This window comes from Falco peregrinus, chromosome 2, assembly GCF_023634155.1.
Source record: "Falco peregrinus isolate bFalPer1 chromosome 2, bFalPer1.pri, whole genome shotgun sequence".
Lineage (NCBI taxonomy): Eukaryota > Metazoa > Chordata > Aves > Falconiformes > Falconidae > Falco > Falco peregrinus.
The window spans coordinates 61,370,341-61,490,611 of NC_073722.1; the positions used below are offsets into that span (position 1 = coordinate 61,370,341).

General features: G+C 37.3%; 2 protein-coding genes across 9 annotated transcripts; one reads left to right on the forward strand and one right to left on the reverse strand.

Annotated features, from left to right (window-relative positions):
• Positions 1-50,109: 50,109 nt before the first annotated feature.
• FGF20 (fibroblast growth factor 20) lies at positions 50,110-54,556 on the reverse strand. The gene is made up of 3 exons (XM_055797100.1): positions 54,122-54,556; positions 51,773-51,876; positions 50,110-50,506 (listed from the first exon to the last, which is right to left on the reverse strand). The coding sequence occupies exons 1-3, from the start codon at positions 54,414-54,416 to the stop codon at positions 50,261-50,263; spliced, it is 645 nt and encodes a 214-aa protein (XP_055653075.1). The 5' UTR covers positions 54,417-54,556; the 3' UTR covers positions 50,110-50,260.
• Positions 54,557-60,826: 6,270 nt separating this feature from the next.
• On the forward strand, positions 60,827-118,580 carry MICU3 (mitochondrial calcium uptake family member 3). Of its 8 annotated transcripts, XM_055795311.1 has the most exons (15): positions 60,828-61,158; positions 73,837-73,990; positions 77,965-77,996; positions 78,847-78,925; positions 82,963-83,010; positions 84,440-84,522; positions 89,135-89,206; positions 90,562-90,600; positions 93,774-93,869; positions 98,786-98,886; positions 100,714-100,885; positions 105,377-105,485; positions 106,451-106,608; positions 109,468-109,542; positions 115,869-118,580. In XM_055795311.1, the coding sequence occupies exons 1-14, from the start codon at positions 60,877-60,879 to the stop codon at positions 109,534-109,536; spliced, it is 1,494 nt and encodes a 497-aa protein (XP_055651286.1). In that variant the 5' UTR covers positions 60,828-60,876; the 3' UTR covers positions 109,537-109,542; positions 115,869-118,580. The 8 variants fall into 8 exon arrangements, with proteins under 8 accessions (XP_055651290.1, XP_055651287.1, XP_055651288.1 ...); XM_055795315.1 differs by lacking the exon at positions 93,774-93,869 and having other exon boundaries at positions 60,827-61,158; XM_055795312.1 differs by lacking the exon at positions 90,562-90,600 and having other exon boundaries at positions 60,827-61,158.
• The last annotated feature ends 1,691 nt before the right edge of the window (positions 118,581-120,271 follow it).

Sequence of the window (120,271 nt, forward strand, 5' to 3'; positions counted from 1 at the left end):
TGTTCAGAAAAGGCAGAAAAAAACATGAATGCAAGTAGATAAATACTTCTATAGTATAATACAGTATAATAGGGGCATTCTGGCACAAAAGTGTTCTAAAATAGGAAAATTACTTTAGAAAAGCTAAATCTGGACACAAAGTAGTAGGAAAAAATTGAAGAACTTAGTCTAGCATCAGAAAACCAGTCACATTAGGAAATTTGGAAACTAAGGCCTTCAAAGCAAATATTTTGCAATTCTGCACCTACAAAATCTGCCTTGACTAGTAAAAAGAAAATATTAAACATGAGCATGGTGAAGACAGATGCACATTCACTGGAGTTGGCAAAGAGTATGAAAAAATTTGGAAAGGTGTGAATTGCTCCATTCATCTAATATGATAACTCTGAAACCTATCTGTAGTAATCTAAAGATACCATCCTGAAACTGATACCTTATAAGCTCAATATTGTTAACACTCCTTGCAAGAGAGGCGGCCTGAATACAATAACTATTAACTGAGTATTATTTTAACATAATTCTAGGTTTAATTATTTTATTTAAAAATCCTACATATTAGGAAATCACCCACAGGTTTTTTTTCCTAACGTTTCAAAGCCTTACAACTGTTACAAATAATTTTTTGTCAAATACAATTATTTTAATACTGACAATTTAGAAGAAGGAGCATAAGGTAAAATAAACAAAAATCAAATTACGCAGTACAAGGGCTACTGCAAAGATGTTATTTTTCATGCTTCACTTTAAAATCTGTCTTCCCCTATTTTTCTGAAATTGATGTAAATTATCCAGATTTGTTATGATATGTAGTTATAGTTCAATCATAGAACTAAATCCATCCACAAGAAATGTGTCTGCTTTTTCTTACTAGTCACCAATGGTAACTCTGCAACATTAATATCAATACTAATTTCTGTTCTTTGTCTTACAAGACGTAAGTTTGAAAATAGTGCTGTAGAAATAATAATGCTTTGGGCTTCATCATAGACAATGAACAGTATCGCAAAAATGCAGGTTTACTGCAAAGTTCTGGTTTAAAGTCTTAGAATTACCTTGTATTTAAGAATGTTGCAACAAATAGGCATTTTGTTCACTCAGAAACTAAATTTAACATTGCAGGGAACTATTAACAGCTAAGGAGGGACTGAAATATCTAATATGCTCCTTAAATTTGAAGTGTTGAGAATTCTTATTTCAAAGAATCAACAAAAGCAGTCTTGAGAAGGAAACTTTGCCAGTAACTGGCCAAACGACATTACCTGGCATGACAGGAAATCAGTACATGGCAACAAGCCAACTTGTAAAGCTTTCATCAGCTGTTTTAATCACCAAAGATTATTATTCCAACTTTAAGAAGCTTATGTGATTTATCTTCATGGGTTTGACAAAAGAAAGTCAGCAGTCATTCTGAGAGAAGCACTACTATTGCACACTGTGATATTTTAGACTGTCAGGAAGTAGTACAATGTACATGATATACTCTGTGTAAGCCTTACATTCCTGATTGTATAAGCCACAACAGAAAAGCTTTATGTAATGATGATCACGTACTTAAGTGTGAAATTGGACATAATGCAGGACCAGTGTTCCTCTTTTCTTTTCTCCATAATGTAATTACATGTTATTGAAATGCAGAAGAATCTATGACTGAAAGAGAAAGGTTCATTCTTTCTCTTAGAAAGGTTACAAGAAAGTCATGCTTTCTCAGTAGACTGTTTATTCCTGTCTTGAAAGGGCTAATGTAAAGAAGTAATTTTTTTAAGAAGCTTGTAACATAGAAAAAAATTGATGGACTTTGGCTACAAACTAGGTTAGATTTGTCATGACAGAGACCATATGTCAACCACAGAACAGATACTGTGCAAATCTGAAAATATAGGATGATCACAATTCCCTAAGCAACTGACTCAAACCCTGCCCTGACAGGTACTCCTGCTTCGGCCCACCAGAGTTCCTGAAGGGATGAGAGATCCTTCTCCTGAGACAGCAAAGCTCAAGGAGGAGCCTCTGCAAAGGGGTACTACCCACGGTGATAAAACCACTGACTCACAGGGTGGGGCAGTAGCTTTCAGTTGCTATCACTTCTGTTCTCAAGGCAAGGAGTGACTTCCCTAGACTGTTAGATAATAAATTTCCTGGACTACTAGACTTTCCATAATATGGGTAATACTTTCTACAAAGTCAAAAACAAGTGAAAAGGAAGCACCTCACTTAAAGCCTAGTCTCCTTATCAGATCTAGAGTCCTACAATACTACATTTTGAAGGGGCACTGAACTCCACGAGTAAAAAAAAAGTATTGACTTCATAGCAGTCAAGAATTGTCCCTATGAGATCTCATCGGGTTTCTCTTTCTAAGCCATTAAACTTAACCCATTAACTTTCAGCAATTCAGAGGATGAAATTGTCCAAATCCACATGAAACAATACTACTGGTTTAAGAGTGTAGCCTACTGGATGTTTCAGAGGAACACTTGTCGCAGCACTCTCCAAACTAGCAAACTGCAACAAGGTCTTTTACCATCTCATACCAGCATACTCTTCATACAATCCCTCTGCTGCCTTCTCCTCATGTCACTTCACCCAAGGCGTGCGTTCCCTCCTCTCTTGCTTCTTCTTCCTCCAGAGGTCAGACCACACTACACACACACCCCCACCCCCCAATCCTCAGGGCTATTTAACCACTTAACAGGAACAAGCTACACCTGCACATCATCCATGTCAATCAACCCACTGCCTCTGAGGCAAGGCCACAGCTGCATGTTATCAATGATAATCAACCCACTGCCTTCATTCCTCTATACCAGGAGTCCTCAAACTAAAGCCTGCAGGCGGGATATGGCCCCCCAGGGTCCTCAATCCAGCCCCCCGGTATCTACAGAACCCCCCCACTGGGGGTTGAGGGGCTGGGCGGGTGGGGGGGAGGGGGAACCAAGCAGCCGTAGATGACTGCCTGCCACTTCATCTGCGCGCCGGCCCCCTGGTTAAAAAGTTTGAGGACCCCTGTTTTACACCCTCCCAGAAGATACATTTAGGTTACAAACACAGATCACAAGAGAAGTATTAATGAGTTTCTTGTCCTTTTTGTCCCTGCACATGAAACGTCAGTGGTGAGCAGTGGTATAAGATTTAAAGTAGAATTAAGGAATTTCTGAAACTAGCTAAAAAAGCCTTATTTGCTTCAGACTCCTCCTTACATAAAATACTTCTGTTTTCTCATAGGTATGTTATGGTACCCTTTTTCATAAAGAAGTTACCAGTTTTATACTTACCAAAAAAAGAGTGACCAGTTATAGACCAGTTCTATGAAACATTAGGTTTTATGGAAGTACGTTCTTCTCTTTCTCACTAGACCACACTGCATTTCTTGTCTGAGTTTACAGGCAGATGACACTGATAGTTTTATGCTCAGGGCAAGATTTACAGCTTCTGATGAGGCAGTTTGTGAATGAACAAAGGTTGAAGTCTGAAGAACCACTGAACCACAGAGTAAAGCTGCTACAGAAATACATTTAGAAGAAATAAGTCTTGTGGTCTTTCTGTTAGCTTTCACTCCTTCCCCCATTTTTACTGAATGAGTTTTGATGAACATATGGAATAAAAACCATAGACACAACTTTCAAGTATTTCCTAAACGCATTAACTCAGTGACCATTCAAAGCCATTCCCACATCCTTCCTACAGGCCTACCAATAAACAACAGACTTTAGGTCCAGGTCTACCTTGGGAACATGTCAACCCCCTTCACAGCCTAGAAAACGGACAATTCCTGCACCATGCCCTGCCAGATCAAATAGCCAACTGAACACCAGAGTAAGAGGACCACACACAAAGAGCAGCCTGTCAACACCTCGCCCCTTTTAAGCTGACGTGTCTGCAGATAAAACTCCTCTGTCGCTCATAACTGAGGAAACAGCACACAGTAAAAATAAACAAAAATCACATCAGACCGTTGAGAATCAGGCTATTTAAAAGAGTAGCAGCATGAACAGGGACAGCTCAACTGGGACTACATAATAGTCAGAGGACTATCTGCAGTTTGGACTGCACTTCTACTCACTGTTTAGTCTCTCTCTTTAACAGTTTCTTGAACTTCACACCTATTCATCTTCTCTTGCCCTACTCTGTTTCCTTCTATTCCACATTATTTTTTTCACATTTATTTTACTTCATTACAACTCTAATTAACCCCACCAAAAAAAAAATAGTGAGTCCAAGCTGATGTTTCCTACTATCATAGTGTTCCTTCTCTTCATCCATTATCACCCGTTCTAACTCAGTCTTAAATTGCACAAATCTTAACAATCTACTTCACAATTTCCTTGAAAATGAGATTGCCTTTACTATTTTGTCAGGTGCCTGCCAGAAGAAGTATAAAAACAATACTAGAAAAGTCATAATTAAGAACAGAGTATTATGGACTTACAATTAATAGCATGCATTGTCTTTAAGAATTAAAAAATTCCCAGTTTAGCCCATATGCAACAAAAAAGGGAATAAACAGAATCTCTGAGACACCAGACTTAAAAATTCATTGTATGAACTGAAGAATTTCAGCTTCAGAGGTAGTACAAAGGTCTGGTAACACACAGTGTATACTGTGACTCACAGGAGGCACCTGCAAGAACAGGTAGTCTGTTCCTGACTATCTGCCATTGTTGCTGTGGCTCCTCTGGCCATTTCTGGGTAATAATGTTTTGAATTCTAGACATATTGTCATTCAGACGGATGGTGATATATATATATATATATATATATTGTAATTCAAGGGTATTTCCCATAGGCAGCAGAGACAGGCAAGTTTCATAAGGGAATGTAAACAAATACATATAAGTATTCAGAAATATTATATGTTAGAATCATCACTAAATTTAAAGGTTCATCATTCAATACAAGTTCTTCACTACCTAGAGTCTTTTGCATAGCATGCAACAGGACATTTTATGATTAATACAATTATTTTTTGCATTCAAATATGTACTAGATCTCTCACCAGGGAAAAGATAAAAAGAGAAAAAAAAAAGAACTAATGACAATCCCTATTCTAAGGAATTGACAATATGGGACTGTTGTAACTGAAGAAGAAATGACACACGAAGGATTGTTGAAGGAAACTAAGAGAATCACATAGTTTTGTGGTAAATATCATCATCATTGTACCATCAGAAATTACAACACAGAGTAGGTGGGGACAACATGGGTTTAGATGTTTTGAATTTGAAGAACACTGATGTAATTCATGAAAATTACTTTTGTCTGCCTTTGGGGCCGTTGAAATATTTCTTCTCCTCTGTCCATTCCCTCCTCCGCCTCCGGTTTAATCCCCTTTCATAAGGTGTTGCAACACTGCTCATACACAGGAAGCCCAGCTCCACGATGACAGCTGCAAAACTGATAGCTCTTCCATGTCCCACCTGTTTTATACACATGAAAACAACTCCCTTTGCAACAATTGTAGTCTAAAGTTAAACAGCGTGTATAAAAACATGCCAAAACCAATAGGTAGGAACTGAGAAGGTGAGTGTAACAGTTCAGCTCAACTTCTTTTCTCAAACTGTTTGGCAAAGATATTGTGAATATTATAGTCACCTATCACAGCATCTCTACATGCACACCTTAGAAAACGTGAAAAAGGGAATATGAATATATTCATCCAATTTCTAAATCTCTTTGGGTTTAGCCAGTGAGAGAAAAAGTTTTTAATGAGAAGGCACATCCTATTCATATTTAAATCAGTGTAAATCTAGCATAAAACCACTGCCTTAACAGAAATTGTGAAGAACTTACAGAATCTGCCAAAATCAGTTGTTACACATTTTCCTAAAAGGCCTTCCTACAGGTTCAAACTTCAGCTTGAATTTACAATAAAAAACTCCTAGAAAAAAATTATATAACTGAGCAGAAATAACTTCATTTTTTTTGCATAATCATAGTTTCCATAAATTTTGCATGACTCATGAACATAGGGAGAGCAAAACAATGGCAAACCTGCCTACATCTGTGGCAAATGGCAGGTGCAAAAGTCAGGTCCCCACCTTTGAACATTCCTAGTATTGCAATTTAGTGCCTAGTCATCATTCATCATCCTTTATGTCACCTTCTTCCACTACAAGCGTCAGGAAGCCTGAAATAAAGTTATGCCCTAGTAATATATTTCTGACAAAAAGAAATAAAATACTTATGGCTTCCATTTAACATGAGAGTGTAAATGAAAACATCAGACAATTAACAACATTCATCCTAAGTTTCATTTTTAAATTATATAAGGTCTAGAACTAAGGAATTAAAATGTGCTGACATGCTGTTAATATCTTGTTTAACAGAATTTGCTTGAGATAGTTTGAGGCAAAAAAGCACAAATTCATATACAAAAAGAATCATGATTTCTATTTTTAATATTAAAACCTGAAAAGTTTTGTCACATACATCAACGTATGACACACTGCTTTCTCTATTTTGCATCTGATCTCTCACAACCATAATCATCTAGGATTACCACTAAACATGCACATGTTTTTAAAGGAGGCTAATCTTACTTCAGTTTGAGGCAGATAGGGTTAGACATTAAAGTCTGCATGAATAGTCCATTTCCTACTAGGACTCATGCAAGCTACCTGTCCTCTGAGGCTCCAATTTTGCAGCTGTCATCTTTCCCAGCATTTGGGCAATGAAGGAATCTTTTGTTCCACTGAAAAGTGGTGCATTGTTCCCTGCTCAGGTGCCCAGAACAAAACGTATAAGGCAATACAATGAGCTTCTCTCCAGACTGACTTTAAGGGTTTGGGGTTTTTTATGGAAGATATTTTACTGAATGAAACTTTCCTTGCACAGGCTAAGAAAAATTGCAACTCTGTATTTAAGATCTTGAGATACGTGATAAAGATTTCAAAACATTTTTAAATGGAATTAGGTGTCTAAGCCAAAGCTAGTCTTTTTAGAAACATAGCTATAAGTAAACTGAATGGCTTTAGTTTGCTTGAGCTATCCCCACACTTTATTTCAGCAACAATATCCAGGTTATTTCCAGACATTTCTAAAACACTATTGAGCTGCTTTTATTCATTCTGGTTGTTAATGAGAAATCCCCACCCTGTGAGTTTCCCTTGGCTTGATCCCCCTGAATTGTTAGAGGAAAGCTCTTCAGAATTATTTTTGCCTATTTCATACACTTTCTTCAATCTATCCCATTACAGAAAGGGCCTGCTTCATCACCTCTAACTCACATTAAGTTCATAAAAACAAAAATAATTACAAAGGCCAATCAATTCCTGTGAAACACATTCTCCGATTTTTGTTTTGTATTCTCAGATATATGTTCAGCTCTCTGCAAGATTTCACAAGTTGGGCAGAACCCTCTAAAAAGAGACAGAGCTTTCTCTACTGTGAGGAACAACTTTCTTCATTCTCACAGGAGAGAAAATATCATAGGTACAGTAGGTGAATAAATATTTTAGATAAAGGAGGCGAGAACCTGTAGCTCACGCAAAAAACTGAGTCTGCATTAGCATTTTTGCTTGGATTGGGAATGCACTTTCAGTACAAATCACCCAATATTCCTCAGTTATCATACTTTGATTTGCACCACAGCGTAGTCTCAGACCACACAAAATGGATCCCTTTAGATGAAACTAAACCAGGAGATGTGCATCTTGTTAATGCCATTATAAACCTGGGTCAAGGTGCTCCAGCCACTAATTGGCATGCAGACCAGGGAGCCAGACTAGAGCTAGTCTGAAGTACAACCTCCAAAACATAAACAGCATAGGTTCTGGGTCCTCAGAATCAATTGTTTTTCTTTCCAGTTCTGTTTACATTCTGCTTTGCTGCTTGTCAATAGAAACATAGTGTGAGAGAAGCAAACAACAAATAGGCCTTACTAGATCAAAGGTACTTGCTGGGCAGAAAAAGGTTTGCACAGTGTTTGACAAAACTGAAAAGCCACAGACATGGCTGAAGCAAAAACCCATCACCTATCAAAAAAATCATTAACAAGAGGAGAGTTAAAGATTAGCCACCTTCTGGTTGTCCCTTTCTACCGAAAGAATCAGTTATTCTTGTTCTCCTTTTAATAAAAATTGCCTCCTCAAAAGAAAACTCAGAGACTTTTAAAATCAAGAACTCATTACAAAGCAAATTATCTATGCATACCCACCTCAAAGCCCTGCCTGATCATAAGCCTCATAGCACAAGCATCGCTATGGGTTTGCTGTGCCAACCCAAAACACAGCTCTCAAAAGCCTAGGGACAACCTTCACGCTGCAGGAATGGAGGCTGAAGGAACACAATATGCACAAACGAGAAGTACACCCAGTATAAAGCACTACAGATGTTCTGGAATTGTTCAGGCCAATGCCATCTTGCCAGAAGCCACATAAGTTAGGACCAGCTCATGGTATGAGAATGGCTTAAAGATCTTTATCTCATTTACACCCTATTGAACTCCACCCATGCAGGTGTGTATGCTTTGAATTAAAGTGCATAGCACACAAAGCATTTGCGATACAAGTTCTGTTTAAATATAAGCTATCATTTGAGCTCCTAAATACTAAGCAAGGTGAAATATATCATGTTTAGTGAATATGTTCTGAATATAATATTGAGCCCTTTATTGGGAGAATTTTGTGAGGTGTTCTTAAAGGCTATTACATGCATTGCTTAGCTGCAGGCTGATCATAAGGTCCTGCTCATCACTGCTTTGCCCATTTTGTAGCAGAAGATAGTACCATGCATGGTGTGTAAAGCTGTCAGTTCAGAACAGCAGTGTACTCATCTTGACCTCAATCACATGAAAAACAGAAGGGTAGGTATAGGTCATTAGGTAATTAAGCCTAGAGCTTACTGCTAGCAGCATTTAGTATTTGATGTATGCTCATCCTGACAAGCTAGAGAGGCTATAAAATGTGGTAACTGTGAATGCACCTTTGAAAGATGCTCTCTGAATTTATGATAATTAACTGTGTTTACCAGCAAATATAGATACAACTCATAAAACTTCCACAGTTCTTGCTTCTGCTATATTGATAAAAATGCTTAGAAAGGCAGTAGTTACTCTGACCCTGCTAAGGAGTCCACTGTGGTACATTCCAATAGCATACAGTCTCAGTGAAGAATATTCTTATTACCCTACTGTTATGTAGTTACAGGTACAAGGTTTTTGCTTGCAGGATAACTCTTTGTCCTCTTCTTGTCCTTTTCCCAAAAACTGATTACCCATGCAAACTATAGCTTTTTTTTTTTTTTTTTCCTTGGCTGCTGTTGTTTTGCCCCAGGTTGCAAACTGCATGTTGTTGGATTTCCTCACTTTTGATGTCTGGCCTACAGGTGATCAGAAGCTTTGCTATATCAAGTAGTGGATTTATCTTTTAACTCATATAATTATAACATTAATTAATCCTTCTAATTATTTCCCACATTACATATTTCAGATCATAAGTTCAGTAAGGTTTATTAAAATACTGGAAATACAGAGCTTGCAAGATCAGCCACAGTCACACATGGGAACGGTATGTGGAAGAAAAATTCTCTTCCAGCTCTGCAAAAAGCCAATCAACTTCTAATAGAATTTAGGAGGAAACTTTCAGTAAGCACTGGCTTTTCTGTAATCCTACCTGATAGTGTTTCTTTTGTAATCCGCCATCTGAATGGATGAAACAGCTCCTAATGGAAAAAGTGTCTTTCCTCTTTGTACTTGACTGTTGTATATCTGCAAGGTGAAAAACAGACTAGTTAGACTGTCACCTCTCAAATATATTTTTTTCACAAGTCTAGTGAATAAGTTGTAGACAGATAAATTTGTCTTCTGCTGATTAGCAACAGAAATCTTACATCTATGCATAAAAGACTCCTGAACAAATCAAGTCTGTGATATGAGGTGTGAGAGAAGTAATCTTTTTTCTTCTAATTTTGGCTGTCACAGGGTGCAGTTTCAGACTCATTGAAATTAAATCTACTGGCCACCAAAAGGAGCACCTCTGCTCCTCATGTCTGCCTCCACTTGTGTGCTCTAGCCCATTCCTTTGTGTTAATGACTGTGTGGCTTCAGGATGTCTCAGCTCAACCAACTGATCTGAGAGAAAACTAAACAAATGAAAAAGCTTGGTTTTCTGTCAGATCACCGAACTGAACTAATTCGTCCTATGAACATATAACTCCAATAAATTTATTGGTATTAATACAGACAGCAAACTTCAGCATTGAAACTGCTGTAGAGTGAAGTGGAAACATGTAGCTAGCAATAAGGAAAAGATAGAAATATTCTGTTTGGAAGATCAGCAGATAATAAATTGACATTTGGGGATTCTTCAGGATGTCTTTAGTGAAAAGTTACCATTACAATTAACTTATACTCTCAGTCTGCAAAGAAATGCAAATAAAACCTTTATCTTCCTATACTTGCTTGGATAATGAATTTCAGAATAAATAGTAAGACAATATAACAAAACGTTTTTAAAACTGCTTGTACTTCAATCAGTGATAATTACAAGAATTGCTCTTGTGATTTCCTAGGTTGCTTGTAACATATATGAATAAGTAAGGCTCTGTTGACTGTGATGATTGAAAGAAAGTTCTGTTCATCAAATCCATTAATTACTCCAATAAATTTAATGAGTGCTCCATACACACAGTAAAGTAGTTGATGTAAGGTTCAGGAAATTACACTGTTTATTATTACTGAGACTGAGAGTGGATATCTTTTTATTTTTCATTAATATTTTGCATTACTCTTGTCTTTCAACAATTGAATTCTCCAAAAGAGATTCAACACTTCCAACTTGTAAAAAAGACATATTTCCAAACAACTTTTCCAGCTTGTTTTTTATCTCTTGATATGCAGAAATTATTTTCCAGTGCTGTACATTAGTTCTTAGTTATTTTCATTAAAACTGGGGGGGGGGGGGGGGGGGGGGGGGGGGGAGGGGATTGAGACATTGCTTTAAATTTAAATTGCAATCAGAGAAACTGCTGTTTGCATAAGTAGCCCCAAAATACTTTAGCTCTTGTTCTGTAAATGCTTGAATTACCAAGAAGTGACTAACTTTGTTCAGGCAGACATAAATATCAGGTTTTAATATGAAATCAGGTACGACAGGAATGAGGTGAGAAATGTATAACAGAGCAAATCTGTACTTGAATTAGTCCTTTTGCAAGCATCTGCATATATTTGCCACTAAATCATTGTTGAAAGGCAGTTTTCCAAGGACAATTAGTGCTCTTCAAGAATACCCTTTAGCAAAAGGACCAGAATTAGGGCATGTACTAGACTAATTTTCTGATTTTAGCAGCATACTTCTTAGGCTTACTGATTTCCCACAGAAATTTATTCTTGTCCACTCATTGCTGCAAGTCCTCCTAATTCTGACATTCAGTAGCAATTAAAGCATTCTGATGTCTGTGCAAACATTTAGCTATTTCTCTTCAGTAGTCAAATACACTGGAAATGTTATTCCTGTGACAGTCTAGGCCACTGCATGACAGATTTGTATTTCTTTTAAAAAGCAAATAGATAACAAGAAATGAAACAGATTAAATGGATTCTCCTTATAACATGCATTATGCTGGGAATCGGGCAGAAAGTCAGCCATAAAATTTGCTTCATTACACATACCACCTAAACACATTTCCATTATGGTCTGTGATTTTTTTGCTTCACCTTCACACTGAAACTCAATTTAATGTGATGGAGATTTTACATATTCTGAAACTGCTTATGTTATCAGTCATCTCAATATAGTATTTAGACAGTCAATATTTTAATAACCTTACTGTTACCTCTATTCTCCATGATTTTTAATTCACATCTTTTGTGCTTTCCAAGTACTTCTCCTAATAACATCTTTTTGTGAATCATCCTTATAGTGTAACGTGGCATTCAATGACATTTGACAAGATGATTATCAAACACTTAAAAGTCAAGGCTAGGTACTTCATAATATTAATTTCCACTAGAAAATATGCCTATTTTTACAATCAAAGCACATTTTTTCCAACTATTTTTCTCTTTAGTGAAGAAAAATATATTTTAAAGATACTTATTTATGTTTATTAAGAACCATAAACCCTGATTTCTGTAGAAGTTAGAAAATCTGCCACAGTAGGAATATAATTCTACAAATAATCCCCTTGGAGACACAACTGTAGCCTGCAATATTTGTGATTTTTGTCTATCAAGTTAAAACCAGAGAAAATAGGGACAATGGATCGGGATTATGTATGCTCTGCAGGAATGTCACTTCCATTAGACTATTCTTACATCCTTTGAAGCTTTCGGTTATAAAAAGATCAGAAAAGATAAATATTTGTATGACTTCAGTTTGCAGAACAAAAATGTCACATTTCAGCCCAAGAAAGAAGTAGAAAGGAGAGAAAGGTTGGCTTCTGGCTATTTTTGTCTGGACGACGCTTTCTAGCTTTATCTCTGATCATTTGTGCTAAATCTGTAATTTGAACATTTTCTGGTTAGACACCTGGGCAAAAGTATGTTCCACTCATCTCTGACATGGCCACATGATCATTCGATATTTTGCAGTCTTCAGGTGACACATTTTGGCCTTCTAGGCTAAAAGGCTCAGGAACATTCAGAGCTGTGTGCATCAATCTCTATACCTTGAATGACAGGGGAAAGTCTTCATGGGAAAAGTTACATTCTCATACTCAGTACAGAGAGGACACAACATATGCTGACCACTGAGTTTCTTTTAATCATTTTACTAATAAACGAGGCTTTTAAATCACATACAGTCTTCTGGACTAATCATTCACCTTATTTGCTTCTTCGACTTCCATAAGCAATCACTTTCCTGTGAGAAGCAGCTTACAAAAAAGAGAAATACTACTGAAATGCTTGTCATTTCACTAAGCTTTAGAATTTCAGACCACCTTTCAGGCTGCCTTCCTTTGAAAAGAAATACATGTAAATCTATTGAAGATTTACAATTGTCAGTGGAGAGGTTTTGAAGTTAACAAGTTTTTCTGTAACCCTATCAACTTGTAATTTGCCTCCATTTCAAATGTTGGCAGGTAGATTTTGCACACCTCAACAGTCTCGCACAGCCAGGGCTTTAGCTTAAGCTGCTGTATTTTCTAACTGGCTAACCATTCTTCTTTGATGTCTGTGAGGCTCTGTCATGTGGAAGCTCTCTAAAATCCTGTAGTTTCTTTGGGCTCTATTTGGCTTCACAATAACATCCCCGGTAACTGTGCATACCCATCCCCTGCTGGAGGGGGTTATTTCAGAGAAGTACTTGGAGAGTTAAAGGTCAAACTGGTGTAGGTCAAAGGTAGCCAAACAGATAGCATACCTCTACTATGTTAACACTTGCCATAAAGAATATGTTAGGCCTTCACTTCACGTAAAAATAGCCTTCACTTACAAACACTCAAATAGAAAGCATCACTTCTATTACTATAGTAATAATATAAAGGAAGAAGTTTTGCTTTATTTTTCTAAGCTCAAGGAAATCTACCAGAGGAACCAGCTAGAGTAACCCATTATACTGATTGGAGGATTTTTCAGCTTAAGATCTCTTACTCCATTTTTGATACAATACGTTTGCAGATGCAAGGTAGCATTAAAGAGTGTATTTATTTACTTTAAGATTAGTTTACAATCTACTGTATTATTGCCATTGGAAACCAAATTTCCCCCCAATCTGTAGGAGGTTTTCTTACTCTCTCTGGTTTTTGGTGATATTTTTACGCATACTATTGCCACATGTATAAGTATTTTTAGCCAGGTTTCTGCAGTATATTTCTGCTTACCAGGCAATCTTTGCATCATGTTTCATTTTGTAGTGTCAGTGTGCTTTAATGTTTTCTCACTCTTCCATTAACCTTCTTCAAGTTTGCACAGCTCATTGAACAACAATAAATAGTAACAGATTCATACAGGGCAGAAAAGAGATAGCAGTGTCACCTCCAATTGATCTGAAGATGTTTCTCTACATTTCTGCTTTTAAAAGATATGACCACACTAGATCAAAGCAGAGGAACTATCTAATCCGCTTTCTTCTCTTAAAGTGAACATTAACTGCTACTTAACAAGAATATAAAACAGTGGATACTTATAGAATAACTTGTGCAGATAAAATTTCCTCACCACACCCATGAATATGTACGGAAATTTACCTGGAGAAGTCTCTGGTTCACAAATTACCAAATACTTCAGATTTAGAATAAGACAATTCTTCTTCTAGCATCTCAGAGATTAACCTTCATTTGAATCAATAGTTCTGTCACTAAACTCAAATATAAACTAAAATTACTGTCTGATGCATAATTTGTGATTACTCTAGATACAAGAGTACCTGATTATGCAGAAATGGCCTCTTACTTCAAATTCCACCTTTCATTCTCAATTCCCACGTTACAAATACAAAAGCAGCCATGCATTTGAAATCATTCTCCAGAGATCAATGAATAATACAATTATCTTTCTTCTCTTTCCAAAGAACATGCATCTGAGAAGTGTTTAGTGGTTCTTTAGCAGGTTTGTAATTATGCAAGACAACATTTTTGTAGAAAATTAAGTGCTTCTATGATTGAATTTTCTCATGAGGCTTGGCTGAAGGGTGTACTCTGTCTGGGTAGGATTAAGTTAATTTTCTTCACAATAGCCCATATGATGCTACTTTTGTATTGATTATTGCCTACCATACAGCATGTATGCTGATCATTCTGGTCGCCATCAGTTTCAGTTCACAGGTTGAGGTTTATAAAGTAGCATTTAGGATGAAGACAGCTTCATGGGAGTAGCTACAAAAATATTACTTCACAAGCACTATTCATAACTGGGCACAATTCAGTTAACTTTTTCTGGCCTCTGATGAGGATGCTGCATAAAAGGCAGTGAAAGATAATGCTTCTACCCTTATGAGCCTGAGCCTTCATGCTTTGGCAATGGATGTTGGGATATGATTGAAAGTACAAAGAAAAAGTAGGCAATGCTCCAATAAAAAGAAAATTTGCTTTTGCTTTTATCAGCTAATGGTATTTCTACATCTTTCACATTACAACTCTGTTTTTCTATCCCAGAGAAACATTCATGAACATAAACATACAAGAGGCTCTGAAGATGATTGTCCACATTCGGAACTGACATCTAATTCTCATGCAAAGATTCTTCATTTTCCCTGTTCCTAAACCTCATGGACATTTTGCTGATGTTCTGCGCCTAGTTCTGTTCAAAGTACTGATTTTTATGTGCAACATTTATCTTCCCCTTCATTTCCTTTGGTTTCCAAATTTGTACATGTGATTTAAAAAAAAAATGCCTCCGTATTTGACTTACCAAAATCAGTGGGAGCTTTCGTAGAAAAAGGCAAATGTGAATTGGGATGATTCCATTTGCTGGGCTGATCTTTCAGTTCACAAGGAGATGACTAGGGCTTGTACAACCTAGCAAAAGACAGGTAGCAACTTATTCCCATTCAAAAGGAATGCCATTTGTACGTCGTGAACCAAGTCACAAGCTTTATATTAATTTCCTGTGAGACCAAAATGTTTCGCGCTGCTCTGTTATTCTACTGGTATTTACATATAATTTTCACACACTTAAATGATCATAGTCTCTCTCTAATAATTGCAAATTAGAAACTGGTTTGCAGGCTAAGGCTTTAACTGTGCGTGCCGTGAGGGCGGTCCCTGCCCTTGCCCAGCTGCCGAGGCAGCCACTGGAAGCTGGAGGCCACCCCAGTGCCAGTACTGCAGAAGAAAGGCCAGGAGCTCCATAGCTGTGTGCAGCTCCCTTGCTTTAGGGTACCGAGGAGCTGGAGCCGGCCATGTTACAAGTGCTGCCAGCACTAGGGACACGGAGCTGGGGACACTTGTGTTACCTGGCCAGCTGGGCAGGGGCTGGCAGACAGGCCATCCTGCTGCCCCAGGCTGGAGCAGGGCAGCAGGGGTAGCCCCAGCCCTGGGGAACCGGGCATCTCTGGTGGGGACGGGCCTCAGGCACCTCGGGTGGGGACGGGCCTCGGCCAGGCCGCGCTGCAGGCCTGCAGGTGGGCCTGACTGGGCAGGGCCCACGGCTGGGCAGGGCTGGGCTGTGGGGAGCTACAGACAGGGCCCTGACATAACAGAGAGCTTGGAGATGTGTTTTATTCACCAAATCTAAAAGGCGGAGGAAATTTCCACAGTACAAAATTGCAAATCATAGGATAAAATCCTCAGAAGAGAAGCAGAAAAGCCCAGGCCGCCGGACACATGCACATCGGCACAGGGTCCTCAACGTGGAAGCTGCCCCTACAGCCAGACTGCGGGGAGCCGGTGCTGAACCTCCCCTGGGCGCCATGCCGCCAGGACCTCCTCCCACCTATTGAAGTCAGTTGTTACCGTATAACAAGAACTTCTCAACTTAACATGGACTTTTTACTCTGCTAATCATACATATTTCTATTAATTTATAGGAGAGATCCACCTGCCCAGACCTACACAAAGGCATCTTTCAAGGAATTTTCATTCTAGTGAGAGAACTAACTTAGTGCTTCATTTGCACAGATATGAATATTTATACAGGCATGATTTTTTTTTTTTTTCCCAATTTTACAGTGTGATATCATCCAGTTACATCCTTCTATGCCTGTTATTTAGGTTAGGAAAATTGATATTGAAGGGATGTCAAAGATACTTCATTTTATTCAATAGTTTCTAAAGGACAGCAAGTGTCGTTAAATCCGTGGCATGCCACTCAGTTTTAAAAAAAGTGTGAAGTCTGTAAACTTAGGAAACACTGCATTTAACAGAACAATAAACCGGAACTATACTTTGTCTCCCTTCAAGCAAGCATCATTTGTACTGTCTCTTATCTTGTACTGTATATTCAACCCAGTTTCCTTTTACCAGAGACTGAGCAGTTTACTCAAAGGTTCTTTTTCTCTTGGATAATAGTTTCATGGCTCCAACGAATAGTTTTTATTAAAGAAATAGGTTAAACAGTATATCAATTAAGACCTCAATTATTACAAAGATATTAATTCAACAGAAGTTCTAGAAGTTGCTTAGAAATTTTTCAGCAGTTGTCAGTTACCCATCATAAAAACGTTCTGCAATTCTCTGTATGTCCTCCAGGTGTAGCATTTTCACAATTCATAAGCAGTATCTGTCACCACTGATAATCCTATGCACAAAACTACATATAGTTCAAGCTTCGAGCGAACTTGCACCCAAACAGTCCCAGTGACTTCAAAAGATTTGTACAGGGTTTGCATCAACGTGGAATCTGGCCCTAAATCTATAAACAAACCACTAATTTCAGGGGAATTATGCTAGAGATAAATTTAACTAAAGCCTGGGGTTTTGGCGCCTTTTTTAACTTCAGAAAAATGATCTATCGGAGCAACCCCACCAAAGTACATCCATAAAATTTATACTACTCTTGTGAATATATTACTGGTTCTTAAATTTTTAAAGTAATACTATAGTGGCTTTCCAAATAATTTATTTAATACTAATCTGCAAATGTAGAGCAAATCCTAGCTGAGAACCTCAAATTTTTTCCTGATGTCTCAGATCTTCATTATATAATACCTTCAGAGCCTGAGCAACAGAATAACCTAGTTTTACAGAGCAAGGAAATGAATCACGTACATTAAGGAACATATATATCTTTCAAGTGTCCTCATTCTATGTGACTAGGTGTTTGGATACTCAAATGAGACCCCTGCATACTCTTCCGTTCCAGTAATTCAATACAGGCATGCCGAGCACTTTGCTAATTCAGACCTAACAGTACTAACATACACCTTTTAACATGCATTGTTTCCACTTTAGGGGAGCAGGGAGGCAGAAGTGTAACCCTCTATTTTTTCCATTGAAACTCTAGGTGGAAAATATAAGCCCTCTGACAGATGTAACTTATTCTTCTTAATTAACTTCACAGTTCCTCATGGTGTAAAAACAACAGTTTAAAACCTGTAGTAACAAATACTCAAGCAATATAAGATACACCTTTCTGAGGGCTAATAATGGCTGCAGGTTTTTGTTCAGTTATTAGTGATGGCAATCATTAAGAACAGGTTTTTTGGGGGTTTTTATTGTTTGGTGAAATTAATAACAATTTAAAAAAAAAAAAATATGGTATACTGGACTTCTATTGAAAGATCCTGAGGAATACATTACTCTTAGCCCACACATACTATGTACCAGATCTTGAGAGAGAGGATATTTCTGTGATGTTTTATGCTAAAATACATTTTCACAGGTGCAGTGACTTTTTGCCCACATACTAGCATTCCCATTTCTCAGCTTCCCTGTTGAGTTAGAGCTTTTTCAAATCAAATCAACATTCATTGTTTATATAGTCAGAACTATCCTTCTATCCTAGGAAATGTCAATGTCTGATTTTTGTATTTATCCATGAATATAACAAAGGACTGATAATTCTAATATAATCACTGATCCAGCTGGAGCAAAGCTGGGTCATAACTGAACAGATAAAATATCCTTGCTGAAATTCTCTTTTAGTGACATTCAGATTCACATAACAGAGACTAACCAGAGCTTACCGATGGAGTTCCCTGTATGGCTCTGGAAAGTGTTATGTAAGTATGTACATTCATCCTCCCACACATATTTGACTGATCACACCAAAGAACAATCATAATGTAATCCATGAGAAGGAAACATAGACTTACAAAATCGTAATGGAGTAATTTTATGACTTTTCCGTTGTAATATTATAGTTGTGTACTTGTAATACTGTAGCACAAAACCAGATATTGTTCTGGGACAGTCCAGTTAGAGCTGGTGAATTACTCCAGATAAATGTAAGGTAGAAATGTTTATGCTTCGAGTAAGTCTGTTTTGGTCTGTTTTCTTAAGTGGAGTGAAATCCAAGAAGCCTGACAAAGTTACTTTAACTAGGCATTATTACATCTTTTGAGAGATCCTTTAAAACCAGAGTTCTTAATTTTGTACTGCCTAATATACATACTCCTCAGGATGTCTCCTTTCAATTCTTTCTATGTTCATAGAAAATACTCATTTGACTACAAGAGACAATTTCTGGAAAAGTGATCTCATGAAATAGAAATGAAATATGATATGTGTGTATCAGTGAAGTCACGGTAGTGTTAACGAAGGAGAATTCACAATCACAATTTCTAACTATAGTACTATTATTCAACTCATACAACCAGAAGTGAGGTGTTTCTCTAGAGCAGAACATGTATCATAATCTGATTAATAAATGGCTTTACTGAGGATAATTCATCCCAGTAGTTTCCCAAGAATCACATTTCTATTAACCTTGTAATTAAAAAATTTGTTTCTACCTTCTTCAGCAGAGATGTTAGTTCTCCTAAGCAAGAAAATTTCACTCAAGTTTCAAGGATGTAATTGGCAAGCTGAGGAATGGGAAGAGGGGAGGGAAGGGGGAAAGACATGACATTTTGACAAGCAAGTGTACAGTAGCTTTTCCTAAGCATAAAATTGTGGCTTTCCTGAATCATTTCCTGTGACTTCTGAGATAAAGGTAGAAATAATAGAAATTAACCAAGACACCTTTCATGTTTTTATTCACACACTTTTGAATGAGATTGGGGTTTTTTTGTGATTGTTACATATTTGTAGATATTCTACCTCCTTTCCCCTTGGGTCTGTTCTGTGAATGGTTGTAAAGGAAAACAAATCAGCCAAAGTTTCTATTCTTTTACATCAAAAATGGCCGTGTTGCAAAGAAGCCCTTGAGAGTAGAAAATAGAGACACTGAAAAGAAAAGGGCTGTGTTTCAGGCCAGTTTATCTGATTAAGGAAAAAGAGGGCAACTAATAACCAGAAAGCCATTCCACCATCAAGGAATGGTAGGTTCCCTGAAAAAGATACAAGCAGTTCTGCAGCTTAACCTTAAAATAGCTGGGAACCAAAGGGGGTGTTTCAAGGGTCCTGGCAGTATTATTGATTCTTGACGGTTGCTATTTTCTTGTATTTTCTTGACAGCAGTTCCTGTGATGTATAATAAATATGCAATCAACTCAAGCCAACTGAAGCTGAGAGTTGCTGTATAAAATAGAGTTCTGATAACTCATCAAAATAGAAAAGCCAGCTTTGGAAATCAGCAGAGAGTCTTTGCTAGCCAAAATACATGATAACTGGAGCATACGTCGGTCTGGGTTGGAAAGTATTGAGCACTGAGGTAAGCTAAATTTCAGAATTAACATACAGATTCACATTCGTCTTCCAGGTTGAATCCTCACTTACACAGTGAGGCATGCTGCCGTTTATACTGGAGCTACAATTCCCCAAATGTCCAGGTTAGACACTGTTTAGATTATATGCAGCTCCTAGCTGGGAGCATACTGGTATTTTCTTTCATGAAATTCAGAAAGCAGGTAGTGTATCTATCTCATCTGAAGTTAAGGTTTAAACACTTTTCACATTAAAAAAAAGTACTAAGTTTTTGGAATTTACAACATATTAAGTTCTAGTAGAAGACAACTCACAACTATAGCTGTTACATATAATAAATAATTTCATTGCCTGTTGTTCACAGCTAAGCCTGAAAACAAAACATCTACCATTTTCTCCAATTTTCAATTCCCTTTATAGCACTATATGCAAACAATTTTACTAAAAGAGGTTACACCAAAAAAATTCACTGAATGAATACATTTTGACTTTTTAAATAACATGAAAAGAAAGTATTAACTTTGGTTTTCAAGAGCATTCACACTAGACTATACAACATATATAGAAGCTCTAGTCAACCAATCATATTCTGGTTTTAGTGGCCATTTATTCTCATCATGATGTAAATATTTGTGCTTTTATTGAATTAATTTCATACCTGGAAAGCATCACTGGCCTGGATATAGTATGCTAATGAAAATATCAAGTCAAATATGATAGATACACAAAAGAACAGTGACTGGGTCAAGAAAGCAGTTAAATGCTGTCTCTGAATGGTACTGGTGTCTAAACAGGTTTGTTATACTATAACTAGAAAAGTATCAAAACCAGTTTTACTTAAACTGATACAACGTCTGCTTAGAGACAGGGTCTGATGTTTTTTGTCAATGATTTCTGGCTTAATAAGCTGTCTTAATGACCTTAGGAAGCACGACCAAGAACCAGCAGTTCCACATTATAACATCTCTGGTTTACTTAAAGCCTGAACACTGTGCAGATAGCTGCAGTAATGGCTATCTCAGCTGACCTACCCGTAACCCCTGTTCTGACCTGTAGGAATCACCCTCTCTAGAGAGGGCAAGAAGTTATTTCAATTATGGGGCTTACCAATTCATCTATTTCAATGGAAAAGTTTTAGGTAGAAAACATGTTTCAAGGCCCTGTACACAACTCATCCTTCAAATTAAATAATTAATTTACTATTAAGTAAAAAGTGGCATTTCCTACTCATGTGGCACACACTTTCAGCATGTGATGAAGACTTCTCATTCTTTTATATTCGTAGGTCTATGAAGGATTGCTGTATGCAAGACTATTGCCTAATATGTACTTTTGAAATTAATTCCTTTTGCACCAAAAACAAGCTGGGTGACAAAAAGTAGGACAATTAGTTGACCTTGTCCTTAGCCAAGAAATAACGAACTAACACAGTACCAAATGAAGGACTTGCCTTTTCTGTAGCAAACTGAGAACATATTCTTGCTTATACTAATAGAACATGACATGGTAGCACTTTCTTCTCTCATTTTCTTCAGCGCTGTGATTATTAGGATAATTGATTATCCTAATACATGAGATGTTTTGTACATATATACAGCAGGTTTAAATTTTGGTTATAAATCAAGTCTGAGATTCTCCTTTTCTAGGATTCAAAGGGATTTAGGGGACCTTTTTTACTGCTTCAAAAGGAATAGAACATCACTGAAGTGACCGTGACTCATGTCTTTCTTGCCCTTACCTTGACTCATTATTTATGTGATGAAATTTACCGTATTTCCCACCATGTGCTATCACCCTTTTTTTAGTGCCTTAAAAACACATTTTAGGACAATCAAATCTTTAAATCTTGCTGTCTTTCCCCAAATTTCTGCAGACCCTAGGAAATGGGAGACCCTAGACAATTTCAAATACTCTTTAGGCAATATCACTTTATGTTCATTTGTTCTCAAGTCAGCAATGACAGCATGCTTTTCCTCTCTCTCTTGTGGGAAATTTTATTCCTTTTGTATCTGTGCTTCTGGTCCTGTTTCCAGCTGGGACGTAAGCATAGTCCATGTTTTAACAGATTCCGTTTTCTGAAAGGTGGTTATCTACCAGTATCCCATTGCTTCATCAAGCTAATAAGAAATTGGTCCCAGTTTATTACCACACTACAGAGTCTCTGTATCACACTACCCAAATCATATCAGTATTTATAAAATTCTTAGATAGCAGTTTAATTAACAAATTGAAAATGCGAACTTTCACCATGCCAACCTGATGTATCACAAAACATGAAATTATTTAGGTGCTTTGCTACATGTGTGGTCTACAGAAACAAAATATAGAAAGTAGCTTGCCTAATAAAACAAACTATTACTTTGATTACAAAAAATACCATACTTTATATGGTTTCATTTTTGTGGTATAAAAGTTTTGGGCTTAGTCTTTCTTCTAATGGTTCAGCAGCAGCAGCTTACATGGCCTTGCTTGGATAAGAATTCTTGGGCTAACAGAACACACCGTACCATTCACGATTTGAACAGAACATCAGTATCGATACATGTTGTATTTACATCCAGTAAATATAACATTCCAGAACATGAATGTGAACATTATGGGTGAATTTCCGCTTTGAAGTCAGTGGTAATCTCCAATAGACCTAAACAGAGGCTACATTTCAACTGGTCAGTTCTACAGTCTGTCTCTAAATATGGCTGTAATGTCTGAAAGTAAATAATTAACAAGCCAGGTTAAGATGGAATGATTTGACAAGTGTGAAAGGTATTAAAAATACATATATCTGTGTGAATGTTTCCAGTGAATTTGTGTTTCATGACTGATTGACATTTAAACTGAATTAACATAAATGTGAGCTCAACAATTACAAGAAAGCCAAGAAGCCATGTGGAAAAAGCATATATAAATTCGTGGTCTGAAAAAAAAATATTCACACCCTTTTAAACAGTAGAGTATCCAGTCCTCAGACAAGGTTACTCCTCCCAAACAGATTTTTTTTTGTCCAATAAGTTAATATATCATAAGTCACAAATTCTCAAGAAAGCAAGGTGTTCAGAGCCTCTTTCACTTTCTCATTCTCTTCCTACCTCTCTCCCCCCCTTGCCAACTCTGCATCTCCTTCTCCCTTCCAATGTGATTTCTTTAATGTCTATGAACAGTATAGATCACACTTCTTTTTTTTTTCTGTAGGAGGGGAATTAATGTAGCCTCTCCCTCTTCTGCTTGGTAACCTGTTTTCATGAAAATTCATAGATTTTTTACACCTCTATCCCAGTGTCAAATTTGCTCTGCAAAATGATTTTTCTGTTTGAAAGATATTAGGTTTTTCCAATACACTCAATCGTATTTACCCACAAATGCATACCTATATTATGTTTGTAGTCATTTATGTAGCAAAGCAGGCCGACAAGCAAATTGGACAATATTTTAATTTTTTGATGTTATCATTTTATGTGGATATATAAATCTCATTGAAGTGCCACAAAGAAATCCCAAGGGGTTTTTTGCATGTATAACAAAACAGCTGCCAAGAATAATCTGAAGTGATCAACCACAAAAACCACCAGTTAGAATTAACAGCAGAAAGTTAAATAACTTAGGCCTCTGCCTTCAGAACAGACAATACAAGAACATGGATGCTTACTCTATGTGGGCTGAAAAACTACCACTGAAAATTTACTATATTGGTCCCACAGATTCACCATCCCAATGACTGTGTGTTTCCCCCTTCTCCTAAGTTTTTTCCTCTACATTTTCCTTCAGATATTTGAGTGCTTACACTCTACCAGTAGAGATTCTTCAGAAAATTCATCGCTGAGCTTCATGATAACACCAGTAATGTAAATTAAGGTGATAACAATAGCATAAGGTGATTATTTGGGAACTTAGCATCATTTGAACTCATAATAACTGCACAGTTCATCCTTGGAAAACAAGTTTGAAAGTATGATTATGAGCTTTGAAATTCACAACTGATTCTGTGTTTATAGTAATGTGATAGTTTCTGTGCTCATTCACCAGATGCTTTTAGCTGTGCATACATGATAAATATTATAATTAAAAGTTAAATAAGCAATTTCTGTTTTTTACAAGGACTGCAGATGGATGGCTTACACTCTTGAAAACTGTCGTACCTCTGTAAGGAAACAAAAGTATGTTGCGGAATTGCAGAACTGGGGCTGATATTAGTAGCATAAATTCTAGCTACAGAAATTACTCCTCGTATATACATATCGGATAACTCACAGATACTGTATGTGTGTGTGCATACGTGTGTGTTACAGTGTAAGGTAAATATCTGATTGTTTTGGGAAATCAGTTGTTACATAATTTCAAGTATTTGGTAAAGAAATCAACGTGGTTTATAATTGTCAGTACATTGAACATGTTTAGTATCTAGCTGTAGGAAATTTATAACCAGAAACTGATTATTGATTGCAAGTTGTTTGCTTAGCTTTGAGGATTACTATAAAATCTTAAAACTGGAGGCCGAGTCCTGTACCACGGAAATAAACAGAAAACTATCGGTTTCATTTGGGTCAAAACTTCCACCTACTTTAGAGAAATTTGCTTATTTGAGGACATAAAGCGTACCTATTGGACTGAAATAGATGAAAAGACTTAAAAGATATAACAGAAACTTTTATTATAACTCATTATTCAGATACGCACAATTAAAAACATTGTATTTCAAAGTCAATTTCAAAGTTCCTTGAATTCTGCCATCTTGGTTATTTTGGAAGTTTATTTAAAAGTTTAGGACAAAGTCAAAAGCAAATTCTATAGATCTGGGATCTATTTAGCTGCTTGTTGGAGTTTCATTGTAAGGCAAATACACTCCAGGTGCTTCTGTTCTGCTCTCTGTCTACTCTCTGTTCCCAGAATGTGAGTAGCAGCATTTAAAGTCTTTAACCTTTAGACAGTCCTAAAAGCATTCCACATCCTCCTGACCGTCCTATAAGCCAATGTGGTTATACACTGGAGCCATAGCCACATCTGATTTCCAACATGCCAACCCTTACTTGGAGGCTTTGATAGACTATTAGAAATGACAACAAAAACAATATAAATGCTGCACATAGATTAGCAGATCATTATTAGCCCTTTGCACACTAAAAGCTGAAACCTCCTTGATCTTAGACTATAAAAAGCCTTCTGAAGCATTTTGAGCTTTTCTTTGATTCTTGGCCCAAGCTTTAATTTTCTCACAGTGCTGCAGCTCTGGGTTTCATTAGGGATATCATCTCAAATTCCTTTGTGCCTCTACTTGTTTGGAAGTGTTACTTCCACTCTTATCTATGCATACTTCTCTACCTGTGTCAAAAGTTAACTGACGATATCAAAACGCTTCAAACAATGCCTGTTAATGAGCAGTGTTTATTCCTTGCATCTAATACAATTTGGTTTTATCATTCCCCTGGAATACAAAAAAATCTTATCACCTCAAAACAATGCATTTGTTATCATGTTGTTCTCAATTTCTTTCCAAGTATCTATATTTTGATGCATTTTCAGCTAGTTCATTTCTTGCTGGAAGATTATCTTCAACTAAATATTATTTTTTTTTATGTTGAATGTGAAATCCTTTTGTGAAAACAAAACCAGGAAGATTTGTACCTTGCAAATGTGCACCTATTACTCCAAAATATAAAGCATTATGCTCTTAACACTTTAAATTGCCGTGAATAAATACTTTCAGAGAAAGTCTGATTTGCGAACTATTATATAGCTATTTCTTATAACCCTGTGATCAGTATATAATAATACAACTGTATATTGAGGGAAGGTCAAAAGTGGCCAAACATCAGAAATTCAAATTTTTAAAGCTACTTGATATTACTAGTAAAATGATTAGGCAAATCCTTCGATTTTGTTTGGTTTCTGCTCATCAGAATATCTATATGTCTATTAATTGACAGATTTCTGGAAGTTCAGTTTCTGTACTTATCTTCTGTACTTCTAGTACTTATCACTTCTACCTAATCCTAGATATTAATTAAATTAAAATCACTTTTACTAGTGGAAAGTACTAAGCAATTTTCCAAGATCTAGAAAGAGTCAGGAGGGGAAGGAAAGAAAAAGACAACACCAGAGTCAAAAGCAATAGCAAGGAGGAGAAAAGGCCATTATGATGGCAAATTTGATTTTGAATGCCAAAGCCAGACAGAAGAAAAGGATTTATAATGATCAGAATAACAGGATGAGAAAATTAAAAGTTAATTGTATTGATAATAACAATGAATCTATTGCTTGTTTGAGATAACTGTACTACGAAGTGAATAAAGCATTTCAGTGAAATTTAGCCTTAGAAACATTTTTTACTTTATACTAAAAGTTTCTTGAATTCTTTGACTGCAAAGCTCTATAACTGGTTAAAATGTATTGCTTACTATGATCAGGACTTAGTAATAGAAAAAAAAATTATTTTTATAGTCTACTAGCATCATAAAACTGTCATTTGAGGTATTGCTCACCGTTAGGTATGGATTTGAAGCTACTTTGTATCTCTTGTCAGACTTCCATTTGTCTTTCTCAGGATGAACTGTTTGAGGAAGATTTCAGTCACATCAGCACAGGCTTTTCTGAGAATGAAATTTTGGCACTTATCACTCTTAAAAATTCTTGCACTGAGAAGCTCCATGCTTGTATTTTCAAGACCAGAAATCTAAAAATTGTCTAGGCAGTGGCCCTGATGTGAGATGTACTATCTGCTGTCTCTGAAAAAATCACTTCATAGCAGTTGTATTATTTCAAAGACTTCTGTTTGCACATGGTTAGTCAAGGTTTCCATGATCCCATCTGTACTGAGCATACTATTGCCCAAAGATGCAAAGATGAAATAGGACTTTTTTACAATTGCTCCAGCTAATTACTAAATTATGTGACACAGGACCCTGGAGCTGAAAGCAAAACGTCAATTTCTCCTGTCCTCAAGTACCTTTCAGATGGCTCCCACACAGTGCAAGAGAAGAGGAAACTACCTATCTCAAATGCAGAAGAGTGACAAGCATGGAGAGGCAGGCTGCAAGTATGCAAGTATTTGCAGAAAGAGAAAATAAAGGAAGGAGCTGCAGACTTAGGGAAATACAGGGACTATAGAAAACACAAATAAATGGAGTTCAGAAAGATGCACAGAAGCCACTGTGCTGGGAAAGACACATACTGAGGAAGAACAAGAGAAAAAATAATTTCTTTTAGAAAGTATTAGAAAATGTGAACTAAAAGAGGTTGGATTTCGGAAAAGAAAGAGCATTGATGAAGCTGAATCCACTCAAGTTTTACATGATGCAGTTAGATACCCAATAAGACATCTCAATGAGTTGTCTAATCTTGTGAGAGACTGCAAATAAAGTTAGTGTGCACTGCAATTGTGTACAAATGGCTTTCAAAAGCTGAGGAATTTAAGAAAATCACTCTTCATGTCTCAGCTTTGGTACCCAAAAACCGGGCATAGTAAATTTGGCCTTAATCTCTGCATTTGCTTTCTATGGCTGCAAAAAAATGAGACACTGATAATACACTTTCAAAGGGATAATAAAGATAGGGTTAGGAGCAACCATGAAGCAATTAGCTGGTGTGATAAAAGAACCAGAGAAATTCCCAGGAAAATAAATTAATAATTCTGCAGTCTGTCAAGATTTTGGATGATGTAACAGAAATAAGGCCTGAGGCTAAACCACATAGAGAACAGGATAAAGAGAAATGTTGGATAACTATTATTCACTCTATAAGCCAGAGGTCTCCTGGGAGAAAAACTGTATGTGATTGTGTAATTAAAGTTTATATCATTACACATATGAACAAGAGGATCAAATAAGGCTGAGCGGGAAATATTCATTCCTGTCTGTCCTTCTTTTCTGACTTGTAAAATTTGAGACCTACTATTTCAAATGTCATTAGAATAGAGAAGCATTCATGAGTTTTGCATAGGAATAGAAAATGGAAATAATTTTTTAAAAATATTAAAATTAGTATTATCATTGTAAGGAAAAACTGTTTTGTTCTGCAGTTAAAAAGACAAAGGAATATTATTCCACCAAATAAATGAGTTCAGAACACTCATGTAGCTGGTCAGCTGTCACTGCTTCATTTGTATTGTAACCACACGTTGCATGTGTCTCTCTTCTCCATGATGTTTGATGAAGGAATTGCAAAACACAGCAGACTCTAAGTCACTGGGAAACCTGCTGCTCACCAGCATTCTTAGATAGCTGAAATTCTCAGTTCCTCACTACCCTCCGTGTTTTCTTACCATTTCCTCTTTGATCTTCTCAGTTCAATGGAATCCAAAGAAACTTTCTGAGCTTTTCTTGGCTTTGAAATACTTCTCCAGTGTCATCTTTATCATGAATATCAGAATGTACACAGGGAAGTCTGGAGTAAACTTTTTTTCCAATCTGTCTGCATCACTTGATTACTGGCATTGGGCCAAGACAGATATAATATAAACAGATGCTGAAAATCCAACCACAGTTATTTGGCTGATGTCAAGAAAACTTACATGTTGCACCTCGCTGTGCAAAAACTTAATTAAAACATTATTGCATTATATTCTTCATAATTAACCAAAACTGGATTCCTTCTGAATACAAATTTAAGCTTTAGTCATGTTGAAAATAAGAAAAAAGATAATATGTATTCTCTAATGAAGTCTAAAACTAGTCTAAAACTAAAATTCTCATCACCTTGACTAGCTTTCTTTTTTCAGAAGCATGACTGATGGATGCACTACTACTTCTATACACCAGGGATGAACACTCCATCCTAAATATAAGCCATTTAGCTTCCTTCCTTGCTGAAGCACCTGTTGATTCAGACAGACTAGCAGCTGTTTTAACTGTTGAGTTCAATGCAAATATGAGTCCAGGTTTAGGACTCCATCAACTGAATCAGAAACGTTGCTACCTTGTGACACAGAAGGCTGAAACATTTAAGTTTGTTTTCTCAGGCTAATTCCTTCAAAAGTGCAAATGGGTATATTTCTCCTGAGAAACTTTCTGGTGGACCAGGTATTACATGCCTGTGTGTTTCTAACTGTAAGCCAAATCAGATATTTGTTATGTTGCAGCAATGTTAAGTACATAAAGCCAACCCTATTGTATGTTCTGGCCAATTTGACAAAACTGAATGATTTTTCTATACCTGAAGCAAGTAAAACTTGGTTTAGTCAGATAATCTATTAGGTTACAGATTTTATACCAATGACCATGAGACCAGTACTTTGTCAGGAAGGCAGAAAATTTATTCTCTGCCCTAGTAGCTTGTCCTTGGCTTTGGGAAAATTAGTTATATTTTCCTTTAGCCAGCTGGAACAAAATAATTTGTTTGGGGGAATTTTTAAACAAATCCTGTTTGTTATTTTCTCTTAATTAATCCTTTAGTTACTGTGAAGCTTTCCTCTACTTCTCCATTTCTTTCCTTTTTTTTAATTAATTAATTCATTTTGTATGACCTGGAGCCATAAATAATACTATCTTAGTGATTTGTATAGCATCATGGCAGCTGTTAGAAAAAGAATAGTGACTGTTTTGCAAAGCCAGAAAACTTACGTTTCCCATTTTAAAAATGTAGTCTGAAGCAAATCTACACATGTATAAAGGCAAACAGTTTTTACCATATATTCTCACTGTTAGCTCTGTTAAACAGAAATTGCTTTTGCTTGAATTTTATGTTCTCAATTGATCTTACTTTAGGCAATCTATAATGTGGAAAAACACTTGGCCACATTGACTGCCCCTGTATTAGCTTAGCTTCAATACAATACTTACCAAAAACAGATTAATCCACCTCAGATTTCATATAAAAATCCTCATGCTAGATTACAATCTACCAGATCACACAAGAAATTTAAGATGTGGCGATGTACAAAATGTGTTTGCAAAGGTTTTTAGGGCAGAAGGGATGGGTAGATGGTGAGAGGGTCTCATCTGCAGATACTCACAGCTGGTTTATGCATCATCTTGAGCACTTGTATAAACAGTATTACAGTCCTTGTTTTTGAAAAGACGTATGTTTTACTGACATCCTGAGAACAAACTGCAGCAGCCACCTTCATTTTTAGGCACAGTAACTAAAAGCATTACTTTGCTTTTTTTCCCCCTCATCACTAGTGAGATGAATTTGTATGTTGGTTTAGACCTTATGACTGATTTCAGGATGTTGCTGGGGGAACTTGAAAGGAGGAAAGTAGAATCTGAGAATTAGGGTATGATAACCATGCATTCGAATACCTCTGAGACCCTTCCTAAGTGGAACATTTCCTAATCGTTGATATTTGCTTTTTATGAAAGTACACATTTGATAATATTTCTGTTTGAAGAAATAATGTTTAAAGACAATTATTGTTGTATTTCAATAGATTTATTTATTGTTTTCCTATATGGATAAGCTGTGGTTTGTATTAGAAGCCCTCAGACCACTTTAGCAACTATACAAGTTTTACTTTGTGCTTTTTTCCAACGCTGAATTTCCTATTTTTTTAAATACTGAATTTTCTCCAGTCTTTAAATCTGGAATGTCTTTCTTTGTTGTTTCTCAGCTTCAGCTATTTAGAAAATATTCTTAAATATTTATGATCAAGAGTATGTAACATAATATTTTTAGAATTTTTTTGGCCAAAATAATCTTGAAAATACTTAACTAATAGTGTAATAGAAATAGAAATACTGATGTCTATCGACACAGAAATCAGGGCTATTCTAATGATAAGGTAAAACAGTACTCCCCTTTTGGCACCTGAGCTCAGTCTTACATTTTTTCTAACACACTTTACTGAAAGTTAATGAAGTCATTCTGTATCAGTCATGTTCAGACATGAAAGTGATTCAAAGCACAACATGTGCAACTTTCAGTTTAGGTTTCACAGGGCAATAAAACAGTTTGCTAATATAGAACAATTGTTAAACTTGCCTGATTATCTCAGGAAAGGGAGGATTCCCAAATGGACTCCAATGGCAGACATTAAACTGGCAGCTGGTTAGCATTACCAAAATGAATAATGAAGTACCAGTGACATCTGGATGGGTTCTAGGCACGCTCTGATGTATCAAGAGAATTTCTCTGTTTTAAAGAGTGATCCTTTTAGTGTCATTGACCTGATGATAAAATGCATCTTGATTTAAGCTGTGAAGTGTGTTATGAAAACATAGAATTACAGTAACTGCTAAAAAGATTTAAACAGGGAAATGAATCATAAATAAGATTCCCTCTCTTTCTACGTGCAAGTCAAGAATTGGCACGATGAGATAATGCAGTAAATGTCACAACAAAATGACAGAAAGTCAAGTTTAACCCCTCTAAGTGCTTTGAGCTTATGACACAGCTGATAAAATCTTCCATACACATAATAACTTTTGGTGTGAAGGTTTGTCAAGACCATAGAAGTCTTTTCAAGTAGCAAATGCATTGCTTTATAGATTTCCAGTAAGATATATAACGTAGTTTTCAGTTCGGCTCAGAGGAAATTATAGAACATGACCTTGCATAAGAATATCTTCCTGTGTTTTGCAGTAACAACTTAAAAACAGTGATGTGACAAATTTCTGGTCTATTATTTTCAAACATAGCAGTACTTTTGGAGCATTACCTTTGAATGCATTTGAAACAGCATTTGATGAATTAAAAAAAAAAAAAAAAAGACAAACCAGTTGTGTGGAATAGTTCCAAAACCTTGCACTATATTATTACAAGCATTACTTGAGTATTCAAGATGGGGAATGTACCTGCGTGCTTAAGAACAGAATACCTGGCAGCAAAATATCACTATTCTCTTCTTGCTGATAAAATATAGGACAGTGTAATTACTGCTTAACACTTTCAAAAACTGCTGGTGTATATCTAAGGTCAAAGTTAACCACCTATCTAGAAATCACTTGGAAAAAGAGGATTCCATAGTTATCAGAGAGGCAGAACGACAGCTTTACTTGAAATGCCTGAGACAAAGTGAACCAGTTCCTCACTTTTCATACTGCTATGTCACCCAGAAATACTAGGATGCTCTCCTGAAAACCCTTTCCACCACCAAGCCAGTAACTGCAATACAAATAAAATTTTCATAGAAATGGATTTGCAAACAAATGGAAAGGGATTCTATTATTTTTTTTCCCAACAATTCTAATTATCAAACTAGTTCAAGCAATTTCAGGCAATCCCTGAGGGAAAAAAACATATCTTAAACTTACTTTAAGTTTCCACCCTGTATGTTGTCCATACAAAATAAAGTTGTGAACAACAACCATATGAGAGACCAGCTGTTCAAAATTAGTTTCACACTCCTAATAGGAAGGGACTTTAACAGTAGCTACATAAGTTTTGTAAATATTCAGGTGGCTCTCATTATATGTTGTTCATGACTTTACAGAAGATTACAGAAAGAGGCAGCAGTAGGCTTTTGTATATCTTAAGTGTTGTTTAGACGGGAAAAAGAAATCACTGTGCATATTCTATTTCCATTGAAGGTATGCAACTTCTGCTGGTCTAAAGGAACAAGGTCATTTAAATCTGCATATTTATATATAAAATGTCTTTTGCATATGTAAAGGTTTTAAAGTTACATGAGTTTTTTATATTTTTCACTATTTATTCTTTAATACCACATACTTAATGTAATTAAAAATTAATTTTTATTGTAAAGCAGAAATGTTCTCCATTTTGCCAGGATGACTATCAGATTTTTCAGCCAATTTTACACATAAAATTTGTAAGTTCCATAGACATTAAATGCATACATTTTTTTTGCCACATTTTTCTGGCTATTTATCAGTAATTGTACACTTTATTAATTGTCAGCTGTTAGTGGCTGTTCTTTTGTAGGGGAAGATCTACAGTGATATGAACTATCAAGTTAAAAAAACCCTCCACCTCTTTAGACTGACAGACATAGCTGTACCAGTCTTTTTAAACGTAAGACCAATAAGAAATAAATTCTGTTTTATCCTACTCAGCCAAAACAACAAAGCAAGGGGGGTTTTCCTACAGATTTAGTGTAAAAGTCCCCAGATGACAAACACAAAAGCCTAGATATCAAACAGGATGAAAATGCTGATGTTCAACACCTGCACTGCGTGAGGGCCAAGAAGTAAGCTAAATCTTTTGCTAACCAACACACCTGCTTGATAGTGCAGTTTTTAACCCTTTCCTCTTCTTTCTCAAATTCCTTACTTAAAATAGGAGAGAATTCTAATAGAATGATGCAATCAAAGGATGTTAAAGCACAGTTTTAAAATAGAGATTCCATTCTGCCTTGTCAAAAAGTACCAAATTATTGTATTATTTGTATTAAAAGGCTATTTAGCGTGACAGATTTTTAATAATACTAGAAAGGATTATTTACGGCTACAACATTATGGAAAAAAAACTATACAGGCTGTGGGGAACTGTTTTCTGTGCCTATCAAAATGTTTGTGCCATCATATTGTTGTATCTGATCAGGCATATGCTGCTAAAAAAACATGAGTGTTGTAATCTTTCTCCCTGCTTTTCAGAGGCTGTAGCGATATGATTAAAGGCCATCCAGCCGAAGCTGAGCCCAGGTGTCTACTGGCTCTGCTTTTGCTGTTCATAAGCACTGAGTATTCGTGTTGAAGTGCGGAGCGCTTCTGGTAATGTCACAAATGCATGAACAGGGGCTCCTGTAACAGCAGTGAGTATACTCTACCATTCTTCAGTCCTTCAAAAATAATAATATTTGACAGTTTTTCTTCTGTCGTAATTAATACTAAAAATGAAGGTCACGTTATTAGGTCCTCAGTCACTTTTAACATAATCTGTACAGGCTAATTGCCATTGTAAATAAAAGTATTTTTTTACCTAACTGCAAAAACTTTTGCAACTGGAAGTTAATACATAATTTTAAGTTGATGTTGCTTTCTCCTTCCTTCACCATTCCATATAGAAAACACAGAGTGTCTTCCATTGTTGCTTGGAAAGTTCTAAATAAATTCGAATGCCATAATTTTATACCGGAATAACATGAGATATTGTATATGGGTGACAGTTCTGCTTCTTACAGCAGAAAGCAGGGTTGAGGTGGAAAATGGTGGACTTGATTTAGCACAGTTGTGCACACTACGTATTTTCCCCACATCTCAGTTACACCAGTGTATGAGCATATCTACGAAGCAGCAGCAGAACCTGTGAATTTGTTGGAACAATTAGCACAAATTGTTCATGTTTAAAAATAGATGATCCCATCCAATACTAGGAACTCTGCTTAGTTTGAATGTGAGGCTTATTTGCAATTTTTTTCATTTTTGCCTCCATATAAAAAAAAAATAATCTACAGAACTACTTAGCAAGAGCTCTTAAACTTTTATTCATTCATATGACACTTCAGTTAGATGAGGAGCTGGCTATCATTTAAGGTAACCTATTTTGCAAGTCCGGACCCCAGAGAGGAATAAATTAAGCAATGAATAGCTTGATGATCAATTGTCATCACTTGATATGGCTCAGGAAGCAATTCACAGGAAGTCCTAAATACAGAGGGTTCCTTAATAGAAATTTGAGAAAGGCTGACTGTTCCAGGATATAAGCCATATGAATGAGGTGCAGAGGATGACTAGTTTCATTAGGATCTCTAAATAGGGCTTTAGGAGTGTTCAAAATTAGAGGAACCTGAGGCTGGACACCCATGTGGTTGTTATCACATGATCTAGATTTGCATATACTTGTGCTAGCTACATTAAAACAGGGAAGAATTTTAGACACTTTGCAAAATCATTCTTAGCCAACTTCAACTTTGTGTCTCTTCTCCACAAAAGCAGCATGCACGATGTTGAGGATCAGGAAAAGAGTCCTCTTAGGCTGCATCACTTCAAGGAACTACAATACAAGATCTCACTCCTTTGAAAGGGTAGCCGAGCATAACCGTCTACTTGTACGATCTGCCAGTGTGGTCAAGGAAATAAATGTTCAGAGTGAAAACCCACTCAAGGGTAACTCCAGAGCAAAGAGTCTGGCATATCGGGACTCAAAGCAGGAATCCTAGTTAGCGTCCCCCCAAAAGGGACAAGTTTACCAAAGCTCTAGAAGTCAAACTATTATCAAGTAAAACATGGGCAAACGTGGGAGTTTAAGAAATGTGGGGAGACTGCTATTAAGATGGTAAAATCAAGCCTCCTTTCTTCCTGAGTGTATTTGGCTTATCTGATAGAAACTCCTGAAATGTTTTCAACAGTGATAAAGCAAAAAGTATTTTTCATGCTCCAAGATCTCAGAGGCAAGGACATGTGCAACTTTAATGTTTATTACCCAACCAAAGATGTTTCAAGTTTTGGTATGCTTCACAAGAACATACATTTCCACTTGCAAAACAAAATTATATACAAAAGTTTGACAATATCTGTGTGGAAACAAAGAAAAGACAAAACAAAATTTCTTTTGACTTAACACTTCCTTTAGCTCATTCTTTTAACCTCCATTTGAACTTTTGCAGTAGTTAAATTTTAGATTGATGCTTTAAACAGAGCTAAAAAGTGCTGACAGTGCTGGAATAAAGGTTTGAACACACTAATAGGTTTTAGTGTCTGAAACTTTTGATAATCTGGCCCTGAGTGTCATGGGTCTCCCTGAGTGGATTCCATCTGTCCTATAAAGTTATGTATTGAAATTTAATGCAGCCCTTTGATCTTCCCTGTGTGAAGATCTTCATCTTCCATGAAATCAACAAGATGCTCTCATTCACTGAAAAGCCAGATCTCAGACTTGGTGATTGGTGAGACTATACTACTTGTTACTGTATGTGCCTTTTCCCTTTTTGTTTGTGTCACGTTTCAGTTGCAGGACGATCCCAACAACACTGGTGAAAAATCAGCCTTTGTTATTATGACATAGCCAACTAGCATTTAGCCATGTTAGATAATATCAACTGAGACTATAAAATATTAATGGTTATACTCTGCAGTAAAAAACACTGTTAATTAGTACACATCTCAATAATATTGTTTGTTTGTCTTTAGTGGAATATTTTAGTATCTGTAGGTATTCTTCACAATGGAGTTTGTTACACAAACATGACAACAGGATTACTTCAGATTAGCATTGCCATAGTAGGAAGTGGTGTGAGAGTAGGGGGGAGGTTTCACTTAAATACATAACAATGAAATAAAACTCAGACTGAAAGCCCACTTGCCACTTGTGTGACTACACAAAATACCTGTGCTCAGACCTTCTGCTGCTTGTGATAGACCTGAAAAGTAGCCCATGCCAAGCACACATCCAGAGTAAGTCCATAGCACAGTGCAGAGCAGACTTGTGCATTGTCTTTCCTTGCTGAGACACCGAGCCCTACACCCAGAGCTTCTACCAAGCCACTGAGGAGATCTGTAAGATCCCCATAATCACCAGGGGAAATCCAAACAGCGCTGAATCCCAGCTGGCCTCCAACATCCCTGAAAATGAAGCAGTACAAGCCCTTAGGGGATCCCCTCATTCTGCCTCAGCATCCACATAGTAGTGCTGCTGTGTCTGAGTACTTTTATGCAGACAGATGTAGGGCAGGATTTTCCCTCAGTGACTCATCAAGTTCGTTCAAGAACTACACTGCATATCAGCAAACAGAGCCCAGGTGCCTCTACGCTCTATACCTTCATCCCCAAAACTCATTTAGGTCCTTATGTGCACTAGTTGCCACTGCAAACACTGTGTTCAAGATTGTCTGACATCCAGGAAAAAACCTACTGTGACATGTGAAATGAAATTTTGCTTATTTTTTCTTCATGTCTCTTCAGAGAAAACTTTATTCACTGTATTCATTTAGTTTGCAGTTTTATTTAAATATCATCTCTAAGATGAGCTTTTTTCCAACTGCTTCTCATAGTGTCAGTCAATTATATTATCAGTATAATTCAATTAATTAAGGTCATATTTTCTTATTGTTATAAATGCTATTAATATTGAAGTTGTATCCTGTATTATACCATCTACTTCCAAAAACATATGACAAAACCATGAAATGTTTTCATGTAATTTACAGTTATCTCATTAGATGGCAGTGTAACATTCAAAACAAATGTTACATACTTTTACACATATGTATTTCATATTCACAAAAAAGCAGTTGATTTTATGCTGGGTGATAAATCTAATCTTTTCCTAAAGACATATTTACTTTTACATTTTGGAACGTTCAAATCTGATATCAGGAAATGTGTCTTAAAATTAAATGCTACATGTTGATAACTGAATCAAGATATTATTCTTGCAAAAAAGTTTTAACTTTTAATAAATATTATTTACTGTCACCTTTAACTCCTAGGGTCTACTCAAGAAATTTGTGTTGCAGAAATCAATGTGTTGAGAGGAATGACAGTTTTAAACAATCTTTATATCTTTTTGATTCTTAGGCCAGCTGAGAATCAAGTCAGTGCCAGATAAAAGTTTGGAACTACTTCAATATCTTGTCCCCAGTAGAATGAGCCTTTACAATGCCAAATACCATTAGGGAATTATTCCTCTTGTATCATAGATGTCTGTGCTGCCCATTTCCTACACTAAAATCTGGTTTGTGTTGCTCCACAGTGCAAAGACTTGCTGTCTTACTTTTTAGGAAAATTTATTTTTCTTTCCTAATTCCTTTGTACTCCTTTCCTCCCTTGATATATCTATCAAGGAGGAAGAAGTATTAAAACAGAAAAAAGAATTTCTTCATTAAGGTACTAAGACTAAAGAAGATGACATTAAAGAGTTCAAACTATCTAATTAAGCTTCATATTCTTCTGTATTTACATTTTTAAGTTTACCAGTGCAGTCAGTCCTGGAACAGGTTTGCAGGACTGGCCAGTGGCAACTTGCTGGTTCTGAAGAAGAATCTTGTCTTGAAATTCAGTCACTTAATAGTCCTCACACTAGTAAAAAGTATAAGACCTCTGCCCTAGACTAAATCTTATTATGTATAACTTATTTCCAGCGTGCTAGGATGCATTCCTTGGACCTTGAAAACTTCATACATGACAATCCATAGCACTGAAGAAGATCCAGACAGCTTCCCTTGAACACATTGGTTTATTTTGAATTCATGAAAAAAAGTATTATCCTGATATGATGAAAGCCAGCCTTCCATTATAGTCAACAGAGTAACATTCTTTTGCAAGGAAAACTGTTATTAAATATAAAAGCCATTTGCAAAGAGGTGCAGAAGTGTACTTTTTTTACCTAGTGGCCAGATAATTGAAATGATATATGAAATTCAATCTGAAAAAAGCACATGGAAAAGGCTATCTTACACAGCAGTGAATGCTGAACTAGCAATTAAGACTCAGAAGAAAGATCCTAGTGTTAGAACAGATACTTCTTTGAAAATAGAACCCAGCTCTGTTCTCAGGAGCAGTCCAGAAAAAAACCACTAAGGAAAATGATAGGGTTTATTTTACATTAATTCCTTCTTAGAACACAAAACAAAAAACACCTTCATAATACTGCATACCCATAATATATCTTGAAATTAGTAGACAGTTTCATCATCAGTGACAAAAAGAAGTTAGAAACTGGTAATAAGGGTGTTCAATATGAGACAGGATACAGAGAGAGAGAGAGAGAGAGAGAGAAGGAGAGAATAGAGAGAAATGTTTCCTCGCTGTGTAATTATACTGTGGAACTCATTGACACAGGCAGTTTTAGGTGTTAAAAGTTTACATGAGCTCAGAGAGGTTTAGACAAACTAGTGGAAAACAAAGAGCATGTAAACAGAAACATTTAAATGCAAAGGCCTTGCATCTGCTTCAGGAAATCCCTTGCTTCAGGAGTTGCAAGGACTTGGAGGATGATACAATTGTGCTGGGGAAATATCACTATGCTTACCCTGGTCCTGTCCTCTGCCCCTCACATCTGGCATTGGCCAGTAGATGGGATATTAGGACAAAGTATTTTCAGCATTTTGAGTCATTCCATCTGTGTAGATCTATACTTTTTGTGAGTCAACAGGGTTTCAGTCTTGCTGGAAGAAAATGACAGTCAAGAACTACTCTAGTTCTTCTTCAGCATTTCTTTATTGTCAGCTGTTCTTATAGCAGTAGAACTTTCACTGGGAAAACATAATTCCCAGTTTTAAAATGGGGTTTACATCTCTTCCCCTACACAATATACATGCTGCCAACAAAGTTACTGTTTCTTTTGATTGTACTTTTTAAGGTTACAGAACTAGTACTGCAGGTCCTTGATAAGAGACAGCACCCCCCTCAGTGTTGTACTACCCTTCAATATGCAGAAGTCACAGGCAGTGTGTAAAGTGGACTGCTTTTGTCTCATGGTATTCCTTGAGGGATTCCTATATTCCAAATAACGCTTGATGTGACAAGCGTTTTAAGAATCTCTGGTTCTTTAAAATCCCACCTATTCTGATGGAAAGGCATGCTATCAAAATGCCATGTCCTTTACTGGCATTTACCCTGAAGGCTAGGAAAGCATTTCTGTGAAAGGTGGAGTTCCAAGGGTACAGAATTACAACGGGTGTGTTGCAAATCCCTACTCCAGGCTAGCTGCTACTTTTGCAGCCTATCAAACTGATTGGATATTCCCATCTGTGTGAAATTAACATGTTTTCCTCTTTTTTTTTTTTTTTTTTTAAATTCCCAGTGCTGTACACCATTACAAGCATATCACAGATTTGGCCACAAATTTGTGCTGTGATAAAAATGTCTCTTTGGTGCCCTGTCTTTGTTCTTGCTATATTTAAAACGGCATGATTATTTGCCCCCTACTTTTCAAACTTCATTAGGAATATAAGATTCTCTTAATTTAATTTCCTGCTTCACTTTATCAGCAAGTTACTCAGTTCTGGGAAATAGGAAAGCAACAAATTGAAATTGTCATTGGTCCCTTGGAAGCAAGAAGACTGCACATAATGTGATGAGATGACACAAGTCTACTAAAAACAGAAGGAAAGAACACAGGCAAAAGAAGAAAGCAGTTATCTTAATGATAATATATGAAAATAATATTATTTTCCAATCTTTTCCTGTTTTCCCATCTAAATGGCTAGATAGGAACTGTGGGGGTTTTTCCATGACAGCTTTAACCTAGCAAGCAGAAATGTAACTTTTAAACTGAGGTCTTTAAAAATTAAATCCATCATGATGATGATGATGATGATGACGATGATGATTGTTATTATTATAGCAAAAAGATATTGCAGATCATCGGTCTTGAGTTCGTTAAGATGCATCATACATGGCTGGAGTTCCCAGTGAAGCTGAAGCATGCACTAATGGCTCTGCAGTACATGTCCCGTCATGCCTTCGTGTTGAAATACCTTCTGGCAAAATTTCTCTTCTCATTGGACACAATCAGATATTAGGTCAGATTTGAAACATAATATTCTTACTTTCATGTTTACTAATATATTAATGTTTCAAATGAAAAAAAAATATTTCTTGGAACATGATTTTTTTAAAAAAATACTAGAAAAACATTAATGAGCTGCAGAGCCATCAAAAGAATTTAGGAAATTTTAAGCGTAAATTGTAGTCATGAAAAACTACAGAGGTGAATATGAGCACTTAACTCTAATGGCATGTTTCATGTACGAGTGAATGTGTCAGACCAGGACAGAATAGGCAGTCCAAAGTCTTTAGATTTTTGTATCAGTCATTGGTGATAAAAAATGTGTTACCATAAAACCGTAGTTTGATCAGCATTTGCTATCAAATAAATTCATGCTCCCTATGCAGTTTCTAGAGTGTGAGTAAAACACCACTATGTTTGCCAGTAATCATCCTTGCTTGACTATCTGGCTAGTAAATAAAATACAGAATGCAGGGACATAAAAACCTGTACCACAAGAGTCTTCAGTTGCCATAGTTCAGAGTAAATGGAAAGTGATGTGTTATTCTGCTGAATGTTTTTAAAAGGAAAAAGTTCATCTGCCTTTTAAGGAAAGACAGCCAAGGAGATTTGCATCAGACCAGACAGTTTCTGATCCTGCTTCCCAGCTATATAACCAAGGGCTAAATGTGAGCAAAGCAGTTTGATCTCAGACAGCTCTTGCCTCCCCTCCCTGTGCATACTCTTTTGCTGCTACTCACATCCCTCAGTGCACTGCTTGCACTAAGGCACTTATCTACGCTTCCTAGTTTTGCTCCTTCATTAGTCTCAGCTGCACCTCTTCGCACAGAAACACACGTGTGCTAGTGCTGCAGGCTAAGGTAGCCACGCTGGGTGAGGGATTTGGCATGTCTCAGGAGGCAAGGCAATGCTTTCTTTGGGAGCGGTAAGAGATGCCTCTTTGTAAGAGGAGGGGCAGCTGTTCAAAATCCAGAGTTGCTTCTGACAGCAAACATTAAACAATACAAGCATCTGTGGCATAGCCTTCATCAGAGAAGCTCAGCTTTCTCCAATGCAGCAGGAGATACTGGTTGATCAAGGAGTTCAGGCTATAGTTTGTAAAAATGTGCAGGTAATTAGGAAGACTTGATTTCCCCATGAAGCTGAATGTGGCTTGTGAAGGGAAGATAGGAGCCTGGCTATGAATAATAAAAGAATAGACTGACATCAACTTTTGAAGGGAATCAACTGCATGGAGAGCATAGTTTGCACAGAGTCAGGGACATGGGACTGGGAATGGTTCATAATATGTTAACGCCATCCTGCCATTCTCAGTGCTTTGGATCACTGTCTAATCCTGTCTTAGGAAAAGAGAAGCAGAAATGCTAGCCAATTATGATTTGATTAGCTGAGTATTCCCGTATATTTTCAACAGACTTAAAAGAGATTAACTTCCTGCTAAACTGTTTGTATCTACTTTCTGGTAGCATGAAAAATAAATGTTACACCTCATAATTCAGTAGCAAAATACCTTAATTTTAATATCATTACACAGTTATGAATTTTATATAGAAAAGCAGAACACCAGCCAATTTACTTCTTTTCAGCTATGTGAAGGGAAATGTGAACAAAAAAAGAAGTTCAAATAAACCCAAAGATCAAAAATATATGTCTTTTGATAATTTCTCCTTTACTATCAGATCTCTTCTGCTGATTTGAATAGGTTACCTAGGAGAAACAATGTATAAAAGTCTGTCTTCAGATCTCTGATAGGAAATCCCCACTGCAGCAATAAATATTATATCTATGGCAGGCAATTGGCAAGCTACCTTGATCATGATAGTCCCTGGCTGACAATCACACAAAAGTGAGACCAGAAAGTATATCTTAAATGTTTCAGCACTTGGATTTTCCTAACTACTCCTTTCAAGTTCTTTATGAACAACTTGTATACAGATCAAAACATGCTAATTTCATCATTGCTGGCCAGCATCATAAAAGAATCATATGAAAACATATGGGCACACTCACCAACTTTTTAAGCAACCAAATCTTTCACAGAACTATTGAAGTTTCTTCATGAGATAAAAGAGTTTTGCTGTTTTGAAACAATAGTACTTCTTTTTTTAATATCAAAACATATGAGAGTGCTATTCATCATCTGTCACCTTTTCATTTAAAACACTGCCAATGGGCTGCCTAAATATGTAAAGATAGCAAGGGGTAGTACACTACACAGCAAGGTAGGTTTGTTTTTTGACCCTGAACACACAGTCTAACTCCCCAAGCAACAGGAACAAAATATCAAAAAACCTTGTGCAATACCTGGTTATGAGATGTACCTTATTTTTGCTCTCTTGTGACAGTCTTTGAAGAAGCACTGAGGAGCTGCAAGTGATCTGTTCTCAGAGATGCTCAGGGATAAGAAATGCATCCTAAAGAGTGACCTAAAGGAGGTGAGAGGAAGTAAGAGTATTAAGAAAATACAGATTCACCATATGAAATTTGTCAACAGAGCAGATAGAATGGCTTAAGGCAACCTCTGATAATAACCTAGAATTAGACAAATTGAGCTTTTCAAGATGTATATGCCACAAAGAAAACCTACAGAAACATCTGCGTGTTCCTTAATGCAGGTTTTTTTTCTAGCACCATCATCAGAATGGAGAACACTTTACATAGTTAAGATTAGCAGACACATTCCAAGATAAAAGAATTTACCTTCTCATTACAGTAAACTTGAGGAGTTAACTGAGGTTATAAGCCACAAAACCACAACCTCTACACAAATGAGGGTATCTTGTACCCAATTTTTAGTAATAAATTACATGCAATGTGGTGCTTGCAATGTTACTTGAATACAGCCATGAGACATTTCTAGTCACGTGAGACAATTTCATACTGCATCTTACAGAGTCCAGCAATCACAAAGCTAAAAACTCACCTCAGGAGATTCTAAAATTTTGGAATAGATACCCATGGCACCATGACTTAAAAGAGAAAGTGTGAGTGACAAGTACTATGTCACACAGGGTTTAGGTTTTAGTGTTCAGCAGTTTCTAGTTTCTAGTCCAGCATAGAATTAAGAGCATTTGCTGACCATTTGGTGACAGTTAAGTACTGCATTCTAGCTCACTAAGGAAAATTTGGACAAAGCAATCTTCTCACATCAAAAATCTACTGTCTTGTTTAATCTGAGATGAGTAAGACCATAGCAAGTGTAGGGATTCTTGTGGATTAGCTGGAAAAAGATCAATAAGAAAAAAAAACAAACACAAGTATCCAGATCCCTACACTAAATTATAGAGGGTAGGTAAAGTGTTTTTGTAAAAAAAAAAAAAAAAGATGCCTCTTATCTACAGTTCTGAAAGTTTGACTGGAGGGCCAGCAACACAACGTAGTGTTGTAGAACCATGACAAGGATCCTGAACAGGAAAAACTACCATCTGACATTTTAAAAAACAAAACATCTATATCATATCTAGATGCTCCAAATCATATCTAGAACACAGTAGGCTACAAGCATTCATCCATATCTTTGTGCTAAAAGTTACCAAAGGTATAGACCGTTTTAACAGTCCCATTCTGCAGCAGGTTAAATCTTTTGACTAATTTGCAGTTGCATGCGCTTTAAGACTTTTCTGCATTTGTTCAGCTTAATGATTAATTAGAGATATTGTCCCCTTATGGGTGGTAAAATTGAGATATAAAAATTTTAATAGATAGTCCCAAAGTTGAATAGCTAGAGGAAAAGACAAAGCAAACAGCAAATTGCAGTTCTGACTTTTCACGCTGTCTTTGGATTGTGCTTCTTTTCAGAAAAGAAAGAGCAGATAGCCAAAATGCTGCTAAATCTAGGCAGTGAAGACACAATCTTCATCCAGCTGAAAGGAAAAATAGTTTCTGACTGGAGTTCAAAACCTGATAACCCACCTGATCAGTAGGCTCTATACTAATTGTGAAAATCATCTCAGAGTTTGCAAATAGTCCTGAGAATATCCCCCTTCCTATCATTTCACCTCCATCATGCTCATGCCAACCTCCAGCCAACTGGCTTCCACCAATACCTCTACTAGTAAAGGAAATTGTATTTTCTGGCTGCAACAAAATAGAAGACATAGAATTAGCATTATCTTAATGACTGGGTAGTTAATATTACTTCATGCTCCTACCCAGAAGCTTCAGCACAGTAAGGGTGAGCTGCTAAAAACTCTTAGGTGTAAGCATAATTGCCTATCACCACCTTCTGATATCTCAGCCATGTACAGATGAAACCACCCCCAGGCAAATCTACCCGCCTTGAGACCTGTGTTCATGTCTATGACACCTTATAGCCACTGGAATTAGAGATGGATGGAAGATCTTTCATGAATAATAAAGAGACAAACATGTTTCCTGAAACTGTCAGCCACTGAGACTCTTATTGCCAGGAACAAAGGAAACACTTGTAACTAATTTGAAAAGCATCTTTCATAAATATATGCTAGTTTAGATATGTATATATAAGGATGACATTTGGGAGACAAATGTGACTTAACATGGGCTCTATTCATAAATCAAGTAACACTCATGACTTGAAGATATCCATCAAAGTATTATTATGTGGTTTGTGATATTTTAAGTGTGAATAAAGCATGATTCAATTTTCCCATAATTAGACAAAATATATAAACCAGGACTTCACCACACTAAGACTTTTATTAAGCTCACTTTCAAAAAACTGCCTTTCTAACATTCTTACTCCTTTCCCTATGAATTGCATTTACTAGAGATTTGCTATAAGAACAATATGAATAGCTTTTCGGGTATGTTCAAAATGGAGAGCTACTGTCACCACTGCTTTAATTCAGTATTTTCTCTTTTTCTTTAACTTCCAAAATGGTTCTAGCATCTGATCATGTTGCAGATGAAACAGTTATTTTGACAAGCTGCCAAGCAATTTCTGTTTGAAACTTAATCTCTCTCCAACTGGCAACAGAAGTAACTCTTTGACCTCTTCCCTGTTTGATTGTTTTTTTCTTCCTATTTGCGCACAACTTACTTGCAAAGATGTCATGGTTAAGTATGTTCTACCTGAGAAGCTTTTACACCTTTCTGGTTTTCTGCTCACAAATCCCTGACTGTGAAGAACCCGTACAGCATTGTCAAAAGTGCTGCAAAACTTTGTATCAAAACCTTAATTAAAACTAATGCCATAAACCAGACTTTCCTGATTAACATTTTGATGGTACACGACAACTTCAGAATGTTCTCCTTCTCTCTAGCAAGATATTTATTGCCTTGCACTAAGATGAGCACGTGTACATCCAGATGTACACTGGCACCAAGTACACTGACAGCAATGATTTTACCACAACAGCTGAATATACTACTGCAAAGGAAATTATTTTAAGATAAATGTCTGAAAAAGTGCAGGTTGATGCAGATATCCAGGAAGCGTAGAATGCCACTGTCATGTTCAGTGTTGTGAAATGTTTACTTCTCTTTTCTGCCTCATACAAGGAATGACACAGAGGAGAATTGCCATTGTCATGTTCATGTAACTTGAGCATCCAAATAATTGCAGAGAAATTAACAGCAGTGAAGTCGGGTTTTATCACATGAAAAGCAAAAGGAGCAAATGCAGAGATTTCCAAAAGGCCTACTTCCTGATAGCATCTCCACGCAGTATGGAGGAAGATGAGCCAAACCAGAGAAACTTACCACAGTGTTCTCAGTATTTATTTATGACACAGGCTTGGTCCAGTGCATTAAGGCAATAGGGAAGATGCATTCATGGTGTATAAAACTTCCTTACCTCTGTTTAGTTCTTTGCTGTACAGGAAAGGAATAAGGCAAACCTCATTGTTTGCAGTAGTGTAACTAGAGCCATCGTACAGTGGTACTAGTGTGATTACATATACTGAAGGAAAAAAAACCAAAACAATAACCACACCCATAGCTGCTGGTAAAGACATACGTTTAAGTAAAACTTCACAAAGTTACTGAAGTAAGATCGGATGGCTATGACAAAAAAGAGTTAACAAAGCACATCAAGGAATTAAAACAGCTGGAAATGAAAGCTAATAGGAAAATCTACTTGTTAAATGACTCTCACACATCAGAAAGTGAATTCTGCGCACCGTGGCTTGCTAGCAGAGTGCATGGCCATAGCAGGGATTTGAACTTTCAGATAGAAGCAGTGAAGCTGGCTGTCACACCTGAGCATCATCAGATAACATCTGATCAAAGATAACATCAATAAACTTGGGACAGAAAACAGGAACATATAGACGGGACAAAACTGCTCCACGGAAACACAAACAGTTCACACCAATTTAAGGACTGTGCCTTTTGGACTAGCTGTCCACTTTCTTCTGATTATATCAGCTTGTTTAATAAAAAAATATTCATTTTCAGAGGCACTTGGTTTCTCCTATATCCTGCAACTATTACAGCTGGAAGACTTCCACAGAAGACTCTTAAAAATTCTACCTTTGCATTCTGACCAAGAGCACAAAGATTAATAAAATAACAATTTCACTCCATATGTGCTCAGAAGTCAAGGTTACTCCTGGATTTCAGAAAATCTCCTGTATGGCTAGTATATTATTTCTGACACAACTTGGAAAAGAGAGCAGCAGAAAACAAAGTATGTGAAGAAGTACAGAACTGGCATGGAGCACTCAGTTTCCAGCCAGCTCTGAGATCAAAGGGCCAAGTGTTAGAGCTACTAGGAGAATCAGTGAGAAGCAGAAAGCGGAGCTGCACCTGCTATACAAACCACATAACTACCTTGAATGGTTCTCCTTCCCAGAAATAAAGGCATAAACGGGGCAGCCAGTCATGCAGGGATTTATTTCAAGATGTGAGGTTTTCTCTGCCTTCAGAGATTTCCTCTGAACCTTGAACAAGTGTCGCCTCCTTCAGATTACCCTCTTCACGATGTTAGAGCAGCCCACGGCTTTCGGATTGATAGGGTTATGCAAAATGTAACAGGTAGTAAACTAGATCATTAATTCTACTGGTTAAAGAGAACCAGTCTCTCCCTGTCTGTCCAGTTGAGCTTTCTAAGGCAGGAATGAAAATCACACAAAAAAACCCCCAGCCACTGACAACTAAAGCTGTTAGTCTAATGCCATAAGAAAACAGCTGTTTTGAGGTGTTGCTTTTGCTTTTGCATCTGCCATTTTCAAACTAGGAAAACATTAACATTATCTGAAGACCATGACGGATAGAATGTAACAAAGAACAAATAAATGCTGCATGCAAAATAAGATAGGAAAACGCAGTATCTTTCTTCAGGGGCAATATTCCAGAACTAAAAAAGGAGGCTGTGACAGCTTTTCAGTGCTCTGGGGTTTTTTTACAGTCGTTCATCACCACTGGTACCTGCACCATTACACTTTGTTCAAGGACTATTGGCACGTATCTAAAATGGGAATGGGGCAAGAAAATGACAAGCATATATCACTCTTCTTCATCTATATGTTGGCTAGGTGTTTGGATCCAGAAGTTTCAGCTGATTTTTCACCACTTAAAGCTATCCTTAGTTACCATTCTGGACTGTAGCATATCTGTGGAAAAAGACGTACAAGGATGATTACAGCCCTTGCCATCTTCAAAGTACTTCTGAGGTAGCTGGATTAACAGTAAACTGCTAATCCAAAGAGAGAGAGCTCTTATTGGTATGATTTAAACACTGAGTGTGCCAGAAGTGCATGGGAATTAATGTCCTGAGCAGCAGTCACTGGTTATTTACACAACCAATGTGGAATAAATTACTTTTTAACATGCAGAGGAAAAAAATTTTCTGTTAAAACATACATTTTTGTCTTCAGTTATTGGTCTATTACTAATGGGACTCAGTGTCACCCACAAAAATCATTATTTTATGTTAAGTTGAAGCGCATTACAACATTATTTTACTAAACTGTATTCAGGGCATTGTAGATCTTCCACTGCCTGCTTTCCAGAAAATTTTAATAAAGCCTTTAACCTTAGTCAGTTACATATTCCTAGCACAAAAGCACTGGAACACCATTTTGTGTGCCTGTATTCAATTTCTATTCAGCAGAAAGTAAAATTATTTTGTTCACAGTCCATCACAGCCATGGCTCTAGCAAGCGCATTATATACTGGAAAATGCTTGTTGTTAATACCTTTATTGATATAAATGATGCACATGCAGTATTTGAATCATGTGTGTTTCCATAAAAGTAAATTCAAAGTAGTTATCTTGAGCTAAAGCCCATTGGCACCCAAAACATGAGACCACCTCTGGTACAGCATAAATATTGCTGCCCTCTCCTAGACTGCCTTTCCTGCAGTCGTTCTCCTGGACTGACCTTTCCATGGAGGTGGCCACCATCTGAGAGCAAGCTTCAGCAGGTTTAGGTCTAATTCATATAGGTCTGTCCTTAACCCTTAGTATTCTTAGAGACACCAAAGACTTCCCCATTAGTCAATATGCAGATGAGTTTGTGCTTCATAACCGACAGTCCTCAACTAAATTAGTGTAAAGTCAATTAGTTGTTGTATAGCTGTAACTGACATAGAGACATAGTTCATCTTTGTCCTGAGAGTCTGCACAGAAACACTTATGCTGGTATAATCCCCTAAAGGAGGAATTAAGATAAAGTAGTCTCCTTTGGCTCCTCTGTGCTCAGTGGAGAAACAGCCTTCACTCAGAAGCTTTTCATTCCACAGCATCAGAAACACCTTACTGATACCGTTTCCCTTTAGAAGATATTTTAATTCTATTCCCTGTCAATATTTTTACAGTGATGAGAATCCTACATGAAAATTTAAAGTAATACAGAGAATAGTCATTTGTATGTTAGTAGAGACAGTAGGAACCATTTGGCAAAAAAAAAAAACAAAAACCACCACAAAACATCAGGCATGTTGTGATTTGAATCAAGATTTCAAGAGCTAATACTACCTTTTCTTTCAAGGTAACTGCAATACACTCCTCACAATTGTTGCAGGTTTGAAATATTACACAATGTGCTAAAAGATTCAATTTAAAAATGACAGTAAACTCAAAGTGAAATAATTTTTAATTCCCTTTTTAAATGTGCATTTGAATTCAATACAGATCTGTAAGGCACTCTCATAGGTCAAAAAAAAGAAATCAAACATTCTTTCCAAAATAAGGATAGTCACAAGGCAATGGTATGTGCATAAGATATAGCCTTATCTGTAACTGATAAACAATGAAACATGAATGTTCAGGTTTTGGATCCATTGCAACATAATGTCATTTCTTTATCATAACACTACTGAGAGCAAATATTGGCACTGTAAATGATTTCTCATTGGGGTTAGGGGCTTGTATTCTCTTCATATCCCAGTAAAAAATAAACTCTTCAATAAATAAATATATAAAATAAATATATGCTATCTGGAGACGTATAAATAGGTCCATCCTGAAGACAAGTTCCAGCTCTGACTACGATGCATCAACATCTAAGGTCCATCACTGAAGTGGAGCCACTAAAACTTCATACACAGTTCTCAGGATTTCTTACTATTTTTACAGTCCATTTGTTTCTATTTCTTCCAGATGTTGTCTCATCCACATAACGCAGGTAGCTCTTTGCTAATTTATGGACCATAGCTAATCCAGACAAAATTGCCAGGAGTCTGTTAAAGTCACACTCCAGCTTCCCTTTGGTTACTGGCTACCAAACAGTTCAGCAAGTTTGAAGGAGGCTGGTCCACTTTCAGCTTTAAGGCTTTGTCTCCTAAATCCAAAGGTCACAAAACAAGAGGCTTGCCTACCACAAAGCACCTTCTTCCAAACCACCATCCTAGATCTCTGCAGGTTCTGCATGCTGATATTGCCATGAAAGCAGGGGCAACAGCTCCAATGTGAGTTTTTTTCACAAGTTGCCTCCTTCCTCAGCTGTATCCTAACACATCTTTGTACAGTTCTGGAACTCTTTCAGGATCCACAGGCCTGGGCAAGAAATGTGTAAATTTCTGGTGTCTTTTGGACCTTGCCCCATCTCTGGGAGTACCATCTTTGTTAAGTGCTACGAAGTATCGCCGCCCCGAATCTCCATGTTTGTACACATTGGATGAGTAAGTGTTGTACCAGTTTTCCTCAAATTGTTCCCTGAAGATGCATTCAGAAGTCAGTTTCTCCTACAGAAAGAAAAATAACTTCAGCTGTTGCTAGATATCTGAACACACACTTTAAAAATATGATTAAAATAAACAAGATGTTTTAGGCTTTTTGTGGCCTTACTGTTCATTTAAGGTCAACAAATCAAACCAAGACCTGACACCAAGTTTGCAATCCTACTTGGTGTTTTTTTTTAAATTAGACCTGTACATATATAATTTTGGATTTAAAGACAAATTAGGTAACTTTCTCTAGAAATGCATTATTTATGGTTTAACCAAAATTCACTTGACCTACAGAAACTGTATTACGTAGAGTTCTGTCTTGGGGTATCTGACATTCTAGAAGTGAGATTTGGTAGAGGGACTCAGGTGCGATGTAACAGCCCACAAAGACATCTCCATGTCTTCTTTGTGGCGTTCATCACTTCTTTGTAAATATTTCAAACAGGACTAACCACAACCAAAGGAACTGGAGAGAGAATATTTTATCTCAAGATGTTTTAAGACTTGAAAGAACAGTCTAAGACGGTTATAACTCCGATAGTATTGGAAAAATCAAAGATTACATTTTTACAGTCATATTTTACAGTTGAAGTTTTTCACCAGATACAGATCAAATGTAATGAGTACAATCTTATTTTCATTCTTAAACTCAAAATATTCCAGTCAGGATTTACAGATACTTCCAGCACTCTTGCACCATTCAGGTTTTTCAAGTAACAGTGGTACCTAACCATGACATATGGTATTACCCTCTTTTTTCCCAGCATTTGAAAGAATGTTTGTATGGTAAGAAGCTGGTACCTGGAAGTACCACTTGCCGATCTGTAAAGGAGCATTAGGCTATACATAAAGCCAGAGTACTATATTAATTGTTGTTTATTTGTTCCATAACTATCCTTTTAACGTTTTTCAGTTGCATTCAAAGTTTTTAATGCTAGAGTATGCACTATGATACATTTCAGTATTGATAAAAAGAAAATTAGATAGCAGGCAACTTAAATGTTGTTTGAATAACTGGTTTAATTTAGCAATTTTCATCATAATTTAGGAGGAATATTTCTTTTCAGTTCTCTTCAGCTAGGACAGAGAAACTTTTCCCATTAATCTTCAGTATCAAAGGCTATACTGCTATATACTTTACAGATATACACTTCAACAGGAAAAGTAGTTAGTGTTTTGAAAGCTAAGGTGACCTCAGCTAGCTACTTGAGGGGTTTGCATAGCACTAAGAAGTGAATCAAAACCTCAACATGTGTGACCTGACATGAGAGTAGTACTTACAGAGCCATAGAGTTCTCCCTTCTCATTCATTCCAAGGTAAAGGCCACTGTCCACACCTCTAATACTGACCAGTCCCACCGCCACACTGATGAATTCAAGGATACCTAAGGGGGAAAAAAATAATTGCTTTAATTCAATTTGTAAACATACAATACGTAGTATCCAAAACACAGTTGAAAACAAGTAAAAAATTTACATATTATAATAAATAAGGCCTTGTTTCTCTGCAATGTCAAATACTATATGGAAAAGTATATAACATTCACAGCAAAGCAGTCTGAGAAACCTCATTAGGAAGGGGAATCCTACCCCATTTAAGAAACTTTTTTATAATGCTGAATATGAAAGAATTTTCTTCAGAGCTGAGGCTAAAGCCTTCAGTACTATGCAGCTGGAATCTATAATGATTATACACTATTTGCTAAACTGCCTACTCAAACATAGGAAGATAAGTATGAACTACCTGAAAACACACTTTACCTTCTCTGTAGCATTATCTTTAAAAAAACACATCCATTATTATATCATTTGAATGGAAATCAAAGTACAGATGGGAATTTTATATAACAGAACCTACCCACGGGAGGGGAGGGGGGGAAAAAAAAGTATTTGCCAGACATCTTATCTAGCATATGGGCCCACACCTCTTGACACAACTTGCTATCTTCAATGCAGGCTTTTTATGTGCACGAAATATACTGTTTATTTGCTAATGTTCGGATTATAGCACTATTTATATTACATTTGCCCCCCAAAAATGTAATATATATTAATAATATAAAGTATTCAGGAGATGAGGCACTAATTGAAGCCTGAATTTGGCAAGGATATGCCAACATATTTAACCAATTGATATGCATAGATTACAGTACATATAAAACATGAAAGAAAGGGAACGTGTGAACTGGCTTTTTGGAAGTTGTTAACAATATAAACAAAGCCTCAAAAAGAAGTTGTTCTAGAATCATATGCAGGATTTTGCTGAGCAGCAGAAAAACCACAACATGTTAAAAAAAAAAACACAAACCTGAATCTAAGGCAAGTGCTTTTAAATAGTGTGTTTGATTTTGATTATGACTTTTTGTCTTTTTGCTATATTTATGATTACTCTTTTTTTTTTATTCAGGACCATTTTTCACTCTCAAACAGATGGACTGTCTGGGCTCTACAATAATTTAAAATATTTTGAGTTTTAATCGAGCTTTGGCAGGTTTCTTATTTATTATTACCAAGCAGCAAAAAAAGAAAAAAAAAATCTTTACAAAGAGTACGCATTAAAAACCCTATTGCATGTAAATCATCCTAGTTTTCCAGTTCCTAAAGCACAAAGTCCCATAAAAGGAGGTGGAGGTATTTTGTCTTTCTGGTATCATTTTCAAAGCCACCCTTTTTCAAAACCATAATAAGCAGGTGATTCAACCCACAAAGCAACCACATCAGACAAACCTGCCGAGAATAGTGGTAGAATAAAGGAAGAACATTTCTAAAAAGCCCGGTTAATGTTTGATCTGAGGCTAACTTTTCCTTCTTTTAAAGCAGATTTATTTCATGTTTACACCCTGTAGGAAATCTTCGCCCTGAGAAGAACTGTCTGACTACTGCTGCTTTACTTCTGAAAACATCCATGTGTTATAAAAGCAATTAAGAGCCATTCCGGCAGATTGTTTTGGCTATGGGGAGGATGATAGAAAACTCCTTAACCGCCTTTTTACAGTGCTAAACCAACACACCACACACAAGAAGACACATGTAGTTGACAAGGGCAGGTTTGTTCAGACATCCAGCTCCTACAACTACTATTTAGGATTTACTCCTGTGTCACAGGAAACATTTACACTTTGGGGTGGTCTTCACCTCCTTTTGGTTTGCCGGCAGAGAAACTTGGCTGGGAAGCATTTTAACTGTTTGAGAAAAACGGAATTTTAGACTCTTGAAGAGGGGCCTAATGCTTCAGCTTTCCGTCCGGCAGAAGGGAGCGGGGGCCAGCGCGACCCAAGGGTCAGCAGGCCCGAGCCCACCGTTCGTATTCCCCTGCAAAGACTCAAGAACTGCCAGCTCGGACAGCGCACACGGCACGCACCGCTCTGCCGCGCGCCCCTCCGCGCTGAACCGGCGGGTGACACGCACCGCTGGCAGCCGCCGCCCCCAGCCCAGCCCGGCGCACCCCCGGCCCGCACCTCGCCCCGCAGCGGCCCCCGCGGGGTAACGCCGCCGGCACTGCGAGCGCGGCCACCTGCGCCGGCAGCCCCGCACCGCCCCGCCCCACCCGCGACCGGGGCCGCGCGCCGCCCGGTACGCGCGCGCGGGGAGCCCCGCCACTCCCGCACGCAGTCGCGCGCCGCCGCCTACCGAAGAGGCTGTGGTCCTGGCGGGTGCCGCGCACCGTGCCGTCGGGCAGGATCTGCAGGTGGAAGCCGGTGCGGCAGTACAGCTGCCGCCGCCGCAGGATGCCCTGCAAGTGCGCCAGGTCCGCCGCCGCCGCCGCCGCCCCGCCGCCGCGGGCCGCCCGCTCCGCCGGGGCCCGGCGGTCCCCGAGCAGCGCCGGGCGCTCCCCGGCGGGCGGCAGCAGGAAGTGGGCGCCCACCGGCTGCCCCAGGCCGTCCAGGCCGCCCAGGAAGCCCCCCACCTCGGCCAGCGGAGCCATGGGGGCGCGGGGCGAGCGGGCTAGGGCGCGGCGGCGGAGAGCGGCTGCCGGCCTCTCCCGGCGGGCATGTGGGGGTGCGCGGCGGGGCCCCAAGCATGGGGAGCCGGCAGGGCCGAGCCGAGCCGTGCTGAGCCGAGCCGAGCTAGTGCGAGCCAGGCGGCGGGGTGGTGGTTATACGCCCCGCGCGTGTACATATATACACGGCGGTCCCGCTGACATATGCTAATGAAGCCCTCTGCGGGGAGGCTGCGTTTGAAATTGTAAACCGGCTCCCCCTCTCCTCGCACCTTCCTCTGATCTGGGATGACTTGGGGGGGGTGGGGGGAGCTGCCGGCGCGCCCCCTGCCCCCGCCGCGCGCAGCCAGTCACCCAGGGGCGCGGGGGGCGGGGCAGCCCCGCGCGGGGCGGGGAGGGGCGGGGCCGGGGTGGGGGCGGGAGCGGGGCCCGGGCGGGAGCTGCCGCGGCATTACGTGGACAGGTGCAAGGAGAGGCAGGAGGCGAGAGGGAGAAAGGGCGTTACCTGAGGGTTAGACCTGCCCAGACAGACATGAAAGAAAAAAACCCAAAGATCTGACAGTTTTACTCCCTGTTTCTAAAACGCTAATAAAATGTACATGCATTACCCTTCCCTTTTATCGCCTCAGCTACAAGGAGGGGGATTTCTACAGAAATTGGCATAGTCAGGGAGGTGTTTTCCCCTCTGCAAAGTCTCCTTCTCTTTTAATTTATCATTAATGTGACATCAAACCGATCTATAGCATTTGGGTATCTACACGATGTCTTAAAAACATAAAGGGCAGGCTCCTGGTTTGGGATAAATATTTTCAAAACCCACCGAGAAGAAGAAAGAAAGAAAGGTTGAGAGATGGCTCATCTAATCCATCTTCTCTGCGGTTTTGCAATGGGCCCTTAACCAAGGTCTGTGAACAGTGCAAATTAGCAATAAAATCCCCTACCAAAAGATCTCATTTGTCTTTCTACACTGTTTTGAATCCATTTAGGACTTTGCCGTTCTGTTCCAGACGAGCATATGTGTTTTTTTCATCCCCAAAGTGGAACGGCTCATGCATCCAAGTGTGCTGGTGGAACACGTGTTCATTATCAGCACCGACAAAACAATGGCACGTGGAGCCAAGAGCCCGACTTTTCCCTTCTTTACTGCTTGTTCTGTAACAGCCAATGGATTTTAGGGCTCAAAAGACACAACCCATCTTAGCCTTCAAGATGGGCAATGCAGTACCTCGCCAGCATTAAAACACAGTATTGGAGTATAAAATGCAGGGATCTTTCATAGTTAATTCTTTCAAAAGTTCAAGAGAATCACTTGGTGGTTTAAAGTTTCATTTAAACAAAAAAGTTGCAGAGAATCATGAAAGATTAGTTCTCCCGTCTTGCTCCATCGTCTTTTCAGTCACAGTCTAAATCTGAGAGATCAAATGGATTTGACTGCTTAGCTTTATTTGCCATGGAGAGTATAGGGCTAATTAATTGGCAGGTGCTTTAAAGCAGGTAATGCTACACCTTTTCATCATTGCAGTCCTAAGTACTGCCCCTGTGTGCACCTGAATTACAAAAAGGCTGCTTTAAAGCAAGTGATTTACTGTGGAGGGATTTAAAAATGAAAAAACTAGTGCTAAATACAATGATCAGATAAATCACCTGAGGAGAGCACAGGCAGACCTGCTCTGAAGGCAGTTACAGATCGTTATATTATTTTACCTTTCAGATAACAGGAGCCTGTCATGTGGTGGGACCCAAAAATCCACCATAATCAAGATTTCAAAGCACATCTGTGTAAACATTATCACATCAGTGTAAAACATCAACCAATGAGCTTTCTCTTTGAACCGAACCTACTTAATTGCAACGCTAAATCAAAGAAATAGATCAAAGTTGAATAATCTATATGGCACCTATTTCTCGAGTAGCCTGCACACCGATTACTCAAATGTACCTGAAATGTTTGAAACACGCATCAAGTATTTTTATTGACAAGACTGGCAGGTCAAGATCAAGCTGTTCATCACAGCTGCTAAGTTGCAGGACATGCACTGGGATGGTGCAGCTAAATGGAGGAGGTGTATTTTCCTAAGCCTAACGGTGCTCCAGTACAGATAGCATTGCTGGGTCTGAGCAGTACTCTCTGAGTCCTACAAAGAGTAGAGGGCTGTTCTGGTTAGATGGCACCACTGTCTCCAGTGGAGAAGCATGGGGTTTTTTAAAATAAAAATCCTCAGCCATCACACACTGGAAGACACTTACGGCTAAATCTTTCCTGTTATATAATGGAAACATTTAAAGTAGAGTGGAATATATAACATAGATCTTTTCCGAGTGGAGTCTTTAATGTCTGGGCACTAAACCGGTTGTGCTGTTTTATAAAGTACCAAAAAAGAAACAAAAAGATAAGATTTTTTTTGGTGTTTGCACTAGTCATGTGACAGGAAAAGATAACACTAAAGATTTTTTTTTTTTCACTTTCTGAGACTATGCCATGGGAAGTTAAATAATTTTGAAGAGTTTTTTTACAAGAGTACATAATTCAACTTAAAGTATACAGTGCAATCTAATCCACTCTATGTATACTTCCTAGACACTGCACTTTCAGTGTCGTTGAACAAATACATATGTGGTAGAATTTTTACTTCCATAGCAAGGAGTCAGGGCTTTTATAGACAGTATAATTGCTGTATATTTCCTAAGAATATCATATTATCATGGGCAAAACCTGGTGGCTACCAAGGGATTAGAGAAAGCAGCGGGCTGAAATCGTTGATAAATTGTGTGTGTGTGTGTATATATATATGTATAGGTATATATGTGTATACACAGACAGAGAGATCGATCTATATACCTATCAGGTTGGTTAAATAAAAAAAAGCTGTTCATTTATGTGAAACTTTATGTCCTGTAATTTATTGCACCTTTCTAAATTTTAGAACTCACTTGCAACTGTGCTGTGCCAGCCATAACATTTTTAATGATATAATAAAATATTGGCTAGGAGAATGAAGAGGGAGTTCATGAATACATGAGAAAGCTGACACGGGTGGAACAGAAACTGAGCATAAAGGAATATGTCCAGCTGGAGATAACTGTGTATCATGGTCAGTTCCAGATTCTTCCTAGATTTGAGCAAGAAAATACGGTTTCAACAAGATGAGCAGAACATGCAGAAGTTACAGTGAGAACCTTTCAGAGCACGGTACATCTGAGTGAAGTAAGGTGTATTCTTGTGCAGGATTTACTAGGAAGAAAAGGACAGAATCATTTTCAAGGTTCTATGTACAAATCGGGTCATAATCTGATTGTCTAAAGCCCTTTAAATGTAATACATACGGACTTTAAATGCACTCAGAGCTGCTTCTGAACTGATACAGTTACAGGTATGTATGCATGTATACATACATGTATATATAAATATATCTACCTGTTTACAAAAAGTCAGATGAGGGTAATAATAATCATGAAAACAATGTTTTTCCTATGAAAAAGAAGTTCTACATTTCTTGCACCTTCATTTTTTGTTTTGTTTCTTTAAAGGATGACAGAAATTCATAGGGCTTTTTAAGATCCATGATTTTATTGTCCGTGTTTTTGTGGACATGCATGGATAACTCCTGTAAAAGCAGAACGGGACAGAGAAGTTAGGTAGCAAGCACACATTCACATCCAGTTACATCCAGTGAGAATGTATCTTTTCCACTTTTATCAACATTCAAATGCCTCATTTGGCAGCTTTTATATTAGTCTGTAAGTGAATCATTGGATTTAAACCACCTTGATTTATTTTAATTACATGGTTTCTGAATCTGTGCACATAAGATGTGCAGAAAGCTTAAGGGTTTTGACTTGCTGCACAAATAAACTGCTCTTGTTCCTAAGCAAACACCTCACCAGGGAAGTTCTGACTAACATACCCAGGTATAAGTAGTTACAGATGTGTATTGGATGTTTTGAAGTGAAAAAAAGATTAACCTAAAGGTGTTATTGAAAAGTCATTAAAATGCAGCTAACTGATTTCAGGGAAACAATGTGAACAGGGAGATAACTCATGGTTCATGTCTACAGTTTAGGTGATTGATGAGTCATCCAGCAAACAGGTTTATTTTGGGACACTACATTGACCACAAGTGGTTTCTTTTCCAGTCAAATGGAAAAACTGGACATTTTTAAAAGTTAATTGTATTGGTGAATGGTGTCTCCTAATGAGGCAGCTAGAACTGAAAAGATCCAAGACCCACATTCTACGAAGTTTTCCAGACTGGATGCTTAGTCATGTAACTGCAGGAGAAATACTTGAGTTTCAGTCATGCTAAGCACCTGAAACTATTACCGTCTTGACACCTAAATATTGGCCTTTACATCGGCCTTTTATAATTTAGTACAGAAATGTAGCCCAGATTTGGACACAAAGACTTTTTCTTGGGAAACATAAAGCAGGAGACATTAAAAAATCAACAAAAAAAAGTGTTAGTTTTTAACAAATGGCAATAATGAAGTCAAGGGAATTACTTAAGGGGTGAATTGGCGTATGATATTCTAAAACACTGACAAAAATGCAGTAACTACCATCCACCCCAGATACCTGCCTTTCCAGACATAGCTCTGAGGTAATTCAGCCTCAGCCATGCTTACAGTTGCATGATCCATCATATTGACAAACATGGCCACAATTCTGCCTTGATACAGTATCATAACCACTGCAATGTTTCTTAGAAATGGAAAATGCATGAGAGTGTCTTGAACTTATTGAAACGAGCTGTAGTTTGTGTATTTTCTGAACTCTTGTTCATAATAATATAAAAAAACATCAAAGATTTTTTTTGGGGGGGGAGTAGGCAAGGGGAAGTAAAACTGGCTGAAACTTTGGAATAACATATTTATGTAGAAAAGACAAAGACTGAGGCTGCACTTGACCAGTGCAAAAAGTGCCATAAAGTTTGCTGTGACTTGAAATTGCATGCAGTTTATGAAGTTTCAAGGTAACATAGATGGCGTAGGCGGCGACACAGGTTGTACCATGGAGAACATCCTAACGTGAAATGCATGACAAGGCCTATCACCCATCAGCATCAGGCAGGGACAAAACGAATGTGCTCATCTTTAACTAGTGCTTGGTTATGCTAGGGAGGCTGCCTGCAGCCGAGAATATTTATGAGAGGCTGCTGACATGGCAAGTGTCTCATTTCCTGATGAGAAGACCTCATAACACAAAGAGTATGAAAGGGTAGGAGATACCGTAGTCTGGTGTCACTTTGAAATGAACAGAAAATAACCTTGAAATAGGGACCAGGAGAATGCCCCATTTCTGAGAACCTGAGGCACAGGGAGAGGTATTGGAGAGAGGCCAGATGGGCCTGGAGAAGGCAGAAGTTTCCAGGCTACAGCATTACTCTCTGTTGGTACGTCGTTTAGCTCCCTGTTTCACATTTAGTTTCTAAAAACTGTTTATTGTGAGGATAACTGCCACCCACAGGTACACCAAAGGACACTTTACAGTACAGTCCAAAAAATTATGGAAAAACTTGCCAGACTATTAGCCAGCTTCCAATGCATTTTAAAACCGAGGATTTAATATGCCAAATGTTAGTATTCCAGGCATTGCTGTTTAATTTCCTTTTAACTGAAACAGTCCTCAGGCATTTAGTTCCAGCTGTGTATCGGGTACGCACCAGGAGTTTCCAAGGCTTTGGAAACAGGCTGGGACATTACTAGGTTTTACAGGACAATGGAGTCACAGCAATTCTCATTGTAACAAAGATAACTAGCATTACTGGATGCTTTTAATAAAGCCTTGGCAGTAAACCACTGAACAATCTTGATGCCACAGCCACCCCAGCCTTCAGGGATACCAGGCAAATGAGGTACGGCTGGAAGCTCTTGCTTTGCTGAAGCCAGTGATTCCAGGTTTCTGCCAAGCAACACTGCCAGGCCGTGCGGGCACGCTCCCGGGGGTGAGGCCGCGGGGAGCTGGGTCAGGCCCCGGTGCCCGTTCTGACCACAGGCAGCACCCGGCCTGCACGCCCAGCTGCAGCCAGGCCACACACAAGCTGCGGCCGCACTCGCGGCGGTTTCCACTCATCCCCCCCCCCGGCACTTCGGCTCCTGCCGCCCCCACCCCCGCCCGGGGCTAAGCACCTCGCACCCCCGCTAACCCGGCTGCGGCCCGCGCAGGCTGGAAACGGCCCGCGGCCTGCTGCCGCCTGCCCCGAGCGCCGGAGGCGCCGCTCGGCGCAACCACGGCGGGAGCCGGTGCCCGCAGCCGGTGCCCGCAGCCGGGAGGCGCGGTGCGGCGCGGTGCGGCGGGCCGGGCTGCGGAGCGGCGCGGCGGGGCAGGTGGCGCGGGGCGGGGACTGCGGGGGGCCTCGGGCTTCCCCACCCCTTCCCCGCTTCTCGCGAGGCTTCTGCCGGCGCGCCGGGGGCTCCGTCCGCCGGTCGCTGGGGCGGAGCGGCGGTCATGGCCGCCCTGCGCGCCCTGCTGCGGTGGCGCCGCCGCTTGGGCCCCGCGCCCGCTGCGCAGCCGGCGCGGCGGCTCTGGGCCGGCGGCGGGGCCGGGGCGGCGGGGCTGAGGCGGTGGCGGCGGGAGCTGGGCTGGGCGGCGGGGGGGGCTCTCGCCGGGTACGTGGGGTACCGGCTGTCCGAGCGGCGGCGGGAGGCCTCCCGGGAGCCGGCAGCCGCCGAGCCGGGCGGGGCCCGGGCGCTGCTCTCCATCCCCGTGGCGGCCGCTGCCAAGGAGACGGTAGGTGTGTGCGCGCCGCGCCCCTCCCGCCTGGCGGCCCGGCGGCCTCGGCCCCTCGCCGCGGCCTCGCTCCGTGCCGCGCCCGGCGGGGCCGCTCGGGGTGCCGGGGCCGCGCCGGGCGCCGTCAGCTGCCTGGGGCACCGGCCGCAGCCGGCGGGCATGGGGGAACGTCGCTTCCCGCCCTTTCGCTGTGGAAACGTCCGTGCGAGGCGGCGGCGGAGCCGCTGCTCGGGCAGTGTCGCAGAGGTGACCCTGCGTGGAGCCGGCCCCGGGCCGGGAGACGAGGCGGGCGGCCGGGCAGGGCCCGCGGCGGATGAGGGCAGAGGCAGGGGCTGTAACCCGGCCTCCGTCGGGAGCCCAGAGCTGTCGCTGCAGCGTGGTGGCCGGCGGCAGCACTGGCGCTGCGCCTCGGGATGTGCACCCTGCGTGTGGCGCTGCGCTGCTGGTGGCCTCTGGAGCTGTCCTGGTCAAGCCCTTCTTTTTCTTTAATAGAAAATAATATTTTGCAAATGGAACCACAGCTGATAGTGCAAAACCTGTGTTCATCTTTTTCATATTTAGGGCAATTACCTTTTTAATACAAAATTTTCTGTGGAGTGAAAGGTTTATGCAGAGCTTCATAAGAAGTGATAGCACTTGGTGCAAGTAAGTAATGCTTCAGTTGGACAGGGTCAGCGATAACGTTGGTTGACTAGCCATGGGTAACAAAAAACAGTTGACATGAACCTGGAAAATGAAGTTTCCTTTGATGGGGAGACAGTCCTGCACTGTGCCTGATATAACGTATGGTAGTGATAGATGTTTTTTCATTAAAAAATTAGGTATTTTTAAAAACGTCAAGAGCAGTGATTAGGTGCTTTGTCAGTATGGCATCTGCTAAGATTGGAAATCGGTGGTGCAAATGTCCTGCTTTCTATACATCGAATTGGTCTTACAATCTGTTTGGGAAGAGGTTGTGCATTTTTACAGTGGAGTCCTTGGGCTTAAGTGTGGACGTTGTTAGCCCTTTTGCCCAGGGTTGTGAGCCAAAAGGCAGATTCTGTGGGCAGCATCCTTTATGAAAGGAAGTTGAGCCAGGTATTTTTCATTATTCATGTACTTGTTGTCTTGCATGTGGTACTATGGCACAGAGGACCTCTTTCAGCTTTTCATACTGTTTTGATTTGACAGAACTTTGCATTGTTTTACTTAGCCAGTCTTAATCTTCACTCTTCCTTTGAGGGAAATGTGGTTGCTGCACCTTTGAAAAGTCAAGAATTTTAGTGTGACGTGTAATAAATCAATTTTCACACACATTGCTATAAAAGCATTGGGGTTGTGAAGTCAGAATTAAGGTTATATTTGAATCAATGTAAAATAAAAAACATATAAAATGTATCTTCTATGTATATACTGGCAGTTTTTTAAAGACAAACACCATGCTACAATGTGGAAAAGGGCTGTAATTAATTCAGTTTCCCATTTGCATAGCAGAAAGTTTGAAAAATTATTACTAATAATTATTTTCAAATATTTTCATAGTGTATATATACTATGAAATATATATTTTTATATTATATAAATAGTATATTTCCAAATAGCAGATCTGAGTGCTTAGCATTCCTGAAAAAAATACCTTTTCAGTTGAAGTACCCCCCAAAATGGAGGTCGAATAACTGGAATTTTTGGTCTGAGGTGGTGGGATCCTGTGCTTTTTTTATTATTGACTGTCATGCTGCAGAAAGGCTTGTGTGGCAATGGGGAAAGACCATAGTTTAATGCCGGATCTAGCGGCTGAGCTACCATAGTAGTTTGACCATGAACTCCATCGGTGATCGGTACTTCATTTATGATCACCCTCTAGACTTGTGGTGACCACGAACTCTTTCATTACAGGTTTCTGAAACACCTCCAGAGGTGTCTTCTAGGGGAAAAAAAGAATGCAAATGCTGTTTTCAAATTGCATTGAATGGTATTAATGGTATTCGGCAATGGTATTGTGTTGTAACATCCTTTATTAGAAGGCTGAATTGATTTTGCCTGAGTGACAATAACTCAATTCTCAATTTTAAGTGCTGAGCTTGCAACCTTAGTAGTGTTTAACAGTTTAAAAAACGTAATAACATTTGAAGTAAAAAAGTCTTTCATGAAAAGTCATTTAAGTGTCAGTGTTACTAGCATCAAGGCTGGAGCTCTTGATCTGCTGCAGAGTGTGTTTAGAGTAGTGGCTGGAGAATGGTAACCTGCAGTTTCTGTATAGATGAATTTGATGGAAATGTGATGCATGTTTTGCTAGGAGGTTTTTATGATTCTGTCATGTACTGACCAGCAAAGAATGATGAGGCTCAAGTATCTTGGGACCCTCTCCAGCTGCTTTTGGAAGGTCAGGGAGTAGCCAGAGATGTTTCTCCTTTATTCTTGATGCACAGAGTCTGACACTGTTTTCTGGGGCTTTCTAGGTTTGTCTTTCCCCTGCTTTCCTATTTCCCTAGCTCCCCATTTCATATCCAGTCTCAGTCTGCTTTTCATTCTATCAAGGCAAATCATGCAACATCTTTTTTTTTTTTTTTTTTTCCTTCCATCCAATCCAAACTTTTCTACTTCATCCTAATAGTTCCATTTGCGTGCTTCTTCCTTAATCTTGCCTTCAGCAGGACACTTTTCCCTGATGCTATTTACTTGGATCATCAGAAGCAAGGAGCAGGTGGTGTGGTGTCTCTGCACTCTGTGTCTTGCTCTAGAGATCTACAGCAGCTGGTAGAAGCAGTTATACTGAATGTTTCTTGCATCACCCCTGGGGCTCTGACCAGAAATGACCAAGTTGAAATTTTGCAGGTTGAAATTTTGCAGGAGGACCTAGCTAACAAAATGAATATTTCTGGGTGAGGGTTTCTATAGGCTCGTAACTTACTTCTTAACAGAACAACCACTAAAAAAAACCCAGTCCTGACACTGAAGCGACCAGCCCTTGCAAAACCTGAAATATTTTCCTTTAAAATGTGGAATTGCTGGAGATTCTTTTTACGATGTTCTAATGTGGGCAAAACAAAATGTATCTTCTCCCATAGTTTTTGGTTCCATTAAAAAATCCATCCTGAAACATTAATGGACAATGGAGAATTAAATTTTTAATGGTTAATGTGTAGTAAGTTTTTAACTGAAAACAGTATCACACGGCAAAGTATTCAGATAGTCAGTGTTCAAGACTATTCAATATAGCTGTGCCTGTCTCATCCTTATTGTTGGGGTTTAACCCTGGCCAGCAGCCACCACACAGCCCCACACCGCCGCTCACTTAACCTCCAGAGGGAGATGGGGGGGAGAAGTGGAAGGGCAAAAGTGAGAAAACTCATGGGTTGAGATAAAGACAGGTTTAATAGGTGAAGCAAAAGCCGCACACACAAGCAAAGCAAAACAAGGAATTAATTCACTTTTTCCCATGGGCAGGCAGGTGTTCAGCCATCTCCAGGAAAGCAGGGCTCCAGCATGCATAACAGTGACTTTGGAAGACAAACACCTTAACTCTGAATGTCCCGTCCCCCAGCAGCTTTTTCTTTCTTCCCCAGAGCTTTTATTGCTGAGCATGATGCCATATGGTATGGGATATCTCTGGCCAGCTGGAGCCAGATGTCTCTGCTGTTTTCCCTCCCAGTTTCTTGCACAGCCCCAGCCTGCTTGCTGTGGGGTGGTGCAAGGAGCAGAAAAGGCCTTGACACTGTGTAAACACTGCTCAGCAGTAACGAAAACATCCCTGAATTATCAACACTGGTTTTGTCACAAATCCATAACTTGGCACCATACCAGCTACTGTGAAGAAAGTTAACTATCCCAGCCAAAACCAGCAGACATATCTAGTCTTGAATTCCTATGTCTTGCTTATTTCTTGAGATGAATTTTCATAAAAGTGTAATAAGTGGAATGGCCTTGTTTCATCCAGGCAGCTCCAGCAGACAACAGAATAGCTTTCTGATCCACCTAAACACTAAAAAAAACCAACCAACCAAACAAAAAAAAAACAAATTAAAAAAAAAAAAACCAAACAAAAACCGGGAGGCGGGTGGGCAGGGAGTTTAACCCAGCTTACATCTTGACTTTCGTAGAACAACTTTCTTCTTGCAGGTCACCTGCTTCCAGATAATGTTCATATGACCTGTGAAAGTATCTTGAGAGTTGTGCTGGTTCCAGTTAGTACCCCTACAGGTTACTTTTCTTCAGATTCTATCACTGAGTCCAAATAATGCTTGGCAGTGGTGATGGAATGCTCTGAGACTAGGTTTATCATATACACCTTGGTAATTAGTTGCTTTGTCCTACTGCTGTCATCTGGTATTTACTGATGCTCTAGTATTTATAGAACAAATAAGTTTTAGATTCCAGGACTAACACTGATGATCGCACATATGTTGAGGGTACACTTTCCCATTCTTGGCCAGTTAAGAAATGAGGTACATCATTGAGAGTAACAGGAAAAAAACCTATGAGTCTCTGAGAAACAAGTGTCAGAGTGGTCTGCAGGTGTTTCTCCCTGTTCTGTGAAACTCCTACAGTGTGAAACCTGATGAGCAGCAAATTCATGAATTTATGTACAGGTGACTAAGAAGTGCTTTGTTAAAAGTCAAGCTATGATATGTGTCACCAACATGAGGTCAGTGGTGTGGCAAACTTTCTGAACAGATAGATCTCACGTGGTTAGTACTAAAAAATGTGTGCTTGAGCAAGCATATCATTGGAGGTGTTCTCATAGAGAGTAAGATTTGTTACAGAAGCAGCAGGAAACTAAGCTCCCTACAGGATTCCCTTTTCCCAGAGGCTTTCTGAGAATGATCCTAGTCCTGACTAGCGTTGCTGCCACATAACATTTCAGAACCAAAGTAAAATTCTGCACTCAGAGCTGCTGAGTTTTTGTCTGAAGGTTTTGGTGAAGACTGGGAGCACTCTTCTAGCAGCTCCTTTAAAGTCTAGGAGATGCTTATGCAGAGCAGCAAACTGTTTGAAAGCACTGTTATTTTGATACAGATTCTCTGTACTGACAGCTGAGAGCAGTATTGATCCAAGAAGAGTTGTGCTCCAACATACTGATTGTGGAGAATTTACCTTGCCGGAACATCTGTGTATCGTATTTTTGCAGCAAAATATAACAGTTTTAGAAAAACATAATCCACTGTCAGAATTCCTCAGAGGAATTAATACTTGTCCTCTAGTTCCTTGCTTCCATGTTCCTTCCAAAATTCCAGTGTCATTTGTAAAGCATATTAAAATGATCTTGGAAATACTAATGATGCCTCTTTGCACTCCAAAGTGATCTCTTCTCTAATCCTATTGTCATTGTATAAAGGTAGTGAGCACTGGGTCGCTTTATTTTTATGAAATACTCTGAGGATCACTTCCTTTAGAGGTGAATTTTGAATTAAAAGGGGGTCAGGGAGAGACAGACACAGAATATGTACTTTATCATGTTTTTTTGAAGGCACAGTCATTTTCAGGAGAAGGAAGCTGTATGCTTCGAATGTTTCCAGAGGTTTTTTTCCTAGTACCTCAGTGGTACTGTCAAACTCCCTCTTTGTGAAAATACTCAAAAGGTCAAGTTTATTTGTAGCAGCACATTTCTAAGTGGATTACATCATGTATTTCCATCTCTGTGAAATGAAAATCAAGACTTTTAACTCCAAAAAGTATGGCAAACTCCCCTAGGGAGGAGATTCTCCTGCCTGCTCAAAGAGGAATGCCATTCCAAGAGACACATAAAGCATTATTTTTACAAGAACCACTTGCAACTAACCTTTTTTTCACAAGCGTTGTGCATTTCATGTCATAGGTCAATTCCAAATGTAGGAAGATGGATTGCTCTTTGGCTGATGACATCTGAAGTTCCTCACTGTCATCATCCTGAGGACGCTGCTTACCAGCCAGCTGAAGAAAAAGGAGGGTTTACCTTTTGGCATTAGTTCTGTGTTCCTCAAGATGTTAAAAAAGGATGATACATGTTTGGGACAGACAGGTCCAGCTACTAGTGTGTTTCAGTCTTGCATGCAGTGAAGCATATGGATATGTATAGCAGGATATATGCACTGACTAAAGCTTCTTGAAGAACTGCTAGAAGTTAAGTAACTTCTGCATGAAACTAATGTAAGAACGACTGTTGGAGAATATTTTAGCATTATACTTATTCTGGAAGATTTCTGGAAAAGCTGTGCTTACGGATAAACGTTGTTACCCCAAGGATTTCCTGTAACAGAATTGAACAGGACCCTTTTTACAGCATTTTAAACACATTCCAGCTTCCTATGCTTGTAAATGTTTTACTATAATAGTATCCTTATCTTAGTGAAGCAGGATCAACTAACAGAATTGTTGGCTGTACTACATCTAAGTAGTCTGCTAGAAATATAACTTCAGTAAGCATCAAAACAGTTTTGTCTACTTTGGGATTTTCCCACACTGGGAACTTGACGTTTAACCTTTTGGCCACCCAGCATGAAAACAAAATTGTGCTACTTTTATCTACATGGGAGCATATTAAATAAGCCTGAAGTCAAATATAAATGAAGGAAGTAAGGAACAGTGTTGCTTTGAAAACCTTTTTATTTTAATAATTTGCACAGATTCTCATTGATGGAAGACAGATTACCTTGCAAGCAAAAATTCAAAGAAACTCACTCACTTGAAATACAGTAGTTTAATCTTTAACTAATTTAACAGAACATACTTTTGACTGCGAGCAAAAGGCACTTTTGGTAGTAAATGTTGGTTTCTTTAGTTAAAATAGTCTCACCTTTATCTAAGTTGGAAAAAGCAAGAGAACACTGATTTGACTTGGAACACAGCAGAGTTGTGGGTTTTTTGTGTGATATTGTTGAAGCTTTTTGCCTCATACATGCATCCACAGCATGTATATATTTTACCTATTTGTTTTGTGAAATATTTTACACTATTGGTAGATACTCCCAGAATCTGGGAGTTGGGAGTATTTTTCTGGGTGTTGATAATGGATACTTGCAGATTGCTTCTGCAGAGCTTCAGGAGCTTGTAGGCATCAGTTTTTCTAATTTTCAAGTGAAGAATCTTGTATCTGGCATTTAAGCTTGTCTCCATGGGAAAACTAGATCTTTTGCCACAGAATAAAACTTCTGAATTGCTGACAACGTAGTATGAGACTTAACAACTTGGCAAAGTACATTTCTTTTGTGTTTTTTGATAGAAAGGGTAATGATGACAAGTTTAATCTTCTGCAGTTCCACTGAACCTGGGATATATCATTACCAATCGTTGATATTTTCAGATAGTTTGGAGTCATAACTACTGCAAAATTTTAGTATTTTGATGTCACTCTGAGCTTCTGTCTTGTGTTAGACCATCTTGTGGCAACGTAGAGTTACTGCATGGATTTCACTGGGAGGCCATACAGGTTGATTCATGCTATACAAAATTCAGACAGACCATATCTCTGAGGTAAGAGAGCCAGTAAGACAAACATGGGACCAGAAATGGAGATGAGCCCATGCTTCAAGGAAGTTCAAGTACTATTTAGAGAAACTTTTGGTGAGAGCACAAGGTTTACAGGGCATTTTGACTTGTGTCCATTGGTAGATGCAGTGCATGAGAGATGAACCCAAAATGGGAATGTGTTTTGGACGCTAATTTTGCTTAATAAAAAGCCTAGGATTTCTTCACTCAAGTTTTTGCTGTGAGTAGAGGGAGAAAATACAGAGGGGTATCACTTTAAAGGAGGTTCTGCAAGGAATGCTGTCAAAGTTGACCTAAAAATGTTGAGTGTCCTTAACAAAGACCTTCATCTAAAGGACTGCTGCTGTATGAGACACTTTGTGGTATTACTGTTGCTTTAGATGGCCCCCTCTAAATACAGTACTTCTAGAAAACAGGAATTATCTTAAGTCCTTGAAATATGTGAGTGAGAGAGAATTATCATCATATTTTCATTTGCATAGTAAATTTGAAAATTTTGAGGCCTTTTCCAGATATTTTAGGCCATTTGGAATATGCGTAGCATAGATTTACAAAGGAAGCACACAGAACTGAAGAGTGATACTCTGCATTCAGAGAAGTCCCCTGCCAAGTTAATATTTGGTCTTCAATTTAATTTTTACTTACCTTTTTTTATAAGCTGATGTTAAAATGGACATTCTTATGGGAAATATTTCCCTGTGTTTCCTTTGCCTGGTGACGGTTTGCATGTCAATGCTGAATACATTTAATTCATTTTAGAAACTGCTTTGAAATGTCTCCCCTGTGAGAATGTCTCTCCTCTGTGAGAATTAGGCATGTGTATATATATTTCTGTGTTGGGGAACAGCAAGAAAGTACGTCAGGATAATTTTTTCTCTTCAGCTGATTTCAACTTAGCTTATAAGAGCCACAGAGTCTCTGTTCTTCATTTTGCAAAAGGCAGATGAAAGTCAAGACCGCGCATAGCAGCGGCCCAGAAAGCTGCTGTGCTCCTGCTGCAGGCCTTTTACAAGGGTATGACACAGGAAGACACGGGGTGGAAGGTAAAGGCATAGCAACAAGGTACCAGAGTTTGAGGGAGGAAGAGCAGAAGGATGATAACCATGAGCTGTTTAATTAGAACTATTAACATGTAGATTTTTTTGAGAATAGGGAAAAGATAAAGCATTGTTCATGAGTGGTGATGGGCTTCAGTCTTGCCTCTTTTTATTTACTTCATGAGGTTGGAAGGATGGAAGTTCTGGCTACCAGCTAGATTGTTGATTTCAGCTGTGGGGCTCTTTTTTTTCCCCTAGAAATTCTAATAACAAAGTAGGTTGGTATACATGTGTAGGTAAACCAGAGCTAACCTGCTACACCTAAAATTAAGATAATACTGTCATTGGGAGAATTGTGACATTCTGCTTGAAGGAAATGTCAGTGTCCAGTTTTTAAAAGGCAGAGAACCATAACATGTTACAACATCATAGTAATTAGTAGGCAGGGTTGCCAAGAGGATTAGTAAACAGAAGCATAAAAAAATCTCCCCTCTTTTGTTTGTCAAAGAGATGTACTTTCATGAAAGTTTTTGAAGATTGTTGATAATTACAGAGAGATTTAGTCTGGATAAGCTCTTGAAACTTCAAATAGAAATTGGAATCTTACTGAATCCTGTTCACTCCTTCACCAACAGTACCTTCCCTGAGGTACTCAACGTCTACTTTCTGTGCCTTGTCTATGTGTCCATTGGATTTGATACTGATGCTGCTACAATAAGATTGCCTAACCTGGGCATAAATATGAAATAAATCACTTGAGAGCAATTGGCATCACTAAGGTTCTCATACTTGCCTCTCTGGATTATGATCTGCTGATGCTGGGGAAAACAGGAGACATTTCATCATTGTGTGGAGACAAATCTCTTAAATGAATGCCTGAAGAGGTGTGAATTGATGTCATACTTCAGACTGGCTTGGCTTTTAATCAGCATATTGATTAGTTCCTAATAATTGCAGCTTTTATGCAAGAGACTTAAAAGTTGTTGTATGTTACATAAATTGATTAGCAGTAATAGAAGAAGAAAAGCTCTGAACAGGACATTTGGGAAAAAAAAAAATATTCCCAGAGATGGTGTTACTTGTCACTTTGCTAAGGTGTGTGCCTGCAGTCTTCTGCAGCCAAACCTTGCTTTTATTTGGACATTCAGTGAATGGACCAGTAATTTAATGCATGTTAAGCTCTGTGTACATTTGTTTGAAACCGTGTTGGATCAATAGCAGAAGCAACTTATTTTGATTCTTTCAAATAAAACAACAAAGTTCAAAACGAAGTGGTATTTTTATTTCTTGGAATAAAATTATGTTTAAGTTTGCATTTCCCCTTCACTTTAACTTGAGGTAGATGAAGCTTGCTGTTGGAACAGGTGACATTTTCTTTTCTGCTGCAAAGCTGCACATTCAGGTGGCCTAGGTTTTGAAACAAATAACTGTTCTTTGTAGATCAGGCTTTTATCTGGGTAAAAAAATAACCAAAACAGAAGTTCTCAGTCAGACCAGCTCCCTGATCCAGTTTGATGTTTGGAGAAATGAAAGTGCCAGAGCAAGTGCATGCAGGGTATGGAGAGTTAGGGAGGTACTGCTCTTTTTGGTGGCAGGCTGCATTCATGCCAGGTTACAATGACTTTGAGCCACAGCTTGAAGTGCTGGCATTGCTATATAATGAGAGAGAAGCTAAAATGAGGCAGAAATTAAGGTTTTGCAGACCTGAGTACTGACATGAGTTAAGTTTAAGCATGTATTGAGAAGTCCATATTTGCAGTATATTTTATGCTTATAGTAGCATAGAGTACTTAAGATAATGTTGAAATATGTGTCTGAGAATTTAGCAAATGCTTTTCCAAGTGTCTCAAGCAAAGCATTAAGCAGTAGTACCCCAGATACTATGAATTTCTTGAGAGAGCAAAGAATCTCAACATGCTTTGCAAATACTAACAGTGGTCAAAACTACAATGATATTTCTGGAGTGATACATTATCCACAGATTTTCCTGATTAGGTATGATTGATTATGACTGACTACTATCAATTATACATACTGCATATGTAATATGGCCTTGAAGCAGTTTCTTTTCTGAAAATTGACTTTGCAGAAATACTGCTGTATTACTTATGCTTACAACCTGCATATATTCAAAAGCACGTTTGTAATAGTGATAAAATAACATATGTATCAAATATACGATAGATTATTAAACTTCAGATACAGGGATAATCAGTTATGTAGCTACAAGCTCTATCAAAACAATTGAGTTGTGTAAATCTCACGTGAAGGCATAGCTTGAATGCCACTGGACTGCTGAAGGATTAGAAGGACCACAATACTTAAATTGTGAGATAGGACAGAAATATTTTGGCTTGCATGTGAGTATGTCAGAAGAGAATTCAGCTTTTTTCTGTCATTTTAAGGTGAGTTTGTAGGTCTGGCTGTTAGATTTTATTTTTTTCTCCCCATATTTAATTTGATAATCATTTGAAAATGATTAAAAACACAAAGATTAGGTTTAAAGCTGCTTCTCGGGTAGAGGTGCAGAATGCTTGTATATAAAGCGGTCTACTGATAATGAAATGATCGTATAAATATTTCTGTTACTCTTATTTTCTATGTCAGTTTTTTCCACTGCAATAAAACATTTTCTCTCACAGACTCATAGAAACAATAATTTCAAAAAGACTAGAGACCATCCAGAAAGAGAACTACACAGTCTTTCCTTCTAGAAAGCTGGTTAAAGCATCCTAGCTAAACCATTGAAGTACTAACACCAAATGCATAAAATCAAGAAACTGCGAGTCTTCTGTTACACTGTGATTATACATACGGTTTTTTTTGTTTTTTCCAAATAGAAAGTGTTTGACCTCTTCTAGACACATTGGGTTTTGGTGTGTCTATTTTACAAGCATAATTTAATCTCCTAGTTACAACTGAGGCCATAAAATTTTGACTTCCCAATATAAATGTGCCTTTGCTTCTGATTGCTGAAATCTGAAACCTATTTTTAGAATGGTTTTGGAAAACCAATTTCCATTTGTAGTTGAGGACTGTTACCTCTTAGCTGACAGCAACTGCAGACACCTCACAACTCTGTGTTTAGTTGCCCCTCTGAAAAAAAAAAGTTTTTGTTTTCTTAGTTGTTAAAAGAAAACATAAACATTAGTTAAACATGCATTTTCTTAGTTTGACACCTGAAGAATTTTAGGGATATTGTATGAAATGACAAGAATAGCGAGGACCATGGCAGCTTGGGATATTTCATTGATAAGATGCTGCATTCCTAATTTAACATACTGGGAGAAGTTAGCTATATCATTGATCTTCCTTTTATGAAACAGTTTGGGTTTGTTTTTTTCATCTCCGAAAAAAATTCAAGATACTTACACTTTCTTCAAGGTACTGATTCCACAGAGGAGCTTTCCTCATTAAAGGCTAAAATGTTTTCAGATAGTGGTAGCATGTTTTCTGTTAGAAGGTTTGACAGTGTAACACAAAGATGTAGTAATTTAGAACACAGTTTTCTACTACTGAGTTTACAGGTAAATCTGGTGGATAGTAATTATACCAGGAATTATCCTGACATCTATAAACTCTCATGATGTGTGAGCTTAATGCCATGTAGTAGTTCTGTAGCTCTGGAAGAATAATTATGCTCTTCTTTTCTTGTGTTCCCCCAGGTATGGTAGCTTTAATTGCATTGCATACTTGAAATAGCAGTATACATAGAGGATTTACGCTGGAGTATATTATAGAGGTGTTTTGCCTATTACTGTCAACAGCTATGTTCTACACTAAGAAGCAGTATTAAGAAAAGTGTTATTCCATTCTCTTCTGGAAATGTCAGACAACTGAAATAATTTTAGGAGAGTTGTTTAAAGCCTGACTGCTGAAGTTACATGGACTTCCTTGAGTTAGCTGCCCCTTTTTCTGTGGTTCAAGAGCCTAGAGTTCCACTTTTTTTTTTTTTTCCTGAGCTTAGGTAGTGTCAACAATTTCAGTGCATGAAGATTTATTGCTAAAACTGTAGAAGACTGAAAATGAAATTAAATCCTGATTGTAGTTTCAGTCTTACCACACAAAAATATTTGGATGCATTTGACTTCACAAATTATCACCTTTACATTTACAGTTTATTTATGGTGGATGGCAGTGACAATTGTAAACCAAAACTTTTTTCATACGTTAAAATTGTTTCCTTCTGTCTTTGAAGGTTACAGAAAACAGATCAGACCTTGAAGATTTACACCTTTATGCAACTCCTCGGGAGCAACGGTTTCGTAGGTTTGCCAGTTTAGAGTTTGAAGGACAGCTATATATGACTCCATATGACTTCATTCAGGCTGTCACAAGTGATGAACCCAAACGTAAGCAGAAGTTTTATATTGATAAAATCGCTAGGGAAAACAGTGGTGTATGTTGGTTTTCCATTTGCTTTTGATAACTACCTTCTGTTTCTGATTGTGGTAAAAACGTACTGCATCTTCCAGAATTTTATTTTTAATGGTATCCAAGTGCATACAATCAGTATCCTGATTGTTATTAGATTGTAAATATCTGCATACTAGTAATTATTTAAATGTTCTTGTCTTAGAGGTCACAGACAGCTCAACAGGCATGAAAGAGAAGGAGTTCATTTGTACCATTTGCATCGACAGTTACAGTTACGGTTTCTTTCTAAGCAGGCCAGTATTGTAAAACTCTTGCCTCCTCCTCCTCCTCTGTATAGTTTGTGTGTAAGCTGGCAGGCAAGATATGAGTTCTCTAAATAATTTAGGATAAGATTTTTTTGCAGTTTTTGCCATCTTAAATTGTCATTTGCTATCATGTTGGGGTTTTTTTGCCCTACAGAGATTTTATAACCATACCACGGCTTTCTAAATAACTTGCTTTGAGTAAGAGTTTCAGTCCCCCAGGGGATACACTTTCTACACTTAAAAGTTGCCAGAGTTAGCACTATGTGTTAATTAAATTAATGAAAAATAAACTATCAACTTTAGTTCTCTTACTGTAAAATTTTTGCTTTAAGTATCAAAGAGCGACTAAATAGTAAGGTGATCCATTTCTGATCTGGTTTGATTTCCTGGCCCTCAGGCTTGCAGTGCATTTGTAGTAGTGCACAACTTTTGGAGAAAGTGAGTATCTTTGCTCAGGTGTGATGTGTATAATAACTCACCTTAGGTCTTTCTTCCTAAAGCCTACCCCACAAAGCTAGTATAGAGAATAGTCAAAAGCAGCCAGAACAGTCAGAGAAGAGCTTAAAGCTCTGTGCAGATGTTGGATTTTTCCCCTTTGTTCTCTTAGCAGTAATGAAACAAGAGGAAAGAATTCAGCCATGGCATATCAGTGATCAAAACTTCTATAACTTTTGAGTAAAGATACAATCTTGTTGTAACAGTGAAGGCAGAAGATAGAGCTTAGATGGTGAAAACTTGCGAAACTTTGAAACTGTTACCAGAAAGCAAATCTTCATTCTCTTTTTGCTCTGCAGTTAAAAAGAAAGGAAGCAGATTTCTTATCACAGAAGTTAATACAAATACACATCAGCACTTTATAGCTACTTCCTCTGCCTAGATCTCCAGGTCTTCCTTTTTTTGTTACTGTGGAATTTGGTTTCACCGTGAAGCATTCGTGCCACATGCTGGACATGACTTAAACATTTTGTTTTAACTCCATTTTATGACAGTTTGACTGGTTTGCGGACAGTGTATATGTGGTTTGCTATTAAGACTTTTCCGTGCTAATGAAATGTATGCTTCCTTCTCTCTCACAGCGAGTATTCAAATTTTAAAAACAAGTCCAAACCAAAAAGCGCTAAGCTCACAAGGACATTCTGTTCATATGCCGAAGGAGAAGTGATCTGGGGTTTAATAGTGAGGCATACTTCTGAGTTCAGTTCAGCAAACCTTGTCTGTATCAAAATCTTTCCCATGCATCCAGTTCATCTCTGAGACTGAAAGCAAAACTAACCTGGATGTCCTTTAGTTTTATAGACTAGTATCAGAGATTGCATGACTCAGATAACTATTTTAAGAGGCTGTAACTGAAGTAGAAGTGGATGATGTTATTATATTGAAAGTCATATTGTCTGGGACGTTTGGACAGAAGGCTGACAAGTAGGAAGTAATAGGTGAAGTGGCTGACCTGCAGATTACCGCTTCCAGCTTCTGATCCCTGACTATATTAATTTTAACCTTTGTACTTCAGCTTTGTCTAAGTACCGCTTTGCCTGTTTAGGCAAGTCTTAATTTTCTGGTTTGCTCTGTTGAAGGTAGTAAGTTTAAGGAAGATATTTTTCTGAATGAAATGATACATTCTAAACATCTTATTTTGTATTTTTGAATCATTTTGTAAATAAGTTGCAAGTTGTAAATAATTGGGTCCATCCAGGCTGACATACTAGAGCATCTGTTTTTTTGCAGAAAAAAACCTCCAGAACATACACCTGTATTTTTTTATGGATGAAGATTAGAAAGGTCTTGAGTTTTGTAAAAAGCAGAAATGCCCTTTGAAGGGTAATAATAGTAGCTCTTTATGTCTGCTTTATAGAAAAGCTAATACTACTAGACCTGAATGAGATTTGTGATGGAGTGAATGCGTCTATTGTGATTGATTTACTTTGGAAATCTTGTAAACCCTACAAAAGTCAAGAGGGTGTTCACTTCCTTTTTTTGATTAAACACTAACTAATACTGTAGGAGTATATTTTCTTCTATAAAATATAACTTTTGACTCCAGGCAGTTATTATAAAAAATATAAAATAAATGCTATAATTAACTTGTTGCTGCTTTCCATATGTTGCAGGCTTCCATTTGGAGAAGTACAATATTTTTAACAGTCATGCTTGATAAGTTTATACCTGAATATATTTTTATGTATTTATAAAGCAAATTAAGAGAAGAGGAAATAGATGTTGTTCCCTTTAGCTCTAACTGCAGTAATTTTAGCCTAATACTGAGCTGTAAGAAGTATGTATAAACGCATAAATCTTCAATTGCTTGTCTAGGAGGAAAACTTATATATAATGATGAGACTGGAAAATTACCTGATTGGAAAGTTAGAAATACTTATTCCCCAAGTTTCTTATTATAGGCATAAACATATATGAATTTGTATAGTAAATGAGGTTGTTTGGGCGGGGGGTTCATGTAGTATTTTGAGATAATACTTTAACTGACATTAAAAAATTAAACTGAGAAGTATATGAAAATGTGTTATCTCATGTAATGATGTTGCTCGATAGAACTCCACCATACTTGGAGTGGGATTTGCGGACAGTCTTGGTGCTGACCTTTACCAAGATGTAAAAGTAAAATTTCAGTGAGTTTCTAACATGAACTAATGAAAGACCATAGTGAGTAACATCTGTATCATGACAATTATTTAATGGAGCATGGATTTCATAATGAGGAAGGGATTTCTAATACCACACAGTGTTTTGCTCTATAAGAAGGAGCCTTTACCAACCAAAAAGTTAGGGATGCGACCACATACTGTGCCACTTTTTGTACCTTTGTGAATTCTGATGTTCACAGTGCTTTATCTTAATAGTGAATCTGTACAAATGTTTGTCTTGTGAGGGTGGCAGTGAACCTCAGGTTTTGAATTCTTGGATGGTTGCACACAACTGTTGTCGAATGAGAGTATCTTTCTCTGCTCCTGGAGTCTGCCATGTAAAGCGTTAGGAAGAAAGCATCTGCTCAGCCTTGCTCATCAGTTTTTAGTGTTAGCAAGCATTTCCAGTTCTGAACTGGAGGCCCTCTGCAGCTGCTCTGTTAAAACTACTTACAAAAAAGTGAGCCTGACAGCGGCTGTAAAAGGAAGCATGTATCTTGAGTTGTTGGGAATGGCTGAAGGGAGTCTTAGCACCCAGTGTAGTTTCAAGTATTTTTTTTCTGTATTTGCTTTAAAAAGGTGTTAGTAGTCCCTGAAGCAAGGGTCAGAATCCAGGTCTCCCTACAATCTGCATTGTAATGCTACTGCTATGAAATAATCATTTCAGAATATTGAACCACAGGTTAACATGAATGCCCTCTGTTTCCTGTGTAATGTTTTAATGGTGTGTTTTGGAGGAAGAAGGTCTTTGCTCTCACTGAAGCTGAGCTGGATTAAAAGCTGTACATCTCAATTGGTTCTTTAAAGTTAGGAGTTTAGGTATGTATTAAGCTAATTGGTTTTTTAATAACATAAAGAGAATTTTTTTGGAACCAGGTTGAAGATTATCCTGATGAAGTTGGGAAAATGCCTCTTCTTTGGCTAGAAAACACAGTATAGATGCAGTCAAATTTTTGTGACACCACACTGACATAACTAAATTCATGACTTTGTCTTTTGTTGCAGGTGCTAAAAAGTGGCGATCCCTTTCAAAGCAGGTGGGCAATAGTTCCTGTACTGTCTTGTAACCATAGTTAACTTTCTTTCATGATGTAAACTTAGTCACGGGAGAAATCAGAGAATTTTTTAATCTTTAGTAAAAAAAAAAAAAAAAAAAAAAGACAGACTTCAATTTCTTTTGTTTTGTCACTTAAGACTCAGCTGAATCCAGAATCTCAAAGATACTTGACCAGCTGTGCCTGTTATGTTGGATTTACTGACTTTTTCAAGCTTTTGTCAGTTCCTTCCTCAGCCTGTATCTGAGTTTCTTTAGTGCCTACAGGTGTATCTAAAGCTGCCTGGAATACTTATGCCACTGTCTACCTTTTGTGATGTTTAAGTGCCTCTTACCTCTATTTTTTTTTTTTTTTTTTTTTTTTTACATTTGTACAACTGCAAAAGAACTGTGTCTGTATCCCTGTATTTTAAGTGAAGTACATTCATATTCGTGGGTGAAGTTTGCCTTAGTTCAGACTGAGAGATTTCAAAGAACAGTTGCTTTGAGCTTGTATGAAAACCTTGCTGAAATCCAGGGTGACTTATCCTTGGCTTCAGCGAGTATGAGCAGTGGTGAATAATTTCAGCAACAAATACGTTACACATGTCTCTCTGACTCTGCAAACACTTAGCATTCATGCAGATGAGAAATTTTTGGAATAATTATGTGTACAAAATTTATATATGTGCTTGAGTACTTCCAAAGTCATTGCTGCAAACTGAAGTTAAATTAGCTGGTAGATTAGTATGCAGTTCCTTGTGTTTTATATTGATATGCTAGCATTTAATCTGTTAACTGCTTCATTATATATTTAAATATATACTTTTATCTTTTTTAATCTTATATTCTAGGAACTGAATCAGATCCTTATGGAGACGCCACCAGTTTGGAAAGGATCATCCAAACTTTTCCGTAACCTTAATGAGAAAGGTGAGGGATAAAAATTTATTTTCCCAAACTGAATTATCGCTTATATTAACCTGTTGTGGCTAAAGTGGTGTTGTACTTTAATCTTAGTCACATCTTCAAAAAGATAAAAAGCGTCTGTTGCTTTTTACATTTTGCAGCATGAAAAGTTCCCTTTAGTCTCTGCAGTGTTTAATCATGCCGTCTTAGAGCTAGCCTTTTTAAGTGAATTGGTATCTTAAGAGTTTGTTAAACTGATGTTTGAAAGTTTCAGGTTCAGTTTGTTGTAATGAAGAAAGCTCTATAGCCCACAGATAGAATATTCTAATAAAAACACTATCTCTTTTTTAATACGTTCGATGATGTGATTATTTTTAAAGACAGTAATTGTATCTTAGATCACTGAATAAGCCTTTTCTTGACAACACAAAGAGATGGTTTCAGAAACGCTACATATATCTAGATATATATATCTTTAAGTTCTGCAGATGAGGCTTGTAAAACTCACACTATTGGTAAAGGAAGAGCCAAGAGCCACTCCTGGTCTCCTTTTTCTTATTTCCCCCCCCCTTAATAAGTTCTATTAGTTCAAAAACAAAAAACGCAGAAAAAACCCACCTATGATGGCTTGTATATAGACATTTTAAAGCTATATTATTTATGATAACAAGTCCACATATTCCTTTGCTTATATTCAGAGTGGCAAAGTTGTGATGGAGCATTTTAAATATGTTTAAAAGCAGCCACAAGAATTTGGTATAAAATAAAGACATTTTATGAATGTTTAAAATAAGCATGCCAGCGACAAAATTCCAAGCAAACATGTGCATGTAATTGATGAATCAAATTCAAAGGCATCTCAAATTTATTAAAGGAGTAAGTATGCATCTACTGTCAGAGGAGGGTCCTGGGCTCAAATCTGCAGCGCATGGGGGCAGAAACTGGCACATCTTTGCACTCTATTTCCTTGTATATCTTTGCTCTAGGCTGCTCTATATATAGTCAGAACAGCTGACTTTTGAAAGATAAATTATATAAAAATTCAGCTTCAGAATCTGTTAAATCAATATATTATTGGTTTAAAAAAAATAACCTGGATGTTGCTTATTAAGTCTGTAAGAAAATGTCTGCAACATGTACAGTCTTGATTCAACAGTATCTTACTCCAGTTTTCTGCCAGTAAACTCTACGGAAGTTGATAGAATTAAGAGGACTCAAAACTGGTATAATAAGCTGGTAAAATTAGTAATAGACTTTAGCACTTACATAGATTTTCAACATGCTTTACTAGAAAGTGCGTTCTGTTATCCCATTTTATAGGCAATATGAGAAAACATGATGGATGTTAAAGCTGATAAGATCATTCAGTAAGCCAGTAAAAGGAATGGGAATAGAATTCAGGTGTCCCTAATTCTAATCTAGTAGCTTTTTTATTATTATTAATTGACTCATTTTCTTTAAAACATGCATATTTTAATGTGAAGCAAATAGCTAAAGGCTACGTCTGTTTATTTTGCTGTAGATTTATTTAAATCGGATGAGCCGCATAGATTTATGCCAGTTGTCCTTAAGTTTTATTTTTATGTTTTACCCTTGGGTGACCTCCCTCTCTTCTTTCTGGTCTTGAGGTAAGCTTTTCTTTCCATTCAGTCCTCTTTTCGGAGCCTCTCTCCCATAACACTCAGAGCAATCAACCAGAACTGTCTGCAGCTACAATATACCAGTACAAACAAAAGGAGAGACCATTTTCAAGGCCTTTTATATTGCTGTCTTCATCGCAGTGATGGACTACTTGACAACCACACTTTCTTCCTCCATTTTACAACAAAGAAGGTGTCATCAAACAAACAAAAATACATATTTACATTTATTGACTGGCTATTAAAGAACATTTTACATCACTGAATAAGAACCTTTGAGGTATCTGATTTCTTGATAGCTGCTTGTCCAAACAGATTCAAGCAGGCCTTTGAAAACAAAATTTCTGCAAGCTGCTGTATGAAGTCAAGAAGATAAAGCGTAGAGCATGTGTTACTTAAATGCCTGCATTTAATCTTTGCTAATCTTCAGTGTAGAGCTATGTGTAAATTGAGGAAAAGAATAGGTGGTATTAAAAATTCTTAGTAGCCTTCCTAACTAGATGTACTTGCAGTAGTAAAATCTAGGTTCTGAAGATTTAAATTTGCTCTTGAATCAAAAGATGGAAAAATACCTCTTTTTCCCCCATGAATGGAATGGAAGTTGGGAAGGCAGCGTTTCATCTGGTAAAGGTTGAAGGTTTTAGTGATTCTTTATAGTATGTCATTTGGTTCCAAAGACAATTTAGTTAACATTGTTTCTTTTGTATTGCCTTTATATTCCAGTCTCTGTGATATCTGTGGAGATCTCTGTGGCTGGTTATTTTTTTCTGTTGTGTTTAATGATAGGAGACCTGATTCTCTTGAAGGTGCTCCTCTTTCAGGACAGTTGGCTTTTAGGAAGGAAATTTGTATGATCGAAGGTTTGGGGAGGCATTTGGACAGATCCAAGAGAAATATAGCTGGGAGTTTTATCTCTCAGCTGTTCACAAGGACAGAAGGTCCCTCCTGAGTATTATTTCAGAATAGAATTAATTTAGAACTTTTTGTGCTGTAAATACTAGTTGAAAATGCCAAAGTTTCTTGCTTTGGCAGTGTTGGAAGTGTTGATGTTAAATGTGTTCAATAATTGTAAAATCCACATGAATAATGATGTTTTGAGTTTGCAGGTTTTTCAGTGAAAAAAAAATCAGATTACTGTTTACATAGTTTGTCACATATTCAGTTAAGTCAGGTTTTAAAAGATATTTAAATATCCAAAGATGAGCTGTTTTTCTAAAAACTTTTGCACCTGACTTGGACTGAAATCAAGGAGACAGCCAGCAACTTTTGAAAATCCCAGCTGATAGACATCTTTACTCTCAGGCATCTAAATACTTTTTCTTTACTCTCTTGAAATAGTCTAATATTGTGGACAGACTTAACACTTTAGGTTTTGGAGGACAGACAAAATCAACTTGCTAGAAATCAGGAACCGGTTTTGCTAGTTCAGCCTCAAAGATCATTAGAGCTAAGGGTTTTTGGGAGAGCGGCAAGTCACTGTTTCGGTTCTTACTGAACCGTAAGATGCTTCTTTCCATTGGTGCTGTGGGCGTTCTGCAAGGTTGCCTGTTCACCCCAGGGCTAGAAAAGCAGAAGTGCAGCTTATCGTACCAGATATATTATTTGGATATTGACTTCAGTTCTAATTTAAACTTTGCCAAGATCACTTCTGAAGAGAAAAGGAAGTGCCAGTTGACACTTCTGTGAATGTGATCGCCTTTTGCCATCTAACCAAAATTGGCAATCTTAGAATATATTCCTTACAGATCTTCTGAATGTAGGAGAACAAACAGCACAAATGTCTCTAACAGGATTTAAAAATATTTAACAAAATTTACACATTTATTTAGTAGGGGTTGTAATATAAATTTCAGGTGAAGGTTATGAAAATGTGCATATAAAAACAACTCAAAAGCCCAGATCTGTTTTCATAAGTAACATGAGGACAAGTTTTCAATTAATATAGGACATGCGCTTACAATGCACATATTACAAGTCAAGAACTGTATTCAAATGGTACCTTTCAGGAGGGAGCACTATTAATGTTCTTAGGGTAAATGGTCTCGTACTGTTAACAGAGTGCTGTCATGAATTATTGGTTGGGTTTTTAAAAAAATAAATAAATAAATTATATTAGTTTTTAAGAATTTAGCCAGCTTTTAATGAGCCATTCTCCGCTGATTGTAGTTATCTGCCATGTTTAATGTATTCCTCCCCTAAAATACTCAACCCCCCCCCCAAAAAAAAATTCCTCACCCTATAGATCAATATTTTAGACAAATAATTACTTGACCAGATTGAATAGTCACATGTACACAAGTATGAATGTACATATGCACATGTACAAGTATTCTCCTTCTTATACATAGATTTAATGTTTTCAAGTTTCAGATGTGAAGACAAGGTGCAACTAATATGGCATAACTTTTTTTTTGTCTTCAGGTGTGATATCTTACACAGAATATTTATTCCTCTTATGTATTTTAACAAGTAAGTATTTTTGGAGAAAAAAACCCAAAACGTCCTTACAAGTTTCTAATCTCAATGTGTTACTGTAGATTACAATACTCTTTGTTTTCTTTTTCTTTTTTTTTTTTCCCTCTCTCCTGCGTATCCCAGGGGAAAAAAATGTGTCATGCATCTCTTATGGCTATTTGAGCCTCTTCTGTCCCACTCCCCTACTGGAATCTTGTGTTATGTTTTAAGTGCTTTATTATCTAGAACGCCTTTTACTGACTGTTGAGAAAGTTGAGCCATGCACATTAGCTAAAACCTAGTTAAGAGCTTAAATTTATTTTTTTCTTTGAAATTCCTACAAAATTTCTAGTTGAATTTACTGAAGTTCATGGAGGACGCTGAATACAGAGAAGAGAAAGATAGACATTGTTACTGGTTTGTTTCACCAGTTAGTGCATAATGCGTGACACCAATGAGACAATGATAAAATACAGAATATAAAATCTGTCAGACTAAAGTAAATGTTTAATTATGTTAGAAAACACTAACAAAATTGAATACTTATTCTTCTACCACCCATAAAAACAAAGTAGAATAACTTAAACTAAGCCTGATACAGACTTTGTTTTGTTATTTTAAGAGGTGTTTTTTGGGAAGGAGTGAAGTGTTTTGCTTGTCTTTAATTTGTATGTAATTAAAACATTTCTGTTGGATTCATGAGGGTTTTTTTGAGACATGATCTGGATTCTTAGTCAGAGGAGGAGCTTGACTGTGAACTCTTACAGTCCCTAACTGCTGGATCAATGGATACTTTTCCATCATTTCTTTGTTATCTTGACTAACTTTTGGCCATAATTCATCCATATTGCAAATCACTGAGTATCACCAAAATGTTTCCTAAAGGCTTCACTTACAGTGACCTTCGAAGTCCCCATGTTTCAGAAATAATTTGAAGTTCTAACCTGATCTCAAACGTCAAAGATTCTAAGCATCTAAACAAGAAAATTCTGGGTCTCTTTGAACACATGATTTGTTTTGAACCAGAAGTTGCATCCTGTACATTTTTTGCAAAACTTTTAAGTGTCTTTTCAAACAGTCTTTTCATAGAAAATTTTCTACAAATTTGTATTTTTTAACATAACGTGGACTCTAGTTATGAACTAACACGCTTAACTACCCAACCAGCCATTACTGTGAGATATTTTTCTTGGTTATTTTATATTCTATTTCTACTGTCTTATTTCCCCTGATCTATGAATTTGTGAGCATGCCTTCTGTTTTTGTAACATGGGTAATACTGTTTTACTGATGTTATGATTTGCATTTACTATGTATACAAACATGCCAATTTAAATTACTTGCGGATATGCCTTTTATAAATAGACACTGAATAACTTTTTAGACATTTATATTTGCTTTCTTTCCAAGGAAATAAATAATTGAATGAGCTTCTTTTTGGCAGAGCCACATGCAGGTTTTAGAATTGCTTTCAACATGTTTGACACTGATGGCAATGAGATGGTGGACAAAAAGGAGTTCTTAGTGGTACGTATAATTTTCAGTCTTTGAACATTGTGATGTAATCTTGGAAATTAATCTTTTTTTCTTGATTGAGACTCATGATGATTTCAATAATCATGAGAACATAAGCTATTCTTCATTGAGTGCAGTTGTTTATTTCCTTTATTTAGTGTAAATAGTAAATTTCGTGTAATGTAAATGGTAAATAGTAATTTCTTATTACAATGTGTAGGTGTGTCGTATATTATGATTTTTGAAGCTTAATTCCAATTTTTATTCTGGATCTCTTTAGTTGCTACTGCATTCAAAGATAATTAGGCTATTAAAGTAATATTGCTGTATCAATGGTCAGCAGAATTATTTAATTACCATAATGATGGAGGGACTTGCAAAAGAATCTTTTCCAGCTGCTCAGCCAGTCCCCCAGCCGTGATCAGTGGCCCCTGGCCAACCCTCCCAGTTTATATACTGAGCATGATGTTCTAGCGTATGGAATATCCCTTTGGCTAGTTCGGGTCAGCTGTCCTGGCTCTGCTCCCTCCCAGCTTTTTGTGCACCTGCTCGCTGGCAGAGCATGGGAAAGTTGAAAAGCCCTTGACTTAAAGTAAGCACTACTTAGTCACAACTAAAACATCAGTGTGTTATCAACATTATTCTCATACTAAATCCAAAACACAGCACTGTACCAGCTACTGAGAAGAAAACTAGTTTTATCCCAGCAAAAAACAGGACACTCACTCAACATTAGGGCTTCTGATTTTACAGTGACTACATGGCTTTATATTAACAAACTGCAGTATACAGTATAAATCAAGAATTTTTTGAATTAGTGATGTCCATATGCAGCAGATGTCTGGGATTACACTGAAACACACAGTTATGGCAAACAGGTTTTGATGCATCTTTAGAAATGAACATTTAAAATTTTGTGGTTTGTTGGTTTAGATAAGCTTTCTGAAGACAGCACAAGATCTTTATTTTCTACTGAACAAGTACAGGTGACTAATTGAATAAAAATTATAAGAATTGAATCAGATGTTTGTAAAAAAAGGTATTTGCAGGAGACATCAATTTTTATCTTCATATGTCTTTTGTGTTGTTGAGTTTATAAATAAATACAGTAAATACATGAGAAAAAGCCCACTGCCTTACTGAAGAAGAAGATGGAGCAAAATATAAGGAATCAAACATACATATGAACAGACACATGGAACAGACACTGATTTAAATGTCAGACCAGAATTTATTTAAAACAAAGACACCCTAATTTCCTGTGTGCTGTTTCTTAATGGTTTTCAAATCAAGTTATAAGCCTTGATTTAGGTAAGCTGTGCTAACCTAAATAAAACTGAAATGTGAAGGAAACTGTCCTCAACACAGTGAACTTCCCTCAAGTCTCCTTTTCAATGAAATGAGATCAGAGGTCTTGTTTTCTGGTGGCATAGCTGAAGCAGAACAGGTCTCATTTGTTTTGGAAACTGTAACCACTTGCAAATTGTGGCATGCTGATCATTTTTTTTGTGTTCTAATACTAAATGTACAGATCCTTATATTTGCTAATTCCTAATAACTATGTTCTACAGTTGGGGGAAAAAGCCAGCAAAGATTGGATTAATTGGCCAAAGGAAAACTAGAGGAAAAAGAAAAAAAAAGGAAAAAAAAAGTCTTTTATGAGTCAATAAAATGGAATGTGGTGGACTGACAACTTTAGAAAAAAAAAAAAAAAAGAAGGCTTCCATTACAACAGCTAAGTGTGAGGAAATTGAAGCAGGAGGTTTTGTCTTTCAAAAACTGATGCTGCAGATGAAATCAAATAAGTATATAAGGCAGGAAGCAAAGACAATATTCAACTATGGATATTGCATCTTTCTTTCTAACTATGCTTTTATATTCCTCTTTTTATTTGGTTTTTTTATAACATCCTACTTTTTATTTGTTCTCTGTCATGGCCCCTGATAAAAATTTCTCCTTCTTATTCTTCTTCTGTTACCAGATTTGATGGATAGAAGAAAGAAAGGAGAATTTGCAAACACTAGCTATACTGTTCTCCACCTATTTTATTTAACAAATTTGTATAGATTAAACCTGACCCTAACTGCTTGATTACTGTGTCAGTGAACCTTTAAAAATTAGATCAAATCCCCTAAGTTGGAATGGTAGATCTGAACTGAGAAAGACTAAAATAGATAGATAGGTAAATTGGTAATGTCTGTGTAAATAAAACTAAATATGAAAATAAAATTTCATTCAGTGATGCTGCAGCTGTGACAGACCCAGGCCCAGAACATACATTTGGCATCTGTAGTGACCTTGCTTGGGTACGCATCATCTCCTGTGTGCCTGGAAGCAGGAGATTGTAAGTGTTGCCATTTGAACAATATCCAGCATTTGCAAAATACTTCTCCACTGATTACAGTCAGCTGTCATAATACTTGAAGTATTGTTAATAATACTCAGTTTTGCAAATAAAGAGAGTTTGAAGAGATTGGTGTAGGGATCACATGTTATGTGATTCTTGTAGAGAGAAGTAGGGGTAGTGAAGAGTCAAAAAATACTTAATTTTTCTGGTAACAGGTTTAGTGTTTTTGTAACCTAATTCTATGGTGTTTGCACTTTCCTCTTTGCTTATGTCATAGGGGTGAGGTCAGGGAACAGAAGGATTGTGTTGCCTTGTTACAGGAGATCTTGTTTTTCCTGCTTTCAGCAGTCAATCTCATTATCCTGTTTCAAACAGTGCTCCTATGAAAGTACTCCTAAATCCTTTTTGTATTCACTTTTCTACTCCCCGGTATCCTATAGCACTCCTTCTGAACAAAAGATCCATTTCCATAAGTTTAGCAAGTGCTCTAATGATGAGTGCAACAGAATCTTACTCCCTTTGCCTCTGTGGCAGGGGAAATACATCCAAGGATGCATTGCTTTTTACTGGTTTGGTGTTTGTTTGTTTGGGTTTTTTTTTGGTTTTTCAGTTACTGCCACTCTTCTCTCCTAGTTGATGGCTTGTCACTTCACTTTTCACAAGTTTGTTTTTTTTTTTTTTACTTCATTTACCTTTTTTCTTTCCACAGTTTTGAATTGCAAACTGTGTAGTACTCTAGACCATCCACCTAAATGTCTTATCATGACTTTTTCCTTGTCGGCATAGGTTACAGTAATTTGTGCCTGTAGGTTTGCAAAGAATTAGAAAAAACATACCAAGGTCTGTAAATTGATCCCGTACTCAAAAATAGATACAATGACACACAATATTCTGGTCTGTATTTGCCGTATAGGCAATTCTAGAACACAACAGTAAATTTTGAAAATTCATAAAATGTTATTTATAAATGCATTTGCTATTTAATCACTAAACAGTGTATTCATTTGCTTCAGTGTTGTCATACCCCTGCAGCAGAGCTGGCCTGATCCCTTTGTCTTAGTCATCTGCCTTCCCTGAAATTAAATTTGGAAAATTTGCTTGCAAAATTTATCACACTTACTTTACCTTTCACATTCCAATCCCAGGGAGTTCTGTATGTATCATTAGAGTATCAGGTTTTTATCTGTGGGTATCTACAGTATCTACAGACTTCTGGTAGGTAAAATCAGGTCTTTGAAACCACTGCCACAATTGTGTCTGTCTGCCATGATGTTTGGTCCTGAAAATACTGTATTCTAGATAGGACAGATTTGTCAGCCAGGGTGTTTGTTCTTTTTTGCAGCCTACTTTGAGATTAGCAAATGCTGCAAGTGGCAGTACATTTTTTCACATGCAGTTTTTGAAAAGCTGAAGTCCACTGGCAGAGATACAGGTGGCACCATAGTTAATACTATGTGAAGAGTAAACACACACTTTTCTCTAATGGTTTGGAATATTAATAAGTATTACTATAAATAAAAATATCTAGATAAAACAGATACTTACAAAGAAAGATAAGTCCAGACCACTCCTTACTCTGAAGAGTTTGTATAATTTCAAAAAATAAATATGCTCAAGAATCTGTATGTTTTAGGTCTCATATTTGAGGTTTTCTCAGAAGTCATGTTTTAAGCTCTTAATGTAGAGAAGTTTTACGAGACCTGGAGGTATTCTTTGAACAGACTTGAAAAAAGAAAGGGGCACTTGATAAATTACTCTGGAGTAGTAGTTTGTTGCTGATGAAGGGGAATGTTTCACCCCCACCAGGTGTTTCCACCCCTCCCTTGTACCAGCAGGAGTAAGACCTGATCTAGTTGGAAACTAACAATATGAAAAAGATTGATCCAGCTGACTACATAGCCACACAGGTACTAATTAGTACCCTACAAGAAATGATGTGCCTAGAGGTGGTGAAAAATGCTGGAACTCCCTCTTTTTGTATAGGCTGGATTGGCTAAAATGTAAAGCTACACAATGATGTTCTTACTATTGTGCTCCCAATTAGGATTATTAACCTTACTTTGTGGAAGATATATTTCCTTTTTCTTTTCTGTGCGATGGTTAAGGTCACAGAGTGAACATGCAGGCATGAATATGAGCAATAAAGCATCATTGAAACACTGATAATTTAATTAAAAACTAAATTTTAATAGTTTTCAGTGTTTCTCGTGATGAAGGATTGTTATGCATATGAAATAGCTTGAAAACTAAGTAAGAATAAAATGGTTTGTTTTTTAGCTACAAGAGATTTTCAGGAAAAAAAATGAGAAGAGAGAAAGGAAAGGAGATGAAGAAAAACGTGCACTGCTGGTAAGTAAAATCGGAATAGTTTCAGCTGGTAGTTGGGTTGTCCTCTTCGATGTAGGACAAAATTGTGTGTGTATATATTTCACTTTCAATGTTTTCTTCAAACAGTAAATCCATATCATTAAAAAATATTCAAAATATTCGTAACTTTATATATAGAAAAAATCAATATTTAGCCTAAACTGCAGTTATTGAAAAAAAAAATAGTCAAGTGGTCTATAGAAAGGAAAAAATTAGCGTTTGAATACTGTATTGCATATTATGACATTAACATTTGGAGGCTATAAATTTAGGAAAAAGTGAATAGTAATGACCCAGTATTATTGTCTATAAGAGTGAGAGATCTCAGTGGCAAGACCAAACTATAATCCTGCCCTCATAACTAACTGAAGCTGTTTATGTAGACATACTGATCCTGATGCTTGTTATTAACATAGTAGTTTTAAAATAACTGATGAAATGTTAGAAGTTGACTTCAATTTTATGTTCAGATTTAATTTTTTTATTAAATACTGCTTATGATCAATGCAAAATGTTTGTATTGTTTATATTCTCTAAATAGATTTTTGGGGAATATTGAATGCTCATATACTGTTAAATTTGCATTTCTGATGTGTATAAGAAAGGTAAGTCAGAATTAGACAAGTCTGTGATGGTTTGTCTGGAGGATGGCAGCAGTAGCAGAAACTTATTTTACTGTTGGACAGCTAAAAATCAGGGACAAGTCCCTGTCAAGCCCACAACGGAAAAAATATGTTTGTTTGTGATTTGTGTATTTACAGCAAAAATTCCTCTTTTTTTTTTTTTTTTTTTTTTTTTTGACACATTTGCAAAGCTTCTCATAGTGCCCATTATCCTTTTGGGACCATACGTGCTTGATCTCAGATCTTTATCCCTGAAACCATAGGAAGTTTGAATTTCAAGAATTAATACTTTTTAAACCTTCCCTAAACATAAAAAGGGATCTTTTCTTCCCACCTGGAGACCTGTCCTTCTCAACTCTTCAAAACTGTAGGTCAATTGTTGAACCTCTCACACCCTGTCTATTCTGAACAAAGGGAACTTACACCCAAAGGAGGAGCTTTTGGAAAAAGTAAAGATTGCAAAATGGAACATTTCTCCTCAGAGTAATCTCTGCAACTCTGTACTTCTCTTTTGAAAATATGAAGAATGAGATTTGAAGATAAACCATTTTTTCTTCACTGTCTTTTTAAAACCAGGCAAATGAGAAAATCTAATAATATATAAAATAAAGCTTTGCTTATTGTAACTTATTCTGTTGTCTTCTTTTTCCCCCCCTCTTTTGACTTCACTCTGACATGTGATACTTGGCTTGGCCTGTTCTTGCTGTATGTCAGCGTCTTCAACTTTATGGATATCATACTTCTACTAACAGTGTATGTACTCTAATTATTTTCAATTTATGCAGTCTTAACCAGTGAGGTGAAACAATATTTTATAAGAAAATTTTTTTCATCAAGTAAATTCTGCTTCAGTAAAAATGTGATGGATCTTTTACTTGCATAAAAGATTGTGCATGCTTGTTGCCATGAATTCCTACCAGGAGGAAAGATTGCTGTATTTATATAAAATGAAGGAAACAGTATTTTTAAGGGAAAGGACAAAATGTATCTTAAAAAATTACGGACTTGTTTTTAATTAATGTACGTAAATTAAGTCAACCTGCATGAGTCATTTGATCCAGGTCTGTCTTGTCTCCTTGTGTATAATGTGAAGCAATAGTGAAAGGAATCCTTCACCTCTTTGTTTCCCCCTACCCCAAAAAAAAGAAACCAGAAGAGAGCTTTTATATTTTGGTGCTTCACTTACAGAACAAGTAAGAACTTTCAGCAATGACCCAGAATAGGATTTTACAGAAAATAGTCCCTGTATTATGTAGGTGACAGCAAAGTTATTTTCAATCATTTTGAGGGATCGGAAGAGAGAATCAGCAAGGGGAGAGGTCTTCTGCATTTTTTTTATGTTTTCGTCATGGCCTGATTAATTTTTGGGACACAGCAGAAGTAAAACTGTGGTAATAAAAGATGATTTTCTGTTAAAGTAGAAGAATTAAACTTGTTTTGGTATGATAATCGTGATATTCAAAGTGAGGGGAGGGAACCTATGAGAATTAGTGACTAGTGAGTTTCCAGTTGTAAAGTCTGTTTCTTTATATAGTCGGTCACGGGAACGCACAGGTTTGTTTCCTGTGAAGTTAGCACCCACAATTTGGGCAATATGCAGGAAGGAATTCTGTTGAATGAAAAGGTGCAGTGATACAATGTAGGTGCTGCAATGTTGTGAGAATCATGTAGTAGGAGGTGTGAGCCCTTAAGATTAAATGGATTTTAGGTAAGGCTTTGCTGCAGTGAAAGGTGCTGTACAGTGGTTGCCATATTCCTCTGCTACCTCCTGTTTTACAGTGAAACCAAACTAGTTAGGCTTTCCTACTCATGCAGTAGTTCTCAGCTTAAGTAAATAATTCACCTTCTAGACTAGCCGCATCCAGACTTTTTGTCAAAATGATGCCCAGGTGTGCACCATCCTTTTCTGCCCTCCTGCTGCCTGAGTGGAGATCTCCATGCAAAGGAGACTCAGGTGTTTAGGAATTCACAGTATCCAGCAAATCCCCCACCCCAGGAAAATTGGGATTTCTATTTCTCCTACTGAAACAAGAAGTGTAGCAGCCTTTTCAGTTTCTCCTGATGTCCTGGGGAGTTGAAAATTCTCAAGACCAAGGAGATGGAACCCTAAAATGTCTGGGGTGATCTGAAGTGCTGAGGGCCCCTCTCCTCACTTCATCCTTCAGAACAGCTCTAATTTTTTGAGAAGTGTCAAGGTCTGTAAGCCATAGAGTGCATACAGTGATGTTTTAAATAGGTTAAATATTTTTGCATTTTTGTTTGCATAGGTTAATTCTTTCAAATCATGTTCTGGTGCATAGTGCATTTGCGTATTAAGGCTACTTCAGCATGTGTTGCATGAGTGTGTTCACTAGCCAAATGCCAACCAGAACATGATAGTTATAGGGAGATGCATGTAAGGAAAGTGAAATGTGCACGCCCAGAAGTACTAATTTCATTGACTAAAGTACATCTCCAGTAAGAGAACAAATTCAGTGACTACTTAAAATAGATAATTGCAGAATTTTATGCATAAAAGAATGAGGTAGTGTTTATTCACATGACCCAGTAAACATCAATGGGATAAATAAGTCTAAGAGAGAAACTGCTAAGGACCTAATCCTGTACACACTCAAGTAAACAAGTTTAAGTTTAGCAATTTAGGATGGTATGGAGTACAGTGGCCACGACATAGGAACAGAAAGATAAAACCAGAATTTTTCAAAAGCGAGACAAAAGTATAATACACATTAAGCGTGGGTATAATTCCTGGTAGTTTTATCATGTTTCTGTAATGGCAATTTACAGAAAGAGCTGAGTTGAATTAGTTAGTGAGGAAGTATGTAACAGAACTTCTAGAAGCAGTACATACAATATGTTGACATAATGTAAAATACGTAGAGACAGTAAACCTTCAACTCTGAACAGTCTTCTTTATGATAACTGTGATTTTACACATTGCAGTGTAAATCTTCTGAGAGAACAATATGTGCTGAGTTAAAAAAATGGGTTTAATTTCTAGTTAGGAGATTAAACTCATTTTTTTGTCTTGCCTGCCCAGATGGACATGGGAGGGGAGCTGTGAAAGTAGCTGTAGTTTAGATTAACTTGTGGAGAGAAAGGGGAAAATCCATTCAGTTGCAATAACCCTACCCAAGTTAAAATAGCCTTCTGCTGTCTTTAGCGTCACCTCCCCAAGATTCTTTGGCGGGGGGGGGTGGGGGTGGGGGAGTATTGTGTAGCTCTTCCAAGACTAATTGCAAGATAAGGGAAGACCTGTTTTAAAAAGGAAAATTTTTTAGGCTTCAAAAAATGAAACATTTCAGAGCAAAAAGGTAAGCATATTTTCCTTGGACAGATTAAACACATATTTTCTATCTAAACAAGGTAAGTTTGATCATCTGGTGTGCATAGCATTTCCTTGATAAGTATATTACAGTTGAAGCTGGACTTAATTAGGCTTGGGTTTTTGCATTTCTGCATTAGTGCAAGGATATCATCCTGATTATTGCATGAAATTAATTTTATATAACTAGTTGTATGGTGATATCTATTTTGACCAATGGGAAAACAAATTTCATAAGTATTTAATATTTTTTGCAACAGAATTGTTAGAAAAAACAACAGCAATATACTGAGTTTAGATGGACATTTTCACATATACTTTTAATATTTTCAGTTTACATTTTCTCTATTTTGTTTGGGAGAGTGGAGTCTGGTGATACTTTTGGCACAGCCAAGTTATGAGTGATAAGCGAGTATCTGTAATAGTCCAGTGTTACCTTCATGTACAAAGTGTCATGTAGCTGGGTAGAAATTTCTCTGTGTAGAAGCAGAAGAATCAAGGCATGCTTTTGAAGATCAGTTGAAAAAGATTTTAAAGTCTGTAGTGGTTGTTTTATTGTTTTTTGGTTTTCAAACAATTGTGCTTCTTGAAACTTCTGCAGGTTCTTAAAACAGAAGGAGAGGACCTTGTCCCCAGAAGCTATTGGGATACTTTGAGACGTAGCACAAGCCAAGCACTCTTTTCGGACCTTGCGGAGGTATAAGACAACCTCTGTCTCTGGTCCATAAACAGACTGCTATTTTATTTATTTATGTTCTGATTATTTTCCTGTTTTATGCACTTTGTTTCTTCTCTTTTAACTATTTTTTTTTTAAACCTTAAAGTTCTCAGATGAAATGGATTTGGTTCTGTGCAATGTGATAATTGAAAGTTGTCATTTCCAAGTAAAAGCAAAGTTGTATTTTGAAAGAGTTGGAAGATCAAGTCCTCTTCACTCCTTACCATAAGAAACATTTTTCTAATGCTAGTAGTGACAATATTTCACAGTTAGAGAAGTAATTCAGGAAACCTTTGTAATTTAAGCTTGGTCGAGTGGTATGACAACTTGAGTGAGAGTTGCAGCCCTTTAAGCTTTAGGTCCTTAATGTGCTTTTTATGTATGTTATCAGAGCTTATCTTCACAAAACCAGTGTCATGCAGAGATTGTTTTAATTCTTGAATTAAATCAGGAATTTTAAAGTAACCAAAACATTGATCAACCTTTTTTGATATTACATGATCATTATGGAGAAGTAGTAATATCACTGAGCTGTGAAATTAATTTCCATAGTGCTTTAAAGTCCGATAAGATTCTTGTTTCATGATCTGCTTTCAGATTATTAAGACATTTATTTTTATTGATCATTTAAGAGGGTCAGAAAACTAGATCATCGAGGCTTTTCTGTGCCCCATACAGTGAGGGTGATTGCTCTGCTGGTTGTGGCATTAAAGGACATACAGCAACTCCCCACTGACTGTGGTCTCAAGTCCCATGTTTCATAAGCAGGATCATAATGAAAAAAGAACAAGGAACTGAAACCGACCTCTGGGGTAAAACAGTCTTTTTCTTTGCTTCATAAGCAATGTGTGCTCCATATTAAAAGTAATTAGTGTTTTGTCCCTGCTGTTGTTCTGCAGAAGCTATTGAATAACCTGAGGACTTGGATGGGCTTTTTCTAATTTCCAGGCTACATTTACTCATAGTCCCTTTATATCAGTCTGTTGTCCCTTAATTTTCATAGGGCTTTTTCTTCTTTAGTGTTAATCTTCTTACGGTTGTGTTTATAAATGCAGTCATAGCCCAGTTTATCAGTTTTAATTTTCATAGGCTGAACACAACAAGGTCTTTGATTTTTCTCTTAAGATAGAACCCAGGTATCAAATAGGCCTTCTCTGTACCTCTCAGCTCGAGTTCATTTGCCTTTGAACAAAACAAAATGTAGTGTTATAGAATTGAGTTTTGTAGCAATATTCACAGAAATAATACATTTGTAGTGATCTTGCAATAAAGCAGTATATCCAACCTTTGTTCCCTTGCTTTTAAAGTGATGAGCTCCTAAACTACTAGTCCAGTTATCAGTCCTTATTTATGCCACCAGATTTTAAAACCCAGGATATCAGTGTTCCTGTCTAGTCATCTAAGGGAGACGTAAAGGGGAGACAGGGCTGCTCTTCTCATTGACTGTTTAAGGAGCTTGGGGCACTGAGTTTTCTGAATTAACTGTCTTAATTTACATCTGATACCTCAGACTAGTATCTGTAACTACAATGTAGTGGAGGTTTAACAGCAGCTGTAATAAGCATTGATTTAAATTGTCTGTAAAATGCATAAGAAGTCTCTTTGATCACTTGTAAATAATTTTACGAAGAAAGATCATGTCCTGCATTTGCTCCACTGACAATTTCTCACTTCTCACCATAATCATCATTATCATGCTTGGGTTAAGTTTGATCCAGCTGGCTTTCATCCATATTCTTATCTCTCCCAGGTACTCTCACATCTGAATAATAATATAGCCATCTGTACTAAGAAAGTGGCATAAAGCTAGGTGACACTAAAGTCTGTGTTTTTTCATAGCCTTTTGAGAAAGCCGTGTGTAAACTGAAAAGGAGAGTAAATAAAGTTTGTTATTGTGGGGATCAACTTACAAGGTCTCTTTGGGGGGAAAAGAAGTTACTCACCACATCCAGTTTCTTTCTAGGACAGCTTACAGTGCTGTTTCTGCTATTTCTCATTTAGCAACTACACCATCCTGTTGGAATATGCCAGTTATCGCTGAATTCAGTTTGTGGGTTTATTCTTAAATTACTAAGTGAAACTGGAAATGAGTAGATTTATTACTATAAATATTGAAAAATCAGGGACTTGCACTAAGAAAGTTCTTTTTAATTCAGCGCATTATATGCATACTTTATTCTCAGAATATGTTCCTTCAAGTGGACCATTGTTCTTGAGTATAACTTCCTTTTAGTCAACCCTCTTTAATCAAAAGCTAGAAATTAATTTTGCAGAAAATACATTAAAAAAATAGATTTACTTCTCTTCAGGTTAGGAAATTGAGAGGAAAAGATGTTGCCATTATGCAGCAAGCCTGTATTTGTGTTAAGAGTTAGTGTAAAGATAAATAAGGCAGGGTTTTATTCTCATGTAAATGACTGCAGAATATATTAGATCAAAATAGAGGCTTACATTTTTATATATGTAAATAGGTGTGATCATTTCATTTTCCCTGATCTAAAATACGAAATTCACTTTATTATGAACAGTAAATAATAGTTTTAAATTATTAAGGCTTTTATTTTTATCCTTACCCCTTAAGAGAGAGAATGTCTTTAATGCTATCAATGCAGAAGGAGCACAGGAATAGTTTTCAGTTGCCTGCGGTTCTGCCGAGAAGCATACTGGTTGAGTTTCTGGGGTGAGGTTTTTGTTTGGGTTTGTTTCATTTAGTGAGGCTGACCAAATGGGAATTGTGAAAAGACTTACAGATTGTATTTTTTTTAAATGGTTCTTTAGATATGGGTGAATGCAACCTAAGTCTAAGGTTTTGAAATGTTTTTGCAAGATGAAAGGCTGTAATTTAACATTTGATATCTTTTCAGTGTACTTGAGGGAAATTGTTTGAATGTGCTTAGGGATTTAATTGCTTAAAAGACATAAGAAATCAGGGTATCTGCATTTCAGTATATTGTGTTCTGTAGTGGAGGGTAACAATATTAAAAGACAAATAGTGATTACTTTTCTGAATTAGTTTGCTCACTTGAAGAGCAGTGCTGTCTTAATTGAAGGACATGAAATATCTCTCTACCTATATATACACTATGTCATCTTATTTCTCCCTGGAGAAGAATATGAGAATAAAGAGGAAGCTAGAGCACACGTAATACAATCTTGAGAATCCTGAACTGATTATACTGAAGTACAGAAAAGTCTCTCTCATTTCTTTAGTTCTTGGATGTTGAAAGGATCAGTATTTTTACTGCCTCATTTTTTCCTTGTTGTTGATACAGAAATACTTTTAATGGATATTGCATTTTACATTTTTTACAAATCAGTGTGTACATTTGAAATTAATAGAGTATATTGCAGAGAATGTAGCTGTGAAATGGTTTTTCATGGTACATGACATTGAACTGCTGCATAGTGTTCAAAATGTCTTCCTAGTTTCTTCATTTAGAGTTTCTCCATCTGTTACAAATTTATAGCCTCTTCAGTTATGAAATCAAGTCAGACCTAAAGGACTCTTTGAGTGCAGCTTGCAGGTTTGTATATGCAGATCTTTATAGATCTGTATAAACTGTTTCCTATACTTAGAGTAAATCCCGTAGGTTTGTAAACTATCGTTATGGTGATAAATTAGTACTACTACATCTCCCATATACTTACTAGGTTGCCGTACTGTATATTCTGTTCTGTACATTTCACAGTAGAGTTGGCAGGCACACTTCCACAAAAATATGGTGTTGCTGATGGGTGGTAGCTTGCATAGGCAGAGCAAAAACTACTGGCTCCCACTCTTTGCTTTTGGTAGGATCTTGTCTTTGCAAGAAAAATGAGAGCACAGACAGAAGGTTCTCCCTAGGCATGTGCAGCAGGGAGACTAAATGTGTTACTTTTTCAATTTCAAATGTTGGCAGATGCATGTTAATGCCAGAAGGACATTGCCATGGTGGAATACTATGGCTTGCTTAGGAGCCTTATATTACTGAATTATTTTTCTAGCTTTTCAGTATATCAAGAGACTCTTTGTAAAAGAGCTTAAATCAATGCACATACGTGACACTTATGGATAATGAAAATGTAGTAAAAAAGTACAGTGTTGCACAATCAGGTGGTAGTTACTTCTGTTTATATGCATATCTTCCTATTTACAACTCTTGCTATTACATATGCTCAAAATTAGTTGGTATTACTACTCTAATTCTGTGCCTTCAAAGTCACTATTTTTTGAGGAAAGAGAATTAGTACATGTTCAGAGATTCTTGTTTGATGCAGAGACCACAGACCTGGTGGATAAGGAACGTTCTTGAGAGAATGACTCAAAATATTACTTCGTGATTTCAACATTTTTTCAATTCTGTTATTTTACATATATTTGGGCAATAAAATTTAAACTGTAGACATCTGCTGCTTATAGAAAAGAATCATATAAAGTACACCTGACTGATGTGAGTAGTTTTGGAATACAATCCCATATTAATAATTTTGAAATATAAAATAAAAGTATATGAAGTAATGTCCCTTAGTTTCTTTGTAGTTGCACATTAGAAGGGAAAGGAGATTTTGTCTGAATGGAGTTATTTTTATGGTTTTCAGAAATGACTAGAACTTCTTTTTCTCAAGAGTTTCTGGTTTTATTTTTCATGCTTCCCCCCCCTTCATTGCAGCTTCCTTTATATTGTTGTTGTAAGTGTTTTCTACTAAATGCAATTAACAACCTAATGCCATTTTGTGTGAAAATTGCATGACTATATTAATTTAAAGGATTTTAATGCTGAAGTTTTTCTTAAGACTGCAAACATAAAACGAACTCTTCTAATAGAAAGGTCTATTGTGAGGATAGGCATTCTCAGATTATAGTTCTGTAACTGATCCAGTCATGGCCTTTAATTTCTTTTATTCTAATATTTAAGCGTACTGATGATATGTCAAGTTCACTGTCAGATACTACACTGCTTGTACACTTTTTCGGCAAGAGAGGAAAAGCTGAACTGAACTTTGAAGATTTTTATAGGTGAGTCTCAATTTTATTTAATTCCTTGTAAAAAATACTTGCATGCTTGTTCCACTTAATGTGTATTGTATTACTATACACATAGTTTATGCAGGCATGTATAATAGTTTATGTTCCCTTTGTGTGTGTTGTATATGCAAAGAACAAAATAAAACAGTAAGTGGACCAGCAAGAAAAAGTCCTGTACTAATGCTGCTGCATTGGCAACTTTTGATAGCACTTGTGTGCGTAGTTGGCTTGGGGTGGAGTGGTTATACCCCAACCCTGTTCTTACTGGTATGTAGGAATTTCTTCTTGGTTTTGAATTATTTTTATTGTTTCCCCTGTTTGTCAGTGTTTTAAAAAAAAATTTGTGTGTGCATCTCTGCTCCTGGGGACATCTTTAAATGTAACAATTTTTCTGAAGATACCATGTAGGCACCCTAGAACAAGCTTCTTTGGGAAAAAGTGAAAACACAGTGGAAGCCATTGGCTTAATCATTACTCCAGTTAAAATAGAATTCAAAAATATAGGGAGAGTGCCATAAAAACAGAGCCATAAAACTGTATGGTTTTGTGTAACTGAAAGAGATGGTATTTGGTTATTGTTTCCTCAGTAAATACTCCCAATACATATTGTCTTTATAATTACCACTTAACTACGCATTCTAATAAATCGGATGTTTGCAAAATACTTTGCCTTAAAATTATGTATGTCATGAAAAGTGTTCAGTATTTCACATTATATATAAACTATCTCATCAAGTGAAATCATGATGTGAGTTCAAAACAAGAACCAGAAAAGAAGGTACTTTTTCAAAAGGCATCTAGTTAAAATGTACAGCTATTGCTGTAAGATGTGAATGCTAAAGAGATCAAAACCTAGCAGATGTTTAATGAAAGAGGGATCCATCAAGTTTTATTCACTACTTCACCAGCTCAAAAGATCATTAAACTATGGACTGGTGAGGGAAATGCGGTTGTACATTTACCTTGCACTTACACATTTGCCTAGACATCCCTTTGATTTGAGCTCCTCATAGTTCTTAGAAGTCAAGTTATATATCAGGAGGGAGTGTTGCAGGCAATGTCTACAGGATGGGGACTCTTGAGAACCTGTAACAGGGAAATGTCACAGGTTGTGATTGTCAATCAGATGAACATGAGCTCCCGGTGCAGTACTATGACTGGAGAGCTTATTTCATCCTTGGTTGTATAACTAGAACATCAAGCAGAATCAGGGAAGTTATATTTCCTTTTTATATGTAGCTGGTTTTATATATACTTTATATATACCTCTTAACCAATTTTGGTGTCCAGAAGATACTAAATATGTTGCTAAGTTGGGAAGAGTTTATAGAAAAATCACAAGAATAGTGAAGTATTACAAAAAAAAAAAATAGTTTAGATAGAAAGGCTGCAAGACTTCGTCATACTTAGCTTGTTAAGAAGAGAAAGGTAAGGTTTGATTGCAATCTGTAAGTAGCTATATGGGGAGTAAATTTTGGGAATTAATTTAGTACCATGACGGAATTTTTGACATAAATAAATATCAGGGACCCACTGAAGAAGAAAATTAAGCAAACACACACTAGAAGTAAATCAGAAATGTAAGTATTAAGTCATTCTAATCCTTAATAAAACACTTCATCTTTGAGTTAAGATTGATGTATTGTTAGAAAATGTGTCAACATAGATAAGAGATTTACCAAAATTGCCGTCAGTGCTATGAAGAGGGAACTAACTTGCATAATGCTGTTCGGCTTCATATTCTACGACTCTTTTAAGGACACGAATAGTAGAAATACAAGGTATTATTATTTATTCATATTTATGTTTGTGTTTTAGATTTATGGATAACCTACAAACTGAGGTTCTAGAGATAGAATTTCTTTCCTACTCTAATGGGATGAACACCATCAGTGAGGAAGACTTTGCCCATATTCTTTTGAGGTATACAAATGTGGAAAATACATCAAGTTACCTGGAAAACATGCGCTGCAGGATTCCTGAAGAAAAGGTAATTGTTTAGCTAGAACAGCAGTGGGCCGCAGCATCCAGTCCCGGTGTCATCAAGATGAGAACATAGCCTTGTTGGACTGAATGAGATTCTGTCACTGAATTAACTACCACCAGGATTTTATTCGGATCATAAGCTGTGTCTCTCACGTTTTTCAGATTACTTACTGAATAGAGGTAGAAGAGTAAATAGCGTGGACTTAGGTTCCATAGGATGTAGCTAGTGGTATTTTTGAAGTTTAGGTGACAAAGCTTTGTATTATATGACATTTCAATTTAAACTGCATAAACTGTAAGACTTGATAAAGAACAGTTTTCTAACAATGAAGCATTAAAAGAACTATTTTTCTTCTCTTTTGCACTGCCGCTGGAATAGCTCATCCTCAGAAATAACCTTGACACCTCTTACAGAGTCGTTTTATAGTCTTAAGAACGGATCACTTGTATACAGTATATTATTAATGGCTGAAGAGATAGAAAAGATAATAAAAACAGTAAACGTCATGAGGTAGATAGTCCATTTGTTTCACAACAAATGAGTTGTCAGAAGTGTATCTGAGAGAAATGTAGTGGCAACTATGCATCAATGGAAATCAATAGGATAATGTTGAAAGGGATGTTTTGGATATACTCCTGTTTGTGTTTACAGAACGAGATCAGATTAATCTGTCCTGGAAATCGTAACTTTTTCAATAGCTATTTATTTTAATAGCATTGGCAGCAGAGTTTTGAAGAAAAGTAATAGATTGGTTTGGACAGGGTTTTTTTTGTTTTGTTGTTTGTTTTTGTGTTGGTTTTTTATTTGAGAAATTACATTGTCATTTCTACAAAGTAAGAGAAATCAGCTGACCCGATAGAAGCACATTCCGAAAATCAACAGTTTTCTCTTAAAATATCTGGATTATTTGATTCTTCCCATGGTTGTACAGCATTTAGGTCCACTGAGAGATAAACATAGCTGTGGAGTAGAAAGGGAAATCAGGGCTGTCTCTTTTGCACCAGTTTAGGTGTAAGATAAAGTGGTAATAACTGGGATCAGGGTTCCTGTGCAGTGACCCCTTCTGAGTTCCCAGGTGAGCCACTGAGGCGCTCAGTTCTAACTACTCTAAAAGGCATATGCAGCTTTCAATATTCAAAGCCAAGACAGTGCAAGAGAAGTGGTATAAAGCCCTTTTGGCATGGTTCCCAGATGTTTTTTGTTTAGGGGTAAATCTGAAAAAGAAAAAAAAACCAACAAACTTTGAGGCTTGTGTAACGACGACACAAGTATAACTTGGGTAACTGAAAAGTAATGACAGTTGTAGGTATAGAGAAATACTTCTTTGAATGGCAAAAATGAAGTCGATTAAGTAAATATAAATACAGACTTTCTTTTAAACCCAAAGAAGTATTCTTTGAAGTTCCTCTCTTAAGGTTTCCAATGCCACTGTTCGGATACAAGGTCTTCCACAGTAGTTCTTGGTCTCTGGTGGGACCACCAGCTAAAGCAAACTTCCACATAGAAGGCAGTCTCAGTTACTGGTTTGCTTATGGTGTGTTCTGGGACTATCCTGGCACTTGACCAGTGCCATATAGCTGTATGTCATATGCTATACCTCCATTAAGTAAAACAAGACATTGCCATTTTCTGTAGCTCCGTATCACTGGCTTGGTAAATGTGCTGTCAGTGGAAAAAGTAAACCCCTGTGACGTCTCTCGTGCTGGCCCCAGGCTTTTGAGAATGGGATTTTGCCTCTTTATTGCCATGGAGGTGGTGTTCATATGTTTGCACTTTGTTACACTTGTAATAACATTATAATTCAAAACCTACTCATTATTACAGTGGTATGCTGCAATACTAATACGAATCAGAGGATTCCATTTAGAAGAAAATTTAGTCTAGCCTGTCAAGTAATAGGCAGCTACTTTTGCAGTTGAAAATGTTAATCTTTTTTGGCGCTGTATGTAGAAGCCTCTAAAGCAACACGATGATCATTTGGTGTACTGAAGTCACGTTAAAATGTTCAGCTGGCAGGCTGCCTGCTCACAGGATGTTTTCCTCCCTTTACTAACTAGATGCCAAGCAGTGATTCACTTAAGCTGGCACATTGAATTACTACAAATATCAGCTCCTAAAGAAAGTCTACGCATTCTAACAGCGTTGGTGCATTAATGTAACAGTTTTATTTGCTGTAGTAAAATATAATCTGTCCAAATAAATAAAAGTTGGCTTCCTTTTACATAGAAAAGAAATAGTTTCCAGTAGGAAAATTCTGGGTTATCTACACATAGATAATTTCCTATGTCAAAATGCAAAACATATGGCAAATTGATAAATGTTTTTACAATTACCAGTTGAACAGAATATGGTCCTAGGAAAGGAGAGGGACAGTAGAATGCTGTATGCCCAACTCTCTTTGAGTGTCATTTTGTCTGCCCTTCTGCCTCTTTTGTGTCCTTTGCTGGCTTTCCTTGAGAGGAAATGGTTACAGATGATTTCAGCAGAAGCTGTAGAAGTCTAAAATGAAGCCAGAGATCTTTTTCATTGCTAAAATGTTTTGGAATTTGTACAGTTTAGCCATGGACTGCAGGTGTGGCTCCTTTATTTCCCTGCTTCATCTCCAGCGTAAACTTGTGGCAGCAGTTTTCATCACAAGTAGAAACACAGAAGCACAAAGGCTTGTTTGTAGACCAGCAGTTCTCAGCCTTTCCTACACAAGGGCTACATTCCATCTAGACTGGTCATCTCCTGCCTAGTTACATGGAAGGAGCCAGGATTTTTGCAGTAGCCTGACCTCTTACAGTATCTCTCACATTCAGAAACTTCACAGACAAATTGGTGCAAATTAAGGATTTGTAAAGATTATTGTGAACTGAAAAATGGCAGCTCAAGACTTTGATGGCCGTTTTCTGTTATTGCTGTTTTGCCATAGTACTGAGAGTCCTCACCAGGGGACTGAAGTTTCACTGATCTTGGTATTTCACAAATATATTACAAAAACCCCAGAGAGTTTTCAGTCTAAACAGTGCAAGAAACAGAACTTGGACTTAAAGTTTGATGTCATATTAGATGTCAAATGCAACAAAACAAGAAGACAGTGTTGGTTAATATTAGTAAATTAAGCTGTTAAGATAAAAATTTTAAAGAGAATAGGGCGGTGGTTTGGCTGGTGTCTATGAGAGTTTCCTCCCAATTGCAAAGGGTGAAACAGAGAATAAATATGCTTGTTGAGAAAAGCAATTCATGATGGAGATATGTCAAGCTCTCCAATCAAACTGTTTAAAAATCTCAGCTAGAGCTTAGATAGGATCACATAAGCAGTGGTTTACACCTCAAGTGTCTGGAGGCCCATTAAAATCTTTTATTTTAACAATATTATATTGCTCTCCACATTTACCACACTGCTTGCTGTCTTATATGGGTTTGTGCCCAACCTCTGCCATTTTCTGCTCTGCCACAAACCTACGGTATATTCCGCCATGCTGTGATGACTGTGTATATCTTGGAGGAGAGACATAGGTCAAGACTTCAGTTTGAACAGAAAGGCTCACAGGCCTTTCTGTTATCTTCAGGTTTGTTTTCAGAGAGACATAATTCAATAGGACAAAAGGATAAAAACAGATACAAGAATAGCCACGAATGATAGTTAAGGGAGGCCAGGGAGATCAAGGTTTGACGAAAGAGTGCCATCCCATGTTCAGAATGGCCGACAGACCATGGAGAATGAGATACAGGCAGTGGTCCTGGCTTAATTCAAAGTCTCTGTTTAAGGTCTCTTTCAAAATTGATTTAGAGGTAGTTATCAGGTCTTTGAATTTGTAGCTAAGATGAGAGAAAAGCAGAACAAGTAAGTATCTTCAAAGGAAGAAGAAAAAATAAGGCATTTTAACAACAGCATTTTCAGAGAAAATTTCTCACAAGATTCCCTGAAGTCTGGTTAAAATGCAAAAGGATTTTTTTAAAAAGCAGGACAAACCTTGCAATACCTGATACGTGGAGTATCAGCTGAAGAGACAGGTATCTAAATCTGGATATGTAAAAACTTCATCTTAAAGTAGAGGACTTAAGTTAGGTCATAACTTATATTTATGAATTCATTCAATGTATTTATGTGAGTGCACGTACTCACATATATATAATAGTGGTTTGCAGGTTTTCAATAGTAAGCATGCTCCAATATTCATGCAAACTAGACTCTTACTCTCAATATTAACTGCTGTATCATAATAATCCTGGAATTCCTAAAGATTGCCTTAAGCAATGGAACAATATTTTTGACTGCTTTTTGGGTAAGAATTGCTATCCATTGCAGTGGCAAAGAGGGAAGACATCTTGCATTCCTCAGGAGACTCCCAGTTCTTTACTTTATTGACTTTCAGTACAAATCTGTATTTTTTCAATGTGTGCAGTATCTATTCTTAATTGAAGTAGACATATGTAACTGCAAGGTGTATTTATTCAGTTGTCATCACTGCTGATAATTCTTACAGTGTGTATTCTTCTGTTTTTTAGGGTATCACGTTTGATGAGTTTAGATCATTTTTCCAATTCTTGAACAACCTAGAAGACTTCACAATTGCAATGCAAATGTATAATTTTGCAAGTCGTTCCATAGGTCAAGGTAAGTATTTATATTATTATAAAAATCTGTTGATAAAGATAGAGAACGGTTGACAAAAATACAAAATATTTTGTAATTCTGGTTTGGAGTTTTAATGCCTCAGGTAAAATGCTAAAAAGCCTAGGGCTCCAGCTTTGAGAGGAGAAGGCTTGGTCATACTGTCAGAGATACAATAAAGCTTTACAAAGTCATGTAAGACATGAATAAGCTGAATGCAGAATAGTTGATCACCAGATCCTACCATACAAGAGTCAAGAGGCACTAGATGACACCAATAAGAGATCAGTTTAAAGCAAACAAAAGCATTTATTTACACAGTGGGCATATAGAATCTGGCCTGCTACAAAGGCTGCAAGAAGGAAACGGTGTCTGAAGGTCCAAAGAGGGATTAGACAGATTGTTTTTAACAAATCAGTAAGTGGGTACTGAAAGAACTAGGTAGGTGTGTACTGCCTAAAATCCTTAATACAACAGTTTACTTGCTTGGGGGCTGCAAGGTGAACAATATGTGAAGTGGTCAGACTTCTGTGCTCTCCTCAAGGAGCACCATCATGGGTCTGACACAGTAACACCAGCCTAGTGCTTCCTTATGTAGCCTTGCCGAAGCGGTATGCTGGCTTCTCTGCGCTCTGTTTCTTAGGTTCTGTTATGTGTCAATTGAGTCCATCAGTATATATATAAAAAATTTAATTATAATATGATTTTCTAATTTTGTTATTGTAGTGTAGTATATGGACTGTTGTGTTGTGTAAAAGAGTTGACAGCAATTAAGCAGTATCATTTTATATCAGTTGAGAACTACTTGGTTTAGAACTGTGAAACAGTCCTAATTTTCACATTTTCTTATTTAGTGTTTAAATGTGAAAACTGAAGTTAAAAGTCAACTTGTATTTCATAATATGTTGTCTACAAAGTAGGATGAAATTTATATATTTTATTTTTTCTTCTGATGTCTTTTTATGCAGATGAATTCAAACGTGCTGTGTATGTAGCCACAGGTGTGAAGCTTTCACCTCATCTGGTGAACACAGTGTTCAAGATTTTTGATGTTGACAGAGATGACCAGTTGAGTTATAAAGAATTTATCGGCATTATGAAAGACAGACTCAATCGAGGGTTTAGGGTAAGGATTCTAATTTTTATAGTTATCTTAGTTGACTTTATTACTTACCACTACTTACTTCAGCACCTATAGCATGAGTAGGTTGCAAACCATCAGTGCATATGTTTAAAGAAATATGTTTTACAGAAATCTTGAAGCAGTCTGTAAGATAAATTGCTTCTCAAATTCTTGATTTTTTAATTAGAAATTAATACATAGAGGACATAATGTACCTTTGTAATACACAAACCAAAATGGAGATGAGAAATCCTCTGTATACTGTCATTTCTTCTGTATTGTGTGACTGATAGATTTGGCGTTAAGAATTTTAACAAGGGTAGCAATTATGTCCGGGTTGTTTGCAGGGAAAAGAGAGTTTGTCTCTCTCAAACTCGGACAGTTTAGTTAAGGGTCAGCCACTGGCTCTTCTAAAACTTATTTAAAATACCAAGTATTGATAAGGACTGTTGAAAAGAGTTGCAGCAGAAGATAGCTTTAATTTTCAAATAAAGAATTAGTGAAGTGGTGCTGAACAATGCTATGTTCTAGTTCAAAGCTGCTTTTGATAATTTAACCCTGTATCTAATATATTAAATTACAGTAAGGTAAAGGGCAGGAAATTACTTGCAGAAAATTTTCATAGGGAACAAGCTTGTAAATCACCCTTTGCCTTTTAGGTGAATGTATAGGCCTTGCTGCCCTCTTCAGGTTCTGTGTAGTACAGGGGAATTCTGTAATAGCAGAAAAAGACACATTTTTTTGTTCATACATCAGGTGTTAACATATTTAACTAAATGTAAAATAGTGTTCTTACTGACAACCTAATCACTTAGACATAAATCTTAAAGTGTATTATGGTTCCTAAATTCACATTTCAGTATGTTATTTCTGTAATGTAATTTTAGTCATTTTTAGTTAGCTTCCTATATATGATTTTAGAACTTTCTACTAAGTGGTGTTGAGTCTAATAGTTTACTTGTTATTTTTGTAGTATTATGATCCAACATAAAATGTGGATAACAACCACTGCATTTGTAACAACTTATTTCCTTGTTGGTCCTCAGTTCCTTTTATTATGGTGTGGGAATTTTTGATTGTTTCATAACTGTTTCAAGATGTTCAGCTATATGTTTTAATTGTTTACTAATTGTAAGTGTGCAGTGTATGTTAATTTAACCAGAAAACAGTCTGCTTACTAAGTAATTCCTGTAAATGTATTACATGTTTCTATTTCACAAAATGCATGACAGAAATCTCATATAATCCTTAAGAATCTATATTATCCACCACTATTCAGTCTTAGGCATGTATGTTTCTTTCGCCTAGGCCCCTATAAAATATGCCAGTGGACTGTAACAGAACCATAGAGAGTAGCCGTGGATGTTTAGAAGAATAGCACCATCCTTAACAAACGATACATCTAGTTTTAATTAGATCTGTCTCCTGGATTGCATAGGAGATGGTCATGATTTGATCCTATAAGTCAGTTACATTCAGACATGCCTACATGCAGACTTCTTAGATTATTCAGAAAAATGCATTCCCTTCACTAATCAATAGTATTCCAAGACAATTACATTACCACAAGAAAACACGTAAGAACTTTTTGCCCAGAAGAAATTGGCAGAAAGTGTCATTCGTTGCTTTCTAATGTTTGTACTTTAAAAGTTACACAGTATTTGGTGTGGCTGAAATAAGTAAAAATTTACCTTCTTCCTGCTACAATGTGGAAGGCTCAAATGTTGTCTTGTGCTAAATCAAAACTAACAAATCACTAATCTTTTCTTTGTTAATTACTGTTTTGAATCCATATTAATATTTGGTCAGTTCCATTATACAGATAAAAAAGAACGTTATATGCAGTATTTTGTAGCAATTTGGAAATTTTTGCCGTGAGAAATTTCAACCTATTTATAAAGTGTAAATGCCTGATTTTAATGCTAAGTATCCTACAATTAATGTCTGCCCAAATCAAATGTAGTCTCTTGATTATCACTCTAAAAACATCTAAAAATAACAGTTTAGAATAGGCCTATGATTTGAAGTGTGATTTTAAAATTAACATTGTATACTTAGTAATTCTGCTTTTTTAAAAGTTGTTTTACTAAAATGTTTGCCCAGAAGAATCTTTAGGGCATCACAGAGCTTGGTACTAGGACCGTATATTTTAGAAAAGGGAATTTTGTAGTTATATAATCTGACTAAAGCAAGCATATTTAAGAGCAAAGAATTACACAATTGCAGTGAAACTGGAGTTCTGAAAGGTCGGTCAGTACCTACCAGCTCTGTCCTATTTAAAAGCTTAGCTATAAAATCAGAAACTTGAGGTAGGGCAGGTACTACCCCTTAGAGGAATGTAATAAAAATACTCATTTTTAACTTTTATTTTAGATATGGTTTTGGAAAAGTAAATTTCCTAAAGAGTTTGTCAAATGGAATGTGTCTCCTTCTGGAACATGGTATTATAATCTGAAACCTTTTTTGGTTTTAATAATTTGAAACCAACTAGTATATTAAGCTGCCATCAAGTGGTCAGTCAGAGTATTACCATGAACTTACTAAAATGTGCAGACATGAAAAGCTTTATTATTGCTTGCTGTTTGGTTTAAAATAGTTATTTCCTTTTTTTTTAAAAAAAATAATATATATATATAAGAACATTCTCTTTCCTATATAAATTCCATTTTTAAACTGAAATATTTGGAACTTAATGACTAAATGATAAACATTTTACCTAGTACACACTATACTGTATCTTCTAGCTATTCGTCACTTAAAGCCATTTTTTTGTAATTTCATGGTACTGTTGTCTTATGCGTACTTCTGGCTGCCTTCACATGTCGTCTGCATCTGCGCACTTCTCCATCTTCTGCTCCACAGGGCTACAAACCTATACAGAGGTATACTACTTTCAAATCCTGCGTGAGGAAGGAGCTCTATAGCAGATAAATGACGGTATGTGTTAGCTGCCCAGTCTGAGTGTGCTGGCATGCTTACAGGAATGGCTGAATGTTAAATTGTCGCTGCTTTGCTTCCCGTTCCAAAGATTCAGCAATAGGTTACCTGACTGTGAGCAACATAGTAGCTCGAAGTGTCATGTTGTGACTTTGACAAGCAGTAGAATTTTATTCTGGAGTTGGCAATGGCTGACTCACACTGTCACTGTTTTGTACGCCAGCTGCAATTTTGTGCTGTGTTTGAAACAAGGAAAAGTTCTCTTTCATGGTTTCTGTTGCTGTTTTCTGTCTGTCCTGTGACCACTTTTCAGATAATTTCTCAGGTACCTATAGCTAGTAAATACTTGCCAATGAAGACTCTAGAGGCAGATTTTTCTTCCTGAGATGCTGTTTGTAACTTGATTCTACTTTGATTTATACAGTTACAGTTTTGAAAAAAATAATACATTTTTTGCTTGATTAATGCTATACCAGCAATTTTCAAAAATTGGCACTGTTGCCGATGCTACCATGGCTGTTGCTGTGTATCCACTACATGAATATTCATTCTTACAATTAGATCGCACTGTGGGTTTCAGTGTAAAAACTGGGGTGTGCGTATTCTGTAGCCGTATTGTGGAACTGTTTGTCACACGGTGGACACAGCAGAAATGCGTTCGTAGATGTTTCTGTTCTTACGTAGGGCAAGAGCTTGCGATTTGAGGTTTTGGTGCCAGCACTTTTTTCCTGTTTATATTTATATAGCGGTTGCCACAAAGGCTGTTAATGGCTAATGTAGGTCCCAGGTGTATTACTTTGCAGAGGGGAGGAACAAAGAAATATACACCATGACAAACAAGTCCCCATGGCCAGTGGTCTGGTATGAGGACTCCATGGGGCAGCCAGCACATCTCATGCTCCTGAGCCAGGAGGGTTGACTGTCATTCCCCCACTGTTTTTAATTCTGAGGCACAATATGAAGCTGAGATTTTTTTTGTTGAATAACTCAATGCCTCCCTACATTATCATATTGCCCTCTGACCTTCTGAATCCTCTTTCCTATCATATGCTTCTTTGAGCACTTGTATGCCACTGAGCATGCTGGGCCTCTGGTTTTAATCTTTCTTCCCTAATTCTGAAAGAGCCTGGCAGGAAAGCAAAGTGAAGAAACTTGGATCCTGTTTATCTGGAGTGATGGCTGCCTTCCAGCAACAGTGTGAAATCTAAGGCTGTAAGGAAGAGAGGTGGGGTGCCTTCCCCAGGGGTGGCAGCCCACCAGCTCTTCATCCTGACTGATGTTTTTCTTTTGTAGACCCCTGTGCAAGACCAGTAAGGGAGAGGGAATATATCTAAACAATTGACCTGTTCCTGTGGCACAACATGTCAAGTATCACAAACTGTGTTCTTTGGAACTTTTCAGACCATGTTTTTTCAGTGAAGTGTCACATCTGTTGAACAGGCTGGTTCTTTGAAATTTAGCAGTAAAGATGGCTTAGGGCATGTCCAGGCTTATGCAGCCAATTTGTCCTCCCTGAAAGAAGACAAGAGTTCTGTTTGATCTGCATATGATTTTCTCATACATATAACATTTAGCAGCCATAGGATTATTTATTTATTATTTTGATTAACTCTTAACTTTTTTTTAATTATACTTTATAAGTATAATCCAAATCCTGAAGTATTATACTAATGTGTGAGGAACAGAACAGGTAATTTGATCTTAACAAAGCACCTGGTTTCTCCACTTGATTAGTGGAAAGTGTTAATGGTTAATGAAATAGTTAAACAACATTTTAGTAATCTAACTCACCAGTCACATAAGAGGAAAATCACGGCTTTAGATCAATTTTATGTAACTTCACCTCTTTGAAACTTCTGCGTCTTAAAGCTTCCTTTCTTTTTTTTCCTGTGTCTTTTTAAAAATCATTTTTAGCAGTACTTTGTCTTTTTGTCCCCACCAATTCTGCCACAACCTACTTTGTGGTTGCGTATCAAATACTGTTTAAACCGTAAACTTTTCAAGATACGGAACAGCTCTTCCAGAAAACTGGCAAAATGCTACACAGTCATGATGCTTCCCTAATAATTTCAGTGCAGGGTAAGTGATCAAGTGAAGCAAAATGCAGTGACACAAAAGAATCCAATATCTAATTATCAAGCCTAATAAAATTAGCTTGGTGGCAGAAAGAGAGACTGTGGTAAAACCATCAAGTTGACACACATCGACACCTTGGCAGAGATCTGAATTCAGGCAGTAAATTAATTAATTCATATATTGAGATGGTGTAAACTGGGAAAAAAAATAAGATTTTGTTCACTCTGAATAAAGTCTTTCTAATGAAAAAAAAATTGAAATTTAAATTAAATTCAAGTATGTGTACACCATGTGCTGGGAGGCAGAGAAACCAGGTTAGTCCTCAGTGCGTAGACTTGGCTACAGGCAGCCTCACTGACATAGCGTAGAGGTTGCTGGTTATTTACGCTGCTCTTCGTTCCACGTGAAGCTCCTGAATACTTCAGAAATGCTTCTTGTACCTAAACTTGCTTGTGTAGGTCTGTGTCAACTGTTTCCGGTGCACTGAAGAATAAATACAGTGTAAGCCTCATATAGATATATATATAAAATTCCCCTTTTCCCTGCAAACACATTAGTCAGCTGCTGCTCTTCACCTGAGCAACTGCCTCTTGTTTCTTTGGCATGAATTACAGTGACGTATCCCTTTGTTAGCTATTCAGAGTTCCTTTTTGTGCAAAAAAATTATTTACATTATTTCTTCAGATTTGTTGTAAACTTCTATTAAAGTTTGTTGCAAGTGTCGGTTAATGGAAATGGAAACTTTAGCCAAAATACATGTGAAGTGATTTGGAGTTAGTTACTGTGGAGGAGAACAGAAATAGTTATGTCTTTGCCATACAGAGAGGAGTAAAAGTGGATTTACATAATTCTAAAAAGAACTATTTTCCACTTAGTTTATAAATTGAAAAGATAATAAAAATTGAATAATTGGATAACTGAAATTGAACAACTTCAGTTGGGTAGTGAAATTTCAGTCTGATGTACAAAGAAACACAGAAATGTACGTGAAATGCAAAAATCTGCTGCAACTACATCCCAAAGTTAGGTGCAGTACAATTACTATTGGTTTTATTTGTTCCAAATATGAATGTACAGATCATTGTGCTTTGATACGCTTTCTGTGGTGAACTTAGAACTCTGATGAAAGAGATTAAGATACTTGGCATACGTACCGCAGGTTATACCGTACTTTGAATCTGCGGCCTGAAAAGGGATAAACAGCACGTCGTGCTGTATGTTACCTATCTCTAAATTGCACTAAAGAAATTTACTATAGCCTTATAATAAATAACGAAAATCTGTCCTTGGGGAACAACTGTACAAGCTGTGTGTGGTCCAAACAGCTGGCAGTGTTCTTGGAGAGCTTGGCTTTCAGCAGGGCTCTCCGGAGCTGCAGGGCACACAGCCCGACCCGGCAGCAGCAGGTACTGCTTTGCGCACACTGCAGGGAGAAGAGAAAAGAGCACACGTTCGAGAGCCGCCTCGCAGAGCTAACGCTGCTTCGAAAGCCTTGTGGAAGGGTTATCTAGGAAATGTCTAACAAAGCCCTTTCAGAATTAATTTCTGAAAAGGGATCCTAGAGACCAATTCAGGAGGGGTTCGAGTCCATCTGAAAGTACTGGTTGCTAAACTATTTGTGTGCACAGGAGTTAGACAATTAAGCTATGATTCTGATTTTGTTGACTTCTAAAGTGTTGAATGTAATTATTATGTCACAAATGTACATCTAGAGATTTAAGTTGGATGTCCCAGTAATTTCTTGAAAATCATACGATTTTTGCATTAAAAGAACTGTTTTCTAGGTGTTCTGAGGTTTGTGGGTTTTCTAAATTTCTGATTAAAGGTTTTTAGGAAGTAATAGTTAATAGTTAAAACCAGTATCTTGGGACTGATTGAGGAAGGAAATTTCATTTTGAGAAAGACGTGAAAGACTCAGGCATAGATTCTGAACCTCATTTCCAACCATGTTCCAGCAATACGTTGCTGTCTTCTGTAAATATTTCATTCATTCATCCATGTGGGAGAGTAAATTTGTCATGTAGTATAATTTTGAAAGCTTTTAATTTCCATACTGTGAGCTTTAGTTCACAGCAGTTGAATCCATCTATCATAAGAGATAGCTTTGAAAAAAAAAAGCAGAGGCTGTTGCTGACTATTTGAAAAGACTGTTGCGTACCTCTCTAAAGCAGATAAAGTGTGGAGCGTGTGACAGGTATGCCTTAGTGACTCACAAAAATAATTGGAAATTACAGAACCCAGACTTTTGATCCTAAACCTGTCTAGAACCTTAAAAACATGCCTGGATACAGTGAGAGGAAAATGTTCCAGTGAAATGTGAAAGCATTGCGGAGTTGTGGACACAATGTTCTTTCTATGGATTTGGTACACTGAGAATAGATACAACAATGCATACATTGGAAATAAGTGGATGAACAGTTAATATACTTCAGTTTTTCTTTTAATGATTTTCATGAACATTTCTCTCAACATGTTTCATAAAAAAGAAATGCATATCTTAAAGCACTGGTTAATCAACTGAATGTGCTTTAGCTAAATAATGCAATGCATTTTGCAAGTAATGCGTTTTTTTCGTAAGATTGACTATAAATCTCAAATTATGCATTCATGTAAGTATTGTTTCTAGTACTTCATTTAAAGTGTGGATTATATACTGGTGTGGATTAGATTGTTTTCTGAGTATTTACAACCTCTCTATAAGATTCTGTGCTTTTTAATTATACAAGATGAGTGATAAGAATAAATGGATGTAGGCTTCACTAATGGTTGGGTTTAATGTACTGCAGTGTTGCAGTATTTTAACATCCTCACTCGATTCAACCGAAACAAGCTGTCAGGCAATTTCTCACCCTGTGTCCTGGTTTCAGCTGGGATAGAGTTCATTTTCTTCCTAGTAGCTGGTATAGTCTTGTGGATTGGATTTAAATTGAGATTAATGTTGGTAAGACACTGATGTTTTTAGTTGTCACTGAGCAGTGCTCACACAGTCTCAAGGGCTTCTCTGCCCGTCGCCCCAGCCCAGCAGCGAGCAGGCTGGGGGGGCACAAGGAGCTGGGAGGGGGCACAGTCGGGACAGCTGACCCCAGCTGTCAAAGGGATATTCCATACCATAAGGCGCCATGCTCAGTATATAAATTAGGGGGAAAGCTGGCCGTGGGCTGTTCCCCAGGAACTGGTTGAGCATCGGTCGGCATCACTTCTTTTGTATATTTTAATTCTTTTCTCGTTATTGCTATTATTGTTATTGTTATCGTTATCCCTTCTTTCTCTGTCCTATTAAACTCTTTTTATCTCAACTCCCAAATTTTACTTTTTTTTCCTTCCCTGATCCTCTCCCCCATCCCACTGGGGGCGGGGGGGAGGGGGAGCAGTCAGCTGCGTGGTCTTTAGCTGCCTGCCAGGTTAAACCACAACACCTTGACACTGTAACTGCTTGCCTCCAGGTACTGGGCTTCAGTTGTAATCCATCTTAGAAATTAAAATTACTTCTAAATGCTTCTGATTTACCTATAGAAATTATAATTCCAGTTCCTCCCTTAGCTTCTTGCCCCAGCTGCTCTAATACTTAGTCTCTCTCCATCTTTCTATACTTACTATCAAAATAGGCTTGTGAAGTTAGGAACAGTGGAAGAAATAATGAGATCCAGTGGTAACTACAGATAATGAATCTCCCAGTATGAATCTAGTGAATCTCCCAGGCCAGCCCGTGGTTAGTATTCCTCTCCGTTCAAGGGGCACTTCCTAACATCACTGAACTACAGTGCAGTTTAGAATTAAGGTAACCTGGTATAAAGAAGCTTTCATATCATCTGCCCTTATTGAGTTTGGCTTTTGCCAAAGCCTCAGTTTCATGAACATCAATATTTCTATGCTTTTTATTTCATGTTTTAGGTGAACTTTTTAGTACAGTGTCAACTCAAAGGGGCAAGAAACAAAACTAGAGAGAGCAGGACATACCTGAAAAAAAGATAAAATCCTTTCTTGCAGCTTTTAATATAAATAAGCTATTTGTTGAATGCTAATTGTGTGCTATGAGGTGAAATACATTTTGCGCACTTAACCTGTGTATGGATTTATAACCTTCATTTTACAAAAGTATTTCTGAGCTATAGAAGTACTTGATCTTTCATGATTTTAATACTAAAACATACACCTAGTGTGTATGAATCTGAGTAAAATTTAAAGTAGTTTTAAGGAATTTAGTGAATGATGTATTTTTTCCAATTGTGTATGTTTTTCACTTTTAACAGGAGACTCCGAAGTATGGTTGGAAGGAATATTATTCTTGTGTGATGACTGTAACCAGTGAACATCTCAGAGATCTATGGAAGCAATTCCGGAGACGAGATACACTGAGATGAAGGAAGAAGGATTATCTGCACTGGAGGGAACTGTTTATCCCTATGAATTCTTAATGAAGAACAAACTAAACCAGGTGAATTGTGTATCTTCCATCTGCAATAGAAAACACGGGACTTCTTTTCCACTTAGTGTAGTGAACATCAACTCTTACAGCTGCTTTTCAGTATGTATTTTATTTAAATGACAAACTAATTATCACCTGATTGGCAAAAGCGGGTTTTTTTAAGAATACATTTTGAATATTATTTTTTACTATTTCGAGATGTTTGTCATTTAAAGCAAAACAAAAATTAGGTTTACACTTATTAAGTAGGCAAACATTTTGGCAATTAAGAGAAACTGTCTGCATCATCAATAGAACTGTGAATTTGCTTTCAGAAGAGCACTAATAAAAGTTTGTGCTAAATTGGGAATGAGAATACACTAAGTAGCGTAACAATTATATACAAGTTCAATGGACAAATTAAACTCTTAGAAACATTGTTTTAAAAAGAATAAAGCTGTTAAGGTTATAATGTGAATGATAGGTATTTACCTAGGAAAGGTACTGTATGGACTATAAAGTTCAGATTCTCCCAAGTCTTACTATTATGTTTATTAATTTTTCTTTGAAGAGAATAGCACAGATTTTAAGATGTCTTACAAGCAGTATGTCAAAGGAAAGTCAAATTGTTTGAATTCATTTTAAGTAAAACACACTTTGTAATATTTATTATAAATTTTATCACCATGCATATAAATTCACTGATATGTTTCTGGTAGAATAAAACTTCATGTGTTTCTTGTGAACAGTGCACTTTTATATGAAGTGGCACTGAGTAGAAATTATAGTTGCCTAATTTTTTACTCTGGAATGTAGTATCTGAAAAATAGTTAAATAACGTGTTTGTGTCAAACAAAAAAGCAAAACAAAACACAAATGCATGCAGCAGTATAAAGCAACACTCACTAAGTAATATTATTTGAATATTACACATCAAGTATTGGACATAAGTTAGGCGTTGCAAAGGTTTCAGAGACTACAGGCAATCGGTAGCCCCTATGCCCTTTCATGCCATGCAGAGTCACTGCAACAGTGGTAAGGACACTGTTACATTAATTTTCCATATCCTCTAATTTTTTTCTTTGCTGTTCAGTAGCAGTGTTTTTCCTTACTCGGTTGCAAGATTGTTGTTAGGTGGTATGAATTAAACCCAAACAAACATGAACACATACTTCTTGTATCCTTCTTGGAAAGGTTCACTGGGCATTAAGTAAGTCTGTATCTATTTAGGAACAAGCTGTGCCTTGAAATATTTATAGCTGAATACACACACACACGCTAATGTCAATAAATCGCTATCTGAAAGGCAAATATTTGGTGGAGTCAGACAATTAAAATGGAACTAAAATAATAGCTTTAAATCTTTATTACTCTAAATACATGAAAGCAAACTTTTCAAAATTGTATTTAGTGCACATGATGCTCAAATACCATCTTCTTTCACATGTGAGTAGAAAAGATGTATAGTATCTAAGTACACCTAAGTTTAGAAATGCTTGATCTATAATGAGATTCATCTCTGCTAACAAATGAAAACAAAACGTGAAGGAAGCTCTTTTTTAAGAAATTCCACACTGGGAATTTTAGAAAAAATGTGTGGCTTTTATCTGAGAAAAAGCCAGTTCAGAAAGTTTTTGAAGGATGCTACTTCGTTTAATACTTCATGATAAATACTTAGGAAATTTCCACCTTGATGTCCTTAAACGACTTACAACAAGAAAAGTCAAATAAATTGGGATAAAGGTTCTTGAATTGACACAACAGAACATGGGTAAGCTGCAATCCCTGTGTGATCATTTAGGGAATCAATTGTATTTAATGTATCGTCTTGGTACGCAGAATTGTCTCACTGCTTCTTGTCAGCATATGCAAAACTCAGTTTGCTACTTCAGTGATGGAGGTCAAAAAAAGGGAAGAAAAGCTAGGGAACTACTGAAGGGGTTCCTGTCCTTCCTCTTCATTCGCTACTGCCCACTCATGGTGATCCTGTCCTGGGAGGAAGCAGTACCATCATCATTTTGCTCCTCCCCTGCCCTAGGCAATAGTGCACTTTGCTTTTATGGCTGGCTTGAGACAATTTTATCATTTTTCTATGTATTTCATAACTGTAGTCACTTAATATAAAATAGAATGTGAAAGTGTCAGATTAGTTTTTAAAAGTATTTTCTCATGTTTAATAATAAGTTATTTAATATAAATATGAATATATGCATATAATATTGTTATTTCAAAATAAATGCAGTTGAAACTAGTTTTCTTTGCAGTGTATGTCACTCATTCTTTTTTTTCATATAAAAATCTTTTTTTGCATAACATGAATGTACAAGTGCTTTGAATTAGAGCATCTCACCATCACAAAAAAATAGACTCGTTTGCTTCTTTTGGTCATTTCTATAGATAGCTTTGCTTTTCTGCCACAGAATTCTGCATAAAAGAGCTAGAAGTGCAAGGACAGACAGGTGAAAACAAGGCAGGGTAATGGGGCATGCCATCTGCTATAGAGGCACCCCTCGGATAGGCAGCAGTTACTGTGCTCAATAAAACCGTATTCAAAATCTGCCAGATTCTTGGTAACAAAAAAAAAGTGTGTGGGCTGCACCTAAATTTTGTGAAAAAGTTGCATAAATGAAGGATTTTTTAAAAATAGTCTCTTGTTCTCTTCTGTAAGTTAACAAAACTCTTAATAATGTAAGAAGATACTCAGAGGATGCTTAGGAACTGCCCACTGATGCCCAGACCAGCTGTAAATTGTGATAAAATGGTAACTATTAAACCTACAGCTTTGGGTAACTTCGTGATACTAACGAACTTTTGTGTGATCTCTGATGAATTACTAGTTCCTGGGAGAATATCCTGTACTGCAAGCGGCTCCCTGCTAATCTTCTTCTGATTTTTAAGATCACAGTGGCAATTTCCCTCCTTACACATTTTGGCAGTAAGTCAATATAAATTACTTCCACTGCAGATTCTTGTGTTGTATGACATGGAAATGTACCAGCCTGAAGAAAAAGGAATGCTATTTAACAGTGACTTGCAACATATTGATGGTTATGCTGCCTGGTTTCTATAGTTACTTGATCTCTTCCACCTAAATATCAGAATAAGGATGCATTGAAATAAAATGGGAAAAAAAATTATAGAGGAATTATATATTTAATCACTTTGATTAGACATTGCATAATATCCTTTATGTAACAATGTGTCTTGCTCTCTTGTCCCACTGAGGCCACTTTCAAGACAGTTTCTAGCTAAAGAACACCAGACTAATATTTGCAGAAGGAAAAGAATCAGACCACAAGCTCACTATTAAAAAATCAATCTGAACCTAAATTTGTAGCAATACCAAGTTTGGACTCCCCTTAAAACCAAGCCAAAATAATACGAATATTTTTAAATATATGTGAGGTCTGAACGTACAGTATTTTTCCCTGTATCTGAAAATCCATGAAAGCATTTGGCACCCTGAAACTGTCAGCAGATGGTGCCCTTGGATATATTACATTCTTTTTCCTACACACACAATTAAATACATAAGGGTGTGCTTTAATCTTGAATGGGTAATGTTAATTTTTACTACTAGTTTGACTTACAAATTCCTCCCACAGAGGAACATTATTATTAGCTAGGAGTGTTCCATAAAAATGTTAGTACCTGCTTGAAAATATTAGTATAAAATACCTAATTTTGATATATATGCACGTTCATAGAAACAGCAACATATTAAATGTATTTTAATTTTAGTAATATGTTTCTGTTTATTCAGTATAATCAAATAAACCATTACTCCTTAGGGTTTTTTTTAGAAGTACACAGAGCTGAGTTACCTATTTATATGTCCTCTATAATTTAAACATAAATGAAATTAAATTAAATCAATATCATTGAAAAGGAACTTTTCCAGTTCCTGATTCATAGCTATCCACTGCAAGTAACTTCATTTACACTTTTCTTCTGACAATACATTTATAATCCTTCTCCTTTTTAAGCAGCCATACCTGTATGCCATGTTTTTTTTCAATAAGTAGTTTTACTGTTAAGTGCATTTAGGTTATTTGCCTAAGGTTGTATGTTCTGGTTTAAAACAATGAACTTTAACTCGCTCTAACCCTGATGCAGAAGCTGCAGTCTAGATTCAAATGAGCGTAGTGCTATAAAAATAAGCTTTAATTATATTCAAATCTCTGCAATAAAATATGAAGTCTGAAGTTAATCACCTAGGCTGTCCAAAAAAAATGCATGCAGAGAATT

What these genes read in the sequence shown, in the direction of transcription:
- FGF20 (XM_055797100.1), bottom strand. Translation starts at nt 54,416, where the DNA reads ATGGCTCCGCTGGCCGAGGTGGGGGGCTTCCTGGGCGGCCTGGACGGC. An exon ending in CCAGGACCACAGCCTCTTCG is followed by an intron (nt 51,877 to 54,121) that starts GTAGGCGGCGGC and finishes TTTCCCCCTTAG; the next exon opens with GTATCCTTGAATTCATCAGT. An exon ending in AGGGAGAACTCTATGGCTCT is followed by an intron (nt 50,507 to 51,772) that starts GTAAGTACTACT and finishes TTCTTTCTGTAG; the next exon opens with GAGAAACTGACTTCTGAATG.
- MICU3 (XM_055795309.1), top strand. Translation starts at nt 60,877, where the DNA reads ATGGCCGCCCTGCGCGCCCTGCTGCGGTGGCGCCGCCGCTTGGGCCCC. An exon ending in ACAAAAAGGAGTTCTTAGTG is followed by an intron (nt 84,523 to 89,134) that starts GTACGTATAATT and finishes TTTGTTTTTTAG; the next exon opens with CTACAAGAGATTTTCAGGAA. An exon ending in GACTCAATCGAGGGTTTAGG is followed by an intron (nt 106,609 to 115,868) that starts GTAAGGATTCTA and finishes CACTTTTAACAG; the next exon opens with GAGACTCCGAAGTATGGTTG.